Source organism: Homo sapiens, chromosome 10 (assembly GCF_000001405.40).
Source record: "Homo sapiens chromosome 10, GRCh38.p14 Primary Assembly".
Classification (NCBI taxonomy): domain Eukaryota; kingdom Metazoa; phylum Chordata; class Mammalia; order Primates; family Hominidae; genus Homo; species Homo sapiens.
Genome location: NC_000010.11, coordinates 108,203,868 through 108,348,046, shown reverse-complemented (window position 1 = coordinate 108,348,046; position 144,179 = coordinate 108,203,868). Strand labels below are relative to the sequence as shown.

General features: G+C 36.6%; 1 long non-coding RNA gene and 1 pseudogene across 2 annotated transcripts, besides 3 other annotated features; both read right to left on the bottom strand.

Moving 5' to 3' along the window:
* Positions 24,268-24,796: an enhancer, noted in NCBI's record as "NANOG hESC enhancer chr10:110083009-110083537 (GRCh37/hg19 assembly coordinates)". NCBI's record gives its function as "activates a minimal SCP1, AML or CMV promoter by ChIP-STARR-seq in naive H9 embryonic stem cells {active_cell/tissue: H9 hESC(naive)}" and the evidence as "EXISTENCE:reporter gene assay evidence [ECO:0000049][PMID:30033119]".
* Positions 32,211-32,809: an enhancer, noted in NCBI's record as "NANOG-H3K27ac-H3K4me1 hESC enhancer chr10:110074996-110075594 (GRCh37/hg19 assembly coordinates)". NCBI's record gives its function as "activates a minimal SCP1, AML or CMV promoter by ChIP-STARR-seq in naive H9 embryonic stem cells {active_cell/tissue: H9 hESC(naive)}" and the evidence as "EXISTENCE:reporter gene assay evidence [ECO:0000049][PMID:30033119]".
* Positions 44,703-44,782: a silencer, noted in NCBI's record as "silent region_2803". NCBI's record gives its function as "represses an Ori minimal core promoter by ATAC-STARR-seq in GM12878 lymphoblastoid cells {active_cell/tissue: GM12878}" and the evidence as "EXISTENCE:reporter gene assay evidence [ECO:0000049][PMID:35858748]".
* PTGES3P5 (prostaglandin E synthase 3 pseudogene 5) lies at positions 51,515-51,948 on the bottom strand (annotated as a pseudogene).
* On the bottom strand, positions 52,877-95,960 carry LOC105378476 (uncharacterized). 2 transcript variants are annotated; one of them, XR_946307.3, is made up of 4 exons: positions 95,755-95,960; positions 87,184-87,260; positions 86,237-86,312; positions 52,877-52,925 (listed from the first exon to the last, which is right to left on the bottom strand). It is a non-coding gene; the product is annotated as an uncharacterized LOC105378476 (long non-coding RNA). The 2 variants fall into 2 exon arrangements; XR_946306.2 differs by lacking the exon at positions 52,877-52,925 and adding an exon at positions 85,182-85,655.
* Positions 95,961-144,179: the final 48,219 nt, after the last annotated feature.

Here is a 144,179-nt window from a genome sequence, read left to right as displayed (position 1 = left end):
ATTAGTTGTATATTAGCTCTCTTTTCTTTTTAATGTATTTATTGTGATAAAATACACGTAACATAAAACTAGCCATTTTAACCATATTTAATTGGATAATTCAATGGCTTTAAGTACATTAATGGTGTTGTACAACCATTGTTACTATTCATCTCCAAAGCTTTTCATCATCTCAAGCAGAAACTCTTTACCCATTAAGCAATAACTCACCATTTCCCCCTTCCTCTGGAAGACCCTCTTGCCTCTAGTAACCTCTATTTTACCTTCTTTCTCTTTGAATTTGAATGCTTTAGGTACTTAATATAAGTGGAACCACATGATATGTTCATCTGTGTCTGACTTATTTCACTTAGCATACTGTTTTCAAGGTTCAATCATGTTGTAGAATTTATCAAAATTTTATTCCTTTTAAGATTGACTAATATTCCGTTGTATCCGTGTGTCATATTTTGCTTACCATGCTTCTGCTGATGATCACTTGGGTTATTTCTACCTGTTAGCGATTGTGAATAATGTGAAGAACACTGGGACACAGGTGTACAAGTATCTGTCAATTCCTTTTCGTATGCACCTAGAAATGAAATTGCTGGATCATATGGAAGTCCCATGTTTAACTTTTTGAGGAACCACCAAAGTGTTTTCCACAGTGGCTGCAACATTTCACATTTCCTCTTGTGGTGCACAAAGCTTCTAATTTCTTTACAGCCTCACAAACACTTCATATTTTCTGGTTTTGGTGTGTGATTTTTTAAATAATAGCCATCCTAATGCGTATAAAGTGCCATCTTATTGTGGTTATAATTTGCATTTTTCTAATGGCACTAGTGTTGAACATCTTTTTATAGGGTTGTTGACCTCTCCTTCCTTCTTATTTTTCTTTCATATTCTTTCGTTTCTTCTTCTTTCCCTTTTCCTTGTTTTCCCCTTTTTACTTTCACCTTTCTACCCTCTTTCTTCTCTCATCCTTCTTCCTTCCTCCCTCCTCTTTCCCTCTCCCCTCACTTCCTCTCTCCCTCCCTCCCTTTCTCTCTTCCTTTCTTCCTTGCAGGATATAATATGTGGATTAACTCTATCCAAGGCTTTGTTCCTTCTCCATCCAATCAAAACACTTGCTAGCCCTGAATTACATGTCTAGTAGGTAATAATCAGCATTCATACCATATCTGTTTGACTCTGACTTTAATATCTTAAAAATGTGTTACACTGACTTCAACAACAAAAACCTTTGAGATTTATTCACACGCATTTAATAAATGGCTACTACGTTTAAGGCATTATTGTAAGTTCAGAGATACTTCCTTGAACAAAATAGATAATCCTTACCTTCTTGGGACTCACTTTGTAGTAATATAAAGATATGGAGTTTTGTGGATTTATTGCTGTACATAAATACAGCATTTCTCTGTGGACCTCAGTTTTGTCTAATACAGAAGTAGAACTTTTTCTCTAAGTTATCCTGTAGCTCCAGCACTCTATGGCCATGATAATTATTTTTAGTGCCTTTTTTTTTCTTTAGTTCTTAATCGCAACCCAGTCTACATTTTGGTGAGTTTTAGTTCCTTTTATTTCACAGCCTTCACTAGATTTTATTTTACACTCTTTTATTTTTCCCTGGTTGTTACTGGTCACGAATAAAAGTAAAAAATAAAAATAAAAAATAAATGTATTAAAAAGGCAAATTTGAGAGGTGGCCAAGCTGCCGCTATGAAAGGACTTGGCTTGGTGGCAACATCGTTCTGCCAGCTCCACTCCACCCACCCTCCTACCTGTGCCAGGCTGCAGATGGCCTGTGGCCTGCCACCTTGCTTGAGGGCTTCCTGCCATTCTCACAGATGGGCCCAGATCATGAGGTCAAGACATTGTGTGTCAGAATCAAATGAACTCATTAGAAATTATTGTGGACAGCTGTTCATGGGTTGCCATAAAATAAATTGATCCACCCATCTAGGTCTCAGAAGATGTCATGGATCAATATGGTTGAGTTTTTAAGCAACACATTAATTTAGGTATTTCAAATACATAGTTTTTTTCCCCAGTAAAAAAGAATTTGAAAGATACTGGAATGGGGATTAGAGCATTATGAGTGTGAATTTGCCTCAGATACCTTTGCTAAAAATGATGGTTATTAGATAATTCAAGACCCTCTCAATTTCAACCATTAATATTCAACAAATAATTAATTTATCCATTCAACAATATTCACTGACACGTGCATATTGAGGAGACATAAGTTATTCACAAAATAAACTCCCTTGCCTTTAAAGTGTTCACATGACTTACATAAACATAAGACTTGACTGCTTTTCTCCATTTTTGATAAAACTTGGGTATGGTAGGTAATACCAAGAAATCTAAATTTTCAAAAATACACATATTACTAAAGTAATAATGGAGGCACATGAATGAAGGCTTTCTTTTGAGTGGCTAACAATATATGAAATACGTAAAAGTCCCTAGTTTAAGAGAGAAAGAGCATAAAGCTCACATCTGTAGGTGAATTGGAGGGAGAGGGGAAGGTAATTATGTCTTTGAGTTTTGTGAACCTGGTACACACTGGAAAGCTCAGACCATTTTATAAGTAGAGGAGAGAACTTTAATGATTGTTTTCACTTAGCAGAGAAGGAAAGGCTTGAGTTATCTGCAAAGATATGTTTTAATTTCCTATCAAATAGGACACAACCACCCAGCACTCAACTTTCCTTTCATTTTGAACAAACCAGTCTGTCATTTTCAGGGATCTAGTGCATTGCTGGGCTATAAATAAGTAGCTGACATTGGAAAGATACATCCGTGACTTGCCAGGAAAAGTACAAAAATGTTAAAATGTGTCTAAAACTCTTCACACTTCCTAAGAGATGAAGCAACACATAACCAGGCAAATGGTCTCAGTTTTCCAAGAATAGTCTCAATATACATGTATTGAGTAGATGTTCTGTCCAGCAGTTTACTCTCTAAAACTTTCAGGTAGAATTATACATTTTATGTTCACCATACATATAACCAACACATATTCCTTGCATTCTCCCTACAAATTTAAATGCCAAACCAAATGTGATATTGCAGTATATTCCAGGAAGAGATTTGGCCAACAAGAGAGGAAACCTTGTAACAGAAACTGTTTATATGTCTATCCTCTGTAGTTAAATTCTCCTGATAGCTTTGATATTGCCGTATAATCTGAAGATAACTAATGTAATATTTTCCTGATTGCTTTAGAGAAAGAGATTAGTGGAGGGGGGGGGTACACAAAAATAAAATAACAATAAAGTTCAACTCTTTTTTTAAATGGATTCACATTTTTGGCATAGAAAGATATGATATGTAATTAATTGGCCATGTGTAAACATTACGTGGTCATGAACAACAAATTGCTGAAAACAGCAGAATGGAATATTCTCTTTCAGGCTGGTAAGAATGGCTGCTGCTAGTAGGGCTCTGGCAATAATTCCAACAGGAACTGGAAAGACACTTTCTTAAAAACACAGCATGGTAATTGAGAAGGAACTTAGACATAATGTATGTTTGAGTTTAAATGCTGTTTTTACATTAAATAGCTGAGTAACCTTAGGCCTCATACTAATAATTTTAAGCTTCAATTTCAGAATCCCTGTAAAGTAGGTAGTAATTGCACTCTTACAGAGTTGTCTGAGGATCAAATGACATAATGCATATAGATATACACACAAATATAGGTATAGGTATATAGTAAAATAGTGGCTGATACCTAGTCAGAGTTCATATATTTTGTAATTAGTGTCACTCTTCTGATCGGGATTGAAGCTCTGTCACCTCACTTTCTTTCTGTTTATTTTTCCCTTTACTTTAGTTTTAGCCAGCTTCTGACTGTCCATGGAGAAATTTATTCTTCCTTTGCTGTGTGTAGCTTCAAAGCATTTACATACCTCTTTGAAAAGGCCCATGCTTATAATATATACAGGTCAGCCTCTCAGCTTTCTTGTCCCTTTTGTGTTTCCATTCAACAGTGCTGGAGCAGTTTTCTTGTGCAGTGTTTTCAAGTTTTACTGTTATGCGTGGATTCATTTCCCCAAATTATTATTCAGTGTTTTCCTTGGGCACTCAAGCAGGAGAGGCCTCTACATTTCAGAGGCCCTTTGTTCTGTCTATTGTTTTGCTTTACATCCTGAAGTATACTTCAGGCCTGTCTTTATCCTCCCTCACTTGGATTTCATACCAGCCTACACCTGTGATTGCTGCCCGTAACCACAGCCACCCCAAACAGTTTGGGGAAGATTTTGTTTCTTGATTTTGGAGTTCGTGTGCACTGAATTCGGAAACCAGAAGCTCCCTCTCCTCGAGTAAGGGAGCTAAATGACAATGTCTTTGCAAAGACAACAAAGGAAAAATGAAGAACGAACGAACTCTCTTAGCATCTTAAAAAATACATAAATAAAAATAGGCAGGGCGCGGGTGCTCATGCCTGTCATCCCAGCACTTTGGGAGGCTGAGGAGGATGGATTACTTGAATTCAGGAGTTCAAGGCCAGCCTGGGCAACATGGTGACACTCCGTCTCTACTAAAAAATGCAAAAAAAAAAAAAAAATTAGCTGGGCATGGCATCGTGCACCTGTAGTCCCAGCTACCCGGGAGGCTGAGGCAGGAGAATTGCTTGAACCTGGGAGGTGAAGGTTGCAGTGAACCAAGATCTTATCACTCCACTCCAGCCTGGGCGACAGAGTGAGACTCTATCTCAAAAAAACCTAAAAGGTAGAGAAATATTATTTAATTGCTCTGGAATTCAAGACAGTGCAGTTCATTCTTGAATCTGAGGGAAATAGGAAAGAGAATCAGCAAATTCTGTGTGGAGTTGTAAGCCCTGTACAAACTGTGGATTAATTCTCCCTCCTCTGTTTACAGAGATGCTTGAGTGAAAGTATTACCTTACAAGTATTATATAAGTATATAAGATAATATGTACCTTTTACATCTTATATATATGTATTATCATAAGGCACTTATGAGACTGTTTGAAATATAAATGCTCAATAAATTTTAGTTATGATCAGTAATATTATGGATTGTTTCTTGTTCCAGTCACTGTCTAACTCCACTGTATATTATAAGCATTATCTTATTTAATCTTTTCAATAAAGTGGTGGGTGATAGCACCACCCCCAAATCACATTTAGTCAACTAAAGATTCAAAGAAGTTAAGCAACATGCTCAAGGCTATACAACTTGTAAAGAGAAGAACTGAATTTAATCTCAGCTTTGTCCAATGTTAAAGACTTATTTTTTCACCACAAGCACGCAACATCCAATATAAAATACATACTTATTATACTTATAGTAGCTCCAAAACTGTTTGTTTCAAAAAAGAAACATTGATGTACACAGATAACTTGAATGGCATAGACAGAATAGGAGTAGCTGTGAGCATTTGATCTATTTAAATAGAAAACTTTTCAAATGCTGTATGTATACTTCCTGAAAACTAAACTCATGCAACTTCAACTCATGCAACTTCAACTCATGAAAACTAAACTTCATGCAAACTGCCTGAAAACTAAACTCTCTCGTGTTTGACTGGGGAAGATTCCTATATTCAGTTCTTATCTAAAGTTCTTCCTTAGAGGACAACAGAAAAATGAGTGATCCCAAGATATAATATTGTATAGATTTTTTTTAGACAGATGACTACCTCTAAACCACTTATAACTTATTATTTTATCTGAAGATCAAATGGAATGTGTCACAAATATTTTAAGTGATATAAACATTGTAGTGCATTGCATACACCTGCACTACTCTCTCAAAATGAAATCTTCCCAAAGTGTTCATAAGTGTTATTTTTTGTATATTTTCTTTATATTTTCTTCATTTACTAAAATATATTTTAGGTATCTATTATACGAAAGGCACTATTTGTTGAATTTGGGGATACAGCAACAATAAAAGATACACATAAAAACATTTTCTGTTGTCTTTTACCTTACATTCTAGTAAGGAAAAATAGGCAATAAATGATAGCATAGTAAGCAAGCAAAAATGTGTTGTATTATGGAATAAAGGTGGGTTTATTTAAGGTAACGTTTGAGAAAGACTTTAAGTAGGTAAAGAATTAAAGCATGGAAATATCTGCAGGAAAGAAGTCTAAGCAAAGCAAATAGCTTGGAACAGTGAAGAGGCCAGTGCAGCTGCCTGAGTGACCAAGGGGTAAAATTGTGTGAGCTGAGGCCAGAAAGATTGGATTAGGCCAGGTCATGTAAGGACGTTGACTTTATATAATGAGAAAAGGGGAGTTCTTGGAGGGTTTTGAGCTGAGAAGCAGCATAATGTTAACTTACATTTTATGTAATCGCTCTGACTGGTGTGCAGCACATGGACTTAGAATAATGGCCTCCAGCTCCATCCAAGTTGCTGAAAAGACATTATTTTGTTCTTTTTAATGACCAAGTAGTATTCCATGGTGTATATATACCACATTTTATTTATCCACTCATTTGTCAGTGGGCACCTAAGTTGGTTCCGTGTCTTTGCAATTGTGAATTGGGCTGCAATAAACATACATGTGCAGGTGTGTTTTTGATATAATGACTTTTTTTTTCCTCTGGATAAATAATAGTGGGATTTCTGGATCAAATTGTAGATCTACTTTTAGTTCTTTAAGAAATATCCATACTGTTTTCCATAGAGGTTGTACTAATTTACATTCCCACCAGCAGTGTATAAGCATTCCCTTTTTACCACATCCATGCCACTATCTGTTGTTTTTTGACTTTTTAATAATGGCCATTATTGCAGGAGTAAGGTGGTATCTCATTGAGGTTTTAATTTGTGTTTCCCTGATGATTAGTGATATTGAACATTATTGACCATGTATATATCTTCTGCTTTCAAGAAATGTCTGTTCATGTTATTTGCTCACTTTTTGATGGAGTTATTTCTTTTATTCTTGCTCATTTGTTTGAGTTCCTTGCATTAGTGCATTGTCAGATGCATACTTGGTAAATATTTTCTCCCATTCTGTGGTTTGCCTGTTTACCTTGATGACTGTTTCTTTTGTTGTACAGAAGATTTTTAGCTTAATTAGGTCTCATTTATTTTTGTTTTTGTTGCATTTGCTTTGGGGGTCTTAGTCATGAATTCTTTGTCTAGGTCAATGCCAAAAGAGGTTTTCCTAAGTTATCTTCGAGAATTTTTATGGTTTTGGTCTTAAAGCCTTTGATACATCTACAGTTGATTTTTTACATGGTGAGAGATAGAGATCCAATTTCATTCTGCCATATGTGATTAGCCAGTTTTCCCAGCACCATTTATTAAACAGGGTGTCCTTTGCCTAATAAAATTTATTTTTATTAATATATAATACAGATACATATTGTGGTGGGAAAATTGAAAATGTACAATTTCTCTAGTATTTGTAATTAGCTTAGTGGTTTATTAACCTTATCAAAGAAAACTTAACATATGTTTATCCAAATGTCACACAGCTCTTATTTTTAATCTTAGCTTACCTCCTTTCTTCATCTTTTCCTTGACTTTATTTAAGTCTACTTTTTTCACTAATATGTGGTAAAATTTATTTAAAACTTTTGCTGTGGCCAAGCATGGTAGCTCATGGCTGTAATTCCAGCACTTTGTGAGGCTGATGCAGGTAGATCATGAGGTCAGGAGATCGAGACCATCCTGGCCAACATGGTGAAGCCCCATCTCTACTAAAAATACAAAAAATAGTTGCATGTGGTGGCATGTGCCTGTAATCCCAGCTACTTGGGAGGCTGAGGCAGGAGAATCGCTTGAATCAGGGAGTTGGAGGTTGCAGTGAGCTGAGATCGCACCACTGCACTCCAGCCTGGCCACAGAGCAAAGACTTCATCTCAAAAAACGAACAAAAAACATAACAAAAACAAAAAACAAACAAACAAAAAAAACAAACAAACCTTTGCTCAACCTTCTCTGCCTTCTCAAGCCCCAGTTCTAATTGAACTTCTGTTTTTCTACTGCTCCTTAGAGTAGGTCTTAATACTAGGACAGGTATTTTAGCTCAAAGTTATGGAAAGGAAATTCCATATGTTGCTTCATTAGCATTATAGAAAATACACACAGATTGGATAGTCTTCCTAACATTTGTATGACTGGTTGAATATTTTTCCAATAATACGTTTTTTTTCCTTTATTAATAAGGTCTGATATTTCTCCCTATCCTGAAGAAGTTTGTCGTAAGAAGAAAATGTTATATATATGAAAGTGATTATTGCAATTGTATTAAATCATTCTCCATATTTTTATAAACTTTCTCTAATCTTTTAATTTAAGAATTAGAATAATGCTACTATTCATAAACTATTCCAACCCCATCTTGCCTGTAGTTCTCTAACAATTTGCATGTGTATGTGTGAACTCCTGCTGACTTTGTTGAGGACATTGCATGTGGGTGGAGGAGGGAGAGAATGAAAAGATTTGCACTGCTATGGAAATAACTTTGAAAATGTGTTTTGACAGAAAGGGCTTTATAATATTTTATCTTAAGTGTGGAGATTTACTAAAAATCATCTGAGTCTCTTGTGAAGTTTTGGCTACAAAAGTATTACAAAATAAGCTGAATATAATTATTCATTATGTAAGGATATTGAACATACACAAAGCTGAAATAGTCTTTGATTTAAAGGACAAAATCACTTTGATATAATATGCTTGTCAACTAGGAACAAACTTATCAGTGTTGGTTATATAAAAAAAATAACTATTTCATTCAAAGCTAAACTTTGTCAGTAGGATGTCCAAAATGCAGGTCACAGATTATAATGAAATTTCATTGCTAGCAAGACTTAGTTAATAGATCATTGATCTGTTTAATGGTTGGTGGAAAACTAATTTTTGCATCAGCTCTACTATTGGATGTTTGTCCATTTTGGAGTACAATCCAATAAAAATATCTTATTTAATATAACATTCTTACATTTTTAGCATACAGATTGACTAGTCCTAATTATTCACTCAGTCACTTGCTGTGTTGGTATCACTGCCATTGTAAACTTTCCCTTTTAAAGGCTTCATATTCTTTGCCTTATATTGCCTCCATATTCAAGACTGATCACTTATATCCACTGTGAAATAGTCTAAATTTGCAAGCATAAATATAGAGTGGTATATTATGCTCAACTAAGCTTCCAATTATGTAACTTTTTTCAAATTTGATAAGAAACGTACAATGAAATGGCCTTAGCGAATTCACCTGCTTTATAGAAATTCTAATATATGAATAAACATAAAATGAACTTTTTTGATAATAAGTAAGCAGTACATCTCCTATATTTTAATGAAGAAGATAGTGAGTTTTTAATACAGACATCTAATTCCCAATTACATGTGGTGTCACTGTGTAGGGTGTGTGTGTGTGTGTGTGTGTATGTGTGTGTTACGTATGTTTGTGTAAGTCACTTAACCTCCCTTTCCATATCTGTAAAATAAGGTCAATATTAGTACTCTTCTTCAAAGGGTTGAGTTAATACTTCAAAAATCTACAACAGTGTTGGGCATGTTATTCATTATTATATGATTTAACTGTGGTTAATCTGTAATTGATCATGTGTAGTCTACCCCATCTGAATTGCTGTTCAGGCACCCCTCCCCTTTCCTTTGGTAACACTTCCTTAAATTTCCTTCAGAGCCAATTCTCTGTTACACATGCCTCTCCTAGTTCTGAGGTGCCTTTCCTTCTCTGGCCAAGGGTTGAGTGAGTGATCATCTTGGGCAAGTTAGAACTCCTCTCCCAGGAGTTTAAACATGGAGCAATTATACCAGGGCAGATTTTGAAAGGCAAATTAAAGGTAATTTATACCAGGAGTAGTGTTCTTAAGAGAATGGTGTTTACTTCTTGCCACTAAGAGTCTCATACTTGCCCTATTACTGCATTGCCCTTTGAAGGGACTGTTTGTTTAGTCTCTCCTTTGGTTTTCTAAACTATTTTCCCTGTCTCCACACAAATTCCTCTTTATCTTTAGCCAAAGTTGTCTTCTATTCTTGCAATCAAAGAACAACTGGGTCATACTGTTCATAATATTTCCTACTTTGCAGTTCCTAATTATCCCTCTATTTATATTCTGCCCATCCTTCAAACTCATTTATGCACTTTTTCCTTTCAAGAAATTCCTGAGAACCACAGGACTCCATGACGTTTTTCACTCCGAAGATAATTACCTTTTTTTGGTCTGTACCACTTTGTACATATTTGTCATTTTTTTACTGCTGCATAACAAACAACTATGAATCTTTTTGCCTTAAAGGAATAACCATCGATTTGGCCCTCAACCCTGTAGATTGGAAAACTGGTCTGGAATTATCTGTGAGGTTGGAGACATTCTTGACTCAATCATGCCTTTTGGTCAGATGTCAGTTCAGCTGGACGAGGGTCCATTGTGTTGGTAGTAGTGGAGGTCTATAGCTGGGATGGTTTATCTCTTCTGTGTAGTCACTTCATCATGTAACAGGGTAGTATGGCCTTATTCACTCAGTAGAAGGCTCCAAAAGCAGCAACACAGTACCATGGGTACTACTCAAGTCCTTTCTGAGCCTCTGCTTACTAACACATCATTGGCTAGACCAAGTCATATGACCAAGCCCAGAATTAGTGCTTAATGGGAAATCAACTCCATGCCTTGATAGGAGGAGCTATGGGTATTATAGTCATTGCTATAATCTACTAGATACTCAGACTCTTTGAACTGGAATCTAAGAAGGGTGCTTCAAGATTCATTTCTTATAAGAGGTGCTGGAGAGGTGGCTACTTAGCTTTTCTTTTGAACACTTCCAGTGACTACAGGTGTAGTACTTCAAGAAGCAGCTTATTCCCATTTAGAGCAACTCTAGTAATTTTTCTGAAGTTTTCATTTTTCTTTTTTCTAATTCCTAATTGTGGTCTGAGTTCCTGAAGGATTACAATGAGCTTACTACTTTTTCCCAGAGAACAATTATTCAGAAATTTATAAAGAGCTATTATGTCTGTTCTGAACCTTCCCTTCCATGAGCTAAATATGTTTTATTCCATTGCCTATTCCATGTAGGAGATAATTTCCTTGTCAGCCTTCTCACAGTCTCTGAATACATTCCAATTAATTTATCTTTCCAATTCACTTATAAAATGACAGAAGAAGGAACATTATCCAAGATATGAAATTATATTCCATTAGAACTACTGCTTAACATTTAGGAACTATTTTAATTTCATAGTTTCATAAAATCATTGTGTAGGCTATTGTTGAGAGTAAAGTAAAAGAGCCAGTTGTAAAAATGAGATTAGGTAAGGAATTTCTAGTAACCTATTTTAAACAGACGCGAATTTCAATCTTCTCACCACTGTAAATAGAAATCTGTGGGTACCTGACATCTCATTTCCTGGACCAAATGGTCTCGATAGGTGGCTTTATAGAAATAAAAGGGAGGTATTTTATTAAAATAATTTATGAATTATATAAATTAAGAGGAGATAATTTATTTTCCCCAAAGGATGTGCCACAACTTTCTCTAGAGTTCATTGAAAATATAGTGTATTCAGAAAATCAATTTATGTGTAAATTTCAAGAATATGCCATGAATTTATTATGTGAAATGAAGTATTCCAGTAATCACTAATGTGATTTGAGATTGGAACTTCAGGTATGATGAATTCGTTAATCAACTACTTAAAGAACCAACTTCTGAATTCAACAAAATATAACTGAGTATAATAAATTGTTAAGGATTATATCAAGCAGAATGTGAAGACAAGGGTAGTGATGCAGGGGGAACTGTAGTGTGAGCCTGTGTTGTGATTTCTTCAGGGATTTAGATATGCTTGAACATAGCTAAAGAAATTGTGGGGTGGCAATGTGAACTTGGATTATTTTCTAAGGCAGGTAATAAAACAGGTATATAATACAGATTTTTCAAGGAAAAAAGCAAACTTTATTGATCATTAAAACACAATTAAAAATTGGTTACAACATGCTTATTACTTGATTATATGTGTTACCAAGCCTAGTTTTAGCCATTAAATATAATGATTCTAAAATTTATTATTTTCTCTTCCCAATGATGCTTAAAATTTATCTTATTTTACCTTATAAATTAACAGGATTTTCAATGGCTCCTGTCATGGATAACAAACAAAGTTTGTCCTTGAGCAGGAGCCTTTACACAAATCATATGAGGATTCAGATATTTATATTTAGTCTTGACCATTAGAGGCCTAAAGATGGACCTTCTCCAGAAAAAAATGAATACTTTAGATGTTGAAGGAAAAAAATAGTATCTATATGACTTAGTTATTCATTATGAGAGAAGTAGAGGATACAGTGTACTCCACGTCCTTATCACTTCTTGCTTAAACAACAATCAGAGGCTCCTAGTGTTCTCTCTGCTCACATTCATATTTCCTTTAAATCTATCCCACATGGTCAAGCGTGTGACCTAGTATAAGAAAAGTTGACCCTCTCACTCCACACATAACATGTTTGTGTGATGAACATGGTGCCTCCTTATAACACACACCAATTTAACAAAATAAAGTCTATTTTTCAATCTGTTTTATAAACCAGAATTCTGTGTAACTTTAACCTGTCAAAATCAACTAAAAATAATGATAGAGTGCAGTTTGTTTACATAATAAGCAAGATTGCTATGACTTGAGTTCCTTCCTCCCCAGTCCTGACCTGTGTTTTTCTCCAGCTCAATTACCTGTTACGTTGTTGTTAGATTCTGTGTCTTTGATCATTATGGCCTTATGTACTGGGCACGTTCTTTCTACTCTTCTTTGTCAGGCTAGCTCTGTTTACTATACTCTTAAGGTTCAGATTAGGAGACATCTCTAGGGAACTTTTGCTTACTCTCAGGTATTAGAGACACCTCCCCATTATCTCCTGAGCCTGTTTCTATGACCAAACTTCCTCAATATATCTTATATACCCTTAAAAGGAAATTCCCTGAAATGTACAGTTTCCAGTGCAAATATAAATAAGTACATTTTATACTGGGAGATTAACAGATGAAAGAAATTGACATTCTAACATGTTGACTTGTTTGTCTCTCCATCTTAAGGGCAAGAACAAAATTGTATTCTTCTTTATATCTTTAATTCCTGACAAAGTGCCTGATATGTGCATGATGGCACCGTAGTAGTATTGAATGCATAAAGAATATAATTATTATGTAATAAGCTTCAATTTGTTTGTGGATATTCACACTGTTCACTGTAGGCCAAACATACTGAGGACAACTTTCTCTAGTATGACTTAAATTCACTATTCCAAAGGCAGCATTTTGATTTGGTCCAAGTAGATGTCACTAGATGGCTAGAAATATTTTTCCTAAAAGGAAAGTCTCTCCTTTAAGTATAAGCACCAACTACCTTCTCTATGACTAAGTGGGATGGGCTCACAGACAGCTTCTATAATACTTAAGATACCAACATAATTCATAACTTCAATGAAATTCTTCTTCCTTAATAATGAAAATATAAGTAGAATTTATTTTAGATAAATGATCACATATTTTAAAATATAAAAAAAAGTAAATTTGCAGGTAAGTATGTATGCAACCAAATATATCACAAAAAAAGAGAGGAATGGAAAACAGAACGAACATTGTCAAATATTTAGAATGTTGAGTGTTATACTGTCACAAAATAATAGCCATGTACTTGGGATAAACAACCAAAACTTTCTGGAAAACTCGTACAGATGGAAACACATACAGATGGAAATAGAGGTGATAAAAGAAAAATCATAGAGGTCTGTTGTGGAATTCTTCCATACCTATTAATTCACACTTTCAACCTATTCCCTTCACAGTGTATTTTCAGAAACTGCTTTTAAATGCAATTCAGTTTAATTTGTCACAGACAGAAGATCAAAACCAATGCTAGGAAGGTCTACTCTGCTTTTGTTTACTTGAGAAAATTTTAACGATAATATTTTCTCACTCTCTTAAGAGTAAGTGCTGTTACATTTTGGACATTTCATATGTGCCTGACATTGTGCTAAAGTCATTCAATGTATTAGTGCATATTATTTTTACACAAACCTCTAAGTGCTTTTATTATTCCCATTAAAGAGCGTAAATGGGATTCTTACTCCAAAGTCGGGTTTTTAGGAGTGAACTTTACAGTTTGTAAAAAGCTGTGATGCTATGATTATGAGGCCCATTCTAGTTTATGTCATATGCTACACTTGCATCCCAAGGACACTGTGCTCAACCTCATGCCTATCCTCTGCAGCATGTAGAATTTGAGCAGGAATGTATGCAAAGTTCACATACCCTCATACCTGCATAGATCTTCCAAGCACTGACATTCTGCTATTTAGACAAGAGAGCACATGAAGCTTCTCTGTAAGTGGCCATCTTCTGCAATTCTGCTTTGTGATACGTCAAACGTTAATGATATTTCTATTTGGTTTCTACCAACTTAAAAAATGTCCAGATGGGAACACCGTCTAAACAGTGATGGTCTGCTGTTTAGATACCACCAGCTTTTAATACCTGCTTATTTTCCTCTTATTCTTTATTTCCTTCTAACTGCTCAAAATGTTCACCTTTAGGTCAGAAATTGATCCTTACATAATTGTGCATTTTGTTCCCCACTTACTAGTTTGTTGTTTAAACTCTATTTAAACTCTGTTTTCTAAGCATTAATTCTTCATATTTAAAACCAAATTTTAAAATTAAAATAAATAAAATTGGGAGGCAGGGCAGAAAGAATCACAGTTTTTCTTCCCAAGCACCAGACTCCTAAAAATTAAAAACAAACAACAACAACCATTAAGAAACAGTTACAAATTTACCAAAGTATCCCTAACAAACTAAAAGTTGACATCCGACTCCTGGTTCTTTGTGTTTTATCCTACCTTGATGGTAGTGCACATATTAAGCCTTCACATATGCTTAAGTAGGAGAGGAGGTGGAGGGAAAACGATAAGGTGAAAACAGTTGAAAACAAGAAAGCATACAAAAAGAATTAAATACCTTGGAATACAGCTAACAAGGGAAGTGAAGGACCTCTTCAAGGAGAACTACAAACCACTGCTCAAGGAAATCAGAGAGGACACAAATAAATGTAAAAACATTCCATGCTTATGGACAGGAGGAATTAAAATCTCGAAAATGGCCATACTGCCCAAAGTAATTTGTAGATTCAATGCTATTCCCATTAAACTACCATTAATATTCTTCATAGAATTAAACGATTTTAAAATTTGTATGGGGCCGGGTGTGGTGGCTCATGCCTATAAGTGTAACACTTTGCGGGGCTGTGGTAGGCAGATCACTTGAGATCAGGAGTTTGAGACCAGCCTGAACAACATGGTAAAACCCCATCTCTACTAAAAATACACACACAAAAATAGCCAGGCGTGATGGCACACACCTGTAATGGGAAGATCACTTGAACCCGGGAGGTGGAGCCTGCAGTGAGCCGAGATCACAACACTGTATTCCAGCATGGGTAACAGAGAGAGACTCCATCTCAAAAAAATAAATAAATAAATAAAAATAAGATAAAATTCGTATGGAACCAAAAAACAGCTCATATAGCCAAGACAATCCTAAACAAAAAGAACAAAGCTGGAGGCATCATGCTACCAGACTTTATACTACAAGGCACAATAACCAAAACAGCACGGAATTGGTCCAAATAGAGACACATACACCAATGGAATAGAATAGTGAACTCTAAGACCACACATCTACAACCATCTGATCTTCAACAAACCTGACAAAAACAAGCAATGGGGAAAGGATTCCCTATTTAGTAAATGGTGCTGGAAGAACTGGATAGCCATATGCAGAAAATTGAAACTGGACCCCTTCTTCACACCTTATACAAAAATTAACTTGATATGGATTAAAGATTTAAATGTAAAACCCAAAACTATAAAAACCCTAGAAGAAAATCTAGCCAATACCATTCAGGACATAGGTATGGGCAAAGATTTCCTGACAAAATCACCAAAAGCAACTGCAACAAAAGCAAAAATTGACAAATGGGATCCAATTAAACTAAAGAGATTCTGCACAGCAAAAGAAATTATCACAGTGAACAGCAACCTACAGAGTGAGCTAAAATGTTTGCAATCTATCCATCTGACAAAGTTCTAATATCAAAAATCTACAAGGAACTTAAACAAATTACAAGAAAAAAACATTAAAATGTGGGCAAAGGACTTGAACAGACACTTCTCAAAAGAAGACATTTATGTGGCCAACAAACGTATGGCAAAAACCTCAGCATCACTGATCATTAGAGAAATATAAACCAAAACCACCATGAGATATCATCTCATGCCAGTCAGAATGGTGATTATTAAAAAGTCAAGAAACAACAGATGCTGGTGAGGTTGGGGAGAAATAGGAACACTTTTATGCTGTTGATGGGAATGTAAATTAGTCCATTGTGGAAGATGGTGTGGCAATTCTTTAAAGACCTAGAACGAGAAATACCATTTGACCGAGTGATCCCATTAGTGGGTATATACCCAAAGGAATATAAATCATTCTATTACAAAGATACATGCACATGTATGTTCACTGTGGTACTATTCGCAATAGCAAAGACATGAAATCAACCCAAATGCCCACCAATGATAGACTGGATAAAGAAAATGTGATAGTTATACACCATGAAATACTATGCCGCTATAAAAAAGAATGAGATCATGTCTTTTGCAGTGACATGTATGGAGCTGGAAGCAATTTTCAGCAAACTAACCCAGGAACAGAAAAACAAACACCACATGTTCTCACATAAGTAGGAGCTAAACAGTGAGAATACATGGACAAAGGGAGGGGAACAACACTGGGTTCTGCTGGCAGGAGGGATGTGGGGAGAGAGAGCTTTAGAAAAAAATAGCTAATGCATGTAGGGCTCAATACCTAGGTGATAGGTTGATAGGTGCAGCAAACCACCATGGCACACATTTACCTATGTAACAAACCTGCACATCCTGCACAGGTACCCCAAAACTTAAGATAGAAATAAAAATAAAACTTAGAAAACAGGAAAGCATAATTTAATATGTAGTAATTATATCCCCACATATGAGGTTCCTCATATAGTCTTCTCAACAAAGAAACTATAGAGTATATATTATTATCTGATATTATCCTAAAGAAAACTAAAACTTAGAATACCTGAGTTTTTAATTCAAAGTTCCTCAACTTTTGAGAGCAGAGCCAGGATGTGCTGCAGTTTCTCAAATTTCATCACTTTGGCTCTAACTATTTACATTACACTGTTCTACTGGTTTTATTTAAGCAGCCTTTGAATTCCATCTAGAAATTAAAACCTATTTGCTTTTTGATAATAAAAACTGAGGTCCCTTTCCAAATTCATTGCTCAAAGTGCAACATTTAAATCATTGTAGTTCACTCTATTTGAACATTTATTCTGTGCCAGATATTGTTCCAAACACTTAATGGGTATTAACTCTTTTAATGCTCACAACAAATACAAGTAGGTGTCTTCTTGTTGTTGTATTTCTATTTTATAGCTCAGAAAATTGAATCAGAGAGAGATTTGAACTTGCCTTAGGTCACATAGCCATATAATGTTAAAGACAGGATTCAAGTCTATGCTATTGGGTGACAGTGCCTATTCATGGTCTGTGATTCTGCCTCCTTTGCATGTCTAACACTCTGGTATCTAGAATTTAGGGTACGTTGTCTGGCAAGCCTTTCCTGATTTATTCAGTTAGTCTTGCTGGTGGATTTTACTGTTATTGGAGTAAGTTCTCATGTCAGACGAATAGCATCTTAGGTCTTGAAGAGACTGGGAACTTTAATATCATCAAGGTGCTAAATTCTACTTCTAGATGTAACAAAATATTCCAAATGACACTGCACAGGCTCACAGCATTAAAGCATCCGTCTGTAAAATATGGGCCACCATCCATCTGAAGCCAATGAAGGATTTTCACTTGGATGCTTCCTGTCCTGGACACAGATTGCTTTATGGTATGGTTGTAGTGCCTGCCCAGTAGGAAGATAAGAATAATGACTTACTATTTTTCTTATTAAACACACACACACTCACACACAAGCATATACACATATACACACAAAAAAGCACTCCTCTTTTGTCTTCCTTGACCATACTATCATTATTCTGTCTCCTTCCTTTGATGTGTTGAGACAATTGTCTGTATTCACTGTCCTCCAATTTTTACCTACTTCTGTTTTCTCTTCAGCATTCTCCAATCATTGCCAATCTCTGAAATCACTTTTCTGATGGATATTTATGGCCACCACTTTACTGAATCTAACAATTAATTCTTAGACCATCTACACTGGCCTATGAATAGTTTGAGTATACATCCTATACTTTTCCTGGGACAATCATATCTCTGTCTATTGTCCTGTTTTAATTATTTATAGCTGCTGCTTTCATTCTGCAATGCATCCAGATTTGGATAATATATTATAAGGTCATTTTAACTCTTAGTACCATATGACCCAATCACTCCATGAAATACTTTTTATACTTGCTCCCCTGTTACCACATGCCTTGTTTCTTCTCCTGGACTTTTTGACTTCTCCTTCTTGGTCTTTGCTAATTGTTCTTCACATTACTCACTCCATGTATTCAAACACCCTAGGACTCAGGAGTTGGAATACCTGAGTCCTAGGTTTCTGTATAACCTTTCCCCCTAGATAGTCATAGTCAATTTTGTGACTTTATGTATGATGATGATAACTCCCAAATTTCCACGTTTGTTTTTTTTTTTTTTTTTTTGAGATGGAGTCTCACTCTGTTGCCCAAGCTGGAGTGCAGTGGTGCAATTTTGGCTCACTGCAGCCTTTGCCTCCCAGGTTCAAGCAATTCTCCTGCCTCAGCCTCCCAAGTAGCTGGGACTACAGGCACATGCCACCACACCCAGCTAATTTTTGTATTTTTAGTAGAGACCCAAATTTCCATCTTTATTCTAACCCTGCTTTTTAATAATTATATTCTTATGCCTAATGTTTAACTCAACATATCCAGCTAATCTGAAATGTAGTATGTCAAAAGAAAATGCTATCACCAACCCACAGCTAATCCTTGCAAACATGACCTCTGCAAATCTGTTTAGTTAATGACAATTTCAGTAGTCAGGGTTCTCCAGAGGGACAGAACCAATAGGATATATGTATATATAAAAGGGAGTTGATTAGGGAGAATTGGCTCACAGAATTACAAGGCAAGGCAGGATAAGCCATCTGCAAGCTTGGGAAAGAGAGAAGCCAGTAGTGGCTCAGTGCAAATTTGAAAGCCTCAAAACTGGAAGCCAACAGTGACCATGGCTGAAGGCCCGAGAGCCCTTGGGAAGCTGCTGATACAAGTCCCAGATTCCAGGTCCCAAAGAACCTGTAGTCTGAGATCCGAGGGCAGGAGGAGCAGAAGTAAGTGTTCAGCACAGGAAGAGCAAAGAGAGCCAGAAGATTAGGCAAGTAAACATCCCACCTTCGTCCACCTTGCCTTTTTCTACCCATGCTGACAGTGATTGGATGGTGCCCACCCACAATGAGGGTACATCTTCCTTTCCTAGTCCACTGACTCAAATGTCAGTCTTTTCTGGCAACATTATCACAAACACACACAGAAGCAATACTTTACCAGCTATCTAGGCATCCCTCAATCCAATCAAGTTGACACTAAATATTAACCATCACACAGGCTATAAATCTTTCAAACTGTAATGCTCTTTTTTTTCCCCATAATATACAATATAAAATCCTCTGTCACACAAAAAAACAGAAAAAAATGTTCTCATTGTTTGCTGTGAAATGCCTAACAGTATCTTATGTGGGCCCATTTTCTCATCTGTTTAACATATGTAGTATGATCTCAAGGGACTGGTGTTCAGTCATGAAAAATCATGAATATTTTGTATTTTAAATATTAAAATATAGTCATGTACTGCATAATGAAATATAGGTCAAGGACAGATCGCATATATGATGGTGGTCCCATAAGATAATAACAGAACAGCACAATTTCTATTGCCTAGTGACATAGGCATTGTAATGTCATAGTGCAGTTATTTTGTTTTCTGTAAATAAATTTATTGTAGCCTAACTGTACAGTGTTTATAAAGTCTACAGTAATGTACAGTAATATACAGTAATATCCTAGTCCTTCACATTCACTTACCACTTACTCACCACTCACTCACCGCTCACTCACTCACCACTCACTCGCTCATTGACTCACCCAGACCAATTTTCAGTTCTGCAAGCTACATCATAGTAAGTTCCCTACACGGTTTACCTTTTTATTTTTTATCTTTTATACCATATTTTTGCTATACCATTTCTGTGTTTAGATATGTTTGGGGACAAACATGATTGCATTACAATTGTATACAATATTCAGTATAGTAACATGCTGTACCGATTTATAGGCTAGAGCAAGAGGCTAAGCCATGAATCTAGATGTGTGGTAGGGTATGCCATGTAAGTTGTGTGAGTGGACTCTATGATGTTCACACAATGACAAAATAGCCTAACAACGCATTTCTCAGAAAGTATCTTGTCTTTAAGTGCCACACGACTCCAAAGCCACATTCTTTAAAAATAGCCAAATCCGCGAGATCAACCCCAGACTGCTGTGAGGGCCAAAGCCTAACAGCCCCCAGGATGTGACTCCAGTACAATGAGCTGACATCCATTTTTAATGATCAATATTTAGGTCACTCTGACTGTAAAATAATTTGACCCTCACTTCTGCTTACCCTTTAGTGGAATCGGAAGAATGAAGTGCCTTAAGCAGCCATGAATAAATCACCAACGCTAAATCCATTATATAAACTTTAGAAGTGCTTTTTAACTAACTTTTAACCAGATACATTTGTCACTTTATTATCTGAATGATTTGTTTTCTTTGGCCATGCTTTGCTATAATTTTTTTAATAGCTGAATTCTTAGGTGACTCAGTAGCATCTTCTACATCACAACTTCAACAAGCTATTTTCATCTATATGCAAATTCTTTCCTACTGCTTTTATGCAAACTCTGCCCCTCTTAGATATGAAATATCAACAAATAACTTCGAACCTGATTTGTTTTCTTCTCCTTTCTCTTCCTCTTCTTTCTTTCTTTTCTTTTTGTGACTGTTTCCTGGGAACAAAGATGATTAAGAAAAAAAACTGATGAATATGTTGCTGTATTATACAAGGTTCTATTGGTTTCTGGGAGCAGGAGCAGAGAGGACTAAGAACTACCTCAATCCAGGCCTTCACAATGAAGGAGAGAAGGAGGGCAAATATGAAGTAGAACTGAGCTAGGATTTATCATCATACCTATTACAAAGCCTCAAACAAGAACCTTTGGGACAAGTCTTCATTGACTCATTCATTTGCTATAAATCTGTTAAATATTTGTAACCATTGGCTATCAATTCATTTACTCTTTTCTCGTTTAGCTAAAACTTTTATACTTTATGTTCATGTACTCATATATATACCCCAGTAAGTATATGCAGGAGAAAATAAAGATACCGTTTGAGAGGAGATATTTATTGCCTTTATTATCTATTAAAAAACCCGCTAAAGTTAGGTAAGATACCTGATATTTTGGAATAATGTACATAGAAATGTGTGTAATTAATTCGATATGCAGTGATTACTTTATTCGACAGACAGTTATTGGTGCCCTCTCGATGCTAAATTTGGGGATAGGTTTGGGATGCAGTGATAAAACTGTTCCTGTTACCAGTGGAAGGTATCAGAGTTACCAGCAGCATATCCATACAGGTCTGCAGCAACTTCAATTTTTGCCTCCTCAGAAGAAAGGATTCAACTGAGGGGCATAAGGCAGAAGAAGAGACCAAGGTGAGTTTCAGAACAGGAGTGGAAGTTTATTTTAAAAGGCTTTAGAACAGGAAAGAAAGGAAAATTCACTTGGAAGAGACCCAAGTGAGCACCTGAATGTCAAGTGTGGTGTTTAACCATGATTCTAGGATTTTATAGGCTTCTATCTTGCACCCTTTTCCTATGATTTTTCTAGTAGTGTGGGCTGCCTGCATGCACAATGCCCTGCTCACCCTTAGGAAGTGAGCATGCGCAGTGTGTTTAGGACGTTGTACACACGCCCGAGGCTTTCTTCCCTTTTCTGGTGGAGCGTCCCTGGAATATCATACTTTGCCATTTTGTCTCTTAACACATATGTCCAGGAAGTTGCTTCTCCCTGGCATCTGCACTCAATTAACACTTTAATTTTAACAGCTGTGGAACATCAGGAGATTTTCTTTCCCTGGCACCCTGGCACTTCTGCGGAATTATCATTTTTAGAGAGGCAGTGTGATAATTGTTGATCCATCACCTGACATTTCCAGTGGGTGGGGGAGAAGAGCCCTCTCCTACCCTGCTCATGCCTATCTAACTACCTGTAACATTCCTACCCTCGAGGAGTTTGGAGACAAATGAGATTCTATTTGCATTTTATTGTTGAACTCAATGGCCTCTATAACTCCTCCATTTTCTTGCTACACATTACCCCTCCCTTAATATGAAAATTTGTCTCAGTTGTTTCTGGATATTTATTAGTAACATCCATTAAACATGACTTCCGGGATTTCCAAGCATTCTCTTCATTGAACTATGACACTAGTTAAAATAGGATTTAACTTTATCAAAAGAATTTACACTCAAATTTCCGAAAATCATTACAAAACAGGAATGCATGCCCATGATGGAAATAATTGAAAATGCTTATAATGCATATGCAGATTCCTTCTGCCTTTGTCCTCATCTTTCTTCTTTGTACTTTATTCTTTTTAACTCATATGTCTACTGCATTGCCCTGGTGGATGGCAATCTCACCTTGCACAGAGGATGGGTAAAAGACTGTTGAGAGAAAGCAGAAATTAACAGCAGAGAAAACAGTCGTAAAACTCCTCTTGGTCATAGCTCGCATTTAAAAAATCTTAGTGGAAGCCATGATATCTTCCTGTTGTGTGCTCTAGAATTTTGACTTCCCCCATGGTTTAATTACCAGTGCAGTCAGTTGAGCAATTGTAATTTGATATGTGACAGTGAATCTCAGCACCAAATGATGTGACATTCAGAAGCTATGGTGGAATCTCCAAAATATACTTCTTTGGTTTTGGTAGAAGGAAAAATGTGCTTTTCCATAGTTGAGACTCAAACAGCCCATACAAGCTGCTTTCCAGTTTCCTCGGGCTGTACTTTATTTTGCCAGCTCCTCTTTGGAAAAATCCCTAATTTGCTAACTGAGTTAAAGCTCAAAAATCTTTGTGTACCTTCAACTACCATCTATGAGTCAATTCTGTTCCTTGTCTAGTCACTTAACAAACACATTTCTTTTTATTCTTCAATGGAAAATGAGTAGGTAGGCAGAAAATAAGCTAAATATAAGATTGGGTGGAGAGAAGGGACACTGAGATCATTGTGCCTCCTTAGATATCTACTTCAAAGCAGTCTCACCAAAACCCTTTAGGCTTTACCATAGATAATAATGCACCATTGAACAATAGGCAATTGCTGGATCAGGTGACTTATGGTAACAGGTCCTTTTCCTCCCCACCTTACTTAAAAACAAATCTCATTATAATGGAAATGGACTGGTTGAATGAGCTCCAATTGCAACTAGCCTCCAAAAATCATTTTATAGCTGCTTTGAATCTGGCCATTTTAAAGCAAATCCTCCAGATAAATTTCTCAATCCATCTCCATAAAATAACTAGTGATTATTAAAGGGATAATTATTTCTAATAACTCCTCATCATATAGAATTATAAAATTATACCTCTCTTGGATATTTAAATTATATTGGGCATGTCTTCATAATTATAAATATACCCCTGCCATTTTCTTCATTTTGAGGAAAATCTCTCCAGATAGCACTTATTTATTTCTTATCATCAAATATTCAAAGACTGTGTCTAGGAAACATTAAAACAAGTCTAATAGGGTGGAAATATATTTTATTTTCAATTTAATGATAACATTAATAGCATCAATGAAGGAAGAAATGAAATAGAAAGAAAGTCATCCTTAATGAAATTCTAATACCTTGAGTTTCCTGTAAATTTTTTCTGAAGAATGAATGAAAGCAGAGTTCATGCAGCAAAGATCCCTGACTGTACTTTGCTGACACTTTAGTAACTAACATCTGCTCCTGCTAAGCATTTTCTCCTTTTGCTCCCACTTTATTTCCATTCTTCTGTTCATCCTCCTCTTCCTTTATTTTATCTTGTAACTAACTCATGCTTCATCTCCTTTCTATATACAATATCATTTTTTTCCACAGAATCAGATACAGGAGATAGATAGATAGATAGATAGATAGATAGACAGACAGACAGACAGACAGACAGACAGATATCCAATAGTCCAGGGCATTGAGACTTTCCTTGTGGAGAGGGTTAGATCACTTTCCTGTGGGTCATAATGTCAAATCTCAAGTGAGGCAGGAGATTAGGGTCTGGAGGCAGAGAACTTAAGCCAATTAACACAAACTTCCTAAAGCTAAAGCAGAAGGAAAACCCCCATCTCCCCACTCCAAGTAACAAAGGATCAAAGGCTACTCTCCCTACAACCCTCCTCCTTCCACTATGTCTCAGGTGGAAAGGGAGAGTGCCTTCAATTGGCCATGGTCCAAGCAGGGACCATCCCTTTATCTGCATAGGGTGCCAATTCCCCTCAGGGTTTAATTAGTCACAGACAAATCCTTCATCCAGATAAGGAGTAGGGGATAAGAGCCTCACAAGGCGTACTTAAAGCCCAGAAAACTTTGCAGTGCGGCCCTTGAGCCCCTTGCTCGGGCCCACTCCCACCCTGTAGAGTGCTCTCTCATTTTCATAAATCTCTGCTTTCGCTGCTTCATTGCTGCATTTCATTCCTCTGCCTTTGTGCGTTCTGTTCAATCCTTTATTCAAAATGCCAAGGACCCGGAGAACTCCTAGTCAAGACCCTCCACTGGTAACACAAGGACCTAGAGATTTGTATTCAAAGTAATAAATTCTCTACGTCCTTGAGGCACTAGACTCAGCTTCAGTTTTCTTAGATTAATTTCATCTCTCAAAGTTGGCAGCAACCAAAACAGCCCTAGTACAAAGTACAGTGATGCCAAGTCTTCCTATGTTTGGGGGAGGCAATAAGGGTTAGTATTCTACCGCACAGTTAGGACAGATTGGCATGAGGCACCATCTATTGTGTGAGAGAAACATCAGCATCAAGGAAAAATGTAACAGTCTAACAATGGCTTTTATTAAAAATGTAGTTCTCATATCTTTAACCCTTATCTCACATGGATGATCTTTTACACTATGGAATGTTGTGGTTAATGAGCTTTTTTAACTGAAAAATGCTAAATTAGAAAAACATTCTACCTTCTATTAAAAAATCATCAAAGACCAAGTTCCTGCCTTGGTAATTAAACTCTAATACAAAATATTCATTATGGTACATTTCCGTCATTACCTGTGCCTGTGAGTCTGTGAATGTCTGTTGATACTCAGGAGGTGGTTCATTATAGTAATCTTATATTAAAATAACATCTTCTATCGAAGGAATCACTAAGCATGGTAAAAACTCTAGCCCATCACTATTCATGAATCTTTAGAGCTCTGCGTGAGATGAAACTGGAGATGAATTACTATGAGTTTCAACTCATTAAGGATTTGTTTTAATAATCATTTACTGTACGAATAAAAGAAACAATGACATAATTATTATTGAGATAAGCCACATGTGTCTCTGCAAGATATCATTATCCCCACTACTTGAAAACGTTATGCTCTGAATGGAATAACATGATGATGGAACAATGTAACAAGAATAGCACAAAGTCACAATTAATTGGCATACTTATGTATTCAAGTGCCTTATTTTGTTTTGTTGACAGTTGCTTTGTAAATTATCCATCAATTGTTTAATGTGCACGTGTTGTGTCCAGTTCTACCACCATGTTGTGAGATCTTTGAAGTAAATTTTCAGGCTCTCCGTGTTTGAAAATCTCCAAGAGTGTCTGGAACCTAATACAAGTACAAATCTAGTTTCTACACTAACTGAAAGATAAATGTGAAGTTAGAATAAAGGTGAAAAAATGGATTGACATAAAGTATGCAAGAATAATAGAAGATGATGCTCATGAAGAGGTTGGAGTGATAGGAATAAAAATCAGTAAAAATGAGGCAATCTGGTGATTAATTGGTTTACCTGCTAACAGATCATTGTGTCCTATGTGTAAGTTTAGAATAGCATATCCTACTATTTCTTAGCCCTGAGCACATAATGCATTTCCCAGATTTGAATCCATACCTTTTTTCCATTGTTTTACTAAATTCCAGGTATGAAGGTCCATGGCACTGGTATTAAGCATAATAAATAATGCAGAGTTGATAAATTAACAGCTATTTCTTGGTACCAAAAGAGTGTATTTGTTATTACATCCAAGCACTTGTACTGACCATCTAAAAAAACAAACAAAAGAGCAGTATTCCATTGTTTCCTACTCTGAATGAGATGTATATAGAAGTAAAAAGCAAAGTCATTAAGGGGAAAATTGAAAGTTGCATTTTTAAATTTGGGACTTTATTTTTCAAGTTTATGAATGTGTTATGACATTTTACATGCAAAAAGGAAATGATTAAGCATCTAAACTTGGACCTGGTAACCTGGGAATGTATTTATATTTGGCAGACACTAAGATGAGAAAAAAAATTGTGTGCGTACACACACACACACACACACACACACACACAAACACAACCACATTCTCAGATCCTCTGAGATTTTGTTTTATCTTGTTTCTTTGAAGGGTAGAGCTAAATTTCCCTGATAACATAAAAGCTGTTGAGGAATGAGAATATTCTGCATTGTGATTCTTTCTAATTTCCTGAATTGCTCCTAAAGCAGACCATTAGTACAGGGAAATTGGAGAACATGAAATGCACCATTAGTTTCTAATAACGTATGTAGATCCAGTGTTAAGACACACAGGGAGGATGGGAACCTTTGCAATTGGTCTCACTTTTGGGTCCACTGGGCTTCATAGCTGTGAAGCACTGAAACTGATCAACTGAGTTTCAGTCCCAGGGTCTCACCAGAAGCTAGACGTGATGGGGAAGTTTGTGTTAAATGGAAAGAAAGTAAGAATAATTTGAGATATTTGATCTGTGCCTTGAATGATAGTAGAAATCTACCAGCTGAGGAAGAGAAGTGTGTGGAAAGCCAAAAGGAAGGGCCCAAATAAGCACAGCTTCATTGGTAAACTGCAAGGTGTCTGCAGTGCCTGACAACCTGTTACTGACTCATGGGCCAGAGTGAAAGCACTGAGGTCCAGAAGGACACAGGTAAGCAGTGAACTAGGCTAGGGCCAAGGCAGATGCTCACAATCCAAAATTAGCAGTGCACCTCTAGTGAATAAGGCCCTTCAACCTACATAATGCAGTCCTACCATGTCAATCATTATCCTTGCTTAGAATCCCCTAGGTTTTCAACGGCTTCACTCCTGCGACCATTAGGGGCATCTTAGAAATCACTTAGTTAGAATAGATTGTAAGTAAATTGTGTTCCCTGACTTTGTTCTTCCTTTACAAAATTATTTTGGCTATTCTACATACTTTGCCTTTCCATATAAAATTTAGAAATGGCTTTTTGATACCTACGAAAATCCTGCAGTAATTTTTTTTTATCATGATTGCATTATCAGAGTCAGGAGAATTAATATCTTAATAATATTGATTTTTATAGCCCATAAGCACAGAATATGGGTTTGTTTATCTAGGCCATATTTGATTTTTAAAATCAGTGTTTTTTTCAGCATATAAATCTTACACATATTTGCTTAGATATACATGCATTTCATATTATTTAGGTATTCCATGAATTTCTGTAATATTATAAGTGATTCTTTTTAACTTTTAGTGTCCAATTGTTATTGCTAGTATAAAGAAATACAACAGATTTGTTTCCATTGACTTGTGCCTTTTGACCTTGCTAAACTGACTTTCTAGGTCTGATAACTATTGCCACACTCAGAGCTCTTGAGTGATTCTGGTTAACCAGCTTCCTCATGGACTTTTCCCCTTCCGTCCAATTCACATCAAAGATGAATCTTAGCCACCGTCCGATGTTTAAGCAGTTTATCCTGTCAGTGCTCCTACAAGATGGATACTAGGAGTAGACCTGTGGCATGAGCCAAGTACAGTCAGGGGTCGGATGACCTCCTGACCAGGAGGGTTTCAGTCAGAAGACTCTTCTTAGAGTTTGAAAGATTCTTCCACCTTTCTTATACCTGTATTTAGGCCAGATCAGTTACCAGGTGTTTCTCTCATAAAAAGAAGTTAATCTTTTCTTGTAAAGGTAAGCTTTGTTTTAAGGCTCATAAAAGTTTCATTCATGTTGAGGAAGCCTTGTCTCTAGGATAACCAAGGTTTTTAGGTCCCATTATTATAGAGGCCCTGTAATTCCCAGGCCAGGTTGCATGATGTTGCTAAGTGACACATAGTGTAGGCCCAGTGAGATATCTAAACAGGCTTTATGGCGATCATTAATCTTACAGCCACAATATGTTTCTTACTGCACTCTACAGAATTTTTGCTAGATCCTTTGGGATTTTCTACACCATCACGTTATTCTGAAGACAATTATATTTCTTTCTTACCAATTTTTATGTATATTTCTTGCATTATTGAGATGATAAGTCCTGCTGAATCATATCGAATAGCAAAATGTGAACATATTTTCTTTCTTCCTGAAGTTGGGGAAAAACATTAAGTGTTTAACAATTAAATATATTAATTAAATATGTTAAACACTTAATGTTTTTCCCCAACTTCAAGAACAAATATTCATTACTATTCAGCAGGAATGTTAATTAAATATGATAGCTGTAGATATTGTGTAGAAGTCTTTTATTAATCAGAGGTGATGTCCTGCTATCTTAGTTTGCTGAGGCTTTTCACCATGACTATGGATGTTAACTCTTTTCAAATGTTTTATATCATCTTTTTAGATGGTTGATTTTTCTTTTTTATTATGTTGCTATGGAGAATCACATTGATCTTTATTAGATGTTAAATCAACCTTGAATTTTCAGGATAAATATGACTAGGTCATAATATTTTTTTTAATGTATTGCTAGATAAAATTTGCTACTATTTTGTTGAGGGTTTGTGTTCCTATATTTATGAGGGAGATTGGTGTGTGATTTTCTTTTCTTGTAATGTTTTTGTCTGGTTTGGTATTAAGTAGAACTTGGCCCCATCAAATAAATTAGAATATTTTCTCTCTTTCATTCTTTGGAAGAGTTCTAATAGGGTTGGTATTTTCAAGAGAAGCCATTTAGCTCTGGGGTTTTCTTTGTTGGGAGGCTTTTAACTACAAATTTCATTTATTTAATATCTTTCTTTCTCTCCCTCAGATATAAATATGGTGCATACTATTAAATATTTCAATTGTTTTTAGAAGAAACATTAGTAGTTTGTGGCTTTCAAATAATTTGCCACTTTACATAATTTGTCACGCTACAGATACCCATGTGTTTGTAATATTCCCTTATTGTCCTTTTAGTATGTGTAAAGTTTGTTGCGATAGCTTCTTTTTCATTTTTTGTATTGGTGATTTTTACATTTAATTGGTTTTTAATCAATAAGTATTGGTTATATTTACATTTTGCAGTTTGTCCCATGTATTCTTATTTCCTTTCTCTTCCAGTTTTTTGTTGTATTGACTATAGTGTTTGTTTTTCAAAAATTATTTAATTTTACCTCCACAATTTGTTTTCTTATTCATATCATGTGCATACTTACACACTCATCTACATATGTATACACACAACACACACAAACTTTTAGTACTGACTCTAGGGTGTACAAAAGTACACCACAGTTTTAACTTGTCAAAGTCTGCAGCCAAATATATTATACATTTTTCTTGGTAATGTAAGCTATACACATCTACAGACTACTTCTCTTTATGTTTTCCATACTTTGTGATATCATCCAGTCTATCACAGATACATTAGACATTTACAACACATGTTATTACCATAATCTTTTAAGAAGTTGATAATAAACTGAGAAAAATATTTTATATTTATCTGTGCATTTAGTATTCCAGTGTTATTTGTGTAGATTCAAATTACACCTGTTATTATTTCTCTTCTGTGTCAAGAACTTAATTTAACATTTCTTGTAGTGCAGACTTGCTGGCAACAAATTCTTCCAGCTATTTTTTTTCTTTACAAATGTTACTGTTTCTTTATTTTTAAAAGACATTTCCACCTGGTATAAAATGTTCAGTTGACATATTTTATTTTGTTTTGTTATTCCATCAGCATATTAACAAATATCTTCTTGGTTTAAATCATTTTGGAAGAAATTCTATCTTTCTTACGTTTAGTCATCTGCAGATAATTCTTCATTTTTAATCTAGCTGTCTGAAGAGTTTCTTATTTTTATTAATTTTTGTCAATTAGATTACAAGTTTTCTTGGCATGTTTTTCTTTATTTTTATTTTGTTCGTGGTTCATTTTATCCTTTAAATTGGTACTAGTGACTAGTGATTAGCTAATCACAGTGACTAGCAAACTCTTTGTGTAATGGACAAAATAGTATCTATTTTGGGTTTTGTAGCCACATCGTGTCTCTGTACACATAAAAAAGTGTACATTTTCTTCCCAACAAAAGTGTAAAGTTAATTTATAGCTAAAAAGCCATACACAGTAGGCTTCACACTGAATTTGGCCTGCAGTTAGCACTGTGCCAATCCTGCTTTATCATGTTCATCACAAAATAACCATTGTTTCTATGAGTGTTTTTACTGTATTCCCCAATTTTCTGGTTCCTCTATTTCATGTATATTATGACACATGCTGTTGTCTCAAGATTTACCGATGCTTGGATCACTTCCTTATATTTTTAATCTGTAATTAATTTTACACTTTCTACTGGTGTATTGTGAATTTCTTAAAAAAAAAAATTTCCTTACTTGCCCTTGGTGTCTGGGGAAAACTTAGATAAAACAAAACAGGAAGAATCAGTTTCCTCTATATAGTTCATCTTCTGTTATCTCTCAATTAATATATATAATATATATAAATATATACTAATATAAATATGTTTATTATATATTATAATATGTTATATATTATACATAATATACAAGTATATAATAATACTATATAAATATATTTCTTATACATAAAATATATATATTTTAAAAATATATAATATAGAAATATTTATATATAAAATATATGAAAATATATACTTATGTGATATATTATAGAATATATTCTTATATGTTCATAGTATATAGTTAAATATTATATAAATACATATAATTATATATTATTTATAATATATAATAATTATATACATTTATTATATATAAGATATAAAACATAAACATAAAATATATTTATTATATATCATAATATATCATTATCTATAATGGATATGTAATATAATATAATAAATAAAAGATACATATATATATATAATATAAAAATAAATAAAACCCAGGAGTCAGAGTTTGCAGTGAGCTGAGACCATGCCACTGTACTCCAGCCTGGGTGACAGAGCAAGACTCCATCTCAGAAAATACGTATATATAAAATATATTTATAATATATATAATACATTATATTATAATTATGATAAAATATATAATTACGTAATATATTATAAAATATATAATTACATAATATATTATAAAATATATAATTACATAATATATTATAAAATATATAATTACATAATATATTATAAAATATATAATTACATAATATATTATAAAATATATAATTACATAATATATTATAATATAATTACATAGTATATTATAATATAATTACATAATATATTATAATATAATATATAATTACATAATACATTATAATATATTAAATATATTATAAATTATATTACAGTAATATATTATATATTAAAATATATTAAATATAATATATAGGAATAGGAACAGCTCCGGTCTACAGCTCCTAGCGTGAGCGACGCAGAAGCCAGGTGATTTCTGCATTTCCATCTGAGGTACCGGGTTCATCTCACTAGGGAGTGCCAGACAGTGGGCGCAGGCCAGTGTGTGCGCCCACCGTGCGCGAGCCGAAGCAGGGCGAGGCATTGCCTCACCTGGGAAGCGCAAGGGGTCAGGGAGTTCCCTTTCCGAGTCAAAGAAAGGGGTGACGGACGCACCTGGAAAATCGGGTCACTCTCACCCAAATATTGCGCTTTTCAGACCGGCTTAAAAAACGGCGCACCACGAGACTATATCCCACACCTGGCTCAGAGGGTCCTACGCCCACGGAAATCTCACTGATTGCTAGCACAGCAGTCTGAGATCAAACTGCAAGGCGGCAACGAGGCTGGGGGAGGGGCGCCCGCCATTGCCCAGGCTTGCTTAGGTAAACAAAGCAGCCCGGAAGCTCGAACTGGGTGGAGCCCACCACAGCTCAAGGAGGCCTGCCTGCCTCTGTAGGCTCCACCTCTGGGGGCAGGGCACAGACAAACAAAAAGACAGCAGTAACCTCTGCAGACTTAAGTGTCCCTGTCTGACAGCTTTGAAGAGAGCAGTGGTTCTCCCAGCACGCAGCTGGAGATCTGAGAACGGGCAGACTGCCTCCTCAAGTGGGTCCCTGACCCCTGACCCCCGAGCAGCCTAACTAGGAGGCACCCCCCAGCAGGGGCACACTGACACCTCACAGGGCAGGGTACTCCAACAGACCTGCAGCTGAGGGTCCTGTCTGTTAGAAGGAAAACTAACAACCAGAAAGGACATCTACACCGAAAACCCATCTGTACATCACCATCATCAAAGACCAAAAGTAGATAAAACCACAAAGATGGGGAAAAAACAGAACAGAAAAACTGGAAACTCTAAAACGCAGAGTGCCTCTCCTCCTCCAAAGGAACGCAGTTCCTCATCAGCAACGGAACAAAGCTGGATGGAGAATGATTTTGACGAGCTGAGAGAAGGCTTCAGACGATCAAATTACTCTGAGCTACGGGAGGACATTCAAACCAAAGGCAAAGAAGTTGAAAACTTTGAAAAAAATTTAGAAGAATGTATAACTAGAATAACCAATACAGAGAAGTGCTTAAAGGAGCTGATGGAGCTGAAAACCAAGGCTCGAGAACTACGTGAAGAATGCAGAAGCCTCAGGAGCCGATGCGATCAACTGGAAGAAAGGGTATCAGCAATGGAAGATGAAATGAATGAAATGAAGCGAGAAGGGAAGTTTAGAGAAAAAAGAATAAAAAGAAATGAGCAAAGCCTCCAAGAAATATGGGACTATGTGAAAAGACCAAATCTACGTCTGGTTGGTGTACCTGAAAGTGATGTGGAGAATGGAACCAAGTTGGAAAACACTCTGCAGGATATTATCCAGGAGAACTTCCCCAATCTAGCAAGGCAGGCCAACGTTCAGATTCAGGAAATACAGAGAACGCCACAAAGATACTCCTCGAGAAGAGCAACTCCAAGACACATAATTGTCAGATTCACCAAAGTTGAAATGAAGGAAAAAATGTTAAGGGCAGCCAGAGAGAAAGGTCTGGTTACCCTCAAAGGAAAGCCCATCAGACTAACAGCGGATCTCTTGGCAGAAACCCTACAAGCCAGAAGAGAGTGGGGGCCAATATTCAACATTCTTAAAGAAAAGAATTTTCAACCCAGAATTTCATATCCAGCCAAACTAAGCTTCATAAGTGAAGGAGAAATAAAATACTTTATAGACAAGCAAATGCTGAGAGATTTTGTCACCACCAGGCCTGCCCTAAAAGAGCTCCTGAAGGAAGCGCTAAACATGGAAAGGAACAACCGGTACCAGCCGCTGCAAAATCATGCCAAAATATAAAGACCATCGAGACTAGGAAGAAACTGCATCAACTAACGAGCAAAATCACCAGCTAACATCATAATGACAGGATCAAATTCACACATAACAATATTAACTTTAAATATAAATGGACTAAATTCTGCAATTAAAAGACACAGACTGGCAAGTTGGATAAAGAGTCAAGACCCATCAGTGTGCTGTATTCAGGAAACCCATCTCACGTGCAGAGACACACATAGGCTCAAAATAAAAGGATGGAGGAAGATCTACCAAGCCAATGGAAAACAAAAAAAGGCAGGGGTTGCAATCCTAGTCTCTGATAAAACAGACTTTAAACCAACAAAGATCAAAAGAGACAAAGAAGGCCATTACATAATGGTAAAGGGATCAATTCAACAAGAGGAGCTAACTATCCTAAATATTTATGCACCCAATACAGGAGCACCCAGATTCATAAAGCAAGTCCTGAGTGAGCTACAAAGAGACTTAGACTCCCACACATTAATAATGGGAGACTTTAACACCCCACTGTCAACATTAGACAGATCCATGAGACAGAAAGTCAACAAGGATACCCAGGAATTGAACTCAGCTCTGCACCAAGCGGACCTAATAGACATCTACAGAACTCTCCACCCCAAATCAACAGAATATACATTTTTTTCAGCACCACACCACACCTATTCCAAAATTGACCACATAGTTGGAAGTAAAGCTCTCCTCAGCAAATGTAAAAGAACAGAAATTATAACAAACTATCTCTCAGACCACAGTGCAATCAAACTAGAATTCAGGATTAAGAATCTCACTCAAAGCCGCTCAACTACATGGAAACTGAACAACCTGCTCCTGAATGACTACTGGGTACATAACGAAATGAAGGCAGAAATAAAGATGTTCTTTGAAACCAACGAGAACAAAGACACCACATACCAGAATCTCTGGGACACATTCAAAGCAGTGTGTAGAGGGAAATTTATAGCACTAAATGCCTACAAGAGAAAGCAGGAAAGATCCAAAATTGACACCCTAACATCACAATTAAAAGAACTAGAAAAGCAAGAGCAAACATATTCAAAAGCTAGCAGAAGGCAAGAAATAACTAAAATCAGAGCAGAACTGAAGGAAATAGAGACACAAAAAACCCTTCAAAAAATCAATGAATCCAGGAGCTGGTTTTTTGAAAGGATCAACAAAATTGATAGACCGCTAGCAAGACTAATAAAGAAAAAAAGAGAGAAGAATCAAATAGACGCAATAAAAAATGATAAAGGGGATATCACCACCGATCCCACAGAAATACAAACTACCATCAGAGAATACTACAAACACCTCTATGCAAATAAACTAGAAAATCTAGAAGAAATGGATACATTCCTCGACACATACACTCTCCCAAGACTAAACCAGGAAGAAGTTGAATCTCTGAATAGACCAATAACAGGCTCTGAAATTGTGGCAATAATCAATAGTTTACCAACCAGAAAGAGCCCAGGACCAGATGGATTCACAGCTGAATTCTACCAGAGGTACAAGGAGGAACTGGTACCATTCCTTCTGAAACTATTCCAATCAATAGAAAAAGAGGGAATCCTCCCTAACTCATTTTATGAGGCCAGCATCATTCTGATACCAAAGCCGGGCAGAGACACAACCAAAAAAGAGAATTTTAGACCAATATCCTTGATGAACATTGATGCAAAAATCCTCAATAAAATACTGGCAAACCGAATCCAGCAGCACATCAAAAAGCTTATCCACCATGATCAAATGGGCTTCATCCCTGGGATGCAAGGCTGGTTCAATATACGCAAATCAATAAATGTAATCCAGCATATAAACAGAGCCTAAGACAAAAACCACATGATTATCTCAATAGATGCAGAAAAAGCCTTTGACAAAATTCAACAAACCTTCATGCTAAAAACTCTCAATAAATTAGGTATTGATGGGACGTATTTCAAAATAATAAGAGCTATCTATGACAAACCCACAGCCAATATCATACTGAATGGGCAAAAACTGGAAGCATTCCCTTTGAAAACTGGCACAAGACAGGGATGCCCTCTCTCACCGCTCCTATTCAACATAGTGTTGGAAGTTCTGGCCAGGGCAATCAGGCAGGAGAAGGAAATAAAGGGTATTCAATTAGGAAAAGAGGAAGTCAAATTGTCCCTGTTTGCAGACGACATGATTGTTTATCTAGAAAACCCCATCGTCTCAGCCCAAAATCTCCTTAAGCTGATAAGCAACTTCAGCAAAGTCTCAGGATACAAAATCAATGTACAAAAATCACAAGCATTCTTATACACCAACAACAGACAAACAGAGAGCCAAATCATGAGTGAACTCCCATTCACAATTGCTTCAAAGAGAATAAAACACCTAGGAATCCAACTTACAAGGGATGTGAAGGACCTCTTCAAGGAGAACTACAAACCACTGCTCAAGGAAATAAAAGAGGACACTAACAAATGGAAGAATATTCCATGCTCATGGGTAGGAAGAATCAATATCGTGAAAATGGGCATACTGCCCAAGGTAATTTACAGATTCAATGCCATCCCCATCAAGCTACCAATGACTTTCTTCACAGAATTGGAAAAAACTACTTTAAAGTTCATATGGAACCAAAAAAGAGCCCGCATCGCCAAGTCAATCCTAAGCCAAAAGAACAAAGCTGGAGGCATCACACTACCTGACTTCAAACCATACTACAAGGCTACAGTAACCAAAACAGCATGGTACTGGTACAAAAACAGAGATATAGATCAATGGAACAGAACAGAGCCTTCAGAAATAATGCCGCATATCTACAACTATCTGATCTTTGACAAACCTGAGAAAAACAAGCAATGGGGAAAGGATTCCCTATTTAATGAATGGTGCTGGGAAAACTGGCTAGCCATATGTAGAAAGCTGAAACTGGATCCCTTCCTTACACCTTATACAAAAATCAATTCAAGATGGATTAAAGATTTAAACGTTAGACCTAAAACCATAAAAACCCTAGAAGAAAACCTAGGCATTACCATTCAGGACATAGGCGTGGGCAAGGACTTCATGTCTAAAACACCAAAAGCAATGGCAACAAAAGCCAAAATTGACAAATGGGATCTAATTAAACTAAAGAGCTTCTGCACAGCAAAAGAAACTACCATCAGAGTGAACAGGCAACCTACAACATGGGAGAAAATTTTCGCAACCTACTCATCTGACAAAGGGCTAATATCCAGAATCTACAATGAACTCAAACACATTTACAAGAAAAAAACAAACAACCCCATCAAAAAGTGGGCGAAGGACATGAACAGACACTTCTCAAAAGAAGACATTTATGCAGCCAAAAAACACATGAAGAAATGCTCATCATCACTGGCCATCAGAGAAATGCAAATCAAAACCACTATGAGATATCATCTCACACCAGTTAGAATGGCAATCATTAAAAAGTCAGGAAACAACAGGTGCTGGAGAGGATGTGGAGAAATAGGAACACTTTTACACTGTTGGTGGGACTGTAAACTAGTTCAACCATTGTGGAAGTCAGTGTGGCGATTCCTCAGGGATCTAGAACTAGAAATACCATTTGACCCAGCCATCCCATTACTGGGTATATACCCAAATGACTATAAATCATGCTGCTATAAAGACACATGCACATGTATGTTTATTGCGGCATTATTCACAATAGCAAAGACTTGGAACCAACCCAAATGTCCAACAATGATAGACTGGATTAAGAAAATGTGGCACATATACACCATGGAATACTATGCAGCCATAAAAAATGATGAGTTCATGTCCTTTGTAGGGACATGGATGAAATTGGAAACCATCATTCTCAGTAAACTATCGCAAGAACGAAAAACCAAGCACCGCATATTCTCACTCATAGGTGGGAATTGAACAATGAGATCACATGGACACAGGAAGGGGAATATCACACTCTGGGGACTGTGGTGGGGTCGGGGGAGGGGGGAGGGATAGCATCGGGAGATATACCTAATGCTAGATGACACGTTAGTGGGTGCAGCGCACCAGCATGGCACATGTATACATATGTAACTAACCTGCACAATGTGCACATGTACCCTAAAACTTAAAGTATAATTAAAAAAATAAAAATAAAAAAAATATATATAATATATAATAGTAATACATAATATATATTATAATATGTAACATGATATATAATCATATATTATAATTATATGTAATATATAATATATAATTATATATTATATATAATACATAATATATACCTATATACAATATATAAATATGATATGTAATTATATATTATAATATAGTATAGATTACTATAATATGAGATTACTATAATATATAATTATATATTATATTGTAAATATATTGCAATATAAAATTATACATCATATATCCAAATATATTTTATATTTATATACATATTTTTTGAGATGGAGTCTCACTCTGTCACCCATACTGGAGTGTAATGGCATGATCTCAGCTCACTATAACCTCTGCCTCCTAGGTTCAAGCACTTGTCCTGTCTCAGCCTCCTAAGTAGCTGGGACTACAGGCACCTGCCACCAAGCCCGGCTAATATTTTTGTATTTTTAGTAGGGACAGGGTTTCGTCATGTCAATTAATATATTTTAAAGTTGTTTATTTACTTTTCTCCACACGTAATTTTATTTTGGACTTCTTTTAAACTTTTTCCTTCTACTTTATCACGTTTATGGTTCCCCCTGCTCTCTTGAATATATGGAACATTTGTATAGTAGCTGTTTTTCTCACTGTTGTCACTTAATTTTATCATCTTTGCCATTTCTGAATCAATTTTATTGAATTATTTCCTTTTAATTATAGTGTTAAATTGTTCTAAGTCTTTTCATGCCTTTAAATTTTTATTGGATTCTGGGTATTTAAAATTTTTGCACCCTGAGTGCTGGGCTCTGTTGTATTCCATTAAATACAATTCATTTTGTTATGGTGTGTAGTTAAGCTACTTGAAATTAGTTTGGTCCTTCCAAGACTGGCTGTTAATTTTTTCTCAGGTTAGTTAAGAATGCTTTTAATTTCAGACTAACTTTTTCCCACAATTAATCCAACACTTATCTGATAATTTTTACCTAATGTTCTTGTATTATGAGTTCTTGTTCCTACGATTGGTAAACACATAAACTATTCCCAGCCCTATTTGAGTGCTGAAAAGGGTCCTGTCTGCTCTATTCTAGTGGCTGTTTCCTCTCACACAATTGCAATTTAATATGCATTTAAGGATTCAAGTGGGGACTTTCAGATCTCCACAACTGTCTTTCCAAGAAGTTCATTCCTCTACAGTAGCCTGCTCTACATATTTGAGCCGCTTTGGGATCCCTGAACTCAAATCATATTTTCTAAATGGAAAAACTCCACCTGGCTCTGTTCGGATTCCCCTTTCCTGCATTGCAGTTAGGAAACTACCTCCAAGAAGTAAACTGGGCAGCCCTATGGCTAATCTCATGTTTTATCTTAGGAATCACAATACTGTACTGTATGTGGTTCAACTTCTGAAGACCTTTGTTTTGTATATTCTAATAGATTTTCCTAGTGTTTTGGCCACAGAAGTGGAAATTCCTTCATTACAACTACATAGTAGAGAACACTCAGTTTTAGGGCCTTTCCATAATATTGTGCAAATAGTTCTAGGCTCATTAGTACTTGATGGTCTGCCAGCTTCATTTACATTGTACAACAGAATCTTCTCCAGCATGGTTATCTGGACTTCCTGCTTTAGGTCACTATTGCCACCATTCACCTCATTTATATAAGTGCCCAGGAACAGCAGATAATTATGGATGGTGCATGCCAAATTCAGAAGACCCCACTAACTTCTCAATAAATGAAATAAACATAAATTAACTATTAAAATTTACAAGACAAGGCGGGGCACGGTGGCTCACGCCTGTAATCCGAACACTTTGGGAGACCTAGGCGGGCGGATCATCTGAGCTCAGGAGTTCAAGACCAGCCTGAGCAACATAGGAAAACTCTATCTCTACTAAAAGTAAAAAATTAGCTGGGCATGGTGGCATGCACCTGTAGTCCCACGGGAGGCTGGGGCATGAGAGTCACTTAACCCGGGGGTTGGAGGTTGCAGTGAACTGAGATCGCGCCACTGCATTCCAGCCTGGGCAACTCTGAGCGAGAAACTCTAAAAAAAAAAAAAAAAAAGGACACTGCATAATTAGAAAACTGTCAAATTACCCATTCTTTATATCACTATAATCTACATGATAAAGAAAGTAATGAGAGTATTTAATGGGATTCTTAGTAGAAAGGGCAGAATTCTTCCACAATATTTTATATATAGTCATGTCAGTATAACTCTTACTATTAGCAATCACCATCTTCCTTTTTTCTTTTCTGCCTGTAAAAATAATGAAAATCAATATAATGTCCACTGAGAAAGTTCTATTCCTCAACAGAAACTCTGTTTTGATTGTTAAAGTTTAATACTTTGTCACACATTATCAAGGGACTTTCTGTGACTCAAAGCCAATGGATAAACCAGGCTTATTATATTGTTGACTTTAGTCCAAAAATGACATATTTTTGTAATTTATTATTGAGTTTATTTTGAGGTCAAATGAAGAATTTCTTAAAACAGTTTTTCTTTTGTTTTACCCAGGCACAAAATCTATAAAGTATTTTAGGCTAAGAATATTAAATAAAATGTAATAGGCTTGAGTTTTCCATAAAACAAAGCTAAGTGGGTTGAAAATTAGGAAAGCTTTACTTCATACTTTAATATCTTAGCAAATCAACTATTACTTGTTTGTAATGGTTCTGTGATATATGAGAAAACCATGACTAGAGTTGGAACAAAAAGTTAATAAGTTAGTATGTGAAGAAATTATTAAAGCCCAATGTCATAGGGAGAATTATCAGTTTTTAGATCTCAGTTTTTAGATCCTGGATCTTAAATAGAAAATAGTTTCAGAATTATCTGACACAAGAAAGCCTTTCCTCTTGCTCTTTGTGGGCTGTCATTTTAATCTACCTTTACTACTCAATGACAGATATCATCAATAATGAATACCAATTAAAGAAAACTGAATCGACAACTATTTTAGAACATTAAGGTGTCATTTTTCTCCTTTGAAATATATATCCTTGCCCCTTATATATCTAAATTTGATATACACTTTAAAACTATGCTCTATTTTCTTCTGATTATTAAAAAAATACCACAGTTAGGGCCGGGCGCAGTGGCTGACACCTGTAATCCCAGCACTTTGGGAGGCCAAGGCGGGCGGATCACGAGGTCAGGAGGTCGAGACCATCCTGGCTAACACGGTGACACCCCATCTCTATTAAAAATACAAAAAATTAGGTGGGCATGGTGGCAGGTGCCTGTAGTCTCAGCTACTTGGGAGGCTGAGGCAGAAGAATGGCCTGAACCCAGGAGGTGGAGCTTGCAGTGAGCCGAGATTGTGCCACTGCACTCCAGCCTGGGTGACAGAGCAAGACTCCATCTCAAAAAAAAAAACAACAAAAAAAAAAACAAAAACAAAAAAAACAGTTATTCTAGCTCCTAGCACATTCCCATAGAATGGGAATTCATTTTAACCAACTAAGTACTTAATTTTTTTTGCTATCCAAGTGTTTGTATTGTCAGGAATGACAATTTGTCTTTACAATAACTGAAAACTGCCATATGGTAGAGCTATTGACATAAAGTGCAAATGCAAGAACTTGATATTCAGCTGGCATACACTGGTCTGGCTCACCAGTTGTTTACTGCTATTGTTCATTCTGATTAATTGAAGACCTATTGCAATGAGTAGGAGCTTGTACCATACTGATTGTGAATATTTGCAATATAATTCCTGGATAGACACAAGATCAGTTTGGGATATGGGTTAAGTTCAAAGTGTCTGCTGAAAATTGTCATAGAGAAATTAAGAAAAGAACGTTGGAAACATGATGCTGGAGGTTTAGAGAGAAACCAGGATAGAGGACATAAGAGCTGGAGTCATTAATATATGGATGGTCCTAGAAGCAAAGGCTAAAAATAGACCATCTAGTAAGAAAATCAGATATTTTAGCCTTCTACTTTCTTCACTTCCTGGTATACAGTGCCTTTGTGTTCCCCCCTTGACCTCTAGCTCCATGGATTTATCTCTTTTTTTTTTTTTTTTTTTTTTGAGACAGTCTCGCTCTGTTGCCCAGGCTGGAGTGCAATGGCACGATCTCTGCTCACTGCAAGCTCCGCCTCCTGGGTTCACACCATTCTCCTGCCTCAGCCTCCCAAGTAGCTGGGACTACAGGCACCCGCCACCACACCTGGCTAATATTTTCTATTTTTAGTGAGACAAGGTTTAACCATATTAGCCAGGATGGTCTCGATCTCCTAACCTCCTGATCTGCCCACCTCGGCCTCCCTGATTTATCTTTTTATTTCATTTGCCCTAACATATATCCCAAGGTCTGCTATTTCAACTGTGTGTCTATGTCCTACCTAGAATCACAGACTCCTTCAACTTTTTCCATTGCTGCATTAACAATGCCTCTAGTTCCATACTCCATGCTCCTCACTTCTCTTTTATTATTTTCAGATGGTATCACTAGTTTCTTCCAATGGAATGACTCCTCCCATGTCTCACCTTTCTTATCCAGTCAGTCATCATTCATATTAAGTCTGACTGCCTGATAGCTCTCATATCTGTAATCTTTTCCCTTTTTATTCCTGCTGTCATTGATTTAGGTTTACCCTTATCACATTTCACTTGGACTATTGCAATAATTTTTTAACTTGTGTTAATGTTAAACACATATGGTATATCCTTCTCCAGTTTTTTCACTAACCCATCACAGAGTAATCTTTCTGAAATATTAAATATGTCATGTTGGTCACTTGTTTAAAATCCTTCAATAAATTCCTTTTGTCTTCATGTTCAAATATTTAGTATGTCAAACCAAGTCTTTCCATTTGAGTCTTGAATATCCATCAGTCTCATCTGCCCATCATCAATTGTCCAACAGTGTACTGTGTTCAAGACATATGAAGCTCTATTTAGTTCTCCTCTCAGTCCTCATTCAGCCCTGTGAATCTTTGTCTGCATGTTTCCATTTGTATGGAATGTTCTTTACTCCTAGACCATCCTATCACACTGGGTAATTTCTACTCATTCTTTGTGACTTACAGCTCATGATCCTATGGAAAAACTTCCTGAAAATCCCAGAGCATATCTGCATCCAAGCACTCAGTATATTTCACTGTGCATGTCCATATATTAGCCTCTCATACCTTCCAAACTCTCAATTATTCAATAGTTTGAACTGTGTCCTATGTATTCTTATATCTCTACTCACACCTTATCTAGTAGAAGTGTGTAATATGTTCTAAATATATGACCATTAAATGTTACTAAACAAATACATGAAATAAAGATTGTTGATGTATGCTTTATCTATGATAAAGCATCTATGATGTATGCTTGCTATCTGTCTATCTATCTGTCTGTCTATCTATCTATCTATTTATCTATCTATCTATCTATCTAGGATATATGCTCTATCTATCCCTCAGCTGCAAAGAATAAAACCCATTCTTATATTGCTAGGTAAATCCACAGATCTGTTTTTGTACCTACTTAAAAGTTTACATTTTTTCATCATAGTCTGCTTCTTCCTACTACCAATACATATTTTTATTTATTTCTTTTTGAATGTTGGATTTATTTTCAGTGATTACTCTTACAAATATTTCCTACTTTTCTTCACCCTCCAGTTTCACTTCTGGACCCTTTATGCTCACGAAATAACATCTCATATGCTTTCTTGGGTCAATATTATATAATATAGCGTTGCCTCTTTTGGTTGTCTTTAAATACCTATGTTTCATCTACTACCACCTTTTTATCTTGTGTGATTAGTTCTTGCCTATCTTTCACTGGCCTCTTGGACAGCTTCTTTTCATACTCATCTCTATATTTTTAATAGTTTTCCATGCCAAATGGAGAGCAACAACAAAATAAACATTAACATCAAACTATTTGTTTCTCCTCCTAAGGGACATTTCCTCTAATTGGATGCATCTGTAAGTTATTTTGGCCTTTTTTTCTTTTCTGTGCTATAGAAATTTCAAAAAAACAGCTTAAAATAGCTCACATTTCTTCTCCCTCCACCATGAAATTCTTGTGTTTGCATAGTAATTTAGTTTTTTTTTTTTCTTTTTCTTTTTTAACGGAGTTCCGCTCTGTCACCAGGCTGGAGTGCAGTGGCAGGATCTCGGCTCACTGCAAACTCCACCTCCCGGGTTCAAGCAATTCTTCTTCCTCAGCCTCTCAAGTAGCTGGGACTACAGGTGTATGCCACCACGCCCAGCTAATTTTTGTATTTTTAGTGGAGACTGGGTTTCACCTTGTTGGCCAAGCTAGTCTCGAACTCCTGACCTCAAGTGATCCACCCACCTTGGCCTCCCAAAGTGCTGGGATTACAGGCGTGAGCCACTGCATCTGGCCAGCTTCTTTAATATTAATACTCTACATATTTTCCCAAAGACCAATTCTAAAAGCCCTTTCTTGATGGCATTTTGCTGGACCTCCTGGCACCAAGCTGCACCAAACCTTTGCCTTGTTGTGCCCCTACTTCCCTGTCCATTCCTTTTGTACCTTTCACTGGCTTCTCTGTTTTTTTCCACTGACTTCTTTTCCAACTTAAGCTCCTTAAGTATTTTCCAAAATTGTTTAGCATTTCTAGGAAATGTTATCTATTCCCCAGCTCTAACATATCTATACTAATGACTTGCAGATCTACATCTGTAGCCATGGTCTCTATCCTAAGTTGCAGCCGCGCTATTTCAAGCACATATTAAGTTCCTGAAACCAGTGACTAATCAATGCTTCATATGACAAATTTGGGTTCAACTCTGACTCATTTGCTGTCTCCACGTGCTATCAGTTTTGAAGTTCTTTAGATTGTTGCCTCCACATTTTTCTTTCATTTAAAGCTTCACTTTCAGTTCCCCTGAACATGTCCTAACTCAGGGACCCAATACTACTTATCTACAGTAGTCTCTGTACTTTTAGGCTTCTCCATCCTAGAAAACCGTATTTCTCTACCGGATTATTTTCTTACTTTTAGAGCCCTCTTATTACCACTCCCTTAAAAATGTTTTGTAACAATTCATTACTTGCATTTTGATAAAAATATATTTTAAAAAGAATATTCTTGAACCTTAAATTAACAGGCTCTCCATATTGAGGCCCTAAAGTCATAATGTGCCTGTTGTACACTACTTTCTGTCACTGCAGTAGAACTGACTGCTCAAAATTCCCCAAATAGGTTTCATAAATTCTTATTAATGATATCCCTGAGCCTACAAAACTTCAACTATTCCTCTACCTATTGTTTCTTTTCCTTCTCCATGGCCAAATTAAGGGATGCCCTCTGTCTGTTTGAAACTTTCTGTGTGATTCTACTCCCAACAACTATAGTATTTTCTTATTTGTCCCTCTTCCTGACTGACTGACCTTCCTTCCTTCCTCTCTCTTTTCTTTCTTGTTACACCACAGTATTTAATTATCTTTTGTGAACTTTTTGTTTGTTTGCACCACAATCAGTTATGTATATCATATCCTACTGAAGTGCATATTCCTTAAACACAAGACCTCATTCATATATAGATAATACCTGACTAATGTCGATAGAAGAATGTCAACAAGTGAATAATGTGTTTATCACCTTTTCCAAAAATCATTCGTGTCTTCATCATTTCGATTCTATTTCCTTTAATAGGGATGAAGAAGATTATGAAAAAGTAGGCCATTTTCTGGCAAAACACCAATTTAAATGTCAAATGGTTAAAAGTTAAATGTAACCTTAACCAAACAAAAGAACTATATCCTTAAATATCTCACAGAGTTATTGATGGATTTCTTTTTGTGGATTTGAAAAACTAAATAAATAAGAAAGAGAAAAATAGCATGGTGTGATCAATTTCTAAGAATGGGTTTAGAAACTGTTCACACTTAAATGCATAAACAAATTAAAAGCAAACAGCAAACCAGAAATAATGTTTGAATAAATTAATGATAATATTAATATTTAAAGACATTTTTAAAAAAACAAAAAGTACCTACATATTAAAGCCAGAGGAAAATGTGTGATTTATAAATCATATAAGTGACACTAATGAAAACAAAAATTTAATTCTTTTGGTTTATTAAGTAAAACTAATTCAAGAATTCTTAGGTTTGGTTTTTTTTTGTTTTGTTTTTACCTTGCAAATAACAAATAATGAAAAGAATGATAAATTTCAATATTGGTTAGGGTGAAGCAAAATGGGCTATTACGCTCCTGACATGATTTTACACTGGCCCAAACTTTCTAAAATGTAATTTGGCATTTTATATAAAAAAATCCTTTAAAAAGTTATAGCACATATTTACTCATGTAGGAATCTAATCTGTGTTTAAGTGTAAGAAAAATTTGTTACACACACAGTTTTTTTACTTCAAAAAAATTAGAATTAATCTATTACATATTGAGAAATGGTTAAATACATTTCAATATGTTTAAATATTACTACACCAAAGAACAGACTATCATGCAACACTCACAATCTTCTTTTCAAATATACTAAGTGAAGAGACACACATTTATAGTGTCAAATAGAGAAATGAATATGTACATTTATATGTCACTACCATAATTATAAACCACACACATGCAAAACCACAAAATCACAAAATAAATGGAATATCATGTTGGTTTCTCTGATGTATGATTAGGAGTGACATAATCTGTACTTTTCCTTTTTTTTCTTTCTAAAATCTGGAATCATCACCATAATTACCATTTTAAATTAAACATGTGTAAAAGAATTGCATGTTTATTTAGGTGTTACTCTTAGCATGTCATCTGTCATCATTGGAGAGTAACTTCATAGTATAGGAGGGGAAACAGGAAAAGAAGGTAAAATTATTTGCTCAAGCAATTTGGTGCCTGCAAGTAAGGCGAAGGAAGTGTGTATCAAAGGTTTCTCTTCTCTTCTCCCCCATTATCACAAATTATGCTGACACTTGACTGAACCCACAGGTGCTTATTAGCATGTTAGCCTGCTGTGCATTTGCCAGTCTCAGCTGAAGTCCTACTAGACAGATAAACATTCTTAAATGAAAAATTCATTGTTTTTTCTGTTACATTCAGCCAAGTTCAATTCGTGGCACTGACATTTGCTGGCTTAGAGGTCTTAGGCAATTAACGTAATCTCTCTAAGCTTTACTTTCTGCAACTTTAAAATAGATGAAAATATCTATTTGTATCAGACAGGATATTTTTAGTTGCAGGTTACAGAAAATACAACTCAGATTAAACAAAGGACTGTATTAGTTGATAAATGTGAATGTAGGCATCAATCACAGAACTATGGCTCTGCATTTTTCCTAGCTTTACCATATTCAATGTGTCTGCATTGTCCTCAGCATGACTCTCCTAATCATTGCAAGGTGCCTTTATTCAACTAAAGGGAGAGTGCCTATAATTCCCTACAACCATCAAACAAACGCCGTGAGAGCAATCAAGGTCCACTCTCAGGGTGTGGTAAAAGTAGGGAGTCAATGCCATCGAACCATGTAGCTGGTATATCAAGAGGAAGAATTTGAATAAATTTGTGGAGGAAATCTCAATGTTCATGACAGCACTTCATGAGGTGATCATAAGATTAAAAGCAATACTGCATGTAAATCATTTAGTAACGTACATTGTTCTGAGTACATGGCTGTAAACAAGTTGTAGAGTGGGCACTGCTGTAAACAAGAAAACTACAACTTTCCTCATATAGTTCCTTTGTGCAAGATCCTGCATAAATTACCTATAACTCACCTCTTCAAATTAAATCTCCTCTCCCTACTTTTTCAATCTATTTCTTTAATTTAACTCCCTTACCCTTATATGATGTCTCTCTTATTCTTCTCCAGCAGCCACTTCTCTTGGAGATTTCTTTGCTTCTACTATGACCTTTCCTGGAATACCCTTCTATCTCCTCTCTGATATTCACATTGCTCCCATTCTTTGAGAAGTTCAGAAGTTTTCAAAAGTCCATAAAAGCAGGGAAATGTTGCCTACTCCAACCTCTTTCTGGTCGCTTTTTCTTCTCTGAACACCTAGAATAATTACAAGGTGTCTTGTGCTAAATGTGCCTCAACTTATTTTTCTCTTGTTTTTCTGTTATTGTTCTCTTAGCAATGTGTGTGTGTTGCTATTCATTGTCTCAATGAGTATTTAATTGGGGAAATTTGGTTCATCATCATGTGCTTCTTTGATCTCCAAAAGAGGAGTCTCATGTTAGCCATGAAGTGGACATTCAATAAATTCTCATTTATGTGATGACAAAAATGATCTCTAGCAATGATCAATATCTATTTATGTGCAGGCACTTCAGTAAGCACTTTACAGATGTAATACTATTTACTTAATATTACGGCACCATTATTATCCTAATTCCACAAATGATGAAACCAAGGTTTCAAGGAACAAATGTGTTTCTCAGTCACAGAGTTCTCAACTGGCAGTGGCTTCCACCTGCCCTAGTAATAACAACAGTGGACTGTCATTTAAGGCTGTTATTTTCACAATTGTTGTACTGAAAAATCCTTCATTCTTTAACGTCAGTGGGGACCCCAAAGAGCTCTTGTTTATGTGGTTTATATCTCTATCAACACTCAATCTATTATACAGTAAAACTGAGATTTTTTAAAAAACTGCTTATTAATACTTATCAATTTATAATTATGTGTCACATGATGTTGCAGGGCAAAAGAGTGAGGTTAGTGATCAACTCAGTGTATCACTGGAAGCTATATGAGTAAATAGTAGACTGTTCTCATGAATGCAGAATGTTGGGAAACTGACAAACTGCATCTGCCACCCAGAAGGAATGCTGAGGGCAGTCACGCCCCAAGTGCAGTATTGCTTGTGATTAGGCACATCTGAAGCCTGTTAGCAATAATATGAACCCATGATCAGTTAAGCAGCTGACCAATCATTACCTCCTCCTGGCTGCTCTTTCTGCCCAATAAATACAAAGGGCTGTAGAAGCTCAGGGTGGCTGCTGCCTTTGCTCACTAGAAGCAGGGAGCCCTTCTTCTTCCCCAGACCCCTTCTCTAAAACAGTTTCTTTTAAGTTTTCATTTCTGCATTTGTCCCCCTTCATTCAGTCCCATAGTAACCATGGCAAACCGTGGGAACATGACATTGCAGTTAATGATGGACTGCATATGTGATGGTGACCCCATAAGATTGTAATGGGTTGCATATACAGGGGTATCATTTTAAATATTTTATACCCTATTTATTGTAACTTTTCATGTTTAGATACACAAACACCATTGTGTAACTATTGCCTACAGCATTAAGTGCAGTGACATGATATATAAATTTATAGCCTAGGAGGAATAGGCTATACCATATAGCCTAGGTGGGTAGTATAGTAGGCTATTACATCTTTTTGTTGTTGTTGTTCTTTTGAGGGAGGTGGGGAATCTCACTCTGTCACGCAGGCTGGAGTGCAATGCCTCAATCTTGGCTCACTGCAACCGCCGCCATCCAGGTTCAAGCAATTCTTCTGCCTCAGACTCCCGAATAGCTGGGACTACAGGCACATGCCACCAAGCCTGGCTAATCTTTGTATTTTTAGTAGAGACGGGGTTTCACTGTGGTGGCCAGACTGATCTCAAAGCCTTCAGCTCAGGTTATCTGCCCACCTTGGCCTCCCAAAGGGCTGGGATTACAGGCATGAGCCACCGCGCCCAGCCTATACCATCTACTTTTGTGTAAGTACACTCTGTGATGCTCACAGAATGACAGAGTTGCCTAATGGCCACTTTAACTGTGGACAATTTTATCACCTTTGCTTAAAGACAATAGACAAAGACTAATGTTCACAGTGGGAAAGAACTTTTAGCAAATATGAGTCATAGTTTATATATTTATGTTCTTAATAATTGTATGAAATACATATGTATTTAGGTAAGTTAGTCTTGTGGAGATCCTGCAGTATAACCGTGAATTTCAAATGATCATCATTTGCTGTTGTTACAAATAACAACAAAGAATCTAGTTTAAATTTATAACACTTGAGAATTATCAATGGAAATGTAAACATAATTCATAAATGATAACACGTGGTTCTTTCTGGCTTCACATTCAACTAACTTCATCCCAAGTTATTTTTATTAAAAACATCTATAAAGTGTCAGTACCTTTTATTGAAATATATATTTTATAGTCAAAATACAAACAATTGAGTTTTCTTAGAGTCACTTTTATCTCACTTTATCTGAGCTTAACAAATTCTAAGAGAATAAACAGAAAAACATTAATAGATAAGTAGCTAGAATATTTAGGACAACCCAAACTATGCAAATACAGCATTTATAGGTTTGTACTCTAAAGAATCTAAGTGAATTGTTCCCTTAGAGGAGCAGCCTCAGGTAGAATTAAACAAGAGGAATAATAATGAACAGAGTCAGGTGAAAACTAAAGGACTGAAAATTAGAATCACCATATTTACTGAAAATGGATCCATCTTCTGTTAGCTGTAACAATAAAGAAAATATTCAAGTGGGAAAAGTACTCAGGAATGGAAATGAAGACCCTGCCTTTTGAATAAGAATAAAGAACACTGTGCTTCTTCAACTGTGGCATTTTCTCCCCTCTCTGACAAAGACAAAGGTCAAATTTTAAATTTAGAGATATAGTGATAATTGCATATTGTGGATACCTCTGTTCGAATATGCTCCGTGATTAAAAAGTAGAACATGTTAAGTTTACCTGAGTGTATGTATTGAGGGAGAAAGTGTGGTTGTGTAAGAAGAGGGATATTCTAACACTGGATGCTTTTTTAATTCTTCTAATAATTTATTATAAAAATGTAGACATGAATAAATATCTCCACTGTTATGAAAACAAACTGAGGTGTTTCAGCCTTGATGTAAGCTTAATAGAAAGATGAAAAAGATACAATATCGTATCAACCTTTTAAATCTCTCATTTTCCATATCAATAGTGAAATTACAAATTTGGTTCTAAATATACAGACTTTCCAGCAATAACATAGTTTATCTTTGTACCCCATGCTCAAAGTTGTCAAAGCTTAAGGGTCAAACCATACTAAATGTACAGGATTCACAACCATGTAAGTTAGGATATTCATTAGTTTTAATTATTATGTATCTGCAACACTGATAAGTGACTCTTATGTAAAACAAGGTGTATTTTTTTTATAAAACTAAAATTGTAGTGGAAAAGTCCTGAAGGATACCCTAGAGGAACAATAGGTTGCCAGTTTAAAGTGTCAGGTAATTTGTTTCACAACTTTTAAGTCCATTTTCTGAAGTCTAAAATTTGGTTATCTTTCCATATGCTGAGAACTTTCTACATGCCCATATCTATGTTGGGAAGTTAAGAAGACTTAGAAAAAATGTTTTTATTTATTACAACTGTGATATCAATTGCCTAGGACCTCAACAATCTCATAGAATGGAAATGTTTATGTGTAAGGTTATTGCCTGAACTGATTTAAAATTATCCTACACAATATAAAGTTGTCCCATTCAACCCTTGGTGAAGACCTTTAAAAAACAAACAAGTTGAAAAATGGGTTAAAGGGGAGAAATACAGCTTCTACCATTATAGCTATCAACTCAGAAATTCTCTCAATTACGGAATCTTGCAGAAAATTTGCTTCTTTTTCTCACAATCCTGGTGACAGCAATATTCCTTACTCCAGATTTGGCCTTTAAAATCATCATTGGATCATCATCTGTTCCCTCTACTTCTGGTAAATATACATCCTTATCACCACCCATGTTTATCGTCTCAGAGAAATGGTCAGAATTAAACATATCTAAATCATCTTTCTTTTCTTTCCAATTATGTGAGTCAACACTAAGCCAAACATGCTTTGCTCTTTTGTTAACCTTGGCCATGACTGCCCAGATTCCCCTTTTCACAAACATAGTGTTGACCCATCTGTTCTTTTATGCTTGGAAACATTTGGATCTACCCAATGAAAAAGATAATTTCATTGAAATGTTTACAATGATTAACTTTCTCCAAGAGAAATGCAACTTTGGATTTTTCAAAATGTATATTAACATCATTTCTGTGTTCAACACAAAATTCAGCAATGGCAGAGGGCCTCATGGGGCTCTATAGAAACACCGCCATCACTCATCTTTCTGGTGATACCACCACAGGTGGACTTGTCCAAGGCCTTTTCTCTGTACCACAGAACCCCAGAACCGAAGTGCTCAAGAAGCCAAATGGCAATCCCAAACAGCCCATGCCTCCAGGTCACCGCAGGGGGAAAGGCTCACAGGAGATTAAGGCCTAAGGATTGTGAATGAGGCAGAGAGAGGATTGAACGTGTGACTAGTCTTCTCTGGAAGCAGAAACTAGGAGGTTGCATCTTATACAGAGGAGACTCCAATGTTTTCTTCCTGGTAGTGGCCTCTTTCAACTTCCTTTGGACAATAACGGCCAACTGGATTGACCTGCATCCCCAGAATGCACCTCAGGGAGAGCCATTCCCCCCACGGGGAGAAACAGAAGCACAGGAAAAGGGGCTATAGGGCAGAGATCAAATGTGCATGCATGTCTGCCAGTGAGGAGTAGTGAGACCCCAAAGCTACCTTTTCTATTAAATATTTTACAGTGTGGAAGGAGAAATATCTGAGGACATTAGTTTGTCATGCACAAATATTGATATTGCTGGCTTCATCCCAAAAAGGGGCTTCCACTAATCCACAGATGCTACTCAATTTCCCACCAACCTGTAATCTAAACAAACCTATCTGCAGTGTGTTTAAGAAGTGTAGTTACCAAATCACAGTACTATCCTGGTTTTAGTTACTGAACTCTTGAGTTGTCCATATTCCTCTTCAAATGGGCACAGATTTCAGATCATTTTATGTCCTGTTTCTTTCCTGAACTTCAAGTTATTTCTGGTTCCATTTGAAATGATCTTCCTCTGAACCCAACAATTTTAAACTGTTGCCCATTTACTGATCTGGACTGAACTGATCACAGTTTGTTCTCTGTGCCTCCTGCTTCTCGACTCCATTACATTTTTCCAATCCTAGTAGATGTTCACATACAAACTGTAAGATAAAGAAAGTAGCTTCAGATAAGGGTTATCTACACTGTAGTAGGGGTTTCCTTTTAGGATTGTTCCCAAATGTGAAAAGATAATTTTCCTAAAACATCTGAAATTCAAAATGAGGGAAACCATCTACCTTTAAAGATCTTTCTGATTTTATGACATAATCCCTAGCATAGAAAAGAACTGGTGTTTGTTTGTTTTAATTTGCTTTTCCTTTGCTCTTGGAATGTTTACGTTTCTTGCACTGTTGGCTAAATGAAAGAAGTATTTTTGTTTCCTGTAGTAAAAATTCACCCCAGAATGAGATTCAGGTTGATAAGAATCCTCTGAACAGGTCACCAATCTCAAACCCTGAAGTTTGACTTCACACTTTCACAGGATTTCCAATAAAATAGACGTGTTTATCCCTAAGAAAAAGGTACTCATATTTCATAAGAACTAAGCTAGAGAACAATGTTATTAGAAAATAATAATGTTTTATAAAGCCCTTATTTGAGCAAAACCAGTAAATTTAGGTAGTATTATGTCTAGTTATGAAAGGAGTATGGATGAGATTAAAAACTTGAGGCTAATATTTTTAGTTGTTGAGTCATAAAATATGAAATTAATCTGTATAAAAAATAGACCAAATTCTCATCTCAGAATTATTTTTTCCTACAGCTGTGACTTGTGTTAGCAAATAGTACAAGAAATAAATACCTACATACAGAAGAGTTCATGTGCCACAAATCCTATGTTTACTTAAGGATACCATTAGCAGAATTAAAGGCGTCTCTATATATGGAAAAAAATGGTATTTTCTGTATTTATAAACAACAAAAGGCTTTGCTTTCCAAGAATGTATGAAGAACTTCTGATAAATAAAAAAAATGCAATAGAAAAATAGATAAGAAATTTGAATAGTCACTTTAATGATATCAAAATGGATAATAACTATATGAAATATTATCAACTTGAAATGGCTACAGTTAAAAAGTTTGTCAATACCAAATGCTAGTAAAGATGTAGACCAGCAGAAACTCATAAACTGCTCAGAAGCATTTATATTAGTACAATCAGTATTGAACATATGTATAAATTATGATCCAGCATTTCATTACTGACATATAAAAACAGAATACATACACCTTTTTAACCAGAAGACATGTACAAGAATGTTCAAAGTAGTACTATTGTATCTCCCAAATCGGAATAAAAATGAAAATGCTCATTTAAATTAGAATGCCTAAATAAGTGTCTTTATATTCACATAAGAGAATACCATATTTCAATAAAAATGAGTAAATCTCCTATATATGTAACCACTTGAGAAAATCTCACCAATATAATATTAAGCAAAAATAGCCAAAGACAAAAATAATGCAAAATGTATCATATCTTTTAAAATTCAGAAGAGGCAAAAACTATCAATTGTATTCAAAGTAAAAATTAAGTGTAACTTTGTCAAGAACAGAGTGAATGATGATTAGGACAAGACAAAAGAAAGTCTGAGAGGAGATGGATAAATAAGTGTGTTCATCATGCATTCATTCATTAAACTGTGTACTTATGATGTATACATTGTTGTATCTTTGTTACTTTTTAAGAAAAAGTGGTATTCTGTTATGGAAGAAGATAATGGATGTTATATAAGCAGCTGGCATGAATTGCTACAAAACCTCTACCCCACTGCAGAACAATATTTAGTGGATAATGAATCTCAAGTTTCTACCTCTAATACTAGGAACTTATCTTCCATTTTACTTCAAATTCTTCCACTTGATGAATGATGAAAGGGGCTTTGGGAATCCAGCAGGATAAGATCTATGGGTTGATGAGAAGTGCTCTGTGAGGTCTCTCCTGATTATTCTAATCTAAACTACGTAGCCACAGTTGCCACCAGCCTGGTTACCTCCCTTCATTTACCCTACTTTATTTTTATTCATTGCACTTATTACCTTAAATGTTGCCATTTATGTATTTACTTAGTTACTTATTTCTTGCCTGCCTTCCTGACTGGAATATAAATCTTGATAGAACATGAATTTTTTTCTCATTCACCATTCTATACCAAGCACATTGACATGTTTAATGAATGTTTATGGAATAAATGAAGAAAAGAAGGAATAAATAAATGAAGTGAGAAGGCCTGAGGGTTAGAAGATGTAAAGATAAGAGCTTGGGGATAGAAGGGAGTCATGGGGTAGAGAAAAAAAAATGTGTCAAAGTTGTCTCTTCTTTATTTCTGCTATCAGTTTTGCTAAAATAAAGCCTTCCCTGGATAGAGATGAGCAAGCAGGTTTATGGTGGGAGGAGGGAGGGGGGTGTAAAATCTATAGCAGCAGCAGCAGACAGATGAGAAACCAAAGTGGCATAGTGGGGCATGCAGGCAGAAAGAAAATCCCCGTGCCTGTCTTGGGCAGTTTTGGGGAGGGCAGGGGGTTTCAGTCATATTTAGGGATATTAAAGGTCCAGTGACCATCTATGTCAGGCTTCCACTCAGTGGAGACACTTGACTATGAATGATTGTGAAGGCAATTGAAGCATGGTAGCCCCGGTATGTGCAGCCAGAGAACAAACACATATGAAAAGATCTATGACTGGAGGAAAAAAATGATACATATAAAAAGATCTACGATGGGCGAAAAAAAATGATCTTGGGGAAGATAAGACAAGAGTCCAATAAGTTCACCAAAAGATCCTGCAATCTTATGAAAAATTGAGTATGGAGACCAGCAAGGAAGCCAGTGGTAGTCATCTCCAAGAGAGCTATTGGACAGTGCCTTGGGAAGGAGTCTCCTAGGCTACAATTCACAATTCATGGGCCCAGGTAACTAACCTCCCAGTCACTTAGCCAGAGGACACTGCAGGTGTCAAGTCACTCTTCAGTTTTCAGGAACTTACTACTCCCTCTCCTCTTTAGCTTTGGGCCATCACCTTTTCTATGAAAGTATTTTGGAAAGAGAGATATCTTTATTTTTTATTTTGAACAAAGAGGAATCTAAAAGGCAAAATGATATTTTTCATAAAAACAGCAAAAATCTTTTAGCTGAAAAAAATACTAAAAATTAAAGGCAAAACATTACCATCTCTCTCTTAGAAGTGCGTTTTGAATCATTTAATTCATGTCATACATTGAATCTAGTGATAAGACCATTTACTGTATAGATGGCTACATGCAATTTTAAGCCACAGTAACTTCTTTTCTCTCTGGAGCTGAAGGCAATCATAACTGCAAACTGTAATCTGTTCTCTCCTATATAACATGTGAAAAGCATTGGCCATGTTTATCAGGGAAATAAACTGAAGAAGAGTCGTCTGCTGTGTCTGATATGTATCTTCATATTAATATTAGGCTGATATTGTTTAATAGCGGATGTCATTGCGCTAATTCTGTACTCCAACCAATTGTTAAAGTGGCAGCAACAGCTATTCAAGGAAAACTAATATTTAATAGTTGTTTCTCCAACCCCTCCTTAGAGCTTTTTAAGACTATTTTTTAAAAGCCGATTTCCAGGCAGGGTGCTGTGGCTCATGCCTGTAATCCCACCACTTTGGGAGGTCGAGGCGGGCAGATCACGAGGTCAGGAGATCAGGACCATCCTGGCTAACACGGTGAAACCCAGTGTCCACTAAAAATACAAAAAATTGGCCGGGTGTGGTGGCAGGCACCTGTAGTCCCAGCTACTTGGGAGGCTGAGGCAGGGGAATCGCTTGAACTCAGCAGGCAGAAGTTGCAGTGAGCCAAGATCACTCCACTGCTCTCCAGCCTGGGCAATAAAATGAGACTCCATCTCAAAAAAGAAAAAAATATTATTTCCAGTTATAGATATCACGGACTATACAAGGACATAGTTTCAGAATTAGAATTTTCCCTTGCCATCATCATTATTTGTCATAAGAAAACTCTTATCTTAAAAACTCTTATCGTAAGGCATGATTAAAAAGCAGCTGATATTAATACTGTTTATTGTTAGTATCATGATACCATAATCCTCGTAATAACATCATTGGCATAGTCTATAGAAGTTATAATGGATACCAGGCCTATCAGAAATATCACACTGTGAGAAACTAGTTTAAAATGAAAGCGAAATCTTAAAAATTGAAAAGACATTTTCAGAACAATCAGACAGAAGATTAGGAAGGAAACAGAAGACTTAAACAACTCTGTAAACCAGCTTGACCTTACGGACATATATAGAACACTAGAGCCATCAAAAAACAAAACAAAACAAAACAAAACAACATAATATATACATTCTTCTCCAGCACACATGCATGGAACATTCTCCAGAGTAGACTATATTTAGGCCATAAAACAAGCCTTGGCAAAATTTAAAATGATTGAAATTATGCAAAAAATGTTTGCTGACAACCAGAAAATGAAATTAGAAATCAATATTAGAGGAAAACTTGAGGGTCTCACAAATACATGGAATTAAATATTACTCCTAAATAATTAAAGAACCAGTCACAAAGGAATTAGAAAGTACTTTGAGATAAATGAAAATGAAAACATAGTATATCCAAATTTAGAATATTCAGTGAAATTTATAGCTATAAATGTTTATATTTAAAAAATTAAAATCTAAAATGAAAAATTCTAAACTTAAATCTTAACTTTTTCAGTTACACACTAAAAAAGAAGAAAAAGCAATCTAAAGCAACCAGAAGTAAGAACACAGTAATTATAAAAGCAAAAGTAAATAAAAAATAGAAAAACAATAGAGGAAATAAAGACAAATAAGTCAGTTCTTTGAAAAGGTTAAAAAAATTGACAAATCAACCAAAAAATAGATGAATTGGACTCCATCAAAAATAAAATATTTTATCCTTCAAAATGGACATCCAAGAAAGTGAAAGACAAGCCTCAGAAGAAGAGAAAATATTGTCAAATCATGTGTCTGTTATGCATCAGGCATCAGGATTATAGTCATGCATTGTTTAATGACATTTTGGTCAATGATATAATGCCTATACAATGATGATCCCATAAGATTATAATGGAGCTGAAAAATTCTAATTGCCTCATGATATCATAGCCATCATAGCATCATAGCACAATACATTTCTCACATGATGTGGTGATGCTGGTGTAAACAAATCTGTGCTGCCAGTTATATAAAAGTATAGCACATACATATGTACAGTATATATGTACAGTGTATCATATTTGATAATGATAATAAATGACTGTTACTGATTTATGTATTCACTATATTATATTTTCTATTGTGATTTTAGAGTTCACTCATTCTACTTATAAAAAACTTAACTGTAAAATAGCTTCAGGAATATTCTTCAGGGGATATTTTAGAAGAAGGCATTGTTATTATAGAAGATGGCAGCTCCATGCATGTAATTGCCCCGAAGAGCTTCCAATGGGACAAGACATACAGTGATATTGATAATCCTGTTCCTGTGTAGGCCTTGGCTAATGCCGTGCTTGTGCCTTAGTTTTTAATAAAAACAGTTTAAAAAGTTAAATAAGAATATTAAACATAGAAAAAAGCTTAAAGAATAAGGATGAGAAAAACATTTTATGCAGCTGCAGAATGTGTTTTAAGCTAAGTGTTATTGCAAAAGATACAAAGGTTTTTTTAATATTTATAAATAAAAAGGTAACAATAAGCTAAGGTTAATTTATTATTGAAGAAAGAAAAATAGTTTTATAAACACAGTGTAGCCTAAGCACAGTGTTTATAAAGTCTACATTTTTGTACAATAATGTCCTATGTCTTCACATTTACTCAATACACACTCACTGACTTACCCAGAGCAAGCAACTTCCAGTCCTGTAAGCTCTCTTCATGGTAAATACTATAGAGAGGTATACAATTTTTCATCTTTCCTTTTTTTAACCACATTTTACTGTACCTTTTCAATGTTTAGATGATTAGATTCACAAATACTTAACCATTGTTTTACAATTGCCTACAGTACTCAGTACTGCAACATATTGTACAGGTTAGCGGCCTAGGTACAATAAGCTATAACATAAACGTTAGATGTGTAGTAGGCTATACTAAGTTGGTGGAAATACACTCTACGATGTTTTCACAGGGACTAAATTGCCTAAAGATGCATTTCAAAGAACATATTCCATTATTAAGAGTTGTATAAGTATATATAAAGAACACTTACAACTGAACAACAAAAAGATAAATAATTAGAAATTGAACAAATAATTTAAATAGACTTTTTCCAATATAAATATACTACTATCCAATAAGCAAATGTAATATTAATGTTTAGAGAAGTTCAAAACAAACCCACAATGAGATACCACTTCACATCTGCTATGATGGCTATGATAAAAAAGGTGGATAATAGGAGTTGAAAAAATGTGGGAAAATTGGAACCCTCCTGCATTGGACGTGCAAATGTAAAATGGTCCAAGCACTTTAAAAACATTTTGGCATTCCTTCAGAAAGTTAAAAATAAAATCATTATCCCATCAATTTCATTCCTATTTACATTAACAAGATAATTGAAAACTTACTCAAATACCAGTAAACAATTTCCACAGCAGCCTTATTCATAATAATGAATTTTTTTCATATAGTAAACATAAGAAAAATGTCCATCAACTGAATGGATGAAAAAATGATATATTCATATAATGGCATATTATACTGCCTGATTAAAAATGAGTGAAGCAATGTTACAAGCTACAATATGAATGACACTTTAAAACACTGCACTGATTTAAATAACCAGATACAGTGAGATTTCATTTATATGAAGTACCCAGAAGAAGCAAATCTATAGAAAAAGAAAGTAGATAGGTGTTCACTAGAAAATAGAGTAAGAGAGTATAGTGGATGTCCATTAATGGTTGGTTTCTTTTGCTGCTGATGAAAATATTCAAGTTTCACATAATGTTGATGGTTTAATAGCCATGGAAAAATTATAAAATAGCAGTGTGTATAACATGCACAATATATCTCAATGAAAATAATACATAAATAAATTCCTTTTATAAAATAAAACAATCCCTCTGCCTGTGTTCTGCATCCTGTTTCTTCTCATCTTCTTAAGAACCCCAAGCTTTCATTTATTTCCTACTTCTCTCATTTCTTCAAACATTCCCTCTTTATGCAACACAGCATTTAAACATACTGAAACCACTTTTTGCTTGGAACATCAGCAAGATGGTAGCATAAGAAGGCCTGGACCCTCCTTTCCCCTACAAACATACCTATTCAGCAAAAATTTATGAACAAATTATCTTTGTGAGAAATCTAGAAACTAGTAGAACCAGAGTTCTCTTAAATTCTGGATGAGAACAAAACTACCCAAATTGAAGGGAGTAGGGATAATTTAAACACCATATTACTATACTCCTTACCTTTGGCACAGTGCCATACAATTAGGAGGAAACCCCCCAACACTCAGCTTCTTCCTGAGGAAGGAAAGAGTAGACTGCATCCAATGACCTAACTTTTCTGGGAGCTAACCATAGGAGTGCCTTCTGTCTAGCCCATCTTGCAGCACTGATGGGATCTGAAATAACCTAGCCACTTAAGAGAGAACAGAGGCAGTGGTTTAAGCTGGCAGTCACTAGAGCTGCTCCTTTCAGCTCAATGGAAGAAAATAACCTAACTTCCAGCTTCTCCATGAGGAGGGAAAGAGATGGGCTGTGTACCTTTTACCCTACATTTCCAGGGTTACTCAGAGAACTGGCTTCAGTCTAGTCTGTCTCAGAGTGTTGATAGGACCCAACATAATCTAGCCACTTGGGGGTCAGTGAGAACAGAGTTAATAGTTGGACCTAGTACACAACTAGCCGCCACAGCCCTTCCCCACTAGTGAATCCATAGCAAAAAGGTAATATCTCAACTCCAGATACTAACTTCTCTTTGGGGAGGGAGCGATTTGGGCAGAGTATCCAAAAATTTAAATTTGAGGGGGCTTTCCTAAGGAATTTTCTTTATTCTTGCTTATCTTGGAGAACTAATGAAATGCAGCATTCTCCAGACCACAGTAGGCCACTAACAACAAAGAAAGCAAGCTGAACCACCATGAAGTTTGGAGAGGCCCCCAGAATCTCTGGCCAGGCTAATTGGTGAGGGTCTTATTTTGTAAAAGTCCACTCTTTGGAGACTTGAAAGGTGGGTGTTTTGTCTTATGTGCAGACACCAACATAGAGAGTCAAGGAAAATGAAGACACAGGGAAATGTGACCCAAACAAAGACACAGAATAAATATCTAGAAATTGACCCTCATGAAATGGAGTTATTATAGTTTATATGAAAGAGATTTCAAAATAACTGCTGAGGACAGCAAGGTTAGAAGAACAATATGTGAGTATTTACAATATCAAAAAATAGATAGTAATATTTTTAAAGTACCAAACAAAAATCATGGAGCTGAGGAAGAGGATTAATAAAATAAATAAAAGGAAAAAGAGGGAAAAAAGTGAAGAAAGCTTAAAGGACTTATAGGACACCATTAAGTGGACCAATATGCGTGTATGGAAGTAAAATAAGGAAGAAAGGGAGAAATGGCTGGAAAGTGTATTCAAAGAAATAATGGCTAAAATATTTGCAAATCTGGATAAGAAAGTGGATATCCAAATCTAGGAAACTCAAAAGATAATAAACTAAATGAATTCAAAGAAATCCACACTAAGACACATTAGAATCAGTAAAACTGATAGACAAAGAAAAAATTTTGAAAGCAGCAAGAAAAAAATCACTTGCCACTTTCGAGAACATCTCCACAAGACTATCCATGAATTTTTTTTAACAGAAACTTGCAGGCCAGGAAGAAATGTAATAATATATTGAAAGATATGAAAGAACAAAACAAATTTAAAAACACAAAATTAAAAAGAGCAACTAGCAACCAAGAATATTATACTCAGCAAAAATGTCCTTCAAAAATGAAGAGACTTTTCCAGACAAATAAAAGTTGAGGGAGATCATTATCAGACTTGCCTTACCAAGAAATGCTGAAGGAAGTTTTTCAACTTGAAATAAAACATGCTAAACCACAACAAGACTACATAAGAACATATAAAACTCATTGCTAAAGGTAAATATACAGACAAATACAAATTGAGTTGATCCTTAAACAACAAAGGTTCGAATCGTGTGGGTGCATTTATATGTGGATGTTTTTCAACCAAATGCAGATTTAAAATACACATGAAACTTCTGTATACTTTCCACATGCATAGATTCTACAGGGTCAATAGCAGGACCTGAGTATGCACAGAGTTTGGTATATATGGTGGGGGGTTGGTCCTAGAACCAATCCACTACATATAATAAGGATAACTATATTGCAATATTGTAGCTGGGACTGGTAAATCATTTTTTTTTTTTTAATTTTGAGATGGAGTCTTGCTCTGTTGCTCAGGCTGGATTGCAGTGGCACGATCTCGGCTCACTGCAACTTCCACCTCCTGGGTTCAAGCTATTCTCCTGCCTCAGCCTCCCAAGTAGCTGGGATTACAGGTGTTCTCCACCAGACCAGGCTAATTTTTGTATTTTTAGTAGAGATGGGATTTCACAATCTTGGCCAGGCTCGTCTTGAACTCCTGACCTCATGATCCACCCACCTCAGGCTCCCAAAGTGCTGGGATTACAGACGTGAGCCACTGCGCCAGGGTGGCAAATCACTTTTAATATTAGTACATGATTTTTCCCAACTCTAGGCTAACGTAAGTGATCTAAGCATGTTTCAGGTAGGCTAGGCTAAGCTATAGTGTGTTCGTGTATTAGTGTACTAATGTAGGTGTATTAGTTCGTTTTCTATGTGTATTTGTGGGTGTATTAGTTCATGTTCACACTGCTACAAATAGCTGCCCAAGATTGGGTAACCTTATGAAGAAAAGAAGGTTTAATTGACTCACGGTTCTGCATGGTTAGGGAGGCTTCAGGAAACTGACAATCATGGCAGAAGAGGAAGCAGACACATCTTACATGGCAGCAGACAAGAGAACAAGTGTGAAGAAGGAACTGTCAAACATTTATAAAACCATCAGCTCTTGTGAGAACTCATTCACTATCACGAGAACAGCTTGAGGAAAACCACCCCATAATCCAATCACCTCCCACCAGGTTCCTACCTTGACACGGGGGGATAATTTGAGATGAAATTTAGGTAGGAACACAGAGCCAAACCATATCAGTAGGTTAGATGTATTAAATGTGTTTTTGACTTAGGATATTTTCAACTTACAATGGGTTTCTTGGGATGTAACCCCACTGTAAGTTGAGGAGCATCTATATATTACAAAGCTACAGTACCTAAAAAAGTATGATGCTGGCATAAAGACAACTATATAGCTCAATGAAATATAATAGAGAGTCCAGAAACCAATCTCTCTCTATATATAGCTAACTGATTTTTGATCAGGGTGCCAAGAGTACACAATGGGAAAAGGATAGCTTCTTCAACAAATTGATTTAAGACTACTGGGTATCCACACGCAAACAAATGAAATTGGATCCCTCTTTTACACTACACACAAAAATCAACCCAAAATCTATTACAGAATTAAATGTATGTCCTGAAACTGTAAATCCCCTAGAAGAAAACATAGTGGAACATGTTTATGATATTGGTTTTAGCAACGATTTTATGGATATGACACCAAAACAGTAGGCAACAGAAGCAAAAATAGACAAGTGGGACTACATCACACTAAAAAGCTTTGCAAAACAAAGGAAATAATCAACAGAGTAAAAAGGCAATGTATGAAATGGAAAAATATGTTTGTGTACCATGTATCAGATAAAAAGTTAATTTCCAAATTATATGGAAATTCTACAACTTAATAGCAAAAACAAAACAAAGCAAAACCAAAAAAATATGAATGATGTGATTTATAAAATGGGCTAAAGTCTTAAACAGACATTTCCAAAGAGGTCATAAAAATGGGCAACAGGTATATCAAAAGATTCTCCGTGTCACTAATGATCAAGGAAATGAAAATCAAAACCACAATGGGATATCACCTCACACCTGCTGGAATGGCTACTATCAAGAAGATAAAAGATAATAATTGTTGGTGAGAATAAGGAGAAAAGGGAACCCTTGGTGGGAATGCAAATGGATATAGCTGCTATGAAAAACAGTATAGTTTCCTCAAAAATATTAAAACTAGAGCTACTATATAATTCATCAGTCCCACCTCTGGGTAATTATTTACTCAAAATAATTGAAATCAGGATGTCAAAGAGTTATTAGCACTCTAGTGTTCATTGCAGAATTATTCATAATAGTGAAGATGTGGTCACAACCTAAATGTCCATCGATGAATAAATAAAGGAAATATGGTATGTAAATACTGTGGAATAATATTTATTCTTAAACTCCTCCAATATATAATAACATGGTTAAACCTTGAGTACATTATGCTAAGTGAAATAAGCCAATCACAGAAGGACAAATACAGCATGATTCCACTTATATGAGATATCTAAATTATTCAAACTCATAGAATCAGAGTACAGTTGATTGTTGCCAGGGGCTGACTAGAGGGTGAAATGAGGAATTATTAATCAATGTATATAAAGTCTTAATTCTGCAATATGGAGAAGTTCTAGAGATCTGCTGTACAATATTGTCCCTTTAGTTAACAATATTGTTCATTTAAATACAGTATTCATAAAAAGCGTTGACCTCACGTTAGGTGTTCTTACCAAAATCAAATTATATTGTGTGGCACTGTATTATATGATGTGATATATATGCATACATATATATACACATACATATATATATATATACACACACATACATATGTACATACATATATACACAATATATATTATATATACAATAAAACAATTTTATGTAAAATAAACAAAATAACCATTACATACTTGAATCTCATATTATTCAGCTGCCACCCTCATTATACCTGACATTTCAGTAGCAGTGGCCATAGTTGACCATTCCTTTCTTCCTGAAACTTCCACTTCCTTTGGCTTCTGTCTCTCCTGATCTCTCATCCACCACACTGACTGCTGTTACTCTACCACCTTTTCTAGTTGTTTTCTATGTGATTTTTAAAAAATGGAGTTTTGTAGCATATATCCCTCAAAATGCATACATACAGAAATACATATTCATACATGCATATATGTATTTGTGTGTATACATATACACACACACACACCCTCAAGTGATATCAAGTTTAGATAACTCCTTTCAGGTATCTATTTTCAGCTTATCCCACAGCTTACTTATGATATCCAGGTTAGTATACTATATTCCACTTCCTGTTCAACATATATAATTGAATATTTAAAAAGCAACTCAATTTCAGCAAATCCAAAACTGAGATCTTGGTCAATACTCCCATAACCTGGTTGGTGCATAGCATCACAAATGTGTAGGTCTAAATATTTATTATGTTGAACAAATGTAGAAACCATCCTTCATATCTTTGTCTCCCTTCCTCCCTGCATCTAGTTTCTTCATCAGTTTCTGGTAATTCTAAGTATCTCTTGATAGCATTGCTCAAGTAAATAACTGCAAACTGTTTTGCTGTAGCAGTTTCTAAATAAGGACATTTTAAAAGCCTGCTTAAGGCTGTAGTGGTGCCCTTACCTTTAAGCTGAGTGTAGCCTCCTAAAGTGTGTCGCATTAAAAAAAGCAATTTGTGTTATGGTTTAATAAGCTCAGTTAGCTCTAATGATGCATCTTCTTTCTTCAGAGATCAAAGATAATTTCCATAATTGTAGGTTCAAGCAAATTTTACATTTCTTTATTACTTTTTCTTTTTCTCTGTTGTTTGAGCCACACACTGTGAATTTAACACAAACCCAATTTTTCTCTACCTTCCTCATGGAAATAAATTATATTTTCTGCCACTGTTCTCTCAGTCTGCCATAGAGGAAACAAATGCAAAACAGGCCTGATACCATGCTATTATAGGGCCATTTCACATCATGTTGTTAAATCACGAAGGCGCAAGTCATTTGTCAAAAATACATTTACTTGAATCATACTTGCTTTATGTGCAAGGGGTGCTGGATTCATATCTAGCTTTCACTCAATAATTTATCAAAGTCTAATTTGTTTGAAATATAATGAAAAACAACCCTTAATAAAGTTAAACAAAAATTTCTGTAACTGAGAATAGTTCATTGGATAAAATATACAGCTCATCACAATATAGCAACACCATTATGCAGATTTTAATAGTTAAGAGGTTGGTGCAGCATTTCAAAATAGACATGATAAATTCCATTTAATAAAATTTTGTAAATTTCTCTGCATTTTAAAATGGTTGGTATTATATACTTCTTTATACTTTTCCAATTTTCTACTCACCCCATGCCTCTTTTCTGTATGTGTTAAGAAGAAAATAATAATCTCATGCGCTATAGACAGAGGTTTTGTTTTTCCTTTTGGTTTCAACTGAAATTCAGTAACTAGAAAACTATTATCTCTAGTCTATCAATATAACAATCTAGTGTACAAAGGAAAATGCAGTACTTGCTATTTACTAAACCTTAAAGACCCTCCTGGAGTTCTAGAGAAAATACTTCTCGTGCTTCGAGAAATCAAGGGTCCTTAGTCAGGTGGCAGTGAATTTAGGGCTGGTGAGCTAATATGCTTCCTTGCCCCCAGCCAAAGTTATCCCAACAAGTAGCGGGGCCATTATAACATAGTGGCTAAATATGCATGTTCTACCATTTGGCTTTTCTGCTTTGAATCATGGTTTTGTCACTGTCTTAGCTATGTAAACTTGTATAGATTACTTCTCTGTTTTTTAGTTCCCATGCAATATTGATCATAATAACATCATGAATTTGAGTTAGCAAAATAACTAAATCATAGGATCATACACCTGACTCGCAGCAGGCACTCGGTTTGGAGGGACCGAGGATAGCTCCACCAGCTTAATCCATTTGATCAAAAAGAACATTGAAGCAACCTTCACTTCTCCCATCTCCTTTTGACTGGAGTTAATGGGGCTTTTGACATCTCTCTACTCCTAACTAACTTCAGAGACATTCCTGAGCCATGGAATTTAAGTAGCACTTCTGGCTGCTGAATAATTCACAGGATTTATAATGACTTTTTAGTTATTTTATTTTATATTTTGAAACTGGGTTTTTGTAGCCCAGGCTGGAGTACAGTAGCGCAGTCTTGACTTCCTGAGCAAAAGCAATCGTCCCTATTACCCTCCCAAATAGCTGGTACCACAGGCGTGCACTGCCATGCCTGGGTTAATTTTGTTTTTTGTAGAGACAGGGTCTCCCTATGTTGCCGATGCTGGTCTTGAACTCCAGGGCTTAAACAATCCTCCCACCTTGGTCCCCCAAAGTGCTGGGATTACAGGCATAAGCCACTGTGCTTGGCCTATTATGTCTGTTGTGTGATCTGGATATAAATGTGTCTATAACATTACTGCCTTCTCAACCTCATCTTCCTGCCATGTTGTTTCTGGCCATAGGACTGGGCATTTCTCTCTTGGCTTTTTTGTACTAGACTTGAATTCCCACATTTGGTTTCTGAATCTTAGCCTACTTGGCAAGGTTCTTAGACATTCCATCCTGATTTTGTGATCAACTTCTCCCATGAAGATGAATTTTCTTTCATCATCAGCCATATGCTAGCGTCTTGTGGCAAATGAACATATTACCCAGAGGGATAGTAATTCAAACTTAGAGAAACATGTCTTTACAGGAATCATGTTGGCACTTCTGGATTTGATATCCATGAATATCAGAACATGTCTGAAACCCTTCTAAGTTTGTTACATACCTTTGGATACATGTTGTGGATGACTACCTATTTGCAAGGGTCAGCCCTTCATCCCTGTCATTTGCTATAGAAGCAAGAAAGGCTTCTTTTACTGGCTATGGCTAGAATGGTGATTTCCAAACTTGCTCATAATTTAAGCCTATCTGTAGTCATTAAATAAATAAAGGATGTCAAATTTCCCTTTGATCGTCAAGAAGGATTTTCATTTTCAGTCTGGGTGGTAAGGGTAGAATGATGGTATCAGTGAAACTCAGCTTTTAGGCATACTTCTTTTAGAGAAGATTATTATTCTCTATGCCAAAAAATCTCACCATCAATGAGAATTTCAAATGTCTTGGAGTCTTTGTTCTACATATATTAGATTCATTGTACTATACTTCTGGTAGTATGGTTCTGCTTTTGATGAATTATTTCACCATTTGTATTTCTGAAAAGTTTTGTTTTCTTTTTATCACCTGTATTGAGCTATATGACATACAATAAAATGCAGACATTTAAGAAGTGTAAGTGAATTCATTTTGATATATGTACAAACCTGAAAACCATCACTGTTGCAATATAGCAAACAAAGTCACCCTTCCCAAGTCGTCAACTGTTCCCCTTAAAATATCTTTCTCCCACTCTTACCAAACCACTCTAGACAAACTTGATCTGCTTTCTGTCACAGTAAGTTAGTTTGGATCTTTTAGACTTTTATATAAAAGAAAGCATTAAGTATAAACTCTTTTTTGTCTGACTTCTGTAACTCTGCACAATTATTTTGAGATTCATTCATGTTGTAGAATATATCAATAGTTCATTCCTTTATTGTGGAGTAGTATTGTGTTGTTTTTATTGTAAGGGTATCTAAAAACTTGTCTATTTATTCACCTCATGGTAAACATTTGGGTTGCTTCCAGCTTTTTACTATTACAATTGAAGTTTCTATAAACATTCTGTACAAGACTTTGCAAATACATTTGCTTTCATTGGGTAAATACTGAATGGCTGATGCCTGGACAAGGTACTTAAACAAATTTATAAAAAAAATTAATAACCAGGCAAAGGACAGGAACAGACACTTCTCAAAAGAAGACACATACATGTGGCCAAGAAACACACACAAAAAAGCTCAAGGCCCGACAGGGTGGCTCACGCCTGTAATCCTAGCACTTTGGGAGGCCAAGGTGGATAGATCACTTGAGGTCAGGAGTTCAAAACCAGCCTGGCCAACATGGTGAAACCCTGCTCTACTAAAAATAGAAAAAAAATAGCTGAGCATGGTGGTAGGTGCCTGTGTCTGTAATCCCAACTACTTGGGAGGCTAAGTCAGGAGAATCACTTGAACCCGGGAGGCAGAGGTTGCAGTAAGCCAAGATTGCACCACCGCACTCTAGAGTGGGAGACAGAGCGAGACTGTCTCAAAAAGAAAAGCTCAACATCACTGATTATTAGAGAAATACAAATCAAACCACAATGATACCATCTCACAGCAGTCGGAATGACTATGATTATTATTATTATTATTTCTTCAACTTTTATTTAAGTTCAGAGGTACATACGCAGGATGTGCAGGTTTCTTACATAGCTAAATGTGTGCCGTGGTAGTTTGCTGCCCAGATTATCCCATCACCTAGGTATTAAGTGCAGTATCCATTAGCTATTCTTCCTGATGCTCTCCATCCCCCAATCCCCCACCTTCCTATAGGCTCCAGTGTGTGTTGTTCCTTCCTATGTGTCCATGTGATCTCCTCATTCAGCTCCCACTAATAAGTGACAACATGTAGTGTTTGGTTTTCTGTTCCTGAGTTAGTTTGCTGAGTATATTCTTAAGATAAAGCTACACAAGGAATTTGTTTCCTATCATTTACATCATATGTCATGGACTGAGCATTTAAGTCAGAAAAGAAGTGTTTATAACTATTTTCTAAAATAAAGTCATGGAATTTTATTAATAACTAGAAATTATATGATATGAAAAGGTGGATACAATTAGGTAGGATGACTAATTCAAGGCCAGGTTACAGAGGAATGTGACTAAATTATAGAACACTCAGGATTGGTGTAGATCCTGAGAAGGCTTCTCTTCCACAGCATTTCCAAAATGTGCTAACTTGGGTCAACATACATACAGAACAAATGTCCGGTCATTCTGAATGTATGAAAGAGGAGAAGGGAAACAAGAAGGGAAAAGCATAAAATGGATATTCTCAAGAGTAGGACCTCATATGCATGCTCATAAAAGTTAGAGCAATCATTTTATATCTAAATTTTGATATAGAATATTGATCATTAATCATTAATATTAATTAAAACATTGTATTTCAAGTGACATACTTTGGTCAATCCCATATCAAACTCATACATTTTAGTTTTGAAGAATCATTTAGATATAGTCCATATCTTACAGAAGAAAAAAAAGGGTTCAGCAAAGTCAGTAATTATTTGAGATTATGCCATTAGCTAACAGAAGAGCTGAAATTACAGTCCAGACATTCTGACAAACTATTCAGTACATGGTCTGCTTTTCTATTAGTTAAATAAAATTCTGATCTTATTTGCTTTTTGTTCCTATCCCTATTCAGATCTTGTATTATCTATTTAAATTTATTTTCAAATATTATTAATACCTTATTGTGTGCTACCAGGAAGTGACCAATCATTTGAATAGAAAATGCATGGTCTCTGCTTTCATATAGCTTATGTGAGGCAGACATTGAGCTAAAAATGCTAATTATGGGGTCTTTGAGGAAAGAAGTCTAATGTACTCTGATAAATCCAGTGTTAATATTTCAGTTTTAATATTATAGATGTAGAGACCGAAATAACTCAACAGTTTTTTTAGACAGAACCTGAGATAATTTTATTTCAGCTTTCTGCCATTTTGTATCTATTTGCAGACATTATACAGGAGCATTGGTTTGTATCAGTTCTGTAAACTAAAATTAAAATTGTAACACCCGCCCCCCCACCCCCCCGCTCCCCGCATATCTGAATGGACTTTCTCAGACAGGGCATTTTTAAACTTTAACTCAAGAGACTGGTTCAGGCCATGCTGGGAAGTGGGGGTCAGATATGCCTCATTATACCCCTCCAGCATTAATATCATCACAGATCTTAAGTCTGATAAGAAACATGTTACAACCTGTTCTTTCTGAAGCCTGCTACCTACCTGAAGGATTCTTCTGCAAATAAGAACTCTGGTCTTCACAACCTCTTATCTTAACCCAGACATCCCTTTCTTTTGATCCCAGGTCTTTAGATGGACTCAACCAATTGTCAACCAGAAAATGTTTTAATCTACCTATAAGCTGGAAGCTCCCCCACGTCAAGTTGTCCTGCCTTTCTGGACCAAACCAATGCATTTCTTAAATGCATCTGATTGAAGCCTCATGCATCCCAAAACTGTATAAAACCAAGCTGCATCCCGACCACCTTGGGCACCTGTCCTCAGGATCTCCTGCGGGCTGTGTTATGGGCCATGGTCACTCATATTTTGCTCAAAATAAATCTCTCCAAATATTTTACAGAGTTTGACTCTTTGTCAACAGTTCCTAGATATTTTAAGGGAATTCGATAACATTGAATATCTTATTATATCTACAGACTCCCTTTTGAGAAAAATACATTCATGAACTGTTGTGATTTTCAGTTTTGGCTTTCACAATATCCACCCCACTTCTAGTTATAAAGGCCTGATTTTTTCAGGAAATTCTCTCCACTGTTGTGTCATTATGATTTGAATCAGTGGTATTTGCCACTTTCTGGCCACTGTTATAGTTCAGGAATAATCCTTTATCCAAGTTAGCACATTTTGGAAATGCTGTTGAAGAGAAGCCTTCTCATTCTGCTGGACTCAAAGAAGTCCTAAGGCAATAAGGCAATAAGGTGGCCACGTGGGAGACCTCATGCATGTGAAGCCAACACACAGGAAAACAGAAGTGAGAGAAACAGCGCAGGAGGTCCCTGATGATCACTACTGAGTCCATGGATCATGAGTGAAGCTGAATTCTACTCCTGAAATTATCTTATGTAGAAGTCAGTGTAGTCCCAATTTTGCTTAGCCAATTTAATATTAATTTTCTGATGCTTGTAATACAAAATATCCTCCCTAGATGCTATCTAAACTGTACAGCAGAACACCCATTATAGGAATCTCACCAGGTCGTTCTGTGAACTGCTTTTAGAAAGGAGAAAAACAAAATAAAGCTGTCCAGCTTTGCAGGATATCAACAGGTTTTCTTTGAAAGTGCTACAGGAGTGAAAATCAGCCAGACATCAACAGAAGCAGTCACAGGAAATTACCGTGAAAATAGCAGCTGTTGCAGTTCTTCAGATCAAAGGGCAGGGAAATCACAGCTCTGAGCTTCTGGGAGCTGATGAGAATCACCACAAACATTCACCAGCATGAATTATGTGCAAGAGCTTTTGCTAGTTTGATGAAAAGAGTCAGAAATATAAGACATGGCTTCAGCTCCAGGAAAAAAAAAAAATCTCTCAGCGTTTGCTTGTCTGTAAAGGATTGTATTTCTCCTTCACTTATGAAGCTTAGTTTGGCTGGATATGAAATTCTGGGTTGAAAATTCTTTTCTTTAAGAATGTTGAATATTGGCCCCCACTCTCTTCTGGCTTGTAGGGTTTCTGCTGAGAGATCCACTGTTAGTCTGATGGGCTTCCCTTTTTGGGTAACCCTACCTTTCTCTCTGGCTGCCCTTAACATTTTTTCCTTCATTTCAACCTTAGTCAATCTGATAATTACGTGTCTTGGGATTGCTCTTCTTGAGGAATATCTTTGTGGTGTTATCTGTATTTCCTGAATTTGAATGTTGGCCTGCCTTTCTAGACTGGGGAAGTTCTCCTGGATAATATCCTGCAGTGTTTTCCAACTTGGTTCCATTCTCCCCATCACTTTCAGGTACACCAATCAGACGTAGATTTGGTCTTTTCACATAGTCCCATATTTCTGGGAGGTTTTGTTTGTTTCTTTTTATTCTTTTTTCTCTAAACTTCTCTTCTCGCTTCATTTCATTCATTTGATCTTCCATCACTGATACTCTTTCTACCAGTTGATTGAATCGGCTACTGTGGCTTGTGCATTCATCACGTAGTTTTTGTGCCATGGTTTTCAGCTCCATCAGGTCCTTTAAGGACTTCTCTGCATTGGTTATTCTAGGTAGCCATTCATCTAATCTTTTTTTCAAGGTTTTTAACTTCTTTGCCAGGCTGCACAGCTTGTGGCTGCAAAAGAGATCCCTCCCTTCTGCTTGAGGAGAGGAGTGGGAAGTGTGGGGAGGACTTTGTCTTGAATTTGGGATACCATCATAGCCACAGCAGAATAGGACACTGGTCATAGTCCTGAGGCCCCCCACTCCAGGACCTAGCTCCCAGACAAAATTTCTAGACACACCCTGGGCCAGAGGGAACCTGCTGCCTTGACTACTTTGAGTTCTGACAGCATTCATCACCTGCTAACTGAAAAGCCCTTGGGCCCTGAATAACCAGCATCAATACTCAGGCACTACATTGAAGGCCTTGAGTGAGTCTCTGAGACTTGCTGGCTTCAGCTGAGACTCATCACATTACCAGCTATGGTGGCTATAGGATAAAACTTCTGCTTCAGAAAAGCAGAGGGAAAAGTAAAGAGACATTGTCTTGTACCTTAGGTACCAAAACTCCCACAGGCAGTAGAATACCAAGCAGGGTCTTGGGGTCCCCGATTCCAGGACTTGACTTTTGGACAGCATTTCTGGAACTGCTCTGGACCAGAGGGGAGCCCACTGCCCTGAAGGGTGAGTCCCAGGCCAGGCAGCATTCACCACAAGCTGACTTAAGAGACCTTGGGCCTTAAGAAGACTTTGGACCTTAAGGGAACATCACGGTTAGTCTTCCAGTACTCCTCATGGCATAGGGTGACAGCGGCTATGGGGTGAGGCTCTTCTGCCTTTGGGAAAGGGAGAGAAGAGTGTGAAGGACTGTATCTTGTGGTTTGAGAGCAAATCAGCCACAAACTAATAGAACACCAGATAGACTTCTTAGGTTTTTGACTCTAATCCCTGACTTCCAGATGTCACTTCTGGACTCACTCAGGGCCTGGGGGACCTTGCTCCCCTGAAGGAAAGGACATGGGCCCGGCTGGTTTTGCAACTGCTGATTGTAGAGTCCCAGGGCCTTGAGCTAACATAGGCAGTAGCCAGGGAGTGGTTATAAAAGGTCTTGGGTAAGACACAGCACTATCCTGACTTCAGGTCTGAACAAGCACAATTATGGCACTGGTGGTCACAGGGGGGCTTCTGTCACTCCACCTCCAGGTTTAGGTGGCTCAGTTATATACAGAGACTCTATGTATTTAGGGAGAAAGTAAGGGGAGATAATAAGAGTCTTTGCCTAGTAATCCAGAGAATTCTCCCAGATCTTGTCCAAGACCATCAAGGCAGTACCTATACAAGTCTGCAAGAGCCACAGTGTTACTGGCCTTGGGATAAACCCTAAAGCAGATACAACTTAGATTACAAGATGAAAATATTTTCAAATATCTGGAAAGCCTTCCTAAGAAAGAGAGTTACAAATAAGCCTAGGCAGTAAAGACTACAATAAATACCTAACTCTTCAATGCCCAAACACTGAAGAACATGTACTAGCATCAACATCATCCAGGAAAACGAGATCTCACCAACTTAACTAAATAAGCCAACATGGATCAATCCTGAAAAAACAGAGATATGTGACCTTTCTGTCTGATAATTCAAAATCGATGAGTTGAGGAAACTCAAAAAGTTTAAGATATCACAGAGAATAGATTCAGATTCTATCAGATAAATTCAACAAAGCGTGAGAACTTCGTGAAGCATACACAAGTATCAATAGCTGAATCGATCAAGCAGAAGAAAGGATATCAGAGATTGAAGATCAACTCAATGAAATAAAGCAAGAAGACAAGATTAGAGAAAAAAGAGTGAAAAGAAATGAGCAAAGCCTCCAAGAAATATGGGACTATGTGAAAAGACCAAATCTACATTTGACTGGTATATCTGAAACTGATGGGGAGAATGGAATCAAGTTGGAAAACACTCTTCAGGATATTATCCAGGAGAACTTCCCCAACCTAGCAAGACAGGCCAACATTCAAATTCAGGAAATACAGAGAAAACCACGAAGATGTTCCTCAAGAAGAGCAGTCCCAAGACACATAATCGTCAGATTCACCAAGGTTGAAATGAAGGAAAAAATGTTAAGGGCAGCCAGAGAGAAAGATCAGGTTACCCACAAAGGGAAGCCCATCAGACTAACAGCAGATCTCTCAGCAGAAACCTTACAAGCCAGAAGAGAGTGGGGGCCAATATTCGACATTCTTAAGGAAAAGAATTTTCAACCCAGAATTTCATATCCAGCCAAACTAAGCTTCATAAGTGAAGGAGAAATAAAATCCTTTACAGACAAGCAATGCTGAGAGATTCTGTCGCCACCAAGCCTGCCTTACAAGAGCTCCTGAAGGAAGCACTAAACATGGAAAAGAACAACCAGTACCAGCCACTGCAAAAACATACCAAACTGTAAAGATCATCAACACTATGAAGTAACTGCATCAACTAATGGACAAAATGACCAGGTAGCATCATAATGACAGGATCAAATTCACACATAACAATACTAGCCTTAACTGTAAACAGGCTAAATGCCCCCATTTAAAAGACACAGACTGGCAAATTGCATAAAGAGTCAAGACTCATCAGTGTGCTGTATTCAGGAGACCCATCTCACATACAAAGACACACATAGGCTCAAAATAAATGGATGGAGGAAGATTTACCAAGCAAATGGAAAGCAAAAAAAGCAGGAGTTACAATCCTAGTCTCTGATAAAACAGACTTTAAACCAATAATAATCAAAAGAGACAAAGAAGGGCATTATATAATGGTAAAGAGATTGATATAATTAAAAGGAATCAAAGGGAAATTCTGGAGATGAAAAATGCAATTGGCATACTGAAGAATGCATCAAAGTCCTTTAAAAGCAGAGTGGATCAAGTAGAAGAAACAATTAGTGAGATTAAAGACAGACTATTTGAAAATACACAGTCAGAGGAGACAAAAAAACAATAAAGAAAGATGAAGCACACCTACAGGATCTAGAAAATATCCTCAAATGGGCAAATCTAAGAGCTATTGACCTTACACAGCAGGTAGAGAAAGAGATAGGGGTAGAAAGTTTACTAAAAGGGAGAATAACAGAGAACTTCTCAAATCTAGAGAAAGACATCAATATCCAATTACAAGAAGGTTATAGAACACCAAGCAGATTTAAGCCAAAGAAGACTACCTGAAGGCTTTTAATAATCAAACTCCCAAAGGTCAGTGATAAAGAATGAATCCTAAAAGCAGTAAGAGAATATAAAAAAATAACATATTAATAAAATGGAGCTCCAGTATATCTGGCAGCAGGCTTTTCATTGAAAACATTGTAAGCCAGGAGAGAGTGGCATGACATATATAAAGTGCTGAAGGAAAAACAAACAAACAGAAAACTTTTACCTTAGAATAGTATATCCAGTGAATATATCCTTCAAACCAGACAAGCAAAAGCTAAGGGTTTTCATCAATACCATATTTGTCCTACAAGAAATGCTAAAGGGAGTATTTCAACCAGAAAGAAAACGATACTAATGAACAAGAAGTAATCACCTGAAGGTACAAAACTCGCTGGTAATAATAAGTACACAGAAAAACACAGAAGATCACACCACTTTAAATGTGGCATGTAAGGTACTCTCATTCTAAGTAGAAAGACTAAACATAAGCCAATCAAAAATAACTACAACTTCTAAAGACATAGTCAGTACAGTAAGATATAAATAGAAACAACAAAAAGTTAAAAAGCCAGGGGACAAAGTTAAGGCATAGAGTTTTTACTAGTTTTCTTTTTGCTTGCTTGTGTGTCTGTTTATACAAATAGTGTTAACTTGTTATCAGGTTAAAATAATAGGTTATAAGATTGTATTTGCAAGCCTCATGGTAACCTAAAACCAAAAAACAATAGATACACAAAAAATAAAAAACAAGAAACTAAGTCATATCCCCAGAGAAAATGACCTTCACTAGAAGACACCAGAAGGAAAGAAAGAAGGAAGCTAAGACCACAAAGCAACTAGAAAACAAATAAAATGGCAGGAATAAGTCCTTACTTATCAATAATAAAAACTGAATAAAAATGAACTAAACTCTTCAATCAAAATGCATGAACTGACTGAATTGATAAAAAAAAAAACAAGATCCGTTGACCTGTTGCCTACAAGATACACATTTTACCTATAAAGACACATATAAACTGAACATAAAGAGGTGGAAAAAAAAGATATCCCATGCCAATGCAAACCAAAAAAGAGCAGGAGTTGCTATACCTATATCAGACAAAATAGATTTAAAGACAAGACCTATAAGAAGAGACAAATAAGGTCACTGTATAATGATAAAGGGGTCAATTCAGCAAGAAAATATAACAAATTTAAATATATTTGCATCCAACATTGGAACACCCAGATATATAAAGGAAATATTATTAGAGCAAAAGAGAGAGATAGGTCCCAATACAATAATAGCTGGAGACTTCGACACCCCACTTTGAGTATCATGCCAATAGTCCAAACAGAAAATCAACAAACAGATACCAGACTTAAACTGCACTGTAGACCAAATGGATCTAACAAATTTACAGAGCATACAGATCCAAGAGCTGCAGAATACACATTCCTTTCCCCAGCACATGGATTATTCCCAAGTACACACCATTTATTAGGTCCCCAGACAAGTCTTAAAGGATTTTTAAAACACTGAAATAATATCAAACATCTCTGACCACAATGGAATAAAACTGTAAACCAATAACAAGAGAAATTATGGAAACTATACACATACATGGAAATTAAACAATATGCTCCTGAATGACCAGTGGGTCTATGAAGAAATTAAGAAGAAAATTGAAAAACTTCTTGAAACAAATCATAATGGAAACACAATATACTAAAACCTATGGAATACAGCAAAACCGTTACTAAGAGGAAATTTATAGCTATAAATGCCCACAGCAAAAAAGAGGAATAATTGCAAATAAACAATCTAATAATGCATCCTAAAGAACTAGAAAAGCAAGAGCAAAACAAACCCCAAATTAGAGAAATAATAAAGATCTGAGTAGAAAAACTGAAATGAAGAAATCAATACACAAGATCAATGAAACAAAAAGTTGTTTTTTTTTTAAATTAAACAAAATTAACAAACCTTTAGCGAGACTAAGAAAAAAAGAGAGAAGATCCAAATACATAAAATCAGAAATGAAAAGATATTATAACTGTTACTGCAGAAATTCGAATGATCATTAATGGCTGCTATGAGCAACTATATGCCAAAAAAATGGAAAATTTAGAAGAAAAGGGCAAATGTCTATAGAAGTACAACCTATCAAGATTGAACCAGAAAGAAATTCAAAACCTAAACGGACTAATAACAAGTAATGAGACCACAGTTGTAATAAACTCTCCCAGTAAAAAATAAAAAAAGCCAAGGACTTGATGTTTCACTGCTGAATTCTACCAAACATTTAAAGAAGGACTAATACCAATTCTACTCAATCTACCCCCAAAAAATGGAGGAGGAGGGAATAATTTCAAACTCATTCTATGAGGTTTGTATTACTCTGATACCAAAAAGCAGACAATGTATTAGCCCGATATAAAAAAAAAAATCAAAAAAAGAAAACTACAGGCCAATATCTCTGATGAATATTGATGCATAAATTCTCAACAAAATACCAAACCAAGCTCAACAATATATTAGAAAGATAACATTATGATAGAAGGGGATTTATCCCTGTGATGCCAGGATGGTTCAATATACACAAATCAATCAGTGTAATAAGTCATATAAATAGAATGAAAGATAAAAACCATATTATTTCAATTGATGCTGAAAAGGTATGATATAATATCCCTTCATGATAAAAACTCTTAAAAAACTGGAGATAGAAGGAACATAACTCAACATAATAAAGCCATATACGACAGACCAACAGCTAGCATCATATTGAACCAGAAAAAACTGAAGGCGTTTCCTGTAAGATCTGGAACAGAACAAGTATGCCCACTGTCACTACTGTTATTTAACATAATACTGGAAGTTGTAGCTAGAACAATCATAAGAGAAAGCTATAAAGAGCATCAAAATTGGAAAGGAAGAAGCCAAATTCTTGTTTGCATACGATATTATCTTATGTTTGAGAAAACCTAAAGACTCCACTACAAAACTATTAGAACTGATAAACAAATTCAGCACAATTGCAGGATACAAAATCAACATACAAAAAGCAGTAGCGTTTCTATACGCCAACAGAGAACAATGTGAAAAAGAAATAAAAAACTAATCTCAATTACAATCAGCACACATAAAATTAAAAAGCTGGAAATTAACCAAAGAAGTGAAAGTTCTCTATGATGAAAAATACAGAACACTGATGAGAGAGATTGAATATGACACCAAAAAATGGAAAAATATTCCATATTCTTGAATTAGAAGAATCAATATTGTTAAAATGTTCATACTACCAAAAAAAGTAAAGATTCAATGCAATCCCTATCAAAATACCAAAGACATTCTTCACAGAAATAAGGAAAATTCTAAAATTTATATGGAACCACAAACGACCCAGTATAGCCCGAGGTATTCTAACCAAAAAGAACAAAACTGAAAGAATCATATTACCTGACTTCAAATTATACTACATAGCTATAGTAATCAAAAAGCATGGCACTGGCATAAAAACAGACACATAGACCAATGGAACAGAATAGAGAAGCCAGAAATAAATCTATACACTTACACTGAACTCATTTTTCACAAGGTGCCAAGAGTATACACTGGGGAAAAGACAGTCTCTTCAATAAATTGTTCTGGGAAACTGTAAATCCATATGCAGAAGAATGAAACTGGACCCCTATTTCTCACCATACACAAAAATCAAACAAAATGGATTAAGGACTTAAATCTAAGACCTCAAACTATGAAACTCCTTCAAGAAAACATTGCAGAGCAGAAAATCTCCAGAACATTTGTCTGAACAAAGATTTATTGAGCAATACCCGACAAGCACCAAGCATGGGGAAGCAAAGCAAAAATAGGCAAATGGGATTACATCAAGTTAAAAAGCTTCTGCACAGCAGCAAAGAATACAATCAACAAGGTAAAGAGACAACCCACAGAATGGGAGAAAATATTTGCAAACTACCTATCTGACAAGGGATTAAAAATCGGAACATATATGGAGCTCCAACAACTCTATAGGAAAAAAATGAATAATCCGATCAAAATATGCCAAAAGATTTAATGGACATTTCTCAAAAGAAGGCAAACAAATGGCAAACAGGCATAGGAAACAGTGCTCAACATCACTTATCATCAGAGAAATGCAAATCAAAACTACAATGAGATAATCTCACCCAAGTTAAAATTGCTTATATCCGAAAGACAGGCAATAACAAATGCTAGTGAGGATGTGGAGGAAAGGAAACTCTTGGACACTGTTGGTGGGAATGTAAATTATTACAACCACTATAGAGAACAGTTTGGAGGTTCCTCAACAAATTAAAAATAGAGCTACCATAAGATCCAGCAATCCTACTGCTGGGTATATACCCAAAAGTAAGGAAATCAGTATATCTAAGAGGTAACTGCTCTCCCATGTTTATTGCAGCACTATTTACAATAGCTAGGATTTGGAAGCAACCTAAGTGTCTGCCAACAGATGAATGAATAAAGAAAATGTGGTACATATACACAATGGAGTACTATTCAGCCATAAGAAATAACAAAATCCAGTCAGATGCAACAACATGACTGGAACTGGAGATCATTACGTTTAAGTGAAATAAGCCAGGCACAGAAAGACAAACATCACACCTTCTCACTTATTTGTGGGATCTAAAATTGAAAACAATTGAACTCATGGACATGGAGAGTAGAAAGATGGTTACCATAGGCCGGGCTAAAGGTAGTTGGGTGTGATGGTGGGGGTGGGGTGAGGTGGGGATGGTTAATAGGTACAAAATATAGAAAGAATGAATAAGACCTAGCACAACAGGATGACTACAGTCAATAATAACTTGATGGTACATTTTAACATGACTCGAAGGGCTTTACTGGATTGTTTGTAACTCTTAAGGATAAATCCTTGAGTGGATTGATACCGCATTCTCCATGATATGCTTATTTCACATTGCATGCCTGTATCAAAACATCTCTTGAAACCCATTAATATATAAACCTACTATATTCCCACAAAAATGAAAAATATAAATAAAAATTTTTAAAATTGATTTAATTTCACTTATGTGAAATTATATGTCTGTCTGTATACACACAAGGAATTCAATGACAGCATTGCTTGTAATAGCCACATAATTAAAACAACAAAATCACATTATCCATTAACAAAGGGCTGGTTAAATGAATTATAATTAATCTCTTTGTTAGAATTTCAAGCATCTGCAAAATGAATGAGGAAGCTTTCCATGGACCCATGGACATAATGAAGGAGCTGTAATAGATATATCTAAATAAAAACTGGGAATAATAGACATGGCAGGCAAATTTTGTTTAGAAAAAGATGTAGTAACAATTTATATTTGTTTATATTTTTGTAAAAAACAACAAAAAAAGATGTCTAAGAAACAGATAAAAGTGGTTGGTTTTCTATGAAGAAGAGAGTAGAATCTAAGTGAACAAGGAAAAAACTGAGTCTGTTCTCCATACAGTTTTAAGATTTTTATATACATATTTTCACATATTTAAACCATGTAAATATATACTCAACCATTAAATATAGAAAGTTGCTCATGAGAAGACTATGTTAAGCAGAGACCTGAATGGTACATGTAGTGTGGCTCCAATTCACAATTCAACATAAAACTACAAAGGAATAACTGAAGAACATGTACATCTATGCATTTTGGGGCCTACTTAATATCATTAATCCTTTTATGTCTCTGGGAGAATATATCTAATTCCTGTTCTTTATTATCAGGCAAAATTCATTGTTCTCCTAAAGCATAATGTGCTCTTAGTAGGGCTTTGACAATGACAAACTGAGATATGCTTAATGATGTAGAGATGACTATCATCATGGACCACCCCTAATGTCCAGCTCTCCTGGCAGAAGGGATCAGAGAAGGCATCACTAGTCACCGACCAAAGCTCAATCTGTACATGCATGCAGTGTCATAGGTTTTCCCTTCACTGTGCTCTGGCAAAAGACACCGAATAAGTAGAGTAAACACTGATAATAAGCAGCAGCAGCAAAGATTAAGAAGTTGCCTCTTTAGTTTGCCTCTGTACACATGAACAGTATTTGAAGTCTCAGTTGCGTATCAGCAAAATAGGGCAATAACAAATAATTAATAATTTAAATTTAAAAATTTAAAATGCTTACACCTGGGTCTGATATACAGTGATGATGAGAAGAAGGAGGAAGAGGCAGCTAGGAAGGGATGGGGAGGAGAATCCACCTCTCATCTCCTGGTTGTGAATCTTCTGATACAGAACAATCTGAATCATGTTGATAATGAAAGCACCAGGTCACTCTCATAAATATGTTTAGTATATTGGCAGTAAAGGGAGTCAGAGGCACATGCATACATTCCATGAAAAAAATATTTTTCCTAGATTAGGTCTACATTAGACTATGAGATTATGGTTCCCTCACCTATTTACAGCTATATTTTCAATTTGACTGATGTTTATTATAGATATTTATATTAATGATCTTAATGGAGCATTGGTCCCTTATATCTGTGTCATTTTGTAATGGACATTGTCACTTCTCCCACCAGAATTGAAGTACATTTATCATACCCTAAAATCTGGACTCGTCTTGTTATTTGCTTTAATCAATACAGAATGTGGTGAAAGTGATTCTGTGTTCTGCAGCTTAGACCTTAAGGGACCTATCTATAGGGTTTCCTCTTGGCTTTTGAACCCCTGAGATCACCCTACTGCAAACAAGCCCTATTTATTTAATCTAGTGGAAGAAAAGAAGGAAAGCTGAGCTGCCCCAGCTAACAGCCAGCCCCAATAGCTAGATATAAATGTCAGGCTACTTGGACTCTCCAGTTCCAGTTAAGCCATCAGTTGACTTCATCCACAAAAGTTGGTTGGAAAAAAAAAAAAAAAAAAAACAACAGTCGTCTGGGTGCCATGGCTCACGCCTATAATCCCAGCACTTTGGGAGGTCGAGGCAGGTGGATTACCTGAGGTCAGGAGTTCGAGACCAGCCTGGCCAACATGGCGAAACCACGTCTCTACTAAAAATACAAAAATTAGCCTTATATAGTGGACATACTTGTAATCCCACTACCAGGGAGGCTGAGGCAGGAGAATCACTTGAACCCAGGAGGCAGAGGTTGCAGTGAGCCGAGATCCTGCCATTGCACTCCAGGCTGGGCAACAAGAGCAAAACTCCATCTCAAAAAAAAAAAAAAAAAAAGTCTACAACATTATGATAACTAAGAAATCATTTTTTGCTTAAGCCACTGTGCATCTTTTTAATGCAAAAATAACTGATATACTTTTATTTGTTCTTCTAAGATAATTATCCTTATTTACATTGGCATGTTCTTCAGATGTGACCAGGAATAAATATATGACATAAAAGCCTGGTTTTCCTAGCTGGCTAACATTTCTCAAGTTCTGTGCCAAACACTACATCAAGCATCTTAATATATTTCATGTATTCATAAAAACACAGAGTTGGATTGGCTTATTAACCTATTTTACAGATGAAGCAGGTAAGTCTCACTTCCATGGTCACCCAGAAAATTACTGTTAAACCTGGCATTCAGTCTTAGACTGTCCAATTCCAGAGTTCATGCTGCCTTACCACTAAATTTTGTATTGTCTCAATAGAAAGTCTCAGGGCTTAAGAACTCTGGTATTGCTGACTACACCAAAGGGAATGTTCTGAGCTGCTAGGCTTTTCCTGATTCTATAGACATAGACTTATGAACTGCTTTTGCCAGACCAAATGTTGATATTCCCTGATTTTCTAAGGACAGCATGTAAAGTAGGTAGTGCTGTAACATTTCCCAAAGTGAGCTCTGTGGGACATCTAGAATCAGAATCATAGATTTTTACCCATGTAAGAATCACATGGGTAATTATTTAAGTTGCATATTCCTTTGACTCAGGACACCAATTCAATAGATCTGGTTGAAAATCAGCTTTTTAAATAAGCATTTCAGTTGATTCTGATTTGTGTTTTAGGGTCAAAGTAAGAATTATAAACACATGTAAAATAACTCTCAAAAAATATGGTTTCTCTCTTTCTCGTTCTTTGTCCAGATAAATATGATGTAGATGATATCCACATAAACATAGGAAAGTATATAGATACAGATATAGTGAGAATATTACTCCGAGCAAGCTTAAATTATCAAAGCAAGCAACCATTTAACCATTCTTATTTATTCTTCAATTTGGTCATATTTTCCTTTGTAATTTTTCACCCAAAGCTTGCATGTTGAGATACGTTCATGTTTATCACTAGACTCCTGTACATCGAAATGAGAAGAGCAGGCACTCAGACGAGGAAACTGAAGCCTAACCAGGTTGAGTGACTTATCTACATGGCTCATAGTTGGTGTTATGACTCTTTGAGCCTACAGGTTCTTGCTTATGCCAAAGGACAGTGCCTTAAATTGTCTTAAATGAATACAGATATCTAAATACCTCCTGAGCAATTCTTCTATTCCCAGGCTGAAGGGTATCTAAAACATCAGGATTGAAGGATAGGACAATCTCATAGGCTCCTTGTGTTTTCAGAAAAATCTCCATGTCCTCAATACATCCTGTTGTCTGGTGTCACCAGCCCAACTTGATCCAGCCAAGCTTATAGTAGGCTTATGTACATTTCCTCAGCATTTCTTATGGGGTTAAAAGTTCTGAGGGCAGTTCTAATTTTCATAATGGGTGATAGTTTGGGGCCCTGCGTAGGTTGAGCTTAACTTCCTTCCTGTTGAGCACTCACAGCACTGAAACTTTGGGCCAAATGGTGAAGACCTCATTGCGTGAAGAAATCTTGGCACTCCATTAGCCCAATCATTGCTTTTATTCACGGAACAGAGATTCTAGAGAAAAATTGTGTCCTGAATAAAATGGTGTCTGTCGCTATTCAGTCAGAGCTAGAGCCAGTATGCAAGTCTTTGGAGGCACATGGTAGGGTGGAAAGAACATTAGGACAGGAGTCAGACCTGACTTTGAATTATTTGTCTGCTAGTTATTGGCTTTGTGGCCTTGGACAAGTCCTTAATGTCTCTGAATGTCAATTTAATTGTCTGTAAATGGGAAAATATATACAATGAGAAGTCATCTTTGAAAATAAAGGACAGCATTTTTGAAGCTACTAGCTTAACAGGTATAAGAAGACTGATGAATGGATGTTGTTCTCCCACTTCCAAAGCTTCTCTGGGTTTTTCTCATCAGATATATTCTGACAATGAAAATAGTCCTCTTATCTACCAAAATGCAATGTCTCTTTAGATAACGTAACCTTTTTAAGACAACAGTCTGTTGTGTAAAACTCTTGTTTAGAGTGGTGGCATCTTGTCTAAACACAGCCTTTAGTGCTGACTTTCTTTCTCTGCTGCCCCAAGGTCTGAGAAGGCTAGGAGCTAGAAGGGGATTCTGCAACCCTCTTGGAGATGAAGTTCATCCAGAGTTCAGCCTGGGCCACAGGGTCCTGTTTCTTTCTTCAGGATAAGTGTCCACTATACTAGAGATGATCCAGTCCCCATCAACAGAATTCAAAATGGATTGGATTCTATAGCAAAGAGGTTTAATCAATTGAGGAGAAAGATAATGACGATGAGGAGGAGGAAAAGGATGATGATGATGATGATGAAGAAAATGTTATAGTCATGACAATAGGCTTTGAGGCTGACTTTGAATGGTGGACTATTTTCAGGGCTTTGCAGAATGGAATACTTTTCTTTCAATCTCTAAAAGGAATGGCAGATATCTCGTGACTTTATTTCAAAAGATCTGTTAATTATATAATAAATGTCCTTAAAGTAAATAAATATTGCCTACCATTGACAGGCATTTAGGTTGATTCCATGTCTTTGCTATTGTGTATTATCCTTAGCAAACTAACAGACGAACAGAAAGCTAAATACTACATGTTCTCACTTATTAAGTGGGAGCTAAATGATGAGAACACATGGACACATAGAGGGTAACAACACACATTGGAGTCTATCAGAAGATGGAGGGTGGGAGGATAGAGAGGATCAAGAAAAATAACTAATGAGTACTAGGCTTAATACCTGGATGATGAAATAATCTGTACAACTAACCCCCATGACACAAGTTTACCTATGTAACAAACCCACACGAGTACCCCTGAACTTAAAAGTTAAAAATAAAATAAAAATAAATAAAAATTGTCTGATAATATCAAATATCAACCTCCATCTCTTTTGACTCTCTGGAGAAGTAGTTATTTGGTTATACCCTTAAAATTACGCATTTCATTGTTATTGGTTTCTAGTCTCAGTCAAGTAATAATAAAAGCATTTACCTGTTAGTTTTCTCACCACCACGCAAGGGGTAGGGCTGGAAGAAATTGCGAAGCAGATATCACCTTTTATCCAATCCTTAAACAAGATTTTAAAAATCAGGGAAGGGAGACAGCAGTGTAAGTAGCCAAAAAGTAGTAGGGGAAAGAGTGATTTGTTTTTCCTTCCTCTCAAGCCCTTAGGGTCGTATCATCTATAGCAGGTGCTTGGTCAGAGAGGGAGGCCTCCAAGTTATAGGCACAGGTTTGACATCCATCACAAAGGTAGGAATCCATACTAGTCACTTGTGCTGTTGTATATCCATGGAGGCATATTAAGCCTCATGGATACCAGAGTGTGGCCTTGATATTTTAAATCTTAGCATTAAGTGGGAGTGCTGCAGCATTAGTCCTTGCTTCAGCTGCTTGTCTTCAGTGATATACAAGTTTCATAAATTACATTAACTAGAAAAGGGATGAACTAGAGCTAATAATCACCTTCATAAATATTTCTGCTTATTTGAGATATGGATTATTTTAGGGAAAAAATATTGCTTTCAGCAACAATCCTCCCTTTTTTGATATATAGATGATAGATTAGATAGGTAGATAATAAATAGATAATAGATAGATAAACAGATGCATGTGTGCATGTGTGTTGTTGTAGGAAACTATAAGGCTCATCTGTAACAGGGACTGAAGAATCTTTGAGTTATCAGCATCACCTGAATGTAAATTTTATGTGACAGACAGCATAGATAGTGAATTCATCACACTACTCCCAGCTATCAGCACACCGCCTGATTTACAGTAGCTGCTCAGTAAATATTTATGTATAAAATCAATAAATAATTTTGTACTTTAATTATTTATTCTACTCTTGGGTCTTTATTTTGTGTAGGTTAGCTTTGTCCCTCCATCTCTAATGTAAACTCTGTGAGGACAAGAAAAATAGTAATCATAGCAGTTACCATTTATTAAGAGCTTACTCCTGGTAACAGGTCTTGTGGGAAGCACACATCACACACAAATAAAGTCCTTTTTCATTCTGGAAGACACAGAAATAGGCACAAAGAGGCTCTAAGTAACTAGCCATGGTCACTCAGCACGTTCCTAGCAGAGCATCCAAAGCCCACATTATTAACCACAATGGAACTGTGATACATCACATTTTGCACACAATGCTTAGCATGACGTTAAACCTTTGTGTAAATGAGGTTGGCAGGGATGGCTTAGTTACAAATCTGACAGAAGAGAGCCTGCTTTTTCTGCCATTTCCTTTTAGAGTATTTATCATGTCCTTGGAGGGTTGCCCTGGCTCTCCAGAACTGAATCCCATTCATGCCCTCCCTGCGCAAGAAATGGCCCATTACTGTGCTTCCACAGACCTCTATTTTCATGAAAACTTTTCTCTTAAAAAAAAAAGAAAAACAAAAATAAAAAAAAACCTTTTTCCTCTGACATTTATTAAATGACTTTGTTAAGCCAAATGACAGGCCAAACTCTACAGGCTGTCTCATAATTCCATTAATAAACCTAAAAGGTAATTTGAGTTATTAACTCCACTTTAAATATATAGGAATTGAGTCTCAGAAAGGTTAAGAAATTCAGCTAAGGTCATAGAAATATGACCCGTTTACTTCGTGTACTTATCTGAGCCAATGTCCAAATTACACATTGAAAACTGTGGATAGTATAACCATATTATACTATTGTAACCATAAATATATATATATATATATATATATGTATATGTGTGTATATATATGTGTGTGTATATACATATATAATATTTACTATTTTAAAAATTTGGGGGTTCTGTTGTATGTTTTCTTCTAATATTTTCTCTCATTTATCTTTATACCAAACTTTTAAAAAGGACAGAGCACTGAGGCTCAAAAATGTTCAGTGATACTTAGATTGTCCTGACAAGCCTGGTGCTAGGACTCAGTTTCTTGACTCCTTTCCAAGTACTTATTCCAAAACACAAAACATCAACCTTTCCAAGCAACACTATTGAATTTTAATAGGGCCCATTCCTCAAATCAGCAACTGAAGGCAGAAAATGCAGACCCCACAGTAAGATAATAAGGGAGATATCAGGGGACAGAAGAAGTTTTCTTCAAGGTTTCTTCAGGTAACAACTGAAGCTACCTATTCTGTTGTGGCTGAAGTTCTACCTCTTCTTCCACCCAAGTCATTCTGATAGTAGACTGGAGTCATATCAGACTAGGAGTTGCCGTACTGTGGGGCCCTAGACAGTTTAGAAATTGTAACTCTTCTCTTGTGGTGAAATAACATTTTGCTGCACTTTAGTTTCCTTTATCATGGGAATTTAAAACTTTTCTGTATAGAGAAATTGCTTGAAGATTTTTGCCAGATATTCCTGCTTCTTGGTGTTAATATATATTGATTTTACTTATATTCTCTTTATTATATTACACAAGAAGATGTTTAACCAATGGAAAAGACATACTTGCTTCTTTGTGTTATAGATTCCCGTGAGGAGCAGCTCTAACCATGTTAACTCCCTGCTTCAGCTGGTCGTCTTATCCTTAAGGGATCCATCCATCCTGCTTGCAGGGAACAGTCCAAGTTTTTGGAGCAGGTTATAAAGAAATTTGTAATAGTATCCTGTTTTACTTTTGGCAGTATCCTGATATACCTAACAAAATTTACAACTACCTTATATATTCTGCAGCATGTGACTGCTGTGTTCTCCCACTATGATAAGACAAAACATGTTGATTGTTTTAAGTTTATGAGAAGCACTGACTTGATGAAAAAGTGTGGTCATTTCATTATGTTTTTCTCTAGACCCCAAATAATGAGAGGTGCTACCCTTAAAACTAATTGTCTAAGGCCAGTGAGAATTGATAACAGTAGACAGAGGCTGGGGCGGAACTGTTTCTCCTTATAGATCTAAGGAAATGTGCAGTGACACTGACTAATGATAATCATTTAACCTTTATTATTCTATTTCGCTGTAACCACACTTTTTCCTACAGCTCCCCTCCATAATTATGCCTTTAATTCCCTAACACATACCAAAGCATTCTGCTGTAGATTCTATTTGCTGGAGAGGATGAGCTCTGGAATCCCTTTATGTCTATCTCTGGAAAAACTCATTTTCTTTGAACATACGCATGCATACACACAGAGATACACAAGCATATGCACATGCACACATACAGACCTTAACAAAAATTGCTTGTCACTCCTCTAATGGTCTCTGTGGCATTGGCTCCCAGAAGGAGGCTGTTGGGTTTTCTCAAATTTACAGTTTTCTTGCTAATGATATTTTCCATGAAGTTCAGAAAACAAGAAAAGACTCCTTTAGTAAACTCCTTAACTCCAAGAAGGATTCATTGCAACATGTCTTGTCTTAGTACTAAAAAAGTAGTGATTTCAGGGTAGTTTTATATCCTTTTTTTCACTTTTATTTCTCTATTTCTTCTTTATTTCCTTTTTAATGGTAGTATTTATTTTTAATAATAAATTATTCTACTAAGCGTAAGAGTAAGTACTACTATTATCTTCATTTTAGAGAACAGAAAACTAAGACAAGAAGATGTTATGTAATTTACCAACTGTGAGTTGGCTGGGATCAGCAAGACAGTTCATAGGCAGGGTGTCACATGTTGAAGTTGGAGTTAGCTAAAGACACTGATGGTATGAAAAACAAAGGTAGCTTCTTCCCTCACATGTTTGGCACCTCATTTGGAAGGGGTGGAACAATTGTTGACTAGTTGGCCATCTCTCTTTCTTCACGTAACATCTCCATGTGACCAGCTTGAGCTTCCTCAGAGCATGGCATTTTCGGAGTATTTGTACTTCCTACCTATAAGCTATATAGATAAACATTTTGAAACACCAAGACACCAGCTGAAAAATATCTTATGATTTAGGCTCGAAGTCACAAGATGCCTTTTCTGCAATATATTATTGGTCAAAAGCAAGTGATAAGCCTGGCCAAATTCCAGGTAAAGAGAATTACACAGTGCATTGGTATTGGGAGACATAGTTCCTCAATAGGTCCACATTGGGAGACTAGCTACTTTAAAAATATAGAGGGAAAGATGTCCTTGCTTTTAATAATTATTTTCTTTTGGTGTTAATTTAGGTCAGTATTTCTCCATAAACATTGTAAGTAAAAATAATGATATTTTCTCAATAGAGAACATAAAATACCTAAGGAAGAGCTTCAGCAAGAAATCGCATTATCATTAGTGGTGAGTGTTAGAAGCATTTAGCATTTTTGCAGTGTTTTGCATAATTTGAAGGTTCTAAGAGTTTTTTCAAACACTTATTTGGATCTTAAGGGACAGTGTGCATACTCCTATTTGCCACATGTATATGATTTTCTTATATCGGATTAGCAAAATCAGTGCTCATGAAAGTATGCAGTTTCCTGTTCCAGGGCTGTGTTTAGCCATGAAGCACTTGCCTTTCCTGCTGAGGACACAAGTACTAAAATCCTAGATATTCTGTTTAGTGCAGAAACCCTAGAATTAGTATCTTCTGTTACTAGAGAATGTCATTTTCCCTTGGATATTCTTTGGCTCATTGAGAGGGCTTCTATTTAGGAAGCTTCTTCCCTGGAAGGCCTTTGTTTCTGGCTATATTTTCTTCGGTTTTATTTTCATAGCTTCTCAATGCTTCTGAGCACACTTAATCTTTCTTCATCAAGCATCCAAGCTCTTTTGCCCAATACTTGACTGCTGGTTAATTTATCTAGAATAATGATAATAGAATCTACTTGATGTCGATGCTGATTTTGTGAGCAATATCTTCTGTATGGTCATGCCTGTAATGTCTACTTCCTGTTTGATTGATTAGAAATAATATTGATAATATTTCTTCAGTTCTTACCATACATCAAAATTTGGCTACATAAATATACTTGCACTATCTCATTTACTTCTTATACAATCCTATAAGGTTAGGGCTATTATTTTTCACATTTCACAGATGAGAAAACTGAAGCTTCAAGGACGAAAAAGCTTTGGCTAGAATCACAGACTTAGGCAGTCCTAAATTTGCTACTTGAAACCAGAAATTGATTCTAAGCCTTACTTCCAGCTACTATGCCCATTCCTATTCGACTAAAATCTCTTGAAACTCAAATCTGGGGAAATAATATAATTAGTGGGATTTTTATATTTAATGGACTTATTGAGAAACCTCTTCAAACTCAAATATTCTTAGTTAGAGAAACTCAAAGACAGAGAACTGGCTAATTTTTTATTTTGTTTTTCTTTATCTTTTTTTCCTTTCAATAATGATGACTAGAGCCTCCAGTTTTGTGACTTTTTGCTATTCAGCTAATAATGTTGGATTTTCTCTTCTTATTTGCATATGATAGGCTCAGATATTTTTTATTTTCATACAAATTTGTAATAAAGTATCAGTCACTGTATAGATTTCTCCTTAATGAATAGAGATATTTTGAGACTTGGGAAATTCTGCAAAATTTGGCACAATTTTTTTTTTCATTTTACACAAGCAAAAGTTTGTCACAGGACATTCCAAAATATTGTGGGTTACTCCTTCCTCTACCCCCTCATTGATGGCCACCATGGGGTCCTCTCATTTGGCAAAGTAATCCATTATAATATTTATAATGACCAACTGATAACTCATGATAGCATATTTTAGTGGTGTTTTGACTTAATAGTAAGGCTGTGTGGAGAAAGTAAAATGTTTACCTTAAATAAATGTATTTTAAGTCATAATATTTGTGTTAGGCAGAGTTCGCCAAAGACAAGAAATCAGTAGAAGATAAATTTAAATTGGCTCAGGCGATTTTGGAGGCTGAGAAGTATAGATGCAGGAGAGTCAGTGGTATAGTTCTAAGACTAGTCCAAAGGCCTGAGAAGCAGGAGAGCTGATGATGTAAATTGCAGTCTGAGTCTGTCTGAAATCAGGAGAAAACCAATATTCCCACTTGAAGAGAGTCAGGCAGAGGGAGAATTCTTCCTTACTCAGGCTCTTATTCTATTTACCTCTTCACAGGATTGAATGAAGCCTTCCCACATGAGGGAGGGTGATCTGTTTTATGTCGTCTACAGGTTTAAATGTTAATCTCTTCCAGCAATACCCTCACAGACACACTAGAAATGTTTAATCACATACCTGGCCATCCCATAGCCCAGTCCAGTTGACACATAAAATTAACTATTACAATATTTTAAGTCAAATTATCATTTATTGTGCCTTTACTTATGCCAGCACTTAATCCTCACCTTACCTTACCAAGGATGTTGATCCCTATTTCACATGAAAAATATAACAATAAAACACAAAAACACAGCCAGGGATGGTGGCTCACACCTGAAATCCCAGCACTTTGGAAGGCTGGAGAAGGAGAGGCTTGCTTGAGCCTAGGAGTTTGAGACCAACCTGAGATACACAGGGAAACCTCATCTCAACAAAAAACATTTTTTAATTAAAAATTTAAAAAACACAAAAACACTGCAGCTCAGAGGCTAGTTAGCTTGTCCTACATGATAGAGCTGGTAAAGAGAGCAAAATGACCATCTCAGCCTAACCATCCTACTCTAAGATAGAATATCTTGTTATAGGGGACAATTGGGTGATACTAAGCTAGAAGTCCACATAAGTTTGATAGAAAGTTAACCGGGATTCCCTCAGCATTAACAAAGCAATAATGTTTCCTTCCTATTTAAGGTGGTCATTTGCCTGACTATTAAGTAGAAAGGTATTTCCTGAACCTTAACTTCTGCTGAGGAAGGAAGTCTCTGTCAGTCACTAAAAGGGTCTTCAGAATCTCAGAAAGGAAGGACGCAGAGTGCCCTATATGAAGACAGAGGGGGATCCTTTTACAGAACACCTATTTAGTACCAAGTACTGTGCTAGGAACTTTCAGTCAAGTATATTTCACAAAAACCACAATCTCTTTTATTTTTATCAGAGTTGATGTGTCAATACTGTTTGCTAGAAGGATGGAAAACAATCCCTTGTTTATACAGTTCAGTTTGCTAAAATACTGTCATTCAATGAGTTTGCATGACTTTAATTGCAAAACAGAGGGTATTAGAGGAAAGCTGTGCTGGATTCGACCACATTAGAACTCTTCAGGATCACCAGATAGAAGCTGTCAACTTTGGGAACAAACATCTCTGCCTTGTTCCTTGGATGACAGTTTTTAAACCAACTCTTAGTAATTTCTAAAGGCATGCTTTGTAGCTGTCAGAATGAGTGTCCCCTTGCCCTGGAGATGTGCAATCACATAATTCTGGGTTCCTTTATTCCCACCCCAACGGAAAAGTAAGGTGGAAAAGGAGCACTGTGTGCCTGAACAGTTGGCAATGTACCCCGAGGTTTATGTCACTTTTCTGCTTTAGAAGATGGACCCCTTAAAGAGAAACAGAAACTGCAAATGTCATCCCACTCATTTCTAATTGGAATGGTGGGGACCAAACAGCTATGAGAGCTTCCAGTATAAAATGGCACATGAGGGATAATATGTCACCTTCAGTGCCACTGTGACTCAAGAGCTTCAGGCTGCCACTGTTTAAACATGTAGTCAAATTTAATATGCCTCTCCCTGACAGATTTAATGTCCATCAGGACCTGGGGAAAGAGCACCTGACAAGCCTGAAGATGAACTGTGTTCTCAGAGAAATGAGTGAGAAAAATTCAGCAGAGGAGTATTTAACAGGATGAAACACATAAATTTAATAGCAAACTGTACTCGCTATGTACATGAAATTAGGAAAGGCTTTTTAAATGCAATTTTGAATTATGTACTCTGCAATACAGATCCATCAACTGTTGTTTGTTTGTTAGCTGATCATTTGAAAGACAAGGATGGATTATATTTCCATGTCAATCTACTTCCGATTCAGTAGTTAGGATGTTATATTGTCAGGCATCACATTAAAAAATGAGTTGTAAGAGTAAGTGCAAATCATTTCTCATAATGCCCATTGAGATATAATTGGTCCTATTAACAACACTCTGAATTGAATTGATTTTTTTCTTTAACATATCTTTAACATAGTTCCCCCTCTTATTCTGACTAAACTATGAGTTTTAGAATACTTAGTAAGAAAAATATATATTAATTTCTCTTTATTATATGTGTATTTAAGTTGCAATATTGACAGAATTAAATTTGCACATAAATCATCCAACCTAAAAATTATCTGCATTGTCTAATGTTCTCCTCACAAAAATCCTATTAGTCAGTTAATAATCTTTATTTTACAGGTAATAAAATTAATTTTCAGAATTAATAAATACACATAGGGGAGCACAGCTAAAAAGTGGTCAAAATGGAATGCAAACTCACTTGAATCTGGCTGTGAAGCCTATATATTTATGTACCATAATATACTTGTTAGTGACAAAGGAAGGTTTTTATCATCCAATTCTGATTGCATTTTCTAGCAAACCACCTCCCTGTTTCTCCAGTTGTTACAAAGGTCTAAGACTCCTTTCCTCTTTTAGATTGTAAGCTTCTTATATGCAGAAACCACATATATGAGTTTTTCATAACACTAGACTAGTTGCAACATGAGTCCAGCTCTCAAATACTAGATTGTTTCCTTCTGCTTAGCTTAAGATTCACCTCCCAAAAATTTGAAACAAAAAATAATCAGAGTTGTTTTTCTAATCAACTGGCAATGATGGGAACTGTTGTCTTTATAATGAGTTTATTATGAAACAACTGCCACTGTTAGAAGCAGAATATGTGATCATACAGCCACTGGATTTTCTGGTAATTTGCATCACTTATGGTGACCTCATAAGCAAAAAAGATCCCTGTGCACTGACATCTCAACATTCCACTTACCCCACCCTGCTTCACCCCTAGAGAAAGCCTGGCATCTGACATTTACCAATACAAAAAGCCTTGCCTATTACATTGCCTCTATTAAAAGCAGACTCTACCAGAGCTCTCTATCATTACTGGCCAGCAAAACAATGGAGTACCCTTTATTCTGTCTGATTACTCCATGCTCCTTCCCAGGAAAGTGAGCTGAACAATACACAGTTCAAACTGTTCCATATACAAAATAGAGCAAATAAGAATGATTTAGGGCCACAGCTTGAATGTTCAACTCTGGTCTGTCCCATATACTCTGCATGTAGGAAAAGACCTTTCCCCAGCACCTTATCCTTGGGGTCTCTTTCTTTGCTGCTGAGCTACAAGAAAGAAGCATCTGGAACTGCAGACACAAGAACCATGGGTAGCTCTGCTGATTAAAAACAGTTGCTTGACCTTAGGCAGTTTGCTTAGCATTCTAGCCTCAATTTCTTCAGTTGCAAATGGGATTGTTAAGGCTTGCTCTATACTATCCCACAGAGGACTGAACAGATCTTATTCTTTTATAATTGTTGTTTAATACTATATCTGATCACTGAGAGTGGCTGATACTGAAAACAAATAAACAAACAAACAAAATATTCTCCCTTAGTCCACTATGATAAATCTTGAATTTTCTAGAGGATCTTTTTAAAAAAAAATCTACAAAACAAAATAACAAATGAAACCTACTGCTTTGCTCTAGTACCTTATGACATGCCATGAAATCTGGACTTCCTCTTCCCATATGTGTGCTTTTATCTGTTGGTGGTCCAGTCAGACATTTCTCACCCTGCTCCATCTCCCCCTTTACACGTAACAATCTGAAATCAAACAGAGGCTTTCAATGAGATCATAGACACCAAATATCAAAAAAATAGCTGTTGGAACTCAGGTCCTCCAGCACAGGTTCCTCAGAACCCCATTAACCTGGGGTGTTAGAAGAAGTGTTAGAGGACTAGATCACAATGGGTGAGACTATGAGCTTCTGAATTGGACAGATCTGGCCTTAAATTCTAGCACTGACAATAAATAGCCATTTGGCCTTTGGGAAATCACTTTTCCATTCTGAGACTCAGTATCTTCAACCCTAAGTCCAAAAATCATAGAGACGGTGATACTTTCCAATTCATAGGTCATAATGAAGACTAAGTGAGACATACACTTATCCCAGGGCCTTGGGCAGAAAGACCTCCAGAATTTCAGCTATTAGCATACCATCACTGCCATTATTAGGAATAATAATGTTGATCTAACATGGTTTAAATCTTTGTTCATCCAGAATACCCAGTTAGTCCCCATGCTTTAGCTAGCCCTGTAGAATTCATGCCCTGCTTTCTCCCAGGATGCTGGGATTAAGTGGAAATTTCTGTAGGCCTTTGTGAAGGCCAAGATCTACTCTGCAGAGATCTACCTTCCTCAGTTATTCAGAATGAGAGCAGTGGATTGTTAATTGAATTAGATTAGAGCATGGATCATGAAAGCCAAGTCTGCTTGTCTGCTAACTCAGGATGCCAGTAGCTGCAGACACAGCAATGTGGCTGGCTGATCTCTGGCTCCAGAAGACACATCTTGTTTTCTCAAAAAGGAGGTCATTCATAATTGATAAGAACTGAGAACATCTCCATCATATACCACCGTAATTTAATAAAATATCTTGTTAACTAAAACCCTGGGACCTGAAATAGCTATTGATTTCATCTTCATTTGGGAGCAAGCTAATTTCCTATGGCCAGGTCTGGGAGTGGAAGTGAATCACGCTGACAAAATAAGATGTACACCTAAGCACAAATGATCCTGGGCCATCTGAAGCCGGATGCCTCAATTAGTCAGAGCAGCTGGACACTGACATTGTAAGTACAACAAACTAAGAAAACAGACTCTGTAAAACCTCCGCAAAGGGGAAACTCTGCAGCCCACAAGGCCTGTGGCTCACTGCCAAAACCCACATTCTCCCATTTTCTGATAAAATTAATGTGTATCATTGTGCATTAAAAAGGAGGGGAAGTCTACTTACCTCCTTTTGGGTCTTTGTTTGAAAAAATCTCTGACAGTTCTGAGGGGAAGCAGCAGGTTAACTGAAGTGTCATTTAGCCAAGCAACCTGGGATAAGGCTTTTATGAAGGTTCCAAGGCCCTCAATGCCATCTAAGCCATGGTAGAGAACCTTCTGAGGAATACCATAGGCAGAGTTCTCCTGGATGCTCCTGATGACTTCCATTTGGAAAGTTATTTAAATAAATTATTTTTCAGCTTCCTTGAGGAGTGTATCAGATACTAGTGATGCAGGATTTTTGCTCCTTAGCTCAGCTAGGTCTGGGTTCTTGTGTCATGACCAGGAAGAATTAGGCATGCAGACATCAAAGAGTGAATGGAGTAGAATTTACTAAGTGAAAGGAAAGCTCTCAGCAAACAGAGGGAATGCAAGGGGGCTGTTCTTCTGCCTGAAGACAGGAAAGTTCCCCAATATGGCTGAGCATGGGACTTTTTATGGGTTCAGAATAGGGAGTGTGTGGTGATTGGTTTGTGAGTATGCAAAAAATGGTCAAAGCAAAGACACCATTCAAAGGTTGGCATGACAGTGTAGAAAACCAATTAGGAAAGGGTAGGTATATGTAAAATAGGCAAAGTATGGGGATCAATCAGAGGACAGCATGCCAAACAGGAAGGTGGGTTCTCAATCTGGTCTGATGATTTACCCTGGACTGTTTTCAGCTTAAAGGTTGGGTTTCACTGGGGACCTGCCCCTATCTGCCTAGGCATTTGTCTGCCTCCTGTCTCTATCATTTTCCTCTCTGAAGAGGTACATCTAAGTGCTGTTAGCATAGGGATGAAGACTGATCTTAACTGCCCCCTGCTGACAGGGGGCGCTGTTTTGCAAAAACAGCAGTCAGATAGGCAGGCCTATCTCAGGGTCCCCAGTAAAAGGTAGCCATCGTCCAATGTTCCAGTTGCATGACCATTTGGAGTTTGATGGCCCATCCCTTTTGTTTCTTCAGAGCTACAGCTGGAGATCACCGTTGGTTCACAGGAATAAGCAGGGTTAGCCTAAAATGTAGGTAAAAATTTAAAAACAACTGATAAGATTAGAATTTAATGACAAGTGTATGATAAGTTTTGAAACATAATCTTTCTTTCTCCAGTCCTCATTTTATTTCTCAAAAACAAATAATGATAGGACTAAGTTTTCTGCAAAATAAACCTTAGTCTTACAATTGGCCTGATTATTTGCATAAAGTGCAGCAAGAATAATTATTTTTCATATAGGCTTTTAAATTGGCTTTGATGGAACTCTGTAACACAAGGAATCTCAGAGAGACCTTTTAAAGCTTAGCCCAGCCATGAGTTTGTACCCTCAAATAACTATGAGTTGGGTAAATCTCTCTCTTCTTGAGGTCCCAAGAACATGGGGCTCCTGGTCTTGTCAGAAAGTGACATTCTGTACTCATCACAGGTTAGGAACCCTGTACAGGGACTGTGTAGACAAAGTATGAGGCCAGTTTTCCTAAGGGGGTTTAATTAGCTCTGCAAGTCAAGCTTGATTACTTAAAGGGAAACATATAATTTTAGTCAAAGCCTTGATAAAACAATCAGTTTTTCCAATTGTCTCCTGTTGCAAAAGAAAATGGATTCTTACTGCACTGATGCAAAAAACTATATTTCTGTAAGTTAGGAATACTCATAGATAGTTTCCAAATTCTGGAGAAGCCAGACAGAAAGAAACAAATATGCTCCAAATTTTATTCACAGTAATATACCTTACTCAATTATTAAAGACTGTAAAAAACTCAAAATAAGTTTCCTTGACACTGATAAACAAAACAAGGATTAGCAACGTTTTAAACAAAAAGGTTAAAAAGATTACTTCAGTTTTCCGTTAGTTCAGTCCATTCTGTTAACTCTTGTTCTGCTTGATATTCATGAATATATCAACTCTTCATGAGTCTGGTAGGTTTTTCCAATGTCACAATCTCCAAGGTTATCAGAAACCTGCATTTGAGAACACCTGTAAAAGTCCTATACCTGTTTATAAACCACATTTTGAAAAGGATCAAACAAGACAATAATTGTCTGTGAATGACAAAAGGTCCAGGGTAGTTACAATAGAAAACATGATTGACAAAGAAATTTGGTTATTTCCGTGGTTTACATTAACTGAACCTAGTAACCTTAATTATGATTGATAGCATATACTCGAACATTAGAATTTTAGAACTCCTATATAATTTTGGAACATATATTAACATTACTCACTAAAATGTAACCTGAAGAAGGTCAAATATTATTGTTATTTTGGCAATCCCACATGACTAAACATGTGAAATAATTCTGGTTACCTCACTCTTAGATGCTCCAGGGGCCCTCTGCATCATCCAAAACTCAGGGGTCAGGAAAGACAATTTTTGAAGCTGAAGTTTGATTTTTGGAAGCCCATTAAATATGTTAGAGGTTCAAATCACTTGATATTATGAACTAGAATTCCAGATTACTATAAGTTATTTATTTTAGCCAAAATAATGACTCAAACATGTTTAAACAAGGCAAAAACCTTTACTCATTAAGAGGGAGGACTTAGTTTTCCAACTAGTCTATCTCTTGTTTTCTTCTTTTTTTTTTTGGTAGTATATTTGCAAGGCAAACCAAAATCTTTCCTTATCCTTTATTATTACATGAAAATCAATGGGGAGAAAGCCAAATATCACCCTTTCATTAGTCTACTACTAATGTCAACCCAATTTTTTAAAACGAAACTTTATAGATAATTCTACCCAATCTTAACCAGTTTGTCCACGAGGTGAGATTCTCATAAACTTTGTATAACCCTTTAAAAATGTTTGTTAAAGAGTAGATCAGTACCCTAATACAACCTTGTTGTGCTTTTATTCTGATGTTCAATTTATGGCAAAACCATATAATGCATTTTTGAAGTTAGTCAATATGTTCACACATACAATTTATTTTGTAAGACTAATTTTTACAAACCTTCCATAATTTATTTCAAGTTTCAGCTTTATCTTATCTAATTCAAAACAATCCTTTAACCCTCTAAACTAGGCAAAAATTTACATTCCCATGCCTTCTTATAATCTTTCACTACAAACACATTTTACTTTTCTTACACGCTTTGCATGTAAATTTATTTTCAGCAGTCTCAATTACATGTTATAATGGGAACTCTTAGCAATTTTTAACTTTAGTGTAAAACCTGCTAAGTTATTTTAATTATGTACTAGGCACAAATGAAGTCTGTCTCTTTCCAGCATATTTAAGAATGTAGTTAATTCCGTATGTCCCCAGGCCTTATCAAATTGTAAATCAGGCAAGTTGAACAGTTCTCAAAAGCCAAAGAAGCAGTCTGTATCCTTAAAACATTTCGCAAACCGAGTATTTGACCACCCCTAATTTAGAACACATATTTACATTTTGAAGACATCTGTATTTTACCAATTATCTTTAAAAATGTTTGTATTTCTCAAACATTAAAGTCACATGAACTAAAAGGTGTTATAGCTTTTATTTTTCCTTCAAAAATATTTGATCTAAATACTTATTTTTCTCTAGACCAATTAATTAGAGCTCTTCTTTATAAACATCACACACACCACACGTATAAATACACAGAAAGACAGAAGAAGATCCAATAGTTGTAAGATTTTTCATCTGTCAATCTCCTAATTGAATTATTGGCTGCAGGGTGAAGCCCTCCAAGAAACAGGGCTAGGAAAGCATGTGGTTTAATAGAGCCTAATAAGCAGATATAGCTGGAAGACAAAAACAGATTTTGAGAGAGATCTATCTGCTTTTAATTCCTGGGGTTCCATGAGGCAAAGAGAAGTTTTTGTTTTCCCCAAAATTGGTTTTGTGCACCTTCTTTGTTTTTCTCCAGGAGTCTCCCAGTCCATCAGAAGTTATCTTAGGGCCTCTCATGCATGCATTAAGAGTGGCAAGACAAAATGGAGAAAGGCAATTCAGTAGACAGAGAAAAAAATCTTTTCCACAAAAACAAGATCCAGGAAGAGAAAAACATAAAGGCCTTTTAAATATACCTATAGCTTGGATATTCACTTTAATTAAGCTGATTGCTTTTTAAGAAAATCCCTTTAAACTCCTTGTTACCTGACTTTAGTTATGTCAACTGGCCAATGTTTCCAGCTTTTGAACTTTACCAAAAGTAATGTCACAGGTGAAACCAACAAGCCTCGACTAAGGTTATGAGTTAACCATGAGTGTAGAAGATATTTTCAAAAAGGTGATAAGCAGTTTTTACAAAATCTAGATTTGTAAAGGTAGCTCAGAAGAAGGAATATTTTTAAAAAGGAAGCTAGAAGTTGTTCACGGAGAGGAAGGGAATCAGCAAATGGCAAAGGTCACACAGGTATTAACCAGAAAGCAGTCATTCCCTAAGCCAGGATTGAACCTGGGCCAACATTGTAAAAAAAGTGGATATCAAAAGAAAGTGCTGCCATGTGATTAGAGGATCAAGCTTCCAAGGACATAAAACAAGATGGAGACCTGCAGCAAAGTTTTTTAATGACCAGTTTGGCAGGCTGGCTTGAACAGTGGGCTTATGGGGTCCTAGGCCCCCATTCTATCTTAAGTACCCCTCTTCATGACATAACCATACAGAAAGACACACAATGTGCACCAGATTGGCTACAGCTGAAGACTAGCCTCAGAAATTTTTCCCATTAATCAAAACTTTACATAGGATATAAACAGTGATTTTATCATTCATTCAACAGGTGTGTTCAGTGAGAGGGAGACCAGATGTCTGACTGGTAAGAACTTTTACTCTTTTGCCAGCATGTCATGCTTCTGGGCTCCCTTCCCCCGAGTTCAATTTTAAGCCAAGCAGTTTAAGGTTTGGGGAAATTAACTTTTCTCAGTTTGGGGGATGTGTCCAAGGGTAGTGTTCCATGGTACGGGATACAATTACCCATTTGCAAATTGAGGACAGATGAGGACAAAGGAGAAATAAGGCTTTTCTTTTCCCCAAAGGAATCACAATGATTCAGGAGGCATTTGAGTGAAATACAGACTGAAAGTTATTGGTTACCCATCCAGAAAGAAGGGAACAAGGTGTTCCTAGTTTCTTTCTCTTCCCAGTCAATAACTGGGTATGTGAGGGAGAGAAAGAAGAAGTGTCCCCCTTTCTTCTGTCCTTATATCCCTGAGTCCCAGCGACCTTGGCAGGGTTCCACCCATGGGTGCCACTGTGGCTTTCACCCATGTTAACAGGGAGGCATAGGGGTGGGAATTATCCACATTCACCCACGTGCTGCCTATTCTTCCTGCTGTTGGTAACTTTTGAGTTCCCTAAACCTTACCTATGCCATGGATGCTAGCACGTTCTCTGTCCATGAGATGGGATGAGGTGGCTAATCGGCAGGAATTAGTCATGCTCACCTGCACTGTGCCTTTTGACTTCCATTGTCATCTGGCCTCTGGATCCAGTTTTCCTTGCTAGGACTTCAACCCAAAGCTTGTAATTGACTTTGGGACAAAAATGTGCCTCAGAATGGTTCATGGACTCATTAAGTCCCAGGTGGCCCTCCTGAAACAAGGGAGAGAAAAAGCAGTCCTGTGAATTGGGGTCCTGGCTTTGCAAGATGCCTTTCAAAAGGAAAAAATAACCTCTCATATAGAAAAGCTGTCTGTATTCACAGGGCTATGTGTTAACTCCTGACATGGTGGAGAAAAGGGAAAAAAAAAAGACAGCTTTAGTGCAGGGTGAGGAAGATGGCTGAAGGAACAAAAGCCTCCGGCTTTTTTCAAATGGGTTCCTCCAACATGGTGGAAAACTCATAATTGTTTGTACCCTCTTCCTGGTTCAGCCATAGGAGGAAATACTCCGTGGGCACGAGGCAGGAAGGGACAGCGAACAGGAAAAACTAGCCAGCCAGACACACTGGGTCCTTAGCCCCTGAAACCACCTTGTGGCCCGGGTGGCAGCTGCAGCTCATTCTAGCCCCGCATGGCTATTGTATGCAGTGTGTGCATGAAGCAGACATGGCCATGAGCCCCAGCTGGGAGGGGATGGGGTAGCAGCAGGGAGCTACCACTCACCCATCCATCTCGTGCTGCCTGAGGCCAGTAAGTTAGGGGTTGGGGATGCCTATAAAAACAGACAGAAATTGCATGGTTCTGAATTGCATATCTGATGCCTGGGCCAAAGGCTCATTCTATCTAGTAATATCTTGGCAGTTTGCAATAACATCCCCAATATCGTTAAAAAAAGGTAGGTGCCATAACAGCCCTGAAAGGAAGAGGGAAAATGACATAAAAGAACACTGGATTGGGGCCAGGTACAGTTGCTCACGCCTTTAATTCCAGCACCTTGGGAGGCTGAGGCGGGTGAATCACCTGAGGTCAGGAGTTCAAGACCAGCCTGGCCAACATGATGAAACCTGTCTTTACTAAAACTACAAGTTAGCTGGGCATGGTGGCATGTGCTTGTAATCCCAGCTACTTGGGAGCCTGAGGCAGGAAAATCACTTGAACCCTGGAGGCAGAGGTTGCAGTGAGCTGGGATCATGCCATTGCACTCCAGCTGGGGAAACTGTCTAACACACACACACACACACACACACACACACACACACACACAGGATTGGAACAGGGCCAACATTCCCAACCCTTGATGGTAATAGGGGGTGGGTAGCAGTCTCTACAGGTGTGCCATTCATTCTTAATTGGCTAGCAGAGACCCAGTGCTCCATGTGTTTTCAGAAAAAAGGTCTGAGGATGAGAAGCCTTGAAAACAAAAGTGAAAGAGGATTTTTAGGTCCACATTTTACTTACCATTCCTCTGATCTCCATACTAGCCACAAAAATGATGCAGGATTTTTGCTCCTTAGCTCAGCTAAGTTCAGGTTCTTGTCTCATGACCAAGAAGAATTAGGTATGTGGCCATCAAGGATTGAGTGAGTGGAGTAGCATTTATTAAGCAAAAGGAAAGCTCTCAGCAAAAAGAAGGGATGCAGGGGGGTGGTTCTCCTACCTGAAGACAGGAAAGTTCCCCAATATGGCTGAGCCTGGGGCTTTTATGGGCTCAGCATAGGGAGCGTGTACTGATTGGTTTGTGAGTATGCAAAAACAGTACAAGTGAAGACACCACTCAAAGGTGGTGACAACAGTGTAGAAACCCAATTAGGAAAGGGTAGGTATATTTAAAATAGGTAAAGGATGGGGATCAATCAGAGAAAAGTGCACCAAATGGGAAAGCATGTTCTCAATGCAGTCCAAGGATTTACCTGAGACAGTTTCCAACTTGATATTCGGGTTTCACTGGGGACCTGCCCCTATCTGCCTAGGCATTTGTCTGCCTTCTGCCTCTATCACTAATGCTGCCTTAATAAAATGTCACAAACTGGTTAGCTTAATACAGCATGCGTGTATTTTCTCACAATCCTGGAGGCTGACCATCTGAAATCAATGTGTAGGCAGGGCTGAATCATTCTGACATTGTTGAGGAAGAACAGGCCTTGCCTCTCTCCTGGTTTCTGCTGATAGCTTGCAATCCTGGGCATCCTTGGTTGGTGAATACATCAGTTAAACCTTTGCCTCCATTTGCACAGGCTGTTTGCCTTGTGTCTCTGCATTCTCTTTTGTATGTGTCTGTCAATCTGACTTTCCCTTTCCTATAAGACCATGGGTCATATTAGATTAGAGCCCACCTAATGATCTCAACTTAACTTGAGGACATCTGCAAAGACCCTATTTCCAAGTAAGGTTGCATTCTGAGGTACTGGGGGTTAAGACTTCAACATATCACTTTGCGTACACAAATCAACCCCAAACAAGGAGTCATTATGTGCTTGGTTCGCTGACCATGCTCATTAGACTTTCTTAAGACCAAATAAAGGAAAGAGATTTTTTTTCCCATAATAACATAGTTACTTTGAGAACTAGAATGTAAACAAAATCATAATTTAGGAAATAATAGTAGGCAGCAGGAGACGATAAAGTATTTCTAAAAGTTTAATTCACAGATCAACTGTAACAGAATTCTCAAAGTGAGACTTATTGATGAATAATAAAATCATAAATTTATTAGAACCACTCCAAAATTTCTTGAGTAAAGAACATTCAAAGGATATCTCTGTTTTTCCTCCAATCTATCTTCCTCCATCTTATTTAATCTTACTGGAGTAGTAACTGTTGAATTTCAACCTGGAAATTATTCTTATTTGTATTTACAGTGACATGGGATAAGCTGGCATTTTTCTCTTATTTTCCAACAGGGTGATAACTATGTTTTCCTTTGTCAATCTCCTTTTATCTGCTAAATCTCCTAAAAAAATTATTTCTCCCTCTGCAATTGCCAAGGTTAAATATTTATATATTTACTTATTTTCTAGCACAATCAAACCCACTTGCTCTTCAGATTTTCTTGTGCCTTAACTATGTTTCTATTTCTTGTCTTTCACTAAATTGTGAGCCCTTTCAAAGTAAATAACATGTGCTATCTCTTTCCTTTGTCCAGTCTAGCTGCTAGCACAAATGCCAGAAAGCATGTGTATATTGAAGTGAATTTCTTTGGGATTTTTAAAAATAATACATATAACATGTCATTGTAGAAGATTCTGGAAATTTAAAAGTCTACGAAGATTTTAAAAATTATTTCACCGTTAAACCAACTTTATTCTTGGTATTTAAAAAATTTATTTGAAATAAACATGGTTCGCTGGCAAGTTCTGCATACAATTTAATCCTTTTCATAATGTTAATGTTATATAAGCATTTCCCATACAGAATTACAAACACACTATTTTAATGGCTACTGTATTATTCACATGAATGCAATTGCCTTATTTTTTCCAATATTATTTTAGTGTAAATTATATCATGGTGAACATCTTTGTGTATAACTTTGTAAAGTTGATTCTAAAAGTTTCTCAGGGCCGGGCATGGTGGCTCATGCCTGTAATCCCAGCACTTTTGCAGGCCAAGGTGTGTGGATCACCTGAGGACAGGAGTTTTAGACCAGCCTGGGCAACATGAAAAAACACTGTCTTGACTAAAAATTCAAAAATTAGCTGGGTGTGGTGGTGGGTGCCTGTAATCTCAGCTACTCAGGAGGCTGAGGCAGGGGAATCACTTGAACCCGACAGGTGGAGGTTGCAGTGAGCTGAGATGGTGCCATTGTACTCCAGCCTGGTCAACAAGAGTGAAACTCTGTCTCAAAAAAAAAAAAAGTTTCTCAAATTGCATTTCCATAGATAGAATTACTTAGTTAAAGATTATTTTATAACTGATTATTGTTCTACTAAACATCAATAGCTTCTCAGTTTCTTGAACAGAATAAAAGAATACTTTGAATATATGCATATATAAACAATCTTTGTAATTAAAAAAACATTTGAAAATCAGAAGAATCAAAAAATTTGCATTGTGATCAAGTCTGTGGTATACAATGTTGGTCAAACTTGGCAGTATGCAAAAGCCTGGTGAGGAACTGAGTGGACACTGAAATCCAGCCTTTGTCGCATTAGCCAAGCTGGCTATCAGTAACTATATCAGCCTCAACACTTTCTTTATCTAACTAGTACAGAGATACCATCTGCTTAATAAGGCATGTGTTTATCTGGAGAGAGTGACTTTTTTCAGATTAGCACATTCCTATAGGCCTTTTGTGACCCTTACAGGATTCTTCATTGTCAGGCAGGTAGCATGGGGTGTGATCTGAGTCCTTTATTCCTCTGCAATTGTTGCTTTCTTGAAGAAGCAGACATTATCCTGTGGAGCTAAGGTATCAAAACATTGGTAAACAGCACTGTCTGTCTGGGGTGCTTGGGTGGCAAAAACCTCTGAAGATTTTTGAGTTGGCAGTCAAAGTCTTCTACAGTTTTCTGTCTGGCCTTGTCGCTCACTACAGCTTACCTATGCCTTTTCCTCCTGTCACCTCGTATTCATTTGCACATCTATGCTTATTTTTCTCACTCTGATAGAGCCCCTTCATCTGCTCCTTTCTGCCCTTATAAATCTTCCCTTTGTTTAATGGTTTAGTTCATCTCGCTTTGAAACTTTCTCTGGTCTCTCTAATTCTTGACTATCAATGACTTCCCTCCTTTAAATTCTTAACTTTTATTTTTTGAGAGTCATATGGTGAGGTTGTGATACACACAAGCTCTGGAACCATTTGGTTAAGGTTTAAACTTGGTCCATCACTTGCCTGCAGAGAAACAAGTGATGATGTTTTCTAATCTATGCCTCCATTTCCTCATCAGTGAAATAGGATAATAATAGAAGATTTTTGCTTAGGGCTCTGGTAAGGAGTAACATCTTAATATTTAATTCAGTGCAGCATCTAATAGTAAGGTTTTGTTTGTTGGTTAAATTTAATATTATGTTCCTTTTTTGCAAAGTGATTGTTTAATTTTTTGAAAGGAGAAATTACATCTTACATTTAAGATATAATTCTTAAGCAGATGATCTCTTTGTATTAATACTAGTTAGATTAAAAAACTGTCTGGACAGATACAGCTTCTGATGCTTAGCTTGGCAGGTGGAATTATATAGAGATTCTTCCACAAGACGGATGCTAAATAAGTATTCATTGGTTGAGGACATACATGCACATTAACTTTTTTTTTTTTTTGAATTTGACATTCTTCAATTTTTCTTTTTTTAATCCAGACAGTCAATATTTTTAGAGCATTCACCATACAAATAAGGTCCTTTTCCTGGACTCAGAAACCCACATAAACAGGCTAATGAATACATGTGGTGAGAATAGCACTACAAGAGACCTAAATACACATAGGAAGACGAGGATCCCAAAGGGGAAGCATTAGCCTGCGGATGGTTTACACAAAGTCAGAGCCAAGTTCACAGGTTCAGTAGCGTTTCTGACCAGAGAGTTGTCTACCTAATTCTAAGGAGAAGGTAGACAAAAAGCAAAACTGGATAACCAAAACATTTCTTTAACACTTGGCAACGGTTATCATCCCAGAAAGAGGAATGAGTCAGAAAAAAGGTGGTGCTGCTTTTAGTGCAAGAGGGGTTCAGATTTATCCAATTCACTGTAATGCTATTTTTCCTCTTGTGTTTGTACAAACAAACAATAACAATCCCATTGGATATAGTTATTATGCCCAGCAGTCACTAGCCCAATAGAAGAAAAGTACGAGGGTACATTTATGACCATTTTAGCTAAATCAACTTCTTTTATATGTAGCCCATTTAGGAAAGAGTCAGGCACTGAACAAGGTATTGTGCAATTATAGGATCATATTAAAGAAAGGCAATTTAATTGCAATTAGTGTTAAAATTATTTATTTATTGAAGTGCCAGGATATGCACTATGTCCTGTCATTCATTTACTTCCAGTCTGGTGCTGTATGTGCCCCATTAACTTGTAAAACACAAAGTTATTAATCTGCAATTCTACTTGCAGTCATGTTACTAGATTGTGTTCTGTTCCCCTCTGTTTGATATAGCATCGTTGAGCTCATTTTGGTCATTTATCTGCAGCTATTTAATTCCTCTGTGGTCATCTAAAGATGCTTTTCACTGCTAATTAAGCAGATGTAACCTGTGCTGAAAGCAGTTGGCTTTCCTTGGACATCTGGTAACAATCCAAAATTGAGTCTGAACTCTTTAGTTCTCACTAGTTGTTCACATTTGCCTTTTGTCATGGTGATTCAAGAAGCTCAACACATATCTCCATGTTCCAGACAGTCAAAGTGTTGAGGGTCTTCAAAAAGAGCATTGGTCACATGATAAAGCACACTGTAAGCACATTTTGAAAACTAAATTCTGAAGCTGAGATACCACTTAGCCATCTGTTTATCATTCTGGTGGATTGGTTAAAAGAGTGGATTTTTCAGTGTAAAACCATCCCCACTACTGGTTGAATGACTAACAGGTAGCAGAGCAGAAGAGACAACTGTTTATTGCATTCCTTTCACTGATGCAGTAGAAAATGTTAAGCTAGAACTATCATGTTTATGGCCCCAGTCAAAGTTCTCAACATCTCTGCAATGCATTTTACAGACAAATTAGATGAAGTACTGAGAGTCTATACAAAGTAATTTAGCTAGGGTTTTAACCCAGGCTTATTGGACTCCAAAGCTCTTTGGAATTTTCCACATTCCATGGATCCCTGTAGCATCACTATATGCACAGGTGATTCTTGATTTTACAGAAACACAGAAACTGATTATCCTGTCTGAGGATTAAGTGTCTTGTCTTTATCCTCCTCCTTCCTCTTAATCGTCTATTATTAACCACTTATTGATTGCTAAAGTCATCTACACACAGGGTAATCAGGAACTGAAGAAAGACATGAAAGGTAATTATAATCAAATTTCAACCACTGGTAACTCCTGGGAAGTGTGTGTGTGTGTGTTTGTGTGTGTGTGTGTGTGTGTGTGTTCATGTATGTGTGTTTGTGTTCTGAAGAATTGTTATAGATGAAAAACTGTGCCCATAGTTAAATACTAAATATGTGGATTCTGTATAGCTGTCATTGCCCAGGTTGCCCATCCCTGTCTCTCTCATTTGCACAACTTGGTCAGGACGAGACTTGTTGCAGATTTTTCAGTAGTTACTGGGTCTCACTATGATGTTTCCTCAGAACTGATGATATATGTTTTATTAAGTGCACTCCTTGGGGAAAAATTCTGCTGTGTATTTACTACATCAAGGGTAGCAGCAATGGGAATTGAGTAGTTGGCTAAGCTTCATCAAGATAGTGCTACACATGTTAGAAATAGAGCCTACTACCCTCTGTGAACATTAGAAACAAATGATTCGTTGCCTAATTCTGTGAATGTGTTGTTGAATTGTTTGTTAATGAAGAATACAGGAAAACTTGTTTTTGTCACTCCTTAATTCAACAGGCTGCTGCAGCGGTTTAAAGGGTACACTGTGATGGTAATGCTGTTGAATATGAGGCGTTAAAAGAGGAAATAAAATATCTCTTCATGTTTTAAACTCTCTTTTGCCTCACAGCACCACCATTCAAATTGGAAAGTATATGGGGGTACAACTGAGTTTATTCAAACATTTACTTAGGGCTTATATGCCAAGAAAAAGATATCAATAAAGACACATGATCTGTGCACTCTGATACCCAGGAATGAAGTCAGTTGTTCTGTAGAAATGTGTCAGTCACAGATGCTTGGAGATGGCTAGGTAACAGCGAGGCTGATACCTTTACACAACCATAGTCATTTTTGTATTTAGAACTTTATTGATGATTTATCTTCTCACCCTCATTCCAGTACTCTTCCCCTCTAGCTCTCTTTCAAAAATTAGAGAATTATACTGTATTGTATGGTTGTACATCTTCTTGTCTCTATTTTCCACTAGCTTGTGAGGAGACACTCAAGGCTGAAGCTGTGCTGTGTCTTATTTATCTCCATCTGTTGAGTGCCTAGAACAGTCTGGTACATAGTAGCAGGACATACCTACTGTATCTATAAAATAAAAGTCGTGGAGCTTAGAGTCAGAGAACAGATTGATTTATAGGCCAAAACTAATGGTGATTTGGCTTCCTTATTTGAAAATTGGCATGATCATCACCTTTTTCAAAGACATAGTATGAGAATTAGACGTAGGTAAGGAACTTTGATTATTGAAGAGTGCTATGTATGCTAGTTACATGGTTGCACAATTTATTTCTCACTAAGGAAAAATCTTCCAGGGCCAAATGTGTTTATGTATTTTCTTTTACTACTACTGCTACTACACCACACACACACACACACACACATTCACACACACACACATGCGTGCACACGCACACACACACACACACACACACTCTCACCAGGAAAGAGTGTAGAGCTTTAAAAATGGAAGACAGAGAAATGCTACAATGGTTCTCTGTTGGTTTTGTGTCTCTTTTTTTGACTTTGTTTTGTTTTACTTGCAAGAAAAATCATCAATTTCATGCAAAACTGTCACTACACCATTACCCTTTCCTTCTTGTATTATCTCTGTTGCAGTCCCTAGGAGTTCTGCAGCAGTAACCAGTTATGGTTGAGAGCCCAGAATCTAGAACCAAATTATCTTCGAGTTCTGGCTCCATCCATTCCTGGCTATGTGGCCTTAAGTAAGTTATTTAATATTGCTTTGCAGCAAGTTTTCATCCTCAACATGGATGATGTGATCATAGCACCTACCTCATAGAGTTGGTGTGGCTTAACTGCCTATAAAGCCTTTAGAACAATGACTGGCATGTAGGAAGTGCTATACATGTAGGCTATTAATGCTGTTAGCAGTAGTAGTGCCTGAGCTATTCTTCCCCTTCTGCGTGAACTTTCATAGCATTATGCTGCGGGAATGAAAATATGGATTGATATATCCATCTGAGTGTCACGTACAAAACTCTGGGGGATACAACCATGACAATTTTATCATTTATTCTTATACTAAATAAAATAATTCTATTTGCAATAATAGCGAAACCAATATTACCATTTGCAAAATACTGAATACGGGCCAGGCATTGTGCTACTTTCTAAACCATATATTAGTTTCTAAACATTAGTTTATAAACCATATGCAAATTTTCAAAGACAGTATTTCCATCTAATTTTACAGTGGAGGAAACCGGCGCTCAGATAAGTTTTGGTCAATTTTCTGTGGCTCCTGAAATTGTGTAGCTGGTATTCAAACTCAGGCGTTTCTGACTTCAGAGCTTGTGCTTTGCCTTCCACATCAAATTTCTCATTTTAGGACGAGTTTCTCAAAGCCAAGTAATATGTAAAAATCTCCACTGTCCTCAGGATGATATACTAGAGAAGTTAAAAACCCAGGTTTGAGAGATGGGCCTTGATTCAAATTCTTCTCCATTATTTCCTTATAGTTCAAGAATGGACCAACACAGAACCTCTGAAAGTTTCTATTTACTCAACTCTATATGTGCTCATGATTTTTCTTGTTCCACATTGTTATCATAAGCATAAAATAACTGAAATAAAATGTATTTCACAAATACTATCACAAAATTAAGTGAGCACTTAACTGTTTTGAATAATAGTTGTTGTTTGAGGTCTTGTTTTTTTTTACGGAAGGACAGTCTCTACTTTTGCAATTAGAAATAGGTAAACGGCTTGTAACAGAGAAAATATAGGTGACTGACATAATCAAATTAGTTGATTTTTAAATTTATGATAAAATTCTGGCAGGTAGCACATTTTCATTTAATATTATTTAACTTTGTCTGGCTATTTCAGTGGATTTCATATCTTTCGACCATCCAATCCATTCAGTCTCTTTTTTCCAGGATTATTCTTCCATCTTCTTCCTTGGGAAACAGACAAGGGAGAGACGATTGCTGCCTTGTTATTATACCAGCTTTTAGGATGGGAAAGTAAGGGTCAGAGAGACTTGCAGTTTGACCAGCACCATGTAGTTTGTTGGTGGTAGAGTCAAATCTCAAGCCCAATTTTACAGATCCCAAGCTACACTCCTGTCATGCTGTTTCCTTTGGAGCTGTTTTCCTGCCTTTATCTTAGCAGAAGGGTTTCATGCCTGTGCACAGGCCAAACGTGTTGATTCTTTTTGTTTTAAATAACAGTGATTGCTTCCATTCCTGCCTCACATAGTCAGGAAACAAGTTTACATTACATGGGGAGAAAATGATTTTGCTTTTGTCCAATGTGGAAAATAATAGTTTCTTTTATACAGTTAAGAGCCTTAAGTCCAATGAACTTAGGAACCTTGTAAATATTGCCTTAATTCTCATAATCTCTGGAAGTAAGTTATATAAAGTGTTGCATGAAAACAGTATCAAGATAACATCACAAAAATATTTATATAGATTTTTTGCCCCAGGAACATAGGAACACTGCTAACAAGGTAAGCCTGCTGGCACCCTACCTGAAAATATCCCCCTGAGAAGTTAGCTTGGGCTGGTAATAAAGGCAGATCTCAATCACTGAGGCTGGGGCAACTCCTTTTCTTCACTGCTGCCTGGAATGGAGGGATCCCCTACAGAGATACTGATGTTTAATATCTTTCCTCTTTGGGCAGTTTACTTAATTTTTTTACTTTAATTTATTTAAACAAATATCATTACATATTCCTTAAAAGAAATACAAAATGGAAAAAAATATATATATACCTAAAAGTTCACACCCTAATACTTTGACAACTTTCAATTTCTTTTGTATACAATTTTCTACTTCACACCTAGAAGCATCTAACTTTCTGTCTGGCTCTTTTTTTATGATGCACTTTTTATCCTAGATATTTACCAACTCTGTAGAGAACTAACTAGAGGCCAGACATTTTGCTTTGCTTTGTGGAATGCAGAGTGGATTTATACATGGTCTTAGTACTTGATAGACTTGCATTCCTTGGCTCAGGCATGCTTTCAGACAAAAATGTACAGTAAAGGACCACAGGTCAGGCATTTTAGGGGACCCTTCACTCGGAGATAAGGAAGTATGGGGCAACAATCATGTATGCTGAAATATATGTGGAAATGAGACCAGAAGATAGATTTGAAGATGACATTAAGGATCAATCCTGAAAGACATTTTATATGAAAGAAACAAACCATCCTATAAAATATAAAAATGATTCTATATGCTATCTGAAATTATTTAATAACAATAAAAAGCCACATTTTCACACTCTTCCATTTTGACACGTGGATTAACATTGGATTTTCCCTAGAGAGGATAGTATATTTTACTAGATATTTAAGGATATAATGATTTTGTTTGAAAGCCAAAATTGAAACTATTGACTGAGCACAGGGCAGCAAATATATTTAAATTAGGTTAGTTGATGACAATATAGAAAAAAAATATTGCTTTTGCCATTGCTAGTGGCATCAGGCAGGAGTGGTTGGTGACTGCAAAAAGAAAATGAAAGGCTGAGCATGGTTAATAAACAATTAAATGGTAGGTATCAATGCCAGAAGTCCTCTTTGACAACATTTAAAGTGATTAAAATTTCCTGTAACCAGAGAGTAGAAAAACTGGCATACCAGGTGTAGCCCTTAATCTTAAAAGTAGCAGAGCTTCAGAAAAGTTTGAAATTTCAAACTAGCTGGGTTTTCTATACCAGGTAAAGACACAGATTAGAATAAGGCAGGACCTGGAGACAGAGAATGAGAACATCAGGAATGACCATTTAATTTTTTAAATTTTCTGATTACAATGAAACCTCTGGACTAGTAAAAATGGCTCATTTCTCACAGGTAAAGGCTAGTGTCACCCTGCTACCCTACCACCTCTGCTAGACAATAATCCAGTGCCCACTCCCTTGCAAGAAAATATATCATCTTCTTATGTTTTCCAGAATCTGATCCTACTTTTTCTCCTTACTACCAGTCCAATAATAAGGATTAAGTTACAGCACAATATGGCCAGGAAGACGCTAGACCTCCTAAAGAATAAAAGATGCTGTACCTTGTAACTTCCAAACCTAGACATTTCTTTCCAATGTGAACCAGAAAAGTACTTATGGGAGTACTAGATTCTGAGAGTTTCGTCTGGAGGAGGGGAGGGAATTGGAAGACAAAATCTGGTGAGGGATAGTTAATGATTTGCTAGCACTCATAAAAGATTACATATTTAACACCCTGTAAAGGACCAGAAAGGATGGGTCTAACACATTGCTGGGTGGGTCCATTTGTTGAAAGTGATGGACCCACTTCAGAAAGTGGATTTCTGGACCCACTGCTGAAAGAATTGCAGCAGCAGATGGCAGAAGAGTGGATCAAATGATTTAGAGGAGAATATATGTTATAGTGAACATAATAAGTAAGGCCAGAATAACCACCAGATGGCTATATTCTTCAATAGGTGTTGGCGGGCATTATGTTACCAAAGCAAGGGTGAATGGGCTGGTAAGAGAGGCACCAGTATCACCAGAAGATCTCAGTATGGAACTGGCCTCACTAATAGCAATGTGATAATAGACCTCTGAAATCATAGGAATGAAGTAGTGGCATTCAAGGTTCCAAAGAAAAGGCAGGCTGAATTATCATAATGAGCACTAAGACTAAAGTTGCGGTAAGAGGAATCTGACCTGTAGAGATCATGAGGATGGTTAGCAGAGCTCTGTATCTCTAGGAGAAGGAGGATTGTCCATCAACAATAGTATTTACTATTCTATACAAATAGAACAAAGGCAAATACTTAGGAGTCTGAGGGCAACTTCCTCAATAAAAATTCATAATTCGTTAGTTTCTAGACCCAAGATAGTTTCCTGATCCTGAACCCTTCAAATGAAGGAAAGGCTAGGCCTCCAGGAAAAAGATTCCACAACAGTGTGGCATGTGTATATAGAAACGACACTCTCACAGTTGCCCTGAAGGGATGTTGTGATTTACCCTGTTATCCAGACACTAGGGAGGTAGGAATATCTAAACATAAAAAGAACTGTTGAATTCAGCCCAAGCACCACATTTGTTGCTTGTACAGTGGGGTAAGAACAATTACAGTAGAAAATCCTATGATAGTCTTTTAAGCCAATTTTCTCCTCTAGTCAAAATAGAAAGTGCCAATAAAATTGAGAGTGGAGTGGCATAAATTAGAGCCACCCTAAAAGATTTAAAAGATTAAGCAGTGGTGTTTTTCATCTTCATTTACGCCAAGAATCTGGTCCCTGTAAAACCTAGGTTTATTCCAGGAAAAAATTAGTGGACTACCACAAACTCAACCAAATAGTAGCCTCAATTCCATTTGCAGTGGTAAGGCAGTATCTTTGCTAGAGCAGATTAACATACATTCAGGATACATGTGTGCCTCAATTACTCCAGGGAATATATCCTTTTCTATCCTTATCAGAAAGGGCACAGATAAACTTTTCTCATTCATGTAAAAGTTAACAGTAGATTAATTTATATCCTTTCCAAAGGGCTATGTAACTTCCCCACCTTCGGTTGTAATATAGTCTGAAGAGATCTAGACCATCTGACCCTCCATAGAACATTTTACTTGAACATTGTACAAGTAAATTTACATTGTACAGTGTCTTGATGATATTATGTTATTACATTGTATGTGCCAAAAGTAGCAGTATATCTGAGACCTTATTATTATACATGTGCTCCAGAAGGATGGGAATAAACTCTACAAAGTTTGAGGTACATTCCATCAATGAAATATTTAGGTCAATGATTTGTGATAGGCTATGACTTTCCCTCCAAAATAAAAAACACATTATTATATCTCACATCTCTTTCAACTATGCAGGAAGCAAAACGCCTTGTAGGGCTCTCCAGGTTTTGGAGGCAGCAAGCATCACTCCTAAGAAAACTGCAACAGCTCATGTACCAGGTGACCCACAAGGCTGATGGCTTTGAGGGAAGCCCAGAGCACAGAAAGCTGTGAAGCAGGCTCAAGCTGCAGTTCAGGTAGCCCTGTCATTTGTACCACATGATCATCCAGAGCTTATGTTACTGAAAGTTTCTAGGATGGACAAGATGCCACATGGAATTTATCACGAGCTTCAAATGGAGACCCACAATAGAGTTTTCTAGAGTCCTGGAGCAAGGCTGTGCCAACCACAGCATGAATTTGTACACTCCTCTAAAAAGCATGTTACTAGGTCTTGGTAAAAATGGAGCATTGTGAGATGGTGGAAAGGAAGACCCAGTAGCAATTTATTGTGAGATGGAAATGTCACATCCGGGACAGGGCCCAATTATGCTGCACAACCAGTTCACTCACCTTCATGTCATCCATCAGTTGCACCAGGGCCTCTCCCTCAGCTCACACTCAGGGCTACATAAGACAGAGGTGATCTTTATGGCCAACTGAGAAAGGCAAACGGTGCTTCTTCAAAATTAAAATGAACTAATACATAGAAAGTGCTTAACACAGAGATAGCAGATAGTAAAATCTCAAAAAATACTAGCAATTTCTTGCTATTATTTATTGTTTTAATCACTAAGATTGGATCTCTCTGCCCATATAAATTATTTTCTTCTTACGTCTCTCCTCAATTAATTGCCATAGTTTCTTATCCTTATACTGCCAATGCAACAAGCTATAGATTGTTGTTTGTGGCTGACGGGTGGCTAAGACTGAACCAAGAAGTTTCCCAGGCCATGACATGGACCAATGCCACACATTACTCAGAGGTCTCATGCATTCCACAGCCTCTTTTATACTTTAATGACATGGTTTAGCTTTCATCAGATTTTACATTAATGGAAAAGCTTCCTTTCTTCTTTTTTTTTAAATGAGTATACTTATTAGTATTATATTTCTTTTCAAAACAATAATATCAGTTTTCCATGAAAAGATGTTATCTTTAAATTCTGATCTGATCTTCTTCTTATCTTGGAATGACTGGTTTTTAATGAGCCTTTTACTTTCCACCAAGAGCCCACAGGATTCCTGTTGTGGTTTGCTCAGCATTGATTGGCCCGCCGTGGCTTTCAGGGAACTCTTGCATTTTGTGATTGCTAATACAAAAGTAAAAAGGTTTGTTGAGAGATTTCCAGCTTTATCATTGAGTGAGAGAGCAATGTGGTTAAGAGGTTGACATTGGGAAGCACTTTGCACTTTCTATAGGAAACTTTTTCAGGCTACCCGAAGTTATGGGGCTGAGAGAAGCTTCAGATACATTCTAAGACAGCTCTAGTATTTACATTTATAAACCCATTTCTGCAACAGCTTCTTCAACTCATGAGAATATGGAGCTGTGGACTCCAGTACAATTTCTATTTGTGTATCTCCAAAGAGGTTAGATGGATATGTTGACCACATTGTCACTTTATCAGAAATTCCCCCAGGAGCTGGAAAGGCCAGGAGCCTGGGAAACTATGCACTTAAGGAAAAAAACAATTGAACACATAGAAATTGCACTTATCACAGATCATTTTTCTCTGGATAGAATAGTCCCTAGGGTGTACTAGGTGAATGGCTCCATCAGATAATTTTGCTGAATTTCTCCTAGTCAGTGAGTAAATAATTGGCCCCCTCACATATGTGCTATAGTACTATATTTACAGAAGTGGATTAACTACATTCCCACTCTGAGTTCCCACCGGGTTTTGTTTTGATTTTTACTTTTAGTAAACCCCTACTATTCTTTCTGCTTTTAGTTTTGATAGGATTTGTAGTTAATTTAAAAGTCTAAAATTATGTTTTTTGGCCAAAACATTATGTGCAATCAGAAATTACAATGAATTTGAGTTAGAAATTTATTAATTTATTCATGCAGCAAGTATTCATTGTATACTTACTGCATCTTAAGCACTGTGCAAAACACAGATAATAAAACGATGTTTAACACCATATTCTGTCTTCAAGAGCTCACCATCCAGAAATGGAAACCATTAAGCAGACATTTATAGTAGAAGCAAGAGTCCTGAGGGGAAAAATACAGAGAACATGTCTAGGAGAACCCGGGAAGGCTCTGGAAGGAAATAACTGTGGACATAAGTCAAGAATTATTAAGAATGAGAGAGCAAATGGAAGCAAAGGAAAATTCGAGCTAGAAGTGAGACCCACAGAGATTTTGACACAGTGGAGGAACATTAAGTAGTTCACATGGCAGGTTCATGGAGTTCATGGTCTGAATGGAGAGAATTGAAGTTTATCAGGTGTGCGGGGCCAGATGATAGAGACAATAGGAGGGCCCTCTATGCTTACAATCTAGAGAGCAGCAGTACCCACTCCCCACACCCATGTGGCTTGTGGAAATATGTATTATCACACAGATAACATCATCAGCTAAAAATGGCAATAAAAGTGCCCATGTTCCACCTCCCTGCCCTGTGGGGACAAATCCGGTCAGCCCATTCAAAACATCATCCTTACAAGGAGACTCCCGATGTAAATTAGGGAGTTCAGAGGTTGCTGCAGTGTCCACAACAATATGTAGGGGTAAAAGCCAGAGAAATTCTGTTTTGTTTGTTGTGCTCATTTTTAAATGCCAAGCAGATGTGACCTGGAGAAACAAATTGTGTATATCAAAACTTAAATTCCTAACACTTCCATGGTAATTTGAAAAAAAAAGAAAGGTCTTATTTAAAGTCTTAGGACAGGTGCTATAATAGAAAACAAAGAGTGTCTAACACTTGGCAAGGATGACCATGCTCTTGAAGGCCATGCTATTTGGATTTCAAAGGTGAACACAGATGCACGATCCTTAGTAGAAGCACAAAATATGTGTAAGAGAAGAGATTTGATGCAGGATATGTGTGCATTTTGTATATTTTGGGACATTAGTGGTACTTCAGTAAACCACTTAGAAAAGATGCTAAATCCTGAAACGATCAAATATTCCCAGAGTGTACCCAATTAGAAGGAAATATTTATTAGAAAAAAAACTTGAAAGCCATTCCCTAATTCTAAAGAAAATCCACAGACTCATCATGTTGAGAAAGTATCTACTACGCATTATCAAACTTTAGGCATCCTTCTTTTGTCTTTTCCTGAAACTTAACCTCTATTTTATCCTATTTGAAGATCAGTAAGGATCAATAAACCACTATCATAGAAGGGAAGGAGGAATCTAAGCCCCAATATTTATTCTACTCTTATAGCCTAACATATGTATATATATACACACACACACACACACACAGAGAGAGAGAGAGAGAGAGAGAGAGAGAGAGAGATCAGAATGTATAAAGCATGACTTTCCATTTGAGCTTGATTTGCGCATTATAAGCCATAGAACTTTGAAAATCTGAGAGTAGCTACTCTTTTCTACTCTACTTCAGTTTGTCATACGAATGTTGTGGCCTCAATTCTAGATCATTAAGGGAGCTGTAGGACTACCCATGTGCTCACCTAAGGAAAATCCCCTGGATCTCCTATTTTTCCAACTCATTCTCAATCAAGGTTCCTGAAATCTAAAATCCCCCTTGGCTTTCCACCACCAGAAATATCTCTTCTCTCTTCTTCAGTAGTATCTAGCTCCTTGATAGATGCAACTAGGGCATTATTTTGTGTTCTTAAGATACTTACAAGAGGAAAGAGAGAGAAATTGTTAAGCCAATGAGGGCTCTAACCAAACCCTTTAAATGTAAATTGAGTGAGATGTGGTGAATTGTGAATATGGTAAATTATTTGCTGACCAGATTAATGGATTACACAATACAGACTATAGTGGAAAGAACAGCTCACAATCAACATTTGGCTCTACCAGTCACTTAGAATTCAAATGGAAAGAAGTGCCATTTATAGCTTTAGCTGTCTTATTTATATAGTTGTGATATAAATCATAGGTATCTCACAGGATTACAGTTCAGATCAAATGGAAAAATTGAAAGTACTAGGTAAGTGGTGTTTATCTTTCCTATTGACACTCTGGGGATTGGTATTTAAAATTTGGTACAGTTATTTTAAAGACAAACAGGCATTTTTTGTGTTATACTTCTTTCTTTGCATGACTTAAATTACCTCTAAGCATGAAAAAATGACCTGACAAAGGGATAGAACCAAATAAACTGTATTGTAAAAACACAGGATTGTGATGCAATCAATGACAGAGGGTAGTAGTATCCATCATTCAAGGGAAGGTGCAGTGATCAGTCTTGGAAATATTGTTGCCAGAACTTGCAATATGTAATATTCTCCTGTTATTATGCATTGAGCCCTCTGTAGTGGTAAATGAATAGCTGTGTGAAAAGAGATACCAATATTATTACTACAGTAGAAATTGTAGTACTAATAGTAATATCATCAGCAGCAAAACCAACAATAATAATAGTAACAGCAGTAATAGTTTTTGAGCTCCTTCTATATGTGGGTATGTAGTAAGTACTTGATATTCATGAGCTCATTTAATATTCAAAAATTATGATGTAATAAATATGATTATTCTCATTTTGTAAATTCTGTAACTGGCGCTAAGGAAAGTGAAATAAATTGTGTCAATTTCCATAACTGATTAATGCTTGATACATTCTGAATCCAGAACACTATGATGCCAAACCTTATGCAATTATCCAACAGATTACTACTGCCTCTTAATAATTTACCTTAGGGAAACTGAAACAGCTCTCTTGACATAATAATAATATTACTATTAAGAAATGGAACCAACTTCATAGAGTAGAAAAAACCAACATTCTGGATATTCTAAAACTTACAGACTGTCACGGACTCTTAGAGCTATGCGGGATTTAAAAGGTCACTCATCCCATCCATCGTTCCTACTTGATTCTGGGACACACCTGAGATCATAGCTTTTTAAAAAAACATAAAATATAAAATTTCTATTTTTTCTTTCGAATGGACCAATGTTGTTTTCTCTGAGCAGTGAGAACCCGCAATGAGCCACATTACTACCACTCCGACTTCTGGCTTCAGATGTGTCTGATGGCCCACCTCCACAATTTTTTTTTTTTTTACTTGCACTTTGTAAGCCATTAACCTCCCTCCCACTTCTTTATTTCATAAATTCTTATGAGTTGAGATTATCTCACAATAGAAAGCATCACAAGTACAACATGTAATCCACCTTCCAACTCTATGAGTCCCCAAAGGCCATTCAGTGAATTGATGCTATAGCTGAGAACAGAACTTTTTCTTCCGTAACTTCCCAACCTCAAATTGATGACATATGCTTCCTGAATTTACCTTCTTTCACGTTATTGTTTTGCTTTTAATCCTGGATAATTTACCCTTTACTCATGTTCAGATCAAGGATTATGACAAACTTTCTCTGATGATAAAAAGCCTCAGTAATGAAAACACATGCCGCCCCCTGACCCACCAACTCTGCAACACACATACACATACAAGCAACCAAGTCCTCTGTGGAGACCTCAGGTTTGGACACGAGTTTTCATAATCAGACTCTGACCTACCAGTAATGAACCCAGATCTTGACTCTGTCTCACGAACTACTTCAGACAAATTCTCCATTGCTGTAAATTCCTGAGTTCTCAGCATTTTCTGCCTCTTTATCTTGAACATGATAAGAGAAACATATTCACTGGTTTATTCAGTAACTTTCTGACATGGTGATATATACTCATTTATTTGTCCTGCAGAGACTTCCTGAAGTACTTAACCTAAGTCTGTCAATCCTGATGGAGCACTATTATATATCTTTACTGTGGAATTAAATAAGAGGTTTTTTTTTTATTTAATAGGAGAACATGAAGTCACCTGTAAACACTTACCTTTAAAGCCTCTTTTTAAACTCTTTATTGAGCTTGGAATTTTGCTGAGACCATTTTTTTCTTTATCTGTCTACAGCAGATATGATGTATTTTCATGATTAATTATAATAGCTTTATTTCATGATTCAGTACATTTATAACATTTCTTATTTATGATCATTTATCATTCAAGTGTAGAGAGCCTGCTTTTTCTTTCTAGGTTGTACTTTATTTAACATGGAAAATAACCTGATAATTTTTCACCATCAGATGTATCTGGTTAAGAATTTTGATTTACAATTTTCTCAGTTTTGCTGTGACATAAATGAAGATTGTTTACACACTAAATAATAGAATTTCTGTTGAGCAAAACTTTTTATCCTGGTTGAAAAATATGGTTATATATGAACTTTAAACATAACATCTTGTTTAACCTAATATGTAACTATTTATAAAAACTCAAAAATAATCTATAGAAAGTCAAAAATATTTATATCTTAAATTTGGCTTATGTTCCAGTACATTTCTTTCCAGTTTTTTTTCTGTGTACAGCTTATGTAAACATATTAATAAAATATGGTTGAAAAGACTAGTGAAGAATGCAAGATAAACATAAGACAACTAATTTGTGTTCCATACAAACTACCAAAATTAATGATTTAAACACCAATTATACTGAGTCTTGGTCAAACTTGGCCTATGCAAGGGTAATTGGGCTTTAGTATGTCTCTAAGATTCCTGAAAATTGAGTGTGTACACACATTTTCTTCTGATTTGTCTGTAGATTTATCAGATTCTCAATGGATTCCATGATCTAAAATCTTAAGGTTAACATCAAAATTTATTTATTTGTAAAATAGAAGGAATTTGATTTTATTCTCTCTCATGCCCATTTCAATTTTGGATTTCTGATCTTTCTTCCTGTGTGACAGTACATGTTATCTGCTGTTTCTTTAGAAGAATATCCATAGAAGGAACATAATCTATACAAATCATACAACTTGATGATTCCAGAGTGGGGAAAAGAAATGGCCCAAACTCTCCTTCTCTATTTGGGGGATACTGGATTGTAAGGTGTTAGTTACAAAGATCCTTTCTTTTCAAGGGAATCTTAAATTGTGAAAAGAAGGGGGTAAGAATGAAGAATAAACACACACAAAAATCCACGTAGTCTACAGATTGAATTTGGAACTCTGAATTCACTAAGCCAGAGGGCTGGGAGCAACTTTGGTTTGTCAATAAGAAAAAAATCTAGTAAGAATTATGGTGAACCAGTAGTGTTAGAATCATAGAAATGAGAAACAGTAATGAAATAAAGCACAGCAAAGTTCTCTAGAGGAAGCAGTGTGGGCTGAGGTGCCAGTTTTCACATGTATAGGCTGTACAGTTGCATGGAAAGGCTGCTACACTTAATGGACACATTAATAGAGTCATGGTCTCCTGCTTCTATCATTTTTCTCTACTGTACACAGAATACCTTGTCTAAAACAGAAAACTCATCCTGTTTAAAAATGAAAGCCCGTGAAGTGAATTGGTTAAAGTAGAAATAATTTTTTGAAAAGAATAAAGGAGGGTAATTGAGGACTTTCACAAAGAGGTCATTGCAGCTGGGCAACTGCCACACCAAATGGAGAAATAATAGATCACAAGTTACCAGTCAAGAACACAAACTTATTGATGAAGCATCAGTCCAAATGCAGATTCCTCTTATCTGCAGTAAGAAGAGGAGCACATGTTTCCGCTGTGATGTGTCCTCCTCATGGAAGAAAGTATATCTATAAAGCAAGAGCCATTCCCAGCATCTGCATATGGAATATTAAGACTTAGGGCCCCTGAATGCTTTCTTCAGATTTCTGCAACTTTGAGTAAATAAAGGTCATTAAGAGAGAAGCAGATTGGTAAGAAACAGATTGAAAACATAAGGACAAATTTCAAGTCCACACAGATTCTTCATATAAAACATTAGGATAGTAACTCAATGGGGCTTGCACAGGTTTAATGAGATGATAGGTATGGCAGAACTCCATAAAACTCTTTACAAATGTTTAATCTCATATTTACCCCAAAATAAACAATTCATTCCTGGGATTTGCAAGGTGCAGATACCATTTAGAGGTTACATTTGCAGTAAGTACGTAGATCTGTGCTCAAAAGGGACAAGTAATGCACAGTAATCCTCTCTTTCTTGGCCATTCATCCAAAAAATAGCTCAAAGAAGCCAAGCCTCCAGCTCCCACTATGAGGCCCACCAGAAAACTTCTAGGGCATGATCCTTGCCCAGTGTGGGGTTTCTTTCACTACTGTCCCTTTTGTATTTTCTCTGGGTCAAAGAAACAGAGCAGGTGGGAGGAAACCATGATTCCTGAGTTGCACCAGTGGCTGTCAGAGTTTGGCTGTGTAACAACTGTCCACCTTTATGATCTACTATCTTGTATGAGGAAGACAATGTGGCTTATTTAGCGAATAAATCACTAATGTCAAAATAAATGAGACCTTCTCTCTTTCCATCTCTTAGCGGCAGAATGTGGTGGAAAGTATTCAGGCCCTGAAGGTAAGATGTCTGGCTTATAGGCTAGTCCTACCACTATTTTTGTTGTTAATTCTCCTAAGTCATTAGACTTCTCTGTCTGTTTCCAAAAGTACAAAATATTATTTAAAATGTGTATTTTCCAGAAATTGGTAATACTGTTCTGGAAAAACCACCTCTTTCCATTTCTCCATTTAGGAGAACTTCATTGATACCATTCTGTCAAATTCCTTCTTAAGTAAGAATCACAGAAGGTGATTTTGCACAACAAATAAATTCTTGCCTTTTAATGTGATGTGAATCAAAGAACATGAACTCTAACAGAGAAACGTAAGTTTAAATCTAGCTCCATTACTTACACGTTAGGTAATCTTGAAAGATTTTTGTTTAGCTCTATCCATCTGTTTCTGAGTAACTGAGGGGGTCTGTTTTATCATTTGTGTGACGAACTCCTCTTTCTCTTTACAGTGTTATACTCACTGACAAAAGTGGATTCATTGGGCATTAATTGTGTAAATCCATAGGTTTCTTGATTCAGTTTCTTAGTGCATTCTCTGGATTTTAGAGATGAACAAATAATAGAAAATCAGTGGTATATATGGATTTTAAAGAAAACTTACAACATCTGTATATTTATGTAAAGAAAGGAGAAACTTCATTGTAAGGTTTAATTTCTTTTGGAATTTAGAGAAAAATCAAATGAGTTTTGAAATGAGTGAGTAGGCAATAGGAAAGCTAAAAGAGAGGCTAGCAATGGAGATCTGCTTTCTTATTTCTTCAGATTCATGTAAACTTAGGCCAAACATGTAACCACACTGGGCCTTAAGTTCCTCCCTCATAAAATAATAAAGGCCTATATAAGGCCTTTTCCAGCTTTGGCAATTATAAATGTATAATCCTAAAATTTCATTTCTAAATATTTAGTGTGGTTTATAGTTTACCCTTTAAAGAAGGTTCAGATTGGAGGCTAAATCCCAATGGGCAGCATGAATTATTGATCATAGATCCAGATTCACTTCTCTTTTATCACTGAAATAAAACCTGGCGACTGACCACCTCCAAAGGGCTGGCTGAATAGATCACTGGAGGAGCACCTGTTATCTCAGCAGCCAGCCAGTGTTCTTCCCACTGGCCTTCTCCCAGGGCAGTGCTTATTTGTGGTTTTCTCTCAGTTGCAGTTAATCATTTGGAAACTCACTGTAATCCTAGTGACTAGGAAGAATGAGCAAAAAAATAAAACAAAACATAAAATCTCTCTAACCCAGATCACCAGAGTGAATTCATCCTGTAGCATAACCAATTCTTTAGGATACTGGCTCAAAATTTGCAAGGGGTAGAAGGAAGACTTTTAATGTGTAAACACTTTTTTCCCTATTTTTTTGGTGGGAGTAGGGGAGGCAGTCCTTGCTCAGGTGGCAAAAGAATCATGTTTCTTCCAGAGAGAAGAGCTGGGAGGATGGGTAATGGAGGGATGAGACATCTGCCCTGTCTAGGGCAAATGAACATCTGAGTGAGCTCCTGAGATGGGTCATGGCAAATTTGCTTTTACTACCAGCCTGCTTGCGTGGGGCACCATGTGCAGAGAGCCCATCTAGCAGGAGAGCATGAAATTAACATGCAAACAGGTGCTGGGTAACTTATAGTCAAAAAACAAAGGCACATTTTTAGCTGGATAAATAGATGAAAAGGCCGTATAATAAAAGGCCAGTTCTGGTGTCATCATTGGAGCACCTGTACCACTCTGGGTCTGAACTATTAAGATAATAAGCTAATTAGAATTGAATTTCTGTCACTTGAACACATAGAAAAGAATCCTAAAACAACCACACTTAATAATAAGTCATTTTCTAGAACAGTACTCAAAATGCAAATATATTCATCCCTTTTACTGGCCAAAATTGCCTTATATTCTCCCTCACTTTGAGAAAAGTTTAGACAGATTTCTTCCTGACTACAGGCCTCTGACCTCCCTTTTCTTAGAGTGTTTACATAAGAAAACTTATAATTATAAATTATTTATTTGCCCTTTTGACATATAAGTCTTCTATAAGCCAGGAATGTCTTTCTCAGTACCTGGGAGCCATCCTTTGAAATGTAATTATAAAGATAGCATCGCTATCTCCTAGTCTCTTCGAGAGGGTGGGAGAATAACTTTGATATCCACCAATGAGCAAACACAGCTGGCCTAATCACATTAGCCGCTCCCCCTTAAAGCTCTCCAGGACTTTTCTGCTAGCTAACTCAGTTGCCTAAAAACCTTCCCACCTTTTAAAAAATGTAATTTACAAATAATAATGTACATATTTGTACCAGGATAGTTGAGTTCAATTTCTTTTTCTTCTTGCAAAGGTCTTCAATAAAGTTTTTCTTGCCCATTTAGCTGGCTAGGTACTTCCCCTTGCTCCCAATACTACTTCATGACTTCATGGCTAGAGGAGTCAACAGCGATTTTATAGTTAGAAGACTTGGATCTTCTAACGCTTAAATCTTGGATCTTCTAACTTAGACTCTTCCTTAAACACAGCAGTTAACTTCAGAGTACCCTCATTTTCTTATTCATAAAATTGGAACCTCAAAGATTCCTATGAAGATGATACAAGATGAGGGATGTAGAAAGCATTGTAATTATTTTTTTTAACTGAATATTTAATTTCATTTAATTTTTTAAAAATGTATTATACTTTAAGTTCTGGGATACATGTGCAGAATGTGCAGGTTTGTTACATAGGTGTACACGTGCCATGGTGGTTTGCTGGACCCATCAACCTGTCATCTACATTAGATATTTCTCCTAATGCTGTCCCTCCCATAACACCCTACCCCACAACAGGCCTCGGTGTGTGACGTTCCCTCCCTTTGTCCATGTGTTCTCATTGTTCAACTCCCATTTATGAGTGAGGACATGTGGTGTTTGGTTTTCTGTTCTTGTGTTAGTTTGCTGAGAATGATGGTTTCCAGCTTCATCCATGTCCCTACAAAGGACATGAGCTCATCCTCGTTTATAGCTGCATAGTATTCCATGGTGTATATATGCCACATTTTCCTTATGCAGTCTGTCATTGATGGGCATTTCGGTTGGTTCCAAGTCTTCGTTATTGTGAACAGTGCTGCAGTGAACATACGTGTATGTGTGTCTCTATAGTAGAATGACTTATAATCCTTTGGGTTATATACCCAGTAATGGGATTGCTGGGTCAAATGGTATCTCTGGTTCTAGATCCTTGAGGAATTGCCACACTGTCTTCCACAATGGTTGAAATAATTTATACTGCCACCAACAGTGTAAAAGCGATCCTATTTCACCACATCATCTCCAACATCTGTTGTTTCCTGACTTTTTAATGATCACCAATCCAACTGGCATGAGATGTTATCTCATTGTGGTTTTGATTTGCATTTCTCTAATGATCAGTGATGATGAGCTTTTTTTCATATTTTTTTGGACCCGTAAATGTCTTCTTTTGAGAAGTGTCTGTTCATATTCTTCACCCACTTTTTGATGGGGTTGTTTGTTTTTTTTTCTTGTAAATTTGTTTGAGTTTCTTGTGGATTCTGGATATTAGCCCTTTGTCAGACAGATAGATTGCAAAAATTTTCTCCCATTCTGTAGGTTGTCTATTCACTCTGATGATAGCATTGTAATTCTTAAGTAAATATATACAATTAAAGGCATAAAGGAAGGATTTAATGATATGACTATCAACTAAAAACCATTCTATATCTTGGAGACTATATAAACAAAGCTTAAACAATAGATAACTGATGGAGACATCATACAGCAAACACAATGAACTACTATAAATCAATACAACTTAAACACAAGTTGGTTTCAAGAATATAAGTAATCAATTCATAAAAATAGAAATAGAAATGAGCAATGCAGAAGTCAAAAATTCTTAACCTCATAAGGAATCAGGATAATTGTCAATTAAATTACAAGTCATTGTCTATATTGGTATTGAAACCTATTTATGTTTTACTTAATTCTGACTTTATAACTTAGCATGTAAAACCCCATTTCTACCTATTCACCCTCCAATGCCACTTTAACGGTCTTGAAACCAATGCCAAAATTCATGGGTAATAATTTGTTATTGTTATAACAAGAGGAGTTGCCAATGTGGAAAACAATAAAGGACACTGGAAAGAAATGTCAGTCTCATAGAACAAAATTTAAATATTTAAAATTTGATTTTTAATTTTTGCATTTCAATGTGCCAGATCTATGTTAGGTACTTTTATATATTGTTTTATTAATTATCTCAATAATAGGCAGTCTTTTGACTGCTTATTTCAATACTGTAGAGTCTTAAAGCAGAATGGTGTGAACCTTATGGGCAAATTTGAACATTTTATTTACAATTCCTTATCTATCACTCTCTCATCCTAGGTATTCAGCAATCAGCTTGAAAATGATTGATTTTTGAGTTCTTAGACACTGGCATAGACTTTCCTTTTGTTTGCTGGGTTTTTTTTTGGTTCAGTGTTTTTTACATTTCGGGGTACATAAGAATTATCATCAAGAGTTAACTACCCTCAAATAACATCTATCATATTTTATGATTTTGTAAGGTAGTTTTGCCTATATGTAATTTGTATGTTATTCACTGACTTAATCTCACTTAAAATGCAACCCCATTGTATTATTTGGCTTTAACAGGTTAACAGATCTCTACAAATAGAATTAAGAATTAGCCAAGTGGGGACGTGGATTTTCGCATATACTAGTGCTGGGAGTGAGGCATATTTTTAGGGAATTTGGCAATACATATCAACATGTTCAATGTGCAAATGTTTTGAACTGATATTTCTGCTTCTATCAATTTTATTACCCTGAACCATTTTTAAAATATGTATAAAGCTACATGTATGAGGATGTTCAAAACTACAATGCTGCAATAGCAAATTCCAGTGTTGATAAACATACCACTTAAATGCTTTAGATTTCTATATACTTCATTTTAAATAAAATAACAATTTCTTACTTTGACCTACATGGCCCTAAATGCTCTGCTTTTTTTCCTTTCTCTCCAGCCTCATATTGTTCCTCTAAATGATATGCTTACCACATTCTATCCCACAACCTTTCTCCAGAACCTTGGACATCCATAAAGTAGGATGGTTAAAAAAATAAAATGCTTCCAGTCTAATTCTGCAAAACAGTTAACAAGATTGATGCAGCTCTCTATTTCAATATAGAAATATCTTAAATGCATTGTTTATAATGAATAGTGTTCTGTTTGTGTGTTTGTGTCAGTGTCTATATTTCAATTCACTATTAATTATGTGATTTTATTTTGGTTGTGGTCCTTCTACAGACAAAATACAAAAAGACAGGTAAAACTTACCTACTTTCAAAGACACCCTCCAATTCTTCATACTTAGAAAAGGCCAGGCTGTTTCCCTCTGCTCTTCTCCTGCAAAGTGCCCTGCTATCCTCTGAATTCTGGCCTAAAGAATTTAAGAATTTTTGATAATAATAATAATAACAAGCATTTTTAAAGTGCTTATTTGGAAGGCACAGGACTGAGTAATTAACATGAATTATCTCATTTCATCTTCACTATTTCGAGAAAGTAAAGTCATTTTATGGTGAGGATCTCAGAAGATGAGACTTTTCAAAAACCATTGCTTGTAAGTGGCAAAATCAGGCTTCAAATCCTGTTTAGATGACCATAGTGCTTGCTTTTGTTCCCAAAAGTTCCTGATTTGGGGGATAAAATATAGTCATCCTAAAAAAGGAAGAGAATATTGGTATACAGTTCAAGAGGCTGAAATGAGGAGTCAATACTGCAGCATTTTGTAGAGTTTCCTAGAACAGAGTCTGGACATAGATGGCTAACGCATGAAAACTGCTGCTTCATAGATGTGTAGCTGTCTACAGGTTATTCAACGTCTTAGACATGAAACATTGAAGTCGGTCTACCTTTTCCAGGAGGTGTAGGAAGATTAGGAATGGATACCTCTGCATTGTATGGTCTGTATCTAAACATCCTTCCTGCACCTGTAGGTGAGGTAGATTAGAAAAAAAGTTTTGGGGCATTTAGAATTATGAATATTATGTGAGTAGAGGGTTGAGAAAAGATTACTTATTGAACATTTATAATTAAAAGTAAAAATAAACTTGTCCCAGAGCGAAACCTAAAATACTTTATTTTTTACAAAATTGTTTTAACTCTGCTAGCCTGTAACGAGTAGAACTAATGTTAGATGTGCTTGTTCTAGTAATGGAGATGAACTTTGATTCATCCACAGTTTCTGGCAGAGTCCTCTTTATGTGAAACCTGGATGGAGTTGAAGACTGTCTGAGCAAGACAGCAAAGCTAAGCGTTCCACACAGCGATCACATTCATGATACTGGCTTTATAATCATCTTTGTTTTTCCCAGAAGAAGAATTAATGGGACTCATGGACGAATAAATGTCATAAGTAAGACAACTTCCAGGAAAATGGTCTCCAGCTTTGTTAGAGTTTCCTGAAAGTGTGATCAACTAAACTCATCTGACTGTTTACTCTCGCAGCTGGCCCCGATCCAGGCATTTTCCAAGCTATTTGGATAAATGGGTTCCAGGTGTTCGAGGGTATTGGAGAATATCTCAATTATTTTATCTGTGGATGGGACAGGCCAGGACTTCCTTTGGTGTGGTGGGCTGGTTAGCATATTTACAGTTGGTAATGGGTACAGACCATACTCACCCATTGCCCTTACCAGTCTCCTTACTTCCCATCACACACCAGCCAGGTGTTCAGGGGTTTGGCATCCCCAGCTGCTCAGTGACCCCTTTGTGCCATTCTGCCTATTCCTACCACCAGGTGAGAAGCTGAAGGAACCCTACTGTCACCTGTTGTGCCTGTCTCTTTTAGAATGGCTCATAGAAATTGATTGGACTTTTTTTTCTTTATAAATTAGCTAGTGTCTAGGACCAAATAATAAAGCAGATGTTGGGTTAAGCATAGGCAAGGCACAAAGATAAAGTCTACCTCAGTTTTATAGAACAGATGACTGACTTCTTAGTTCAGGCCACAGGAATGGAAAGACATGCATTTTGCAATCTCTAGGTAAAACGTGGCTCAAATTCTATCTTTTTAACCTACTAGCTGTTTGACCTTAGATAACTTATTTAATCTTCCTGAACCTCAATTTCCTTCTCATAAAACTAGGAATTATAACAATCTAGAAACACTGTTGGAGGATTTTCTATTTTTATTATTGGATTAAGACTGAGGTGTAGCTAAAACTAGTAAGAGCAAGAGATTAGAAACAAAGAGCAGAGGTATTTGGTTTTGCTGTTGTTGTCAGAATCACTGACTTCCTTGGTCTTTGACACATGCTTCAATTTCCTTAAAGATTACTCTGTGTTTCTCCTGATGATCCACCTAATCACAGTGAATATTTTACCCATTTATGTTTACAAAATATTATATCAGCAGAGGGAGAGGATTAATTCTATATCTTCAGCACAATTAAAGTGAGCTTTGGGGATCATGGCAGATGGGAGGCAGGACTGCATTGCAGCTCCGACTTGGATGGACATAGCAGCGTGTAGAGGCTCGCATCGTGAATTTTCACTCCCAAATGACTGCAGGAATAAATCAGGAAACCTGAGAGGACCCCAGACCCCATGAAGGGAGTAGATTGCTCCTGTAGGACCTGGGAGACAACCGAATTACTGTGAGTGCCCAAACTGTGGAAGCGGGAAAGGCAGATCATCTGCCCCCAAATATGCACCCCAACTGGGGAAACTGAAGGCCTAGATTATGGGAGAAGATTTTGACTTTACCTGCAGCTGAATCAATTTAGAGAGCCAAGTGAAATACAGGGGTAGAGGAAGCAGCGGGAAAAGCCCTGGGAGCGTGTAGGATCCCCGAGCAAGGCATTTTTGCCTGGCCTCACAAGGGTCCTTCAGGAGGGTGGCAAGATGCAGTGGGCAAGGGCCATAGGGAGAAGGAAATTTCCAGCTGAATTTTGTAAAAATTTGAACTGATTTAGAAGCCTCCTGGCAGAACTCAGGCGAGGACGTGAATCTGGTATGCAGACTCCACAGGCAGGGGAAGAAGAAAAGCCAGATTTGCTTTTGCAGCTGGGAGGCAGGTAGACTAGGGCAAGTTCTCAGCCCTGCTTGCCACTGCCTGGAAACAGACTCGGTGCTGTTGGGTTGGGGGGCATGCTGGGAGTGAGACTCCCTTTGGATTGCATGGGAGCTGGGTGAGGCCTGTGACTGCCAGCTTTCCCCCACTTCCCTGCCAGCCTGCATGACACAGTAGAGACAGTCATAATCCTCCTAGGAACATAAATCCATTGGCCTGGGAACCTCATTCTCATCCCCAACAGCAGCCGCAGCAAGATCCACCCAGGAAGAGTCTGAACTCACACACTCCTAGCCCTGCCCCTATCCAGTGGTCCTTCTCTACCCACCCTGATAACTGAAGATGAAGGGCATATAAGCTTGGACAATCTGGGGCACTGTCCACCATTTGTTCCTCCTCATACTACCACAGCTAATGCTCTCTTGAAACCACCACTTCCTGCTAGGAGGCCAACCAGTGCAAAAACAGTGCATTAATCAACCTAAGCTAAGGACCCTCACAGAGTCTATTTCACCCCCTGCCACCTCCACCGGAGCAATTGCTGGTATCCACGGCTGAGAGACACATAGATGGTTCCCATCACAGAACTCTGTGAAGACAACCCCCAGTACCAGCCCAGAGCCTGGTAGACTTGCTGGGTGGCTAGATCCAAAAGAGAGATAACAATTACTATAGCTCAGCTCTCAGGAAGCCATATCCATAGGAAAACGGAGAGAATACTACATCAAGTGAACACCTCATGGGACAAAAGAATCTGAACAACAGCCTTCAGCCCTAGACCTTCTGTCTGACAGAATCTACACAAATGAGAAGGAAGCAGAAAATCAACTCTGGTAATATGACAAAACAAGGTTCTTTAACACCACCCCAAAATCACACTAGCTCACCAGCAATGGACCCACACCAAGAAGAAACCCCGATTTACCTGAAAAAGAATTCGGGAGGTTAGTAATTAAGCTAATCAAGGAGGCACCACAAAAAGCTGAGGCCCAATGTAAGGAAATCCAAAAAATGACACAAGAAGTGAAGGGAGAAATATTCAAGGAAATAGCATAAATAGAAAACAATCAAAACTTTGGGAAACAATGGACACACTTATAGAAATGCAAAAGACTCTGGAAAGTCTCGGCAATAGAATTGAACAAATAGAGGAAAGAAATTCAGAGCTTAAAGACAAGGTCTTCGAATTAACACAATCCAACAAAGACAAAGAAAAAAAATAAGAAAATGTGAACAAAGCCTCCAAGAAATCTGGGATTATGTTAACCAAACCTAAGAATAATCTACTTTCCTGAGGAAGAAGAGAAATCTGAAAGTTTGGAAAACATATTTGGGGGAATAATTGAGGAAAACTTCCCCAGCCTTGCTAGAGACTTAGACATCCAAATACAAGAAGCACAACGAACACCTGGGGAATTCATCACAATAACATAATCATCTAGGCACATTATCATCAGGTTATGTAAATTAAGATGAAGGAAAGAAGAACTGTGAGACAAAAGCACCAGGTAACCTATAAAGGAAAATCTATCAGATTAATGGTAGATTTCTCAGCAGAAACCCTACAGGCTAGAAGGGACAGGGGCCTATCTTTAGCCTCTTCAAACAAAACAATTATCAGCTAAGGATTTTGTATCCAGTGAAAGTAAGCTTCACATATGAAAGAAAGCTTCACATAGTCTTTTTAAGACAAGCAAATTCTGAGAGAACTCACCACTACCAAGCCACCACTACAAGAATTGCCAAAAGTTAGAGACCTAAATTTTGAAACAAATCTTGGAAACACATCAAAACAGAACCTCTTTAAAACATAAATCTCACAGGACCTATGAAACAAAAATACAATTTAAAAAACAAAAACAAAACAAGAATACAGGCAACAAATTACATGATTAATGGAATGGTACCTCACATTTCAATACTGAGATTGAATGCAAATGGCCTAAATGCTCCACTTAAAAGATATAGAACTGCAGAATGGATAAGAATTCACCAACCAGCTATCTACTGCCTTCAAGAGACTCACCTAACACATGAACACCCTCACAAACTTGAGGTAAAAGGGTGGAAAACTACATTTCATGAAAATGAACACCAAAATTGAGCAGGAGTAGCTATTCTTATATCAGACAAAACAAATTTTAAAGCAACAGCAGTTTAAAAAGACAAAGAAGGACATATATAATGATAAAAGGCCTTGTCCAACAGAAAAATATCATAATCCTAAAAATATATGCACCTAACACTGGAGCTCTGTAATTTATGAAACAATTACTAATAGACCTAAGAAATGAGATAGACAGCAACAGAATAATGCGGGGGACTTCAATACTCCACTGACAGCACTAGACAGGTCATCAAGACAGAAATTCAATAAAAAAACAATGAATTTAAGCTATACCCTGAAACAAATGGAATTAACAGATATATACAGAACATTCCATCCAAAAACCACAGAATAAACATTCTATTCAACAGTGCGTAGAACTTTCTCCAAGATAGACCACATGATAGGCCACAAAATGAACCTCAATCAATTTAAGAAAATTGAAATTATATCAAGCACTCTCTTAGACCAAAGTGGAATAAAACTGGAGATCAACTCCTAAAGGAACCTTCAAAACCATGCAAATATGTGGAAATTAAATAACCTGCTCCTGAATGATCACTGGGTCAAAAATGAAATTAGGATGGAAATTAAAAAAATTCTTTGAACTAAACGGCAACAGTGACAACACCTATCAAAACCTATGGGACACAGCAAGGGCAATGCTAACAGGAAAGTTTATAGCCCTAAACACCTACATCAAAAAATCTGAAAGAGCACAGTCAATCTAAGGTCACACCTTAAGGAACTAGAGAAAAAAGAACAAGCCAAACCCAAACTCAGCAGAAGAAAGGAAATAACCAAGATCAGAGCAGAACTAAATGAATTGAAACAAAAAAAGATACAAAAGATAAATGAAACAAAATGCTGGTTCTTTGAAAAGATAAATAAAATTGATAGATCATTGGCAAGATTAACCGAAAAAGAAGAAAGAAAATCCAAATAAGCTCAATAAGAAATGAAATGGGAGATACTACACCTGACACTACAGAAATACAAAAGATCATTCAAGGCTGCTATGAACACCTTTATGTGGCCAAACTTGAAACTCTAGAAGAGATTGATCAATTCCTGCAACTATACAACGCTTCTAGCTTAAATCAGGAAGAATTAGATGCCCTGAACAGACCAATAACAAGCAGTGAGATTGAAATGACAATTACAAAATTACCAACAACAACACAAAAGTCCAGAACCAGACAGATTCACAGCAGAATTCCTCCAGACATTCAAAGAAGAATTGGTACCAATCCTATTGACAGTATTCCACAAGATAGAGAAAGAGTGAACCCTCCCTAAATCATTTTATGAAGCCAGTATCACTCTAATACCAAAACCAGGAAAGGGCATACCCAAAAAAGGAAAACTACAGACCAATATCCCTGATGAACATAGATGCTAAAATCCTTAACAAAATACTAGCAAACCAAATCCAACTACATATCAAAAAGATAATCCACCATGATCAAGTGGGTTTTATATCAGGCATGCAGGGATGGTTTAATATATGCAAGTAAATAAATGTAATATGCTGCATAAACAGAATTAACAACAAAAATCATATGATCATCTCAATAGAAGCAAAAAAAGCATTTGACAAAATCCAGCATCCTTTTATGATTAAAACTCTCAGCAAAATCATCATACAAGGGACATACCTCAATATAATAAATGCCATCTATGACAAACTTACAACGAACATAATACTGAATGGGGAAAAGTTGAAAGCATTCCCTCTGAAAACTGGAACAAGACAAGGATGCCCAGTCTCACCACTCCTTTTCAACATAGTACTGGAAGTACTAGCCAGAGCAATCAGACAAGAGAAAGAAATCAATGGCCTCCAAACACTGTTGGCTATTTGATATGATCTAAAGACTACTACAGAAAGCTCCTAGAACTGACAAAAGAATTCAGCAAAGTTTCTGGATACAAAATTAATGTACAAGAATTAGTAGCTTTTCTATACACCAACAGTGACCAAGCTGAGAATCAAATCAAGAACTCAACCCCTTTTTCAATAGCTGCAAAAAAATAAAATACTTGGGAATATACCTTACCAAAGAGAGGAAAGACCTCTACCAGGAAAACTACAAAACATTGCTGAAAGAAATAATACATGACATAAAAAAATAGAAACACATCCCATGCTCATGGATGGGTAGAATTAATATTGCGAAAATGACCATACTGCCAAAAAAAATCTACAATTTCAACACAATTTCCATCAAAATACCACCATCATTCTTCACTGATTAGAAAAAAAAAATCTAAAATTCAAAGTGCTGGGATTAGAGGCATATGCCATGTATCTGGCCAAAAATTTCATTTTTGGATAGCTCATTGTAAGTGTAAAGAAAACCCTGATTTTTAAATGTATATTGAGTTTGTATTCTACAACTTTACTGAATTTGTTTAGTATTTCTAACAGACTTTTAATGGAGTCTTTAGTATTTTCTATATATAAGATTATGTTGTCTGTAAATGGAGACATTTAATTTCTTCCTTTGCAATTTGAATGATTTTTTTTTCTTGCCTTATCTCTCTGACTAGGACTTCCAGAACTGTGTTATATAAAAATGGCAAAAGTAAACATCCTTGTCTTCTTCCTGATCTTAGAGGAAAAGCTTTTAGCTTTTTCCCATTTAGTATGCTGTCAGCTTATCATATATGGCCTTTATTTTGTGACACTAATTTTGCCAATAGTTTTTTTGGATATGATACCAAAAGTACAGGCAACAAAATTTAAAAAATAATAATTTGAATTGTGTCAAACTAAAAAGCTTCTGCACAGCAAAGGAAACAAGCAACAAATTAAAATGTCAACCTGTGGAATGGGAAAGAATATTTGCCTAATCATATATCTGATAAGGAGTTAAAATCCAAAAAATATGTAAGTGATTAACAGAACTCAATAGCAAAAAATAATAATAATAAAAATCAGATTTTAAATGGGCAAAGGAGTGGAATAGACATTTTTCCAAAGAAAACGTACAAATCCACAATGAGTATATGAAGAGATGTTCAAAATCACTAATCATGAGAGAAATACAAAGCAAAACAATAATCGATCATCACCTCACACTTATTAGGATGGCTAGTATCAAAAAGACAAGATATAACAAGTATTGGTGAGGTTGTGAAGAGAAGGGAATGTTTGTACACTGTTGGTAGGAGCGTAAATTGATATAGTCATTATGAAAAGCATATAGAGGTTCCTAAATATTAAAAATAAAATTATCATATGATTCAGCCATTCTACTTCTGGGTATGTACCCCAAGGAAATAAATTAGTATCTCAAAAAGATATCTCCACTCTCATGTTCATTGAAACATCAGTCACAAGAGATAAGATGCAGATGTTGAAACAATTTAAGTGTTGGATGAATGGATAAAGAAGATGTGAGATATATACACACCAATTCTCTCTCTCTCTCTCTCTCACACACACACACACACACACAGAATATTATTCAACCATAACAGATGGATGAATGGATAAAGAAAATGTGAGATATAAACACACACACAGACATACCTAGACACACACACAGGGAATATTATTCAGCTATGATTGATGGATGAATTGGTAAGGAATATGTGATATGCACACACACATACACACACACAAAATGTTATTCAGCCATAAAATGTAAGAAAATCTTGCCATTTGCAACAACATGGATGAACCTGGAAGACATTTTGCTAAATGAAGTAAGCCAGAGACCAAAAGATAAATATTGTATGATCTCACTTATATGTGGACTCTAAAAAAGTCAAACCTACAGAAGCAGAGAGTTGAAAAGCAACCACTAGGGCTAGGAGGTAGGGGGATTGGGGGGAAGTTGGTCAAAAGGTACAAACTTTCATATATAAGATAAATAAGTTGTGGGTATTTAAGATAAAACGCGAGTGGTGATGGATGTGTTAATTTGATTGTGGAAATTATTACACAATGTATATGTATATCAAATCGTTATATTGTACACCTTTAATATATATGATATTTGTCAATTAAATCTCCAAAAAAAAATTGAAAAAAATCTCAGCATAAATTAGGGGCCATATGCTGCATTGCCTCATATAAGATAAATGAATAAATCTTCCAATTTTCTCCAAGATGTCTCAGCATTCTATGCAGTATTTTTAGATATATTTTCTTAATTTTAAATAAGTTTACAAGGAGTATTTGATCCAATCAACTTTAATTGCCTACCAACATAATCCAATAACCTCATTTCAGTTGTATTGTTAGAGGAGTTAATTGGACCTGCACAGCCACCAGCTAAAGATATTGGTTTATGCAAACAGTAAATCCAATTTCCGCTATAAACACATCTCTGCCGGAGGAGTACAGACAGAGAGAAAAGATAGAGGATACTGAATGCAACCTCAAAATATCATTAAGTCCAATTATCTGCTTTCATTAGATGGAGAAGGAAAAAAATATCATTAATGTATTTAAGTAAATATAAGTGACTGTGTATTTATAATGCAAATAGTATATTTTACATATATGACACTATACATAATATGTGATATGATTATATATACAAACTTATATGTAATATATACACACAAAGACACACACATATGTATTTGATTACATATATTTAACTTGACCCAGATACATTATTATTTTCCAATTGTAATATGTCAATGTATTAGTTTGTTTACTCACTGCTCTAAAGAACAGCCAAAAACTGGGTAATTTATAAAGAAAACAAGTTTAATTTACTCACAGTTCTGCATGGCTGGAGAGGCCTCAGAAACTTACAATCATGGAGGAAGGGGAAGCAGGCATGTCTTACCCATGTAAGTGAGCAAAAGAGAGAGCACCAAGAGGAAAGAGCCCCTTATAAAACCATCAGATCTTGTAAAAACTCACTCACTATCATGAGAACAGCATGTAGAAAACTTCCCCTATGATGCAATCACCTGCCACGGGGTCCCTCCATCAACATGTAGGCATTATAGTTTGAGATGAGATTTATGTGGGGACCCCGTTATCAGTCAGATGTTATCGGTCAACAAAAAAGGATGTGATAAAATTTAGAGCACAATTTAGTTCAGCCAGAATCAGCAGGGAGGGACTGTTTTTCCTCCAAGCCTATCATGCCTCCTACACATTGTCCCTAACAACTTGAGGAATTATTCTAGGAGTGATGAGAGTTTTGTATTTGATGAATTATTATTATTTTTTAAGACAGAGTCTCGCTCTGTTGCCCAGGCTGGAGTGCAGTGGTGCGATCTTGGCTCACCACAACCTCTGCCTCTCAGGTTCAAGTGATTCTCCTGCCTCAGCCTCCTGAGTAGCTGGAACAACAGGCACACGCCACCATGCCAGGCTAGTTTTTGTATTTTTAGTAGAGATGGGGTTTCACTATGTTGGCCAGTCTGGTCTCGAACTTCTGACCTTGTGATCCGCCCGCCTCAGCCTCCCAAAGTGCTGGGATTATATGCATGAGTCACCGCACCTGGCTGATGGATTATTTTTAAACCTGCAGTTTTCCTATGGGTATATCAACATTTGCCTCTAAAGAAAAATGCAATGTATTTAGACTTCAATGTCTTAATATTGGTGTAATTCAGATCCATGGTTACTTGATGTATCAGAATGAACTGGAGTCTATTGCTTTCTGATCCCATCACATGACTCACACGTCTTCAGTCTCAGGAAATTCATAAATTATCTTTAAGCCTCACATTCTTGCTCGAGGAAGTCTAGCAATTCTACTTTATTTACCTGATAGATCATGCAAGGTATAAATGAGAAGATGCTTTTGAACTGCAAAGTACAATACTACACAAAAGAATAAGCCATTTAGAGGTTAAATTAAATGCAAATAATGTAACAAGTATAAAAGAATGCATTATTTTACTTCAGAGAAAATATTGTTTTCCATTACTCTGGGAACATTGTTGACACCCTAACAATAAATATGCTAATGCAAGCCTTCATGAAGAGTTCCCTAAACAAAGTTCTCTCTGTGGAGCATTTTCCTGTAACATTTTGTTTGTCAAATTCTAGTTATTGTGCCTTTTAAATATGGCTCAAAATGTGTTTTTCCACCAATTTAAATTGATTTCCATTTAATTACTTCAAATTAGTGAGCTGGTATTCTAATCACATTCACTGACTTGCATCACATCTGGAAATGTATGTTGAAACACAAACACCTCTGCCTTCTAGAAATTACAAAAAGTACCCCTTCTAAAAGTTTTCTGAACTTCCTCTTTACCTAAAAAGTTACCATAAGTAGAAAATTGAAGAGACAGAATAATGGTCTTTTCAGTCCACTCATTTATAGCAATTTATGGTGGGGGAGGGGCAGAGACGTATGTCTTATGTTACCCACACCTGTGTCTCAGCTTCCAGCCTGAGGTCATTCCATAGCATATACTTCAGTGAGTCCAAAATAGTGTGGTGGTTAATTTTAGGTATCAACTTGGCTGGGTTAAGGAATATCCAGATAGTTGGTGAAACTGATTCTGGGTAGGTCTGTAAGAGTATTTTCAGAAAAGATTAACATTTAAGTCAGTAGACTGAGTAAAGAAGATCTGACTTCACCACTGTTGGGGGGCTGGAGGGTGGGCATTATCCAATCCATTGAAGGCCCACATAGAACAAAAAGGGTGAGGAAAAGAGGGTTCATCCTCTCTTCTGGAGCTGAGACATCCATTTTGTCCTGCCCTTGGCCATCAGAACTCCAGGTTCTCCAGCTTATGCTCTGGGACTTATTACAGTAGCTTCCCAGGATCTCAGACCTTTGGACTCAGACTGAGTTATACCATGAACTTCCCTGGCTCTCAAGCTTGTAGATGGCATATCATGGGACTTCTTAGCCTCCATAATTGAGTGAACCAATTCTCACTATTATCTATCTATCTATTTATTTATCTTCTACTGGTTCTGTTTCTCCGGAGAACTCTGAGTAATACAGTAAGTTTCCCTGGCACTCATCTGTTAGACTTACTGTGAGTCTAGCCAATCTTCTTTGCAAAAGCAATGCCAAGTTATAGTCTCCCAGAATCCATTCTTAAACATGTTTACAGAGAGTACACCTAGCACTGGTTCACCATGCAGAAAATAGAAGGTAGGTGATTGTTGCTAATTAATAGTCATGTATTAATAATTGGCTCAATGCATGATCAAGAGAGGTAATGTGTGAATTAAGCTATCAGTACCTCAGAAATGGACAGAAGAGAAAAGTCAATGAAGAATATGACACTGGGGAAGTCTTACTAAAGGAAATTGAGCCTTGGAGCGAGCAGAATTTAAACAGGATAAAATGTAAGAAGTATCCAAGTTAGAATTGAGGGGTGAAACTTTTGAGGGCTTAGGGTGGGTATGTATCTTTGACTTATTTTTTTGTACTTTGCTTTGCAGGGAATGAAATTCAAATCTGTGATTAATTCACGGCCTTACCTTTTTTACATAGTTGAGATGACACTTAATTGTTCAGATTGACATTCAGATCACATTCTGGGACAGGTATTTCTCTTTGTCCAAGGAGACAGCTCCTCCAGCCTCTACTCCATCTATATTGTTTCTAGAGGTATAACATTTTCATGGGACTTCATTCCAGCTAAGTTCGATTGGGTACTTGACCCAAGCTGGGGCAATGAGTGTCTTCCAGAGGAAAAACAATATGATCACTCTCTCCCTGGGACTAAATCTGTGAGACATAAAACTAGGCAGCTCTTGGCAGTTGTGTTTTGGCCATGAGGAGAAAGCTGTTCTGAGGTAAGATAGAAGAACAAGGCTAACACAATAAAAAGAGGATAGCATCTTGATGGTTCTAATATTTCTGAAGTCCAGTTACAAAACTGTTGGTAAGTTCTATTGTTATTCCAGCAAATTCCCTTTCTGAGTAAAAAAGTTCACGTTTTTGTTAATTTGTCTGCTACCCTATTTGTAACCAAAAATCATCCTAAATTATACATTGCAAGTTAGAATTATATAGCAAACTTAACAAAAGGTCCAGGGCCTGGTCTAGTCTATATAATGCCATGTAGTACCTTTATCTGAATTAGAGAAAGATGCCGCCTCTGGCCAGGTACAACTCCATCGGGGCTGTGTTGATGAGGAGACCGCAGACTAGATTCCAACTCTGCCAGCCTCAAAGCCAGATGCACAACCATATGCGGGAACCCTCAGCCTGAGTTGTAAGCACCACTGTGGTTTAAAGTCTCCCTCTATTTCCCAAACAGCTTATCCTTTACTGTGATTTTGTAGCTTGCATAAAGCATCTTTGGATATTCACAGAGAAAGTCTGTGGATAACGACCTCCATAATGACCCACAAATAGGAGAACTTTGGGTGAAGACAATGGATAGTGCTAAATGAGTAAGCTAAGGAGTCGTGTTACTTGAATCTTCTGCAGAAAAAAAAAAAAGTTGATTCCTAACACATTAACACTTTTTTACATTTACACTTGGCTGAGTCACCAAATTATGTTCCCAGGAAAAATGCCAATTGGTATCTAAAAATTATATTACAAAGTAAATGAAGTCATAATACAAAAAAAAAAAAAAAAAAAAGAATGCTCACAGTAGAAAAAGCTATACTTGGACAGGTCTACTTTAGCTTTATGGCCTGCATAGGCATAGCTCTACTCATAGAGGGCGCTCTTCCCTTGGCCAGGTCTGGGATTCTGGAGACACCAAATAAGGCAGCTTCAATTCTCAGTGAAAGTAGTCGAGAAAGTCTCCAAAACAAAAAGCTGATTTTATTTGCATCTTAAAAAGGTGCCCTTTTCCCCATGGAGCAAGGATCTTTAGAATATATAATCCTTTTTGTAAAAATTTCCTTAAAGAATACAATTTAGGTTTTTCACTCAGAGAAGGAAGAATGTTCTTAAACATTCAGGTTTGCCCAGGACTGAGGGGTTTCCCAGCACAAAAGACTTTCAGAGCTAAAACAAAACAAAACAAAATCTCTAGGCTTGAATGGCTCCTAAAGAAGAGCTGAGTGAAATAAATGCAGAGTGGTCCCTTCCCACCATGGACTTCCAGAATCCTAGCTGCAGGAGCCCCCATAACCCCCACAGACATTTGAGTTGGCAGGGAAATGGCCCAGAGAGCAGACAGACAGAGCTCAAATCCACCTGGAGCCCAGGTGGTTTGGCACGGGGACAGCTGCAGTGGAACACAGCTATAGGCGCCCATCAAGGCTCTCCATACTCCTCCAGATAGTTCTGGCCTTTGTTCACTGGTGGACATGGACAGAGCAGGGCTGTTTCTTGCAGGACCAGAGCACGTCTAATCTGCACATCCCCCTGTCACCAGCTTCTCTGAGTCCCTGTCTGGCCACACTGGCTCACAGTGCAGCCTCAGCTGCCCTCCCAGAGTGCTTTTGCCAGTGGCC